This window comes from Nycticebus coucang, chromosome 9, assembly GCF_027406575.1.
Source record: "Nycticebus coucang isolate mNycCou1 chromosome 9, mNycCou1.pri, whole genome shotgun sequence".
NCBI lineage: Eukaryota > Metazoa > Chordata > Mammalia > Primates > Lorisidae > Nycticebus > Nycticebus coucang.
The window spans coordinates 86379220-86523398 of NC_069788.1; positions in this window are offsets into that span (position 1 = coordinate 86379220).

Consider the following 144179-nt stretch of genomic DNA (forward strand, 5'->3'; position numbering starts at 1 on the left):
TATTTATTAAGCAATTCACTTTAAAAACGAAGCCACCAAATTTAAGGTGCTGGAATCTTCGGTGTCTTGATCTGGGCAGTGGTCACATAACTGTGCACATATATAAAAATTCCTCATCCTGTCTGCTGAAGGTTAATGAGTTTTAGGGCATGGATAACATAATTAAAAACTACAAAATGAAAATGCAAAAAATAAGCAACCAGAAGAAAAAACAACAAATCAATAAAATCAGCATCATAAGATCTTAGAATGCCTGTGTAGAAAGAGACCCACGGAAACCCCTTTTCTTTGCTCTGATGCTGTGCTGTGCCTCAGGACACCATCTGTGTGTGTTCCAGCTATTTCTCCAGACCATGAGCCCTCCAGGGACAGAGCCTGGCACATTATGTACCACTCTATAGGCTGGTAGGGTGAGTGAAATAATTTTTCTGCCCTGATACACTTCATTTGCACAGGTATGACTCAAAAAACCTCACCGTGTTTACCACCAGACCCTTGGTAAGGATGTTTATTACACACCTTAAATCTGCAAGGTTATCTCTCCCCTTACTGCGGAGCTCTCACCTTAATCTTCCTGATCATCTCCTTCTTACCCCGTTAAGTGCCCACTCACCTAAAACACACTGGGTAATGATGTTTATTACCCAACAGTGAAAATATTGTTATTTATGGCTACAATCAGGATATCATCAAATATGAATGCTCACATTTGGTGAGGGCCTTTCAACTGATTGTTTATGTAAATGAAAGCGTTCGCTTATCATCACATCCATTTGGGGAAGAAGCAATCATCAGCCGGGCAGGTTGTTTCTGCCTATGATGGCTCTTTAATATTCAGGTCACTGGAAAACAATCTGCAATGAAAGAAAAAAAATATTAACGAATTTGAAGTTAAATTTAAATCTAAGGCAAAACATCAGGTTGGCATGCCCTGTAACGAACGTATCGGCAGAAGGAAGCTCGGTTGCAATTCGTCTTACTGGGAAACTCAGAACAGGCCTCCAACCCGGACGCAGTTCTCAGGGAAGATGCTGCCACCCCTTTCCACTTTCTCCCACTCAGCAACAAGGGCCAAGGCCAGCAACCAGGGAATATAACTGACCAGCCTTGAATTGGCCATTTATTGAACTCAACAATGTCACATTTATATGCAAATATTAGTTAACTTATCTGTGAATGGAAACTTATGTGAATTCTAAGTTACAACTCAAAATGTGTTCATAAAAACCATCTCCACAGATAGGGCCCATGATACTGTTAGGAAAGGTGGAGGAGTCCAGGGAAAACTCTTGAAGAAATTGCCCTGGGCAAATATTTTATGAGGAGGACCCCCTGGGCAATTGAAGCAGCATCAAAAATACACTACTGAGACCTGATCAAACTAAAAAGCTTCTGCACAGCCAAGAACACAGTAAGTAAAGCAAGCAGACAGCCCTCAGAATGGGAGAAGATATTTGCAGGTTATGTCTCCAACAAAGGTTTAATAACCAGAATCCACGGAGAACGCAAACTTATTAGCAAGAAAAGAACAAGTGATCCCATCTCAGGCTGAGTAAGGGACTTGAAGAGAAACTTCTCTGAAGAAGACAGGTGCATGGACTACAGACATATGAAAAAATGCTCATCATCTTTAATCATCAGAGAAATGCAAATAAAAACTACTTTGAGATATCATCTAACTCCAGTAAGATTAGCCCATATCACAAAATCCGAAAACCAGAGATGTTGGCATGAATGTGGAGAAAAGGGAACACTTCTACACTGTTGGTGGTAATGCAAACTAATATGTTCCTTTTGGAAAGATGTTTGGAGAACATTTAGAGAACTAAAAATAGACCTGCCATTCGATCCTGTAATTCCTCTACTAGGTATCCAGAAGACCAAAAATCACATTGTAACAAAGATATTTATACCAGAATGTTTATTGCAGCCCAATTCATAATTGCTAAGTCATGGAAGAAGCCCAAGTGCCCATCGACCCACGAATGGATTAATAAATTGTGGTATATGTACACCATGGAATATTATGCAGCCTTAAAGAAAGATGGAGACTTTACCTCTTTCATGTTTGTATGGATGGAGCTGGAACATATTCTTCTCAGCAAAGTATCTCAAGAATGGAAGAGAAAGTATCCAATGTACTCAGCCCTACTGTGAAACTAATTTATAGCTTTCATATGAAAGTTATAACCCAATTATAGCCTAAGAATATGGGGCAAGGGGAAAGGAGGGGTTGGGATGGCGGAGGATGGGTGGAGAGAGGGTAATTTGTGGGAGCACACCTATGGTGCATCTTACAAGGGTACATGTGAAACTTACTAAATGCAGAATATAAATGTCTTAACACAATAACTAAGAAAATGCCAGGAAGGCTATGTTAACCAGTTTAATGAAAATATTTCAATTTGTATATAAAACCAGTGCCTGGTGCCCCATGATTGCATTAATGTACACAGCTATGATTTAATTTAAAAAAAGAAAAAAAAAGGAAAGGCGAAGGAGGAATGTTCTGGTTCCAACGCGTGTGGTCATTAATACTGAGGCTCTATGTTATAATACAAATGGAAAAGAAGCCCACTGAACTATTCTCTAAAGGACTACATTAAAGGATGAGAGAGTAAATAGTTTTAAGTTGGTGGGCCACTTACTGTCTGCACAGCAAGCATGTCTATGTAATAATAAAACTTGATTTACAAGAGAGACTTGGTCTACAGACCATAGTTTGCTGATCATTGGTCTAAAGCAGTGATTTTCAACCAGTGTGCTGTGGCACAGTGTACCTTGAGAGGATCTTAGGCTTGTCTCAAAAATTTTTAAAGGTTATTAATTAAATTATTTTTGAAAGAAGTTTAAAGTGCTGTAAGTATATATACATATATATATATTTTTTTACTCCTTTTTTATCAACATAAATTGAGTGTGCCATGGGAAGTTTAACCATGGATTCAAGTGTGCTCTCAGATAAAAAAAAAAAAAAAGGTTGAAATACACTGGTCTAAAGCATTCTTATCTGAAGTATGATCTACAGACGTTTAGCTGTATGAAAAAAATTCTTTCCAATCCAAAAAAAGGTCCTCTAGACCAAAAAGTCTAGAACTTCTTCATCTCTTGTCCCTTCAGGACATTCAATAGGCATATTAACCTTTTCAATGCATCAGGAAGTCCTGCTGCAAAGAAACTGTTGGAACCAGAGTTTTTCCAAATGTTTGATCTTCATTTTTACCTAACCCCTCTGCCTGCCCAAAGGACTCTTGCTCTAAATGATGCTGCCCTGAGCATGTGTCTGTCAGCAGGCCCTGTGATGCTGGGGATGAGGGTGGGGAAACGTGGAAAGAATATTCACCCCCCTTTGCTAACCCTCTCTGTACAGGGGATAGGATTAGAGTCTGGGGAGGTTAATGGGCCCATCAGGTAAGACAGTAAGCCCCACGATTAGTTGGTCCAGATACTTTATCTTAAGAGGCTGAAGATTCATCAAGACCCACCCTTGTGCCAGAAAGGTCATTCACAGAATGAATGAAGGGACCCAGGCTTGGTCTTCTTTTCAACATTAATTAGCTTTGTAGTTCTGGGAAGTCACAAAACCACTTTGCTTGGCTGAAAAAAAAGAAGAGATCCATTTGGGAAAATCCCTGAGGGTTTTGTTTCTATTATTATTGTTGCAACCATAGGATTCCTTTCTTCTGTTGTTAAGGGGAGACCAAATACGGAGGCAAATTCTCCTGAATGTGCCTTTGACTTTCCATTTTGCAACAGCAAAGTTGGCCAGATTTTGCTTCTGAATTCTAAACTACCAGGGCCAAGCCTCAGGAGCAAGACAAACGCACCAGCAGCACCGCCTCACAGGGACCTCTTGGTAGACTTGCAAGCAGAAAGCAGATGCACAGGTCTTGCCCGGACCCCAGTTCCAGGTTCATTCCCTGTAAGGCCTTACACACACTATCCACTTTTCTTCTCCTGGCTTCAGTTTCCCCAGTGTATCATTGGAAAATGTAAGGTTCAAATGCTACTTTATAAACTGTCATAATAAGCAAAAAATAGCTTTGTTACTGCCATTACCGCTGTCATCCCTGGGGCTACTGTACACAAAGTCACAGCCAAAGTCCTGCAGCCTCCTCCTCTGTAAAATGGGAATGCTGTAAAGCCCTGGAAATCAGAGACATTTTGAGAGAATGCTTTGTAGTGTTTCAAGCACTGTTAAGTGTCTGAGACATGCCATATTTATGATACGAATATGATGAAACTTCTAATAGGCCCCACCTCCTATAGGAACAGGGAGGGAAAACTCCATTTCTGCAGCAGAGCCATGGTAGAAATAGCATATCCCAGGGTGACACAGAAGGACATTGGCCTTGAATCCAAAAGTTTACATGTTTGTTTCAAAAAACAAACAAACAAAAAAAAAAAAACCATGATTTTGCTTTCCTGAAAATTTATCCAACTGAATTTCCTTTCAAATGAGAACAAAATGGTTGCTTCCTTTTAGCTAGACCTGGGCTTCATAAATACCATCTCTGCACAGTATATTACAAACAGCATTTATTCAGCAGATATCATAATATATTCAGGGATGCTCTTAGGGAGAGAAATTTCAATATTAGATAAAAATAGTGAGATGGTGACAGTAACTGTGTTTGTCTGGTACACAGAGTAAATAGGATTGTTAGCGATTGCTAAAGGCTTCAGGAAAAGATAGGGAAACAAAGATAGCCCGTGCCAGATTCTGAGCCAAGCAGTCACAGTGGTTCAGGGAAGCTTGATTACCTTCTGCCACCGTGCACTTCTAAGCAGGCCCCGAGATAAGTTCCTCCTTTCTTACATTTTCTCATAAGAATAACTGAATGCTATCCTAATTAGAAATCTGCTCAGATTTGGAAACTGGCTGACATTGTCTTGTCTCCCATCCCTCCATCCTTTCCGTCTCTCTCTTTCTCACCTACCCACCCACACCCACCCACTGCACATACATTCATGATAATGCTCACTGTCACCAAGAGTCAGAGATCTTGTCTGGGCCCCTAGCACCAAGCTGGCTTGGTTCAGGATCTTGGCTTCTCTGAACACGAATTCTTGAATCTGTATTGGAAGGGACTGAAATGAAAAATCACTCCACGTCTTCCTGCTCGTGGCCACTACATCTAAGAGCTGGCCTGTACTGAACACTAACAGTGTCCAGGCCTAATTCTGCCCTTTACATATATCAGCTCATTTAATGCTTACCACACCCTGGGAGACAGGTAGCATGAGTCTCTCCATTCAGTGAGAAATTTCTCCATTTCAGAAGAGGAAACAGATGAAGAAAAGAGAATTTAAGTAATTGGCCCAATGTCGCATCCGGGATGTGGGTGAGCCAGAATTCTAGCCCAATCCACATTGTCTAAGAGTGCAGAGAATCCAGCACAGAGGCCCCAGCCTCAGAGGCACAGGACTGCAGTGAAGTCACCTCCGTTAGATGCTCCAGAGCCACGTATGCAGGAACACCAGCTAGCAGGCATGATGCTCTACAGGTGTTGGCTCCGTGCAGAAGTGCAAATTGAAGAAGTGTCCTATTGTGCCATCAGAAGCCCTACAGCTCAATGGGAAAGACTGGCCTAGGGGAGAAAGAGCTGCCATTTAGGGGAAGAAGTCAGAGCAGGAGTGGAGGCCCTGCAGACCCCAGACAGGAGGGAGGCAGCCCATGGCTGACAAGGTCAGGAGTTCCTAGGGAAAGATACATTTGCAACCGACTGTGACGGGCAGCTCAGACATGGCCATGGACAGAGGCACGCTGACGGGGTGAACAGCAGAGCTGGCAAGCTGAGACGGGCGGCTCTAACAGCAGTAGTGCTGAGTTCAGGCCTATTCCCGCAAGTGCAGGGAGGCAAGAAGGCTGTAATAGCAGACTTGACCTCATTTTGTGGTGTTGTTTTGTTTTGAATAAAGCTGAATGCCAGTGAAGTGCTTGCAGGGGCTTTGGAAAGTCTGAGTGTTAGAACAGGGGCTCATAGACAGCCATGTCGATGCTGGGCCAGGTTACAGCAGAACCTGTCATTCTCACACTTACCAAACTCTACAAAAAGCCTGCAGGATGGCAGACTATGCATTTCTTCATTCTCTTTCTGCATCTGGACCACCTGGATTCAGGTCTAAGAACGTGCGATCTAAGTTACTACAATTAACCCACCGTCTATTTCTTCTTCTCTTTTCTTCTGAGGCTCTGAGTAAGATGCCCAGGAAGAGAGACTATCTGTGTCACCACTCGGTGCCTTTCCCTGTAGCTCTTTCATGGGGGCCCTGGCGTGGTGAGGGGAGCCGCTGCACAGAGGGAGCCCAGGGAATGTGGGGAAGCATTAGCATTCTATGGGACTAGACTTGCTCTCCCCGCCATTGTTTTTGCCTCATTAAAAACTTTCTTGTTTCTGCACCCACCAGTGACAGTCTTTGTTGTTGTTGTTTTCCCAAGCATTCCAACCATTTCAAGCCCAGGAACCTTGGCTCCGTTTGATGCTTCCAAAGGAAGAGAGTGAAATTACACCTGTCAGAAACTTCTTTAATCCTTCTCTACCTTCTCTGTTCCCCTAAACTTCAGAACCAAGCTCCAAACTGAAGTGGGGCGAGTGCCCATGTGCACGGTTCTCTGGTTTTCAACTCGTGGAGAGTCAACTTCTCTAACAAAGGCAGACTGCCCCACGCACGTGTCCACACTCAGCCCCATTACTTCTGCAAGGTCCGCTTCCTTATTCACTGACAGATGCAAAAGCTGAAGTTCAGACTCATCGCATAGTGCTGAGAAACACCAGCGGTAACAACAAGATTTGAACCAAAGTGCACCTGATTCCAAAGTCTCTGTTCCCATCGCTCCACTCAGTTTGCTCCCCCGAAAGTGCTTATGCAAAAAGTTTCAGGTTCGGTTTCGTCATCTGTAAGATGGGATTGTGACGGTAACTCAGACACTGATTAGGAAAGATTGAATTATCTATGGCTGAAGATGAGGTTGGTGCACACAAATGCTAGTTTAAATTTAAAGCTGGGTCTTGTAGAGGAGGAAGGGAAGGAATTCTGTGAAATGCTGCTGGGTAGAAAAGGAAACAGAGGCTGTCGAGGTCAGGTGGCTCTTCAGTGTCGCCTGGCTCATTTCCAGTCTTCCGATCCCAAGTCCAAGGCTTGCAGCTCAGCCTGGGCGTGACTCGGAAAGGCCAACCTGACTGGGTCCCCAGTTTAGCTTTCTTACCTTCTTGTTTCCTAACCCTATTCTCTTCCTCTTCCCCTTTCTATGAAATGCTATGTATGAAATGGAGAAACCATGGAAAACCAAGGCACATGGATTTAAATTTTCCTCCTCTGTTTTGCTTTGTAAGGCAAAGAGAATTTAAATTTCTTGAACTCTGTGAGATTGAGTTCCTTCCTATATAAAAGGAAAAAAATTCATCTAAATTACCTTAAATTTTAAATCTTCATACCTCACTTTCTCTCCCTTACCATATTCACCTCCTTCTCTTGTGATCTACTATTGGGGAATTCAAAGAAGACAGGCAGAAGTCTCCCTGGTGCACCTATAATTTGCAGACACTCAGGCGCAAAGACCTGGATTTCTGTTTGGGATTGTTAGAGGCATTTGAAGCCAAATCTTTCAGGCAGGGCAGAGGGGATCTAATTGTCTAAACATCTCTAGTACGTAGCACTCTCTCATCAAGCTGCTCTGTGTAGAGTCTCCAAGCCCCACTGGCCTCTTCAAACACCTCTGGAGTGAGTCGTGATCCCAGAACCTGTCCTCCTTCTAGACAACAGAAAATGCCTCCACCTGCTCATCCTAGGCATGCAATGTTCCTGGCTAGTCCTCACCAAGAACAAACAAAGCGTGAAAATAGAATTTGCAAATAAGAGAGAGAAAAAGGATTCCTAGGGAAAATGTCAACAAGGAAAGGAAGGAAGACAGATGAAGAGGAGAGAAGGACCATAGAGCCAGAGATAGACCAGCAGGTGCAAAAAGAAGAGAGGCTGGAAATTCAAAGAGAGACAGAGCAAAAAACAGATTAGAGGCAAGAGCAAACGAGGAGACAGGGAAAGCTCACGATGCTACAGTCTGAGCCCCTGAGCATTGTTGTTTTGAATTTCCAAATTTATAAATTCTACTAAATTAAGCTGGCACTTACTGTACATTTATCAGACAAGTCTCCACATTTTCTGGCCTCAGTCTTTATGGTATCTCCAGGGCAGATGGTGATATGTTACTTTTAGCCATTATGAGAAGGACACAAAGTGTCAGACAATATAATTTTCCTGAAGTGACTTTTGGCCCAAACCTGCCAGATTCCAGAGTGTGGGAATGTCCAGCAGCCTGGGCTGCCCACCTCCAAGTTCAGCCCGGTTCTTACCTAAAGTCTCACACAAAAAGCTGAACTCAAAAGCACAAAAAGACAATTCTCAGTCTGACTAAGACTCCCCAAGTGATTTGGGGCCAAGCCCCAAATGACCCCAGACATTTATTTCCAACAAAATCAAGTCTGCTTGTAAATCATAGATGAGAGGCTGATGTGACTGCAACTTGAGCAAATGTCCTTATGAATTTCATCATTCCACCAGCAATATATGGCTAGCCAGAGGGCACAGCGCTGGAGACTATATAAAATTAAATCAGAACAAACTTCTGCCCTTCAGAAGCTTACCACACAGTGAGAGACTTATTATGTAAGTTTAAATATCTCCCCAAAAGATTCTTTTTTTACAGTGAGCCGGGGAAGCCCTGGCATCTGCATGTTTTGACTCACAGAACATGAGTGTCAGTACTAGCCTCGTTTCTTTAACATTTTAGCTTTGGGGTCAAATCAACCTTTTAGTTCCTCAGTTTTCTCATTGATAAAATGGAGCAAATATCTGCCAGGACACCTGGCTGCCGTGCAGAGTCAAGGTAACCACACAGGGACACGTCCATATGCCTGGTCTAGTATCAGGCGCCCTACAGTGGCATATGTCCTGGTTGCATTTCAAACAGGATTCCATTTTTCTTTTCCCTAGTTTTGAGTTGATGTTATTTCCTTCTCTGCCTTCCCCCCTCCTCCCACTTCTATTCTTAATAAGTTGAGTAAGAGGGACAGCGAACCAGAAAAGAAAACAAGTCAAAATGCCGAGGATTCTGAAAATACATCTTTCCAAATTGTGCAGCTTGGTGTTGGCAAGATGACAAGGGCTCCCACAACCCGGTGCAAACACAGCACTGCAAAATCACGCAGCTTGCGTGTGCAATATATGTATGTTTAATGCCAAGTGCTGAACAAGTGCTTTGAAACAAACGACAAATATGATACGATGCTCTGAGGATCAGGCCAAGTGACTTGTAAGGGTTCCCTAGATTCAGATGTGGACACAGGAATCATCTGGCTCCCACTGACCAGCCAGTGCCAAGTCAGGGTCCCCAGCACAGAGCCCCATGTCACAGCCATGTCGTCCACAGACTTCCCTGCACTATAGAGAAATTGCAACTCCATTCCCCGTGTTAAGCATCTGGGCTGTACAATATCGGACAACACATTTCCCTCCCCCTCAATCAACTTCATAAACTTAACTAATAATTTCATTCGCGGCACGACAAAGCCTCTAGCTCACACCGAAAGCAACTTAAATGGAGCGGGTCATAAAAACTCCCTTCTAAGCCTGCGTTAGATGCCATCGTTAAAAAAGAGAAGGGATGACAAAGTGAAAGGGAAAACGCTGTGATTCTTTTATGTGAAGATTACATTTAAAAATAACCAACTAACCGTCTGCATTTTTCTGGGGCCTGACGTCTCGAAACGCATTTAGATTGATGCAGGCTAGGGCTGAAGTTCTCGTGCTGAGTAAACAGTCAAGTGTTCTTAATAGGAATTGCAGTTTCTCGACATCTGTTAGGGAAAAGGGAATGGCGAAACAACAATTTAGAGTGAGATTGGTTTTGTTAAATGCATTTAAATTCCAAGATTAGTGGTGTTCTTTCTTTTTCAATTAGCATTTACTTGTAGAAAGGTTACAGATGAAAGGGCTGGGGAAGAGATCGGGTGGATTTTTTTCCTTCCTGAGAGGGCACTCCAAAGCATAGTAAAGCTAAAATAGGAAGGGAACATGAGACTTAAAGGAACTTAAAAACGGTGCCAAATCAAGCCTGCGAATCTTGAAGGAAAAGCATTTCAAAATAAAATAAAATAAAAATAAAATGAGTCTGGATGTGATGATCCTGTCCTCTGGGCAGAAAAATCATAAATTGCTTTGAGAAAATACAGAGATTTGTATTTTTCCAAGCCAGTTACTAAGCAAAATTTGTGTTATTTCTCAAATATAGGCAATGGTTCTGTTTGAGTGTGTAAAGAGCTGTAACTAGCTCGATTTTTTTTTTTTTATAGAAACATAAACAGAGACGAAAAATATAGGAGAATGTTTCACCTGTTTTACTGCCATTAAATAAACCTCATCTGCTACCAAGCTGTTTTGGGTGACATTTGTTAAATAAATACATTTTGTGGGAGACTGGAACACTGAAGTACAGAGACATGCAAGCCATGTTCTCAGATAAATTCTGTTTGCTTCTCCCCGCCCTTACCCCTGCCCTGGGGGGAGAGGGAAGTGGCAAATTCAGATTTATATTTTCACATCAGCATTTTATTTTCACACTCGCACTGCTACAACAAACAGTGCGTGTTATTGTTACCAGAGTTTCTCTTCATTCTCTCTGTCTCTCTCTTTTCTCCTTCATTCCATCTTCCTCTCCTCTCCCATCCTTCCTCCCTCCCTCCATCAAATATCTTTATTTGGGTTTTTTTTTTCTTTTTTAATTAGGGACAATCCAATCTGTCTTTTACACGTCTATATGGATTCCATGATTTAAAAATCTATCAGTACGTATGTTTTGTGCATGCCTGCAACGTTTAAAATAATATTCAATCTGAAAGGTTATTTAAAAACATATGTATTGAGTATGTTGCCTAACGTGGAGCCATTTCTGCCATTTCTTACTGAAAAATTAATAAGTTAGTTAAAAACTAATATCTACCAAGGCAGTCCCCTGAAGTAATTTCTGTGGATATTTTAAAAGGAAACCAAGATAGATGACTGTTTCTGATGATTTTCTGTGTACAATCTGGGCAATTTTGCAGGAATTATAATTGGACCGAAAGATCAAATAATGGAGAAGAAGGTTTGAGTGTCGGGTACTGTCATGTCCCTGCACTGGCAGGACAACCTCATACAGCCCGTCTCCATCCCTGGCAAACAGATAAAGAACCCACTTGATAATAACTAAAAAGGTATCTACAGTTCTTGAACATTCTGCAAGCAGACTTCAGGCACCACGATGCAGGGTTCCTCTGGCTTGTCACCATCTTCCGCCGAGAAATTTCATATGCTGATTCCTTTCAATTATCTGTCAATTTCCAAAATGCAAATAGAAACATGCAGTCATCACTTTGGTACTCACCAACTGATTTCCTCCAAGCACCCAGACCATAAGTGAATGCAGTTCAATATGTTCTCTTCCCTTTTTTAAGTGGAGTTAATATTTCAGAGCAGATTTTGGTCAGCTTCCAGGAACCCAGTGTGTGGAGAGGCAGAATTTTATTTTAGAAGCACAAGTTGGTTTGAAAAATGTGAACTTAGCCCAACTCTCTCTTTGTTTCATCTTTCTTGCTAGACATATTTTATTTTCCTCAGGGGGAAAGAAAAAAAACAAAAACAAAAATTCTTCATCTGTACACACATACAATTTAGGCAAAATTATGATCACTAATTAGAAAGCTTTTAATTATTTTACATGTTCACAATACAACAAATAATGTATAAACAGAAGGAAAAGTGGCCTGTAACCCCAGGACTAGAAGATAATCAATAATAAACATTTTGCCACAATAGCTATACATATACATTACATAAAGGTGAATTCACGCTACTCATACAATGCTGTACTCTGCATTTTGCCTTTAATTTTATCAATAAGCATTTTTCTCATATCACTACTATTCATTTATTAACAAGAGTTAATATGCATATATAAAATTTTACCGAATCATTCACCTGTTTGGGGGCATTTCATAGTTTCCATTTTTGTCTTCATAATTACAGGTAATTTTTAAATAAACCAATTCATGGAAAATAGATATCCATGTTGAATTGCTTGCTTAGAACAGATTCCTGGAAATAGAATTACCAGGTCAAAGGATACCGACATATTTAATGTCCCTGACATATATTGGCAAATTGCCTTCTGCAAAAATTATACCAATTCACCCTCCTGTGACAAGCATAGAGTACTGCCTGTTTCACAGTAGCGCCCCAGCTCAAAGATTTTTTTTTTAAATCTCTGCAAGTTACCAAGATGAAGAGAAAGGCATCTTCTGCCTGGAACAATTTGTTAAAATATACACTGAGCAATAGATTCATTTTCTAATTCACAAAGAAATATAAAGGCTAATATTCAGGATGTTTTCTGACCCAATAAATGCTGAAAGAAATGAAAAGCCATAATACTTCATCAGACATTGTAGACTGCTTTGTTAGAAAACCTATTACATTTTGCATGCTGCTAGAGAAGTCTTTCTACTCCAAAAAACACTTCACTAAAACCGGAATGATATTAATTGACTGCATGCCATTTAAGGCAGCTGACACTAGATTCTAAACACCATTCAAACGTTGCCCTTCTTCTTTGGTCAGATATTCTGAGTTCAAGGAAGAAAACTGAAGAGATGTTTGAAACCTGGCTTAAAATTGTTTTTTTGTTGTTGTTGTTTGTTTGTTTGTTTGTTTTTAATTTAGCCAAAGAGAACACTCAACTGAGCAATCAGGAAAGGCAGAGAGGAAATGTTGAAAGGTGCAAAAAACCCAACAACACAGTGAGAAAACATAGGAGCCACCTTGTCATAGAGAACCCAGAGGTTACTGAAAAGCACCTTTGTGCTCTGACAGTATGAAGTTCAAGAAGGGAAGATTCATTCAATACATGTTGCTTTTGTCTAAATCTGTATTCCCCCAGGCTATTGTGTTTTCTAAGTTAATAAAGTCAGCCGTGTTCCTTGAAGTTTTCTGTTAGCCATTTAAGTTTCTCTCTCTACCTCTCAGCCTATAACGAACTCCCAATGATCTCAAAATATCTAAATCATTGCAAGTGTATTCAGAGGGTAAGAAGAAAGATCTCACTTTGTATATACTCAGTATATGAATTAGCATCAAATGTCTCCATTTCGATGACCCTAATCATGCCTACCTTATCAGAAGTTGCCGGTACCACTGATTATTCAAACCCTCTCCTTGGAAAAAAAATAATAATAATAATAAAAATAAAGAATGAAAAAGAAAGAAATCCAAGGCCCAACAATTTAAAGAAGCATGCTCCATCTCCCCAAATCCTCAATTCCCTTAACTGTCAGAATTTTTAAAACTGAGCACACCCTTCTGAGAGGATGGCATTTTTCATTGTAAGAATATTCCTTGTAGTGATCAATTTCCACTTAATGAAGTGTTCCCTAAATTAAATCTACCCTTTTTGAAAGGTTACTTCGCAAACAAAATGAACAGGAAAATGCCTCTAGTCCATATAAATGTCATCCTGCCCTCCAGTAAATCTGTTTTAATCACTATTTTTAAGGAAGCACCCCGATTGAATAGGAGAGAAACTCAATTACCCTGTATACCAAGACAACTGTCAGAGGGGGTCACAAACATTGCCTTTCAGAGGTGTCTTTCTCTGGAGGGATTCAAGACACTTTGTTTTGCAAACAGTTTGTCCTTCCTTCTTTTTCTTTCTTTCTTTTTTTTTTTCTTTAAACCAAAGAACCATATTCCACTGATGAAAAGAAGAGAAAAAACTGATATCAATTGAGGATGTACTGTGCCAGGCCTTTTTCACATGTATTTTTTCACTAATTCCTAACCACAAGATTATTAGACAACTCTTTTCCTTTTTCTTTATAGAAATAAAATGGAGTCCCAGAAGGGTAAGCCCACCTTTAAGGGGTACAGCCACAGGGCTAGAAAGAAAAAGGTGAGGCTTACCCCCAGTTCTGCAAGTGCAAAGGTATCTCTGCTAATAAACCAGTAGGCCTGAAGGTAGACTGAGCCCAGGGTTAAGGTTTGCCAACCCCAAACCAGCATTGAAAGATCAAATGAATAGGGCTGTAAATTACCATTGCAGAGACGGCTGATTAGAAAATAACAAACAGCAGGTACATCTCGATGCTTATTCTAAACAGGCATGTGCCTTGGCTTGGGTTTCTGCAAAGGCATTCATATGCTTTGCAAAGCTAATGTACAGAGGCAGCCTTCAGTGCTTATGTTTTTTGGAATTAAGTTGCATGACTGTGCCTTGCTCTCAAAAATGTGTAAATGTGTAAATTATGCTGAAACAGATTGCCAACGCAAGTCGAAGAAATGAAAAATATGGTGCTCTCTCACGGCAAGGGTGCAAGGGTGCAGGGGTGTGGCTAGCCACCTGATGTTAAAAGAAGCCTCCAAACTCTCCATACTTGGGGTTTCTGGAAAGAATAATGAGAAAGGGTTGTAAAATAAAATGAAGCTAGACAGCTTTTTCAAGAGCCCAGTTACAGCTAAACACAATCTCTTTTACTGGCACAAAAGAGATTATGTAAATTACGTATGTTACATAAGTCCTGTTTCCAAGTCATATTTAACTCCCCCAATTCACCATATCCTAATAGAAATGCCACAGCCACATGCCAAATCTTGAACCTACAGATGCTCAGGAATAAAAAGATAGGAAAATGCCCCACTATACACTCTACTTTATCATCACAACTCCCTAACTCCAGTGGGTATGCAACTGTGTGTGTGCATGTGTGCACATGTATGCGCACACCCACGTGCACAGGTTCGTGTCTTCCTGTTATCCATTTTAATGTTCCTTCTGTTTATTATGATGAGGAGACCAATTCCACCTATGAAAATATCAAAAAGATATAGACAGCCCCTTTCTTCAAGGAAATGAAAGGAAACAGACTCCAGTATTTCATAGGTTGAGAAGGAAGAGAGAATGCCCATTATTTTGTAGGCTGAGATGCTCATGAAATGAAGAAATGATATGAGAATCATACTTGGTCAATAATTACTTACTCTCTGAGTCCTGAGGGCCAAAACATGATCTGTAATTGATGAATCAACTGTTGAAACATAGGGTCCAATCCTTCCATTCTGTAGGTGAAAAAACTAATGATGTCTGGTAACATCCTCAGATCACACAGCAGGAGTCTGTTAGAATACAGCCTACCTCCCCTGCTAACTCCTTGTCCTGTGTTCTCCTCAATACAGGCCATTATCTGTAGGTTGAAAAAAATAATTTTGCAAATTGAGCCAGAATGTATTTTTATGGCTTCCAAAAATGCTTCAAGAATGAGATAAGACTTTGGTTTAAAATTAAATGGATAATGAACACTGCAAATTTTTCCTAAAGGTCACAAGTTGCACAGTGAAAAGGAAGAAATTTAGGTACTGCATATAAAGGCAGGTCCTTGCAACTTAGCCAAGAGGCAGAAACATATTTCTGTAGGGACTTATTGACACACACAGTCCTATTTAATTGTGAGGGAGATCTGAGATAGAAATGCCAAAGATATTGATGTCTAATTGTGGACAAAGGTTTTAGTTAATGTTAGGGAGCCTTCTAGATTCACATTTTCTATTCTCCTGTTCCTCCCTCCTTTCCTTTCCCATTGTTCCCTCTCATTTCTTTTTATGTGCCATGATGAGAAAGAGACAAGATGCCAGAAGTGACAGCTCTGAATTGGCAGTGCCCTGAAGAATTATTTTTTTTCCCTCTAGTCTTAATATGGAGCACTGTCTATGTTACAAAGCATTAAGAACAAATTCAAAAATTAACCAATGCTTCTGATGACATTAATAAAGTAATTGGGCCCTACAAAAGAAGAGGAACAAGTTTGTCTGTACTGACTACCTTGGGTCTTGCATGGTTTTAGGGATTTAAACCCAGGTGTCTCATGTAGTTCTCAAAGACATCATGTGATGCATGACTTGGTATCACAGCTTTTGTATAATAGAAAATGGCATTGCCTTGTTCATACACAAGATTCCTGGGTTTGTGAAGGAATACCCCTGAGCCAGAGATGTCCCAGATTAGGACAAGTGGATTAGGAAGACCCACAGCATCCAAGCCTACCAGATCCAGTCTCTGGTACCATCTTCCTCTTTCTTTGTAGTGAGCCATGCTTTCAGACACCGGAACTTACCTAAAAACCTTGATAGACTCTCCAAGTGGATTTGATCTTAAGTTACCATTTATTTGCTAAATAAATACAACTATTATATGAAAATAACTTGTCTCACATCTGTTAGGCTGTTATTCTGTCTTTTGAAATCAAAGCATATACTCCTTTATTTTTGTTTTATTTACTCTTTTATTTTAAATGTTTACATTCTCATCACCCAGAATGAAATGCCTGTCATTGAATAGGCATTTAACAAATATTAGGTTAAAAAAAAGAAAAAGAAGAAATCTAAAAATCCATCAATTAGAAAAATGCTAGTTTTTAATGGCACTCAAGTGCTTTGGGCCTCTGATCATTTAGAACAGTTCTCTGCTACATTAAATGATTTTTGTATCTGCAAATCCTAAGTGTTGTTTAGATCATTCAGCCTTTCAATTTAAATATCCAAATTAAATCTCAAGGGACTATTATGAAAATTAATATATTTACTGAGAAGAATGTCCTGTAAATTCTCTTGGTATTTCATTTTGATTGAAGGTAAGTAACGGTAAATAACTTCTAGAAATGATTTTTTAAAGCATTGGAACACGTAGCATTAGATATCATTCTGTGTATTTTCATATGTATTATTTAATCATCCCTAACTCTGCATAGCATGTGAACTCCCCTCCTGACATCTCACTCCAAAATGAAGGACCACATCCAAGGTCACTCAGAAGAACTGAAATTTAAATCCGTGTGTGTCATTCATGGCTACCGCACATAAATATAAAAATGAAATATTCTTTTAAAAATAACTCAAGATTCTCGAGGATCAATCATGAGAGCGCCGTATTTACCCAGACGCTCTGTCAAAGAATGCCATTTATCAGGAAACTACTTCACAAGAACTTTAACAATTCAGTTTCTCGAGTGATTGATTTCAGAGTTGACTCTCATTAGATTCTTGCAGGCTATGTTTAGCAAAATGGATTATGTAATCCATTTTTTGAACTGAATTTTTATTATCAAATATATTTTCTAGTCAACTAGTCATGATTGAACTTTTTGATGGCTTCAACTTCAAAACTACATCTTACATAATTTTAAAATCCGGCACTAAAAAATACGTTTGAGAAACATAAATTAGCATTTCCAGAGGGGAAGAATGATGTGCATTGCTTAAGTTTTTTTCTGGAAGGGAGGGAAAGGGTAAGGACTGATACGGTGTAATCACTCTGACACTTACCATTATGATTGCGAACAAGTCAATTGCCTCTTTAAGCCTCAGTTTTCTCATCTGCAAACTGGGAATAGTAAAAACATACATCTTTTCAAACTGCCTTGAGAGCACAGTACAAATGTCTATAAAAAATGGTTTGTAAAAAATAGTCTCTAAAGCAAATGCTATTTCCTGAAAGTGCTCACGCTGTATGTCCAACTTGCTTTCTACGTTGATAGGAGTGGGCCCAATTTTGACCCATAGAACAGTCACCAGAACCTGCTCAAAAATTAATATTAATACTTATCTGTCAGTAGTTCTGAAGAAGCGAATCAAGATGATGTTATGACTGGAAAACCATGTGTTGTGAATTTGTTTTCAGTTGTTGAGTCCACTACTTTTCACTCTTAATCTTGGAAAGTTAAAGAATCTTTATTGAAAATTATTACAGTGTTAACATCACCATAATTACCTTACAGTGATTAAGATGATCATAGTTATGTGCCCATTCTGTCTTCTATTTAAAATATAGTCTACGGTGGGAGAGAGTCCCTCACCCCCAGCACCACTGCCATGCCTTTACAACAGTCAGGTGTGTGCCTTCGTAACCTGGCATGTCTCCATCTGGGGTAATTGCATTGTGTTCACCAAAAATTCTCCATCGTTTTCCCTGGAGAAAGTCTCCATCCTTTCCTGTTCCAAACCAGCTGGAAAGTCTCCAACATGGTGGGGCTGGAAACAGCTGCCACGTTGCTACCCTGAAGTGGCTGAGTTTCAACACTGGTTTGGACTTGGGTATGCCTACTACCATGGCTCTGGAAAAAATCAGCGAGTATCCCAGCCATTTCTTTTGCTATGAAAAAAAAGAAAAAAGCAAAGCCTTTTCAATTATACTTATCAGTAGATGCCATAATTAAAGATAGGAGTGAATATGACTTTGTGTATGAATTTTAAAGCAAAAAACCCAGCTTATCTGTTACATAAGATCATGTACCTCAAGCTGCCACATCTCCAATCAGTGAACTAACAGTCTATTTTATTTTAACTGTTCATCATTAAAGATGACCTATGGCACCTCCTAATTAATTAAAAGTAAGACTCTCCAGTTGGAGCTAAAGTTGACACAAAACCTAGACCTCTTTCTGAACTATAATCTTGCAGATGTATTTTTGAATGAGAACATGATTCTGTTTGCATGATGTTTAGTGAAAGGGACAATGTAGATGTTTGTGGCTTCAGAGGGCGTCCCATAAAACCCCAGGCAGAAGATGAAACATGACACCGGCTTTGTAAGCCATCCAAGGTTCCTACCCACAGTCCATACATTTCATATGTATGCAATCAACTTTTATTGGTTATTGAATTACATTCTGTGAGCACAGAACACCCCTTTGCCAACTTGAGCACAATAATAGAGCTTGAAAGTGTCATTAATAAAGGACAATGTGGTTGGAGCACAGTGAAATGATTATAAAAACTCTTGCTTCTACCAATGCTGATTTTGGTGAGAGAAAAGACTTAGAGAAACTATTTCACGAAATAGTATAAACCTTTATAGGCTCGATATGAATAACATTCATTCATTCATTCTCTACTAAGTTCCTACTGTATGAAAGATGTAAAGTAAGCATACATGACCTAGCTCAGTCCATCTAGGCTCCCACAGAAGCCTAGATGGACTGAGCTAGTTTATGTGTGGGCCAACAGCCCATTCCTAAGGAATCAAGTAATCATAGAGTGCTATCATCACAGAAGAATAGCTGAAGAAATAGAAAATCATGAATACACCACACCACAGCCCAAACCAGAACTTGCCATTCATCTGTGCACATCAGGAACTCATTCAGAATGGCAGAAAGATCTCATTCCTCAAGTCTGGACTCGCACTAACCAAACTCAAAAAGCCAGATGTATATCTCCCAGAGTGTTGATTGATTCAGTTACAATTAGAAATTGACCTCCCACTGATAAAATGCTCATGCTGAGTGAAACATTCCCTCTCAATAGGTCGATACACTGAGAAAGCCCCTGATGCTCAAAGATTGCTTAGTAAGCAAAGCATCAGAGTACAGAAAGTGGATAAGTGGTTCTAATACCTAGTAAGGATAGCTTCACACCTTTACTGCCCTGGGGAGAAGTTCGGTGCCAAGGACTAATTTGGCGGGGATACTTCCTATGGGCACTATCCAGCCTACACAGCTGAACTTCCCATTTTTATGTTCTAGGATACTCACCTGCCAGCTGATCACTAAGGTGATAACTATGACAAACCCACCAGCCATCCACTTCCTAGATGGTATCTTCATTCCAGTCCTAACTCTCAGATATTGTTGTTGAACCCCCATCCCCAATTAAGATTTGAGCCGTACCCAAGAGTCAGTGAACAAGTAGTTTGTACCCAAGAGTCAGTTTACAAGTAGTTTGCTAGGTTGGAGCCTACCCAGCACTAACCCACCCATTTTTTTGTAGATTAGATGATTTTAAATCTCTGAGGAAAATACTGATTCCAGGATTAGCAATCACTCATTGTTGTTTCCAGGAGGAACCAAATCTCTGTGCAATGGAAGAAACCTCATCCTCTAAGCACAATCCACAAGCAACCACGAACTCCTATAGTTGCAGTTTTCTTTCCTATGTCCCACTCCCTCTGGTTCTTAGTTCTTGATCTTGTACATGAAATTGCAAGTCCTCTGCATCTCCTGGGATTTCCTTTTGCCTTTGACAATGTCTTTGCCTGTGCCTTCTTCCAAGCATTGCTTACATCTGCCTCTTTATGACTGTTCCCACTGCTGTTATTGTGAAATGGATCCCACCTACTTCCAAAGTGACCTACCATAAACATCTTATTGCCTCTGAAACATATCTTCACATTTATGAAAGTACCTCCAGTGCAAAAGTCTTCATTGAACTCTGTATTCTATAGCTGAGATTCCATAATTCTTATCCCGGAGTTTAAAACTCTCTACAATTTAGCCCCTAGCTACATGTGTGATCTGAAGGTCTGAATTCTAGGTGCACTTTTACTGATTATCAGCTTAATAAAACCACTCCAAAACTATAAATCTTCATTTCTTTTAGGTATAAAAAAACAATGTTATCTCCTCCTGAGGTTGACAGGATCTCAAGAATGATCTTCTATAGAGTATCCATGAATACCTTTCTTCTCACCTCCAATATTCACCTCCAGCTTATATTCCACTTCTATGTCATCCTAAAGTCAATTATCGTCCTCCTTTCTAGGATTAGAGTCCAAACCCATCACCCATTCTACTCGCCACCTCCTCTCCATTTAGGTTAACTAGAGTAAATTTCTGTTCTAAGGAAGGATTAGAGAAAGCAAAATCATGTTAGTTGGGAAGATCAACATGAAATCATAGGGCCCTAAAATTCTAGGGAAATCTGGCCTTTACTCTATAGACAGTGGAGAGCATGGGCAGCTTGAATGATGACTAGTATCGATATGATATGCTTTCTGGAGAGAATTATTTGTCCCTTATCACTGGAGATAAAGAACAATAAATCAGGCCAAAGAACATGGACAGCTCTGGAAATTATATTGGGCATGCTAACAAAAGAATCTGCGTCTTGGTCTGAGATACCATCAACTGCTGCTCAAACCCTCACCTATCAGATCTCCCCTCTGAATAGGATTAAAATGAGTAAAAGTTAAATTCTTTCCCACCTCTTCTAACTTTTTCTTCTCTTTCTCTTCCTTTTCCTTCTTCGCATGAGTCAATGTTTTGCTATTTGCTATTTTGCGATTTTACTCATATTTTATCTCATTCTATGAAGTAAGTTGGAGACGTGCAATGTGAAATCAAAGTTCAGAGAGATCTAGTAACTTGCCTAAGGTCACAGAGCTTGGAAATGAAGAGCTATGGCCTGAACGTATATTTTCTAATCCTAAGATTTATGGTCTTTCTTCAACATGAGTGCTTTCATCACCATGCACCCAACTATTAACAAATGTTTTAAATTTTAAACATTCTTACAACTGACAGGTTTAGGATAAAATTCGAAACCATTGAAAGAAACTAAAACAATTTTCTACTTAATAGATTTCACAGATACTATAATATATATTCAGATATTAATGAAAAACTCATGTTTTTTTTTTATTTTCAATGGGAAAGGTGTATGCTCTTTTTTCTAGAATAATTTTTGAATTTCAAACTTTCTGCCTGTAACTTCATACACTTATATGGAAGGTAAACAAATATAGGCATTCTTTCCTAAACCATGTGCCTTCTGGCTTGAAGAGTTAACATTTTCTTTCCAAGATGTTGCCTCAACTGAATGTGGATATGAAGTTGAGAGCTCAGCCAACTCCTTATGTGAACATCTTATTCAGAATAATTACTAGCTATTGACTACATTAAAGGTAGCTTTATAATTCTTCCCCTCTGTTTACCAAGTTCTGAAGAATGACTTTGCATCTGTACTGTGGATACTCCATCAAGAATGTGTGATGTATCTCATGATTTCTTATGCTTGGATTCTTCTGAACGTTTACAGGAGTCTGTGGTTCATCTCCAAAGAAGATCATAGTAGAATTCTAACCTCAATGGAAAATAGTGTTGGGGAAACTAGAAAGAATAAAAGTTATTGAGTCTTGGGCAAGCTTCATGTGGAATAAGAATTTTCACTGAAAGTAACCCAGAACTTTTTTTTTCTAGTTTACCCATTTATTTTCAAGATTGAAGCAATTTCAGGAACAAAGGGCTTGCCCCAAATCATGAGGCTGGTCAACAGCACTTGAGGATACCTGCACCGGGGCTCAGAGGTCCCAGACAGTCTTTCTCCCTGTGCTATGATTCTGATAGGCTGCTATCTTGTTTCCTAAAATGCCTACACCTTGCCATTCCCTCTTCCTAGATGCCCCTTCCCTAGTCCTTTGCAGGGTTTACTCTCTTTGGTCACAGTTCAAAAGTCACCTTTTCAGAGGCATCTTCCCTGACCATATTTTCTGAAAAACCATCTTCTCCTCACTTCCTCTCCCCTCTCCCTGTTTTACATTTATCTACAGTACCTTTCCACACTTGAAAATGTATTTCAAATTTGATCGGTGCTTTTTGCTTTTGTCCCCTCCTGGAACATAAGGTTCGTTCCAGACAAGATCATTGCCCAAGGAGGTATTCAATTACTATTTGACCACAGAAGGTTAGAGGTTTGGGTGGATGGATGTATTTCATGTTGTGGAATCACAAGAACTGCAGAAGCCTGTTTGATTCACGAGAGACATATGAAGATATGAAGTCTCAGTTTGGTTTAGTTGCATTTTCCCACATAATTCCTACAAATCACATCTAGAAAAAATTGTCTGCATCTAGTAAAGTTAGCCTGGGTTCTCCAGCCATGTGTCTTGCTGAGTCTTTCTGTGGTCCCTTCAGGAGCTCAGTTGCCTTGAAAAAGCCAAATATCTTGGCACCATCAACTGGGGCTCTCAGGATGACAAGAGCCTCCAAAATGCTGTCCCTTTCAGGACCTGAGAATTTGTTCTGCTCTCTCTTGATGGACAGGGGAATATCACTTAGTTGGTGATGGTGAGGGTTTATGTGTGTGTGATAGACATCCAGGAATCAAATTAGCAGTGCAGACAAGAACAAGAATGGTGATTACGAGGTGGGGGGAATGATTTTCAGAAAGCCAATGGTCTGGCCAGATTTTGGAAAGGGAAGATGAAAGATAATCAGGAATAGCTGGCCAATGGCATGCCACAGGCTTTATTTCTTCTTGTACTTATTGACTTGGAAATCAACGTGAGGTGTCGCCTGTGGCTCAAGGGGGTAGGATGCTGGCCCCATATGCCGGAGGTGACGGGTTCAAACCCAGCCCCGGCCAAAAACTGAAAAAAAAAATCAACCTGAAATGTGGGGGAGTCTTCTCTTGTGGAGAGAGAATTACATCACACATCAGAAGACCTGCACTCTGACCCTAGGTCCGCTTTACTATGTCTCAGTTTCCTAATCATCAGGAAAAAGGCCTTATCTTAAAAATTCTTACGGATCTAAGTCAGGTAGGGAATTGGTGATCTAATTTTCCAAACACATTTTTAAGTCATGAAGTCCTACACAAACATACAGTTTCATTTTGCCGTCACAAAGTCTTATTAAATGGTGTTTTGCTTTGCTTGTTTCAGGAAGAAATGTTTATCCTGATCTTGCATTCTGAGAGTTCATAGGAATTTTAAATATAATTTGATTTCTCTGATTTTGACTTTCCCTCGACTTCCTATTTCAAGAGTGAAACTAAAGGAGGATCTATTTCTTTTTGGTTTCAGGTTCTAACAGCGGGGCTTTCTTTGCATTCTGATTGCAAGCACAGCCTAACAAAGCCATATTTAAACGCAGGGAAATGTCACTTACATGTTAAAAAGCTCACAGAAGCAAGTCTGTCTCTGCTGAATCTTTGAAGATGCTGCTTAATAAAACCGAGAGATCTTTCTGACGCTGTCCAACAAAGCCTCTGGTAGATTTGCTCTGTGCATATTTTTGACGATAGTGATAAAAAGGGAAAAAAGAGCAAGGTGCATCACAACAATGGTTTTTCATTACAGTCAGATGCCCCTAAGCTGTAGTGCAATAGAGTCGATCATAAAAGATTGGTTATTAATTATGAAGGTGCACTTCAATTTATCAGCAAAGGATATCAAACAGGCCAAACGCCATGCAGTCTCTCATATAATTTATCTCTTCCTTGTGGAGAGGCAGATAGCAATGATTTGCAAATTGCCTCCTCTGCAGAAAAGCAGGGAGAAAAAACATACACACACAACACACAATTAAAAGCAGATAAGCATCAGGCGATGTGTCACATTTTCAGCAGAAAGCCAAAAGTGGAGGTCTTAATCTCCGGGGTAGGTTTGCTGCAAGTATACTCACTGATATTTCCCGTGATGTGACTACTTAACTCCTATTAAAATTAATAGGGGTCAGGCATGATCATCAAAGGAGAAAGGGCCTCCTGGCGCGGATAGAGTCAAGTAAGAAGGATTTGGTGATTGCTATATTATTTGTCCGTTCATTTTCAGATTATCTTGTAAGTGTGTGCTCTTTGTGATCTTTGGTCCAATTATGAAGAATAACATGTCGTGTAGAATCTATTTTTATTAAAGCAGCCTTCTTCTCCTAAGAAGCATGTAATTTGAGAGGGCACATTGACAGGATCTTAACGCAAAGAGTTTAAAACATTTCTTCCCCCCCAAATACATAGTGTTACTTTTTCTAAACCAGGTGTACCTTATGGACTATCTGGGACCTCAACTCAAACAGTTGGAGAGCATCAATTCATAGACAGACCTCATTCAGACATGACTTTAGTGGTGACAGAAGAAGTGTATAAGTTTGCTGAAGTAACCTAGACTTGGAGTCAAATGATAAATGTGAACAATCAAGGAATCAGGGCTTAACAAGATTCTTTGGGACTCGGTTTCTTCTTCAGTTAAACGGGGGCTATATAAATACAGCCTGAAGGTCATTTCAAGGAAAACCACATTTGTACATGTAAAAGTGCCTGGAATGAGGAACCCAGGTAAGCTCGTGCAGCGTGCAGCATGTAGCAGCCACCTACTCCCACATCAGCCACAGACTCCTATTTCTGTACTGAGGTGAACAAGAAAGAACAAAGGAGTCAATGTCCATTTGCATTTTTTTAAGCATCAAAGACTTTGAATTTTGTCCATTGAAGAACTTAGTACAACAGCAATAAATATAGTAATATCAGCAGCACACTTTGTAGGAGAAAGAACGTTTTAAAGACACAGTGACAAATAAGAACATTCCTTTGAAACAAAGAAAGTTACTATTACGAAAATCAGGCTCCGTCTTTCTTATTTTCTCATTTGGATGCAGCCTGGTGAAAAAAACAACCTCTCAAACTACCTGGGCCCTTTCAGGAAGTTCAGAAGCCTCTGAAATGGACCATCAGGGCAGCCACACATAAGCTCCTTGACTCAAAGGAGGTAATGATTAAGCAAGAAGCAGGGGGTGGCGGAGCCTTTGCTTACTTTTTCCTCTGCGGATCAAAATGCGGCGCTACATACACTCATAAACAAGGGTACTTAGATTTCTAAATCTTCCATCACATCTTACTCCTCTCTGCCACACATGTCACAGGATCAAGCTTGTTATTTTTACTGCTTGAATTTTCCTTAATAAATTTTTGGCTGCCTGACGCTTTTTTGCCTCAAAGTCTATTTTGTCTGATATTGCTATTGCTATTTCAGCTTTCTTTTGTATGGTACTCTTATTGGCTTTTAAAAAATTCTTTTTATCCCCCACCTTTCTGTGTCATTATCTGTATGTATGTCCCTTGACTATAGATGGATTAAATTCACTATTAAAACTATTAATTAGCAGTTAAGTGAACTATTCACTTTTTGTTGTATGATAATTACAGACGGATATTCAGTTGTAAAACATCATAAAGTGACATTATACATGTGCATCTACCTGTTTCCATTCCACATTAACGTCTTGCAGAACTAAAACGCAATATCACTAGGACATCAACGCTGGTACAATCAAGATCCAGAACACCCCCATCACATTTCCCTTTGTCTTACCCCTTCATAACCACACCTACTTCCCTCCTGCCTGACCTCTCCTTAACCCTGGGGAACCACTAATCTGTTCTCCCTCTCCATAATCTTCTCCTTTCAAGAAAGGTAGGTAAACAAGATCACACTGCCTAGGAATTCACTCTTTTTACCAAGCATAATTCTTTTGAGATCCATCCAGGTTGTTTGGTGAATCGATAGCTAGTTTCCTTTCATCGCTGAACAGTATTCCTTAGGACGTGTGTACCACAATTTCACCCTTCATTCATCAAAGGATATATGGTTTTCTTCTAATTTGGGGCTATAATGAAGAAAACTGCTCTAAACACTTGTACAGACTTTTGTGTAAACATGTCTTCATTTCTCTGGGATAAATTGCTTATTTCTCTGGTTTAAATAGTCCACTGAACACACAATTACTGGATCGTAATAATATATTAATTGCATGTTTAGTTTTTAAGAAACTGCCAAACCCTTTTCCACAGAGGCTGTACCATTTTACATTCCCAGCAAGCAATGTATGAGCAATCCAGTTTCTCTATATCATCACCAACATTTGATTTTGTCACTATCTTTTATTTTAGTCATTCTTATAAGTATGTAATGATGTTTCATTGTGGTTTTAATTTGCATTTCCCTAATGGCTAAGCTATAAACATCTTTTCATGTGCTTATTTTATATATATATATATATATATCCTCTTTAGCGAAATATTTTTTCGTATCTTTGACCATTTTACAATTGGATTGTGTGAACTCTTTGTTTATTCATTTCTGATGATTGAGAATGATTTTGAGAATTCTTTAAAGTCCTTTACCAGATATGTGATTTGCAAATATTTTCTCCTACTCTGCAGCTTGTCTTTTCATTCTCTTAACAGTATCTTTTGCAAAGAAAACATTCTGAATTTTGATGAAATCAAACTTAGCAATTTTTCGTTTTATAGATTGTGTTGTTGATGTCAGTTCTTTGCTTAGCCCTAGATAAGAAAGATTGTCTCCTGGATTTTCTCTGAAACATTATGGTTCTATATTTAAGTACTTCATCTATTTTCTATTTCATATAGTTTTTGTATAAAGTGTGATACTTAGATATTTAAAGTTTTTGTTTGTTTGTTTTTGCCTCCGAACATTCACTTAGTCCAGCAACATTTGTTTAATACTCTATCTTCCTCCATGGAGTTTCTTTTGCACTTTTGTCAATAATCCTTTGGTATATCTTTTTGGTTCTATCTCTGTTGCATTGATCTATATGCCTATTTTTCTCCCAACACTATTTATATATATATATATATATTTTTTTTTTTTTGAGACAGAGTCTTACTCTTTTGCCCCAGGCTAGAGTTCCATGGTGTCATGGCTCACAGCAACCTCAAGAGATCCTCTTGCTTCAACCTCCTGAGTAGCTGAAACCACAGACATCCACCACCAGGCCTGGCTAGTTTTTCTACTTTTAGTAGAGATGGAGTCTGGCTGTTGTTCAAGATGGTCTTAAACTCTGAAGTTCAGGATCCACCTGCCTCAGCCTCCCAGAGTGCTAGGATTATAGGCATGAGCCACTGTGCCCAGCCACAAAGTTTTAAATAGGGTAGACAATGTCCTCCCATTTTAATTAGAATGATTCTAGCCATTCTAGTCTCTCTTCATTTTTATACAAATTTTAAAATCTTGCCTATCAACACAAAAATAATACTGGGATTTTGATAAAAATTTATGTTAAGCTCATCTGTCAACATGTAGAGAACTGATATCTCTTGTTGAGTCTTCCAATCCATAACATAACATATCTCTATATTATTTTAGATTTTTTTTATTGTTAAATCATAGCTGTGTACATTAGTGCAATCAAGGGGTACAATGTGCTGGTTTCATATACAATCTGAAATATTCTCATCAAACTGTTCAACGTAGCCTTCATGGCATTTTCTTAGTTATTGTATGTAGACATTTGTATTCTGCATTTAGTAAGTTTCGCCTGTACCCATTCTAAGATGCACCATAGGTGTGGCCCCACCCATTACCCTCCCTCCACCTTAACCTCCCCCCCTCCCTTCCCCTTCCTTGGCCCTTTCCCCATATTCTTGGGCTATAGTTGGGTTATAGCCTTCATGTGAAAGCTATAATTTAGCTTCATAGTAGGGTTGAGTACATTGGATATTTTTTCTTCCATTCCTTAGGTTTTATTTATTTCATTTGTCATTGGCAAATACTTTTCACCATACATGTTATACATGTTCTATTAGTTTTACACTAAATATTATTTTTGAAGTGATTATAAATGGTATTATATTTTGAAACATTGGTGCCCACATGTTCATTGTTAATATAAAGAAATACAACTAGTTTTTATATATTCTTATATCCTATGACCTTGATAAACACACTCAGTATTTCTAAGAATATTTTATATATTTCTTGATTTTCTACTTAAACTGTACACTTTTTTTTATTGTTGGGGATTCATTAAGGGTAGAAAGATCCAGGTTACACTAATTGCATTTGTCAAGCAAAGTCCCTCTCATACTTGTGTTCCTCCCGCAAGAGGTGTGACAAATACCATGACCCCCCACTTCCCTTCCTCCTTCCCTCTCTCCACTCCTCCATTCCCTCACCCACAACATGTACTATGTCATCAATTGTTCTCATATCAAAATTGAGTACCTTGGATTCTTGCTTCTCCCTTCTCGTGATGCTTTACTGAGAAGAATGTGTTCCACCTCCACCCAGGTTAGTACAAAAGATGTATAGTCTCCATCTTTTTAGTGGCTGAATAGTATTCCATGATATACATATACCACAGTTTGTTGATCCATTCCTGGATTGGTGGGCATTTAGGATGCTTCCACATTTTGGCGATTGTAAATTGAGCTACAATAAACAGTCTAGTGCAAGTGTACACTTTTAATGTCATTTTATAAAATCTCCTCAGCCTCAGTCTTGCTATGTTGTTATATTTAAGTTTACTTCTTGCAAATAGAATGCAGTTGGAAACTATTTGCTTTTCCTACAATATATATATTTTTCTTGTAACTAGCAAGTTTCACTCATCTGCATTTATTGTGACTATTGTGATAAATTTAAATTTTTCTAATAATTCTGTTTTTTATTTACCATATTTATCTTTGATTTTTCTCCTTTATAATCTGCCTTCTACCTAGTTCATTAGACTGTACTTATTATTTTTATGACATTTTTTCCTGTGGTTTCCTGTACATTTAAAATACATATTTGTCTCAGCTAGTACTTCTGCATACTGCCAAGGGACCCAAGGACTAGCCTTCCATCTCTGCTACCAATGTACATGCACATTGCTCAGAGGCTCAAAAAATGGCCCACCTGGCTCAACAACTGCCACTGTTAGCACTGGTATACACTGCCCAAGGGCTCAAGGATCAGCCTTTCTGGGACCTACCACTGGCAAATCCCCTCCCCTTTGTGGTGAGGCCACTGTGAATCAATACATATTCCTTAGGAGTCTAAGAAGCAGCCCACCTGTGTCTCAATCTCCAGCAAAACTATCCTACAGCCTTCACAAATAACCACTAAGGAATTTGCAAATACCACTGTCATTGATCACAACTAAAGAAATCATACGGAGAATACACTATTGCATGCACCCAGAACCAAAGCCAAAGCTTCCTATACAATCAGCACTATAGATACATCTACAAGAAAAAAATATTTTTCTATGAAAGCTACTCCATAAAATTGGAAAAAGTCACTATTACACCGAATACGCAGATATCAACATAAGGACACAGAAACATTTTAAAAACAAGGAAACATGATGCCTCCAAAGAAACACAATAATTCTCTAGTAATAGATACCAAAGAAAATATAATTTATAAATTGCCTGAAAAGGAATCCAAAATAATGGCATTAAGGAAACTTAGTGAAATACAAAAGAATACAGAAACAGAGTATAAATAAATCAGAAAAAAAAAATCCTTGATTTGAATGAGAAATTCAACAAAAAAGGTAGATATAAAGAAAAAGAAACTTAAAAATAAACAGTTCAGTGAATGAAATAAAAAATATAACTGAGAGCCTTAACAGTAGGCTAGCTCAAGCAAAAGAAAGAATTCCTGTTTTTTTTTTTTTTTATTGTTGGGGATTCATTGAGGGTACAATAAGCCAGGTTACACGGATTGCAATTGTTAGGTAAAGTCCCTCTTGCAATCATGTCTTGCCCCTATAAAGTGTGACACACACCAAGGCCCCACCCCCTCCCTCTGTCCCTCTTTCTGCTTCCCCCCCATAACCTTAATTGTCATTAATTGTCCTCATATCAAAATTGAGTACATAGGATTCATGCTTCTCCATTCTTGTGATGCTTTACTAAGAATAATGTCTTCCACTTCCATCCAGGTTAATACGAAGGATGTAAAGTCTCCATTTTTTTAATGGCTGAATAGTATTCCATGGTATACATATACCACAGCTTGTTAATGCATTCCTGGGTTGGTGGGCATTTAGGCTGTTTCCACATTTTGGTGATCATAAATTGAGCTGCAATAAACAGTCTAGTACAAGTGTCCTTATGATAAAATGATTTTTTTCCTTCTGGGTAGATGCCCAGTAATGGGATTGCAGGATCAAATGGGAGGTCTAGCACTACCTCTAGTGCTTTGAGGTTTCTCCATACTTCCTTCCAGAAAGGTTGTACTAGTTTGCAGTCCCACCAGCAGTGTAAAAGTGTTCCCTTCTCTCCACATCCATGCCAGCATCTGAAGTTTTGAGATTTTGTGATGTGGGCCATTCTCACTGGGGTTAGATGATATCTCAGGGTTGTTTTGATTTGCATTTCTCTAATATATAGAGATGATGAACATTTTTTCATGTGTTTGTTAGCCATTCGTCTGTCGTCTTTAGAGAAAGTTCTATTCATGTCTCTTGCCCATTGATCTATGGGATTGTTGGCTTTTTTCACGTGGATTAATTGAGTTCTCTATAGATCCTAGTTATCAAGCTTTTGTCTGATTGAAAATATGCAAATATCCTTTCCCATTGTGTAGGTTGTCTCTTTGCTTTGGTTATTGTCTCCTTAGCTGTACAGAAGCTTTTCAGTTTAATGAAGTCCCATTTGTTTATTTTTGTTGTTGTTACAATTGCCACGGAAGTCTTCTTCAAGAAGTCTTCCAGTGTTTTTCCAGTGTTTTTCCTATGCTTTCTTTGAGGATTTTTATTGTTTCATGCCTTAAATTTAAGTCCTTTATCCATATTGAATCAATTTTTGTGAGTGGGGAAAGGTGTGGGTCCAGTTTCAGTCTTTTACATGTAGACATCCAGTTCTCCCAACACCATTTATTGAATAGGGAGTCTTTCCCCCAAGGTATGTTCTTGTTTGGTTTATCAAAGATCAGGTGGTTGTAAGATGTTAGTTTCATTTCTTGGTTTTCAATTCGATTCCAAGTGTCTATGTCTCTGTTTTTGTGCCAGTACCATGCTGTCTTGAGCACTATGGCTTTGTAGTACAGACTAAAATCTGGTATGCTGATGCCCCCAGGTTTATTTTTATTACTAAGAAATGCCTTAGCTATACGGGGTTTTTTCCGGTTCCATACAAAACGCAGAATCATTTTTTCCAAATCTTGAAAGTACGATGTTGGTATTTTGATAGGAATGACATTGAATAGGTAGATTGCTTTGGGAAGTATAGACATTTTAACAATGTTGATTCTTCCCATCCATGAGCATGGTATGTTCTTCCATTTGTTAATATCCTCTGCTGTTTCCTTTCTGAGGATTTCATAGTTTTCTTTATAGAGGTCCTTCACCTCCTTCGTTAGGTATATTCCTAGGTATTTCATTTTCTTTGAAACTATGATGAAGGGAGTTGTGTCCTTAATTAGCTTCTCATCTTGACTGTTATTGGTGTACACAAAGGCTACTGACTTGTGGACATTGATTTTATATCCTGAGACATTACTGTATTTTTTGATGAATTCTAGGAGTCTTGTGGTTGAGTCTTTGGGGTTCTCTAAGTATAAGATCATGTCATCAGCAAAGAGGGAGAGTTTGACCTCCTCTGCTCCCATTTGGATTCCCTTTATTTCCTTGTCTTGCCTAATTGTATTGGCTAGAACTTCCAGCACTATGTTGAATAGTAAAGGTGATAGAGGACAACCTTGTCTGGTTCCAGTTCTAAGAGGAAAAGCTTTCAGTTTTACTCCATTCAGTAAAATACTGGCTGTGGGTTTGTCATAGATAGCTTCAATCAGTTTTAGAAATGTGCCACCTATGCCTATACTCTTCAGTGTTCTAATTAGAAAAGGATGCTGGATTTTATCAAATGCTTTTTCTGCATCTATTGAGAGGATCATGTGATCTTTATTTTTGCCTCTGTTAATATGGTGGATAATGTTTATGGACTTGCATATGTTAAACCAGCCTTGCATCCATGGGACGAAGCCTACCTGATCATGATGAATGACTTTTTTGATGATAAGATGTAATCTATTGGCTAGGATTTTGTTGAGAATTTTGGCATCTATATTCATGAGTGAGATTGGTCTGAAATTCTCCTTTTTGTTTGGGTCTTTTCCTGGTTTTGGTATCAGGTTGATGTTTGCTTCATAGAATGTGTTGGGGAAGATTCCTTCTTCCTCAATTTTTTGGAATAATTTCTGCAGTACAGGAATGAGCTCTTCCTTGAAGATTTGATAGAATTCTGGAGGGAAGCCATCTGGACCAGGGCATTTTTTGGTTGGAAGATTTTTTATTGTTTCTTTAATCTCAGTGCTTGAGATTGGTCTGTTCAGGAGGTCTATTTCTTCCTGGCTGAGTCTAGGGAGAGGGTGTGATTCCAAATATTGATCCATTTCCTTCACATTGTCAAATTTCTGGGCATAGAGTTTCTGGTAGTATTCAGAGATGATCTCTTGCATCTCTGTGGGATCAGTTGTCATTTCCCTTTTAACATTTCTGATTGAGGTTACTAGAGATTTTACTTTTCCATTCCTCATTAGTCTGGCAAATAGTTTATCTATTTTATTTATTTTTTCAAAAACCAACTCCTTGTTTCATTAATTTTCTGAATGATTCTTTTGTTTTCAATTTCATTGATCTCTGATTTGATTTTGGATATTTCTTTTCTTCTACTGAGTTTAGGCTTAGATTGTTCTTCTTTTTCCAATTCCATAAGATCTCTTGTGAGATTGTTGATGTGCTCTCTTTCTGTTTTTCGAATGTAGGCATCTAAAGCGATGAATTTTCCTCTCAAAACTGCTTTTGCAGTATCCCACAGGTTTTGGTAGCTTGTGTCTTCATTGTTGTTATGCTCAAGGAAGTTAATGATTTCTTGTTTTATTTATTCCTGCACCCATCTGTTAGTCAACAGAACATTGTTTAATTCCCATGCCTTTGGTGGGGTTGAGCATTTTCGTTAGAGTTGAGTTCCACCTTTAGTGCCTTATGGTCTGAGAAGATACAAGGTAAAATTTCAATTCTTTTGGTTCTGTTGATATTTATTTTGTGTCCCAGGATATGATCAATTTGGGAGAATGTTCCATGGGGTGATGAGAAGAATGTATATTCTTTATCTTTGGGGTGGAGTGTTCTATATGCGTCTATCAAGCACAGTTGTTCTAGGGTCTCATTTAAATCTCTTATATCTTTGTTTCATTTCTGTTTAGAGGATCTGTCCAGCTCTGTAAAGTCCCCTGTTATGATGGTATTATCAGATATCATATTGCTCAGACTGAGTAAGGTCTGTTTCAAGATTCTGGGAGCATTTAAATTGGGTGCATAAATACTTAGAATTGAAATGTCTTCTTGTTGTATTTTTCCCTTGACCAATATAAAGTGACCATCTTTGTCTTTTTTGACTTTAGTTGCTTTAAATCCATATGTATCTGAAAATAAGATTGCAACTCCTCTTTTCTTCTGAATTCCATTTGCCTGAAAAATTGTCTTCCAACCCTTGACTCAGAGCTTTAATTTGTCTTTTGAAGCCAGGTGTGTTTCTTGCAGACAGCAAATGGATGGCTTGTGTTTTTTAATCCAGTCAGCCAATCTATGTCTCTTCAGTGGGGAATTCAAGCCATTAACATTTATTGAGATAATTGATAAGTGTGGTAGTATTCTATTTGTCTTATTTTGTGAGAGTCCATTGCTTAGTTCTATCTTTTGCATCAGTGTGGAGGTTAGGTTCTGTCCTTTAATTTCTGAGTTCTGACTTTGCTGCTGATCCATTGTGGTGGTCAGTGTGCAGAACAGGTTGAAGTATTTCCTGTAGAGCTGGTCTTGTTGTGGTGAATTTCCTCAATGTTTGTATATCCATAAATGATTTGATTTCTCCATCAATTTTGAAGCTTAGCTTAGCAGGGTACAGAATTCTGGGCTGGAAATTGTTCTGTTTAAGTAAATTAAAGGTAGATGACCATTGTCTTCTTGCTTGGAAAGTTTCATTAGAGAAGTCTGCGGTCACTCTGATGGATTTGCCCCTATAGGTCGACTGGCGCTTACTCCTGGCAGCTTGCAGAATCTTTTCTTTTGTCTTGAGTTTGGACAGGTTCATCACGATATGTCTTGGAGAAGCTCGGTTAGAGTTGAGGCGACCTGGGGTCCGATATCCCTCTGAAAGCAGTGTGTCAGAATCTTTGGTGATATTTGGGAAATTTTCTTTCATAATATTCTCTAGTATGGCTTCCATTCCTCTGGGGCATTCTTCTTCCCCTTCTGGAATTCCTATAACTCGTATGTTGGAACGCTTCATAAAGTCCCATAATTCTGACAGTGAATGTTCTGCTTTCTCTCTCTTTTCTGCCTCTTTTACTATCTGAGTTATCTCAAGAACTTTGTCTTCTACCTCTGAAATTCTTTCTTCTGCATGGTCTAACCTGTTGCTGATACTTTCCATTGCTTCTTTAAGTTCCCTAATTGACTGTCTCATTTCCTTCAGCTCTGCTGTATCCTTTTTATATTCTTCATATCGTTCATCTCTTATTTGATTCTGTTTTTGGATTTCCTTTTGGTTATTTTCCACTTTATTAGCAGTTTCCTTCATTGTTTCCATCATTTCTTTCATTGTTTTCAACATGTGTATTCTAAATTCCCTTTCTGTCATTCCTAAAATTTCTTTATAAGTGGAATCCTCTGCAGTAGCTACCTCATGGTCCCTTGGTGGGGTTGTTCTGGATTGGTTCTTTATGTTGCCTGGAATTTTCTGCTGATTCTTCCTCATCAGTGATTTCTTTTATCTGTTTCCTTGCCCTAGTTTTCCTTTCACTTCCTCTTGCTCTTTAAGTTCTCATGCCTGTGGACTAAGGGTTACAGGACCAGAAGGGTGAGAAGGTTGAAGAGCAAAAAAGGGATGAAAGAAAGGAGGACTGAGTGATAAGAAAAATAGAGAAAGGAGAGGGGGTGGGTAATAGGAATATTGACAAAATGAAGAGAGGCACAGAAAGAGGGAGACAAAGCCATATAGGTGTACAGTAGGGTACTTTGACACAACCTTAAAAAAAACCCACCTTCTGGGGGTGCCCAGTTGGGTGGTTCCCTTGAGGTCAGCAGCTCTTTGCTAACCTGATCAGACACAGTACCCCACCTCCACCAAGTAGAGAGGAAAGACAAAAATGCTATTAATCAAACCAAAACAAGGAAACAGAAAACTTTATGGGATAAAATTGGGTGAAAAACCAAATAATAGTGGTAGAAACACTAGCAAAAATGAAGTTCTAGTTATTGAAAAAGGCAGCAATGGGAAATTATAATTAAACTAGAAAAATTGAGAAAGAAAAAGGATCTGTATGGAAAAGGTTGAAATTAAAAAACAAAACAACATCAACAACATCAAAATAAACAAAAAAACAACCAAACCCCCCCCCCCAAAAAAAAAACACACACAACCAAAAACAAAGCAGTATGTATATGTAATTGGATATTTTCTGGGCAACACGTGGTCTTCTGCGGTATGAGATGTTAATCACAGTTCTGATACGACTGGAGGCTGCTGATTGCTCAAACCCGAGCAGGTAGACACCCTAAATCTCTCTTCAGCCCACTTAAAAGGCACTTTGAACTTGTAAACTTGCTGAGCAGAAGCTTTCCCAGGAAAGTGCTTGTCACTGGATTCACTGGTGAAGTGGCTATCCACTAATGCAGTGTGCCAAAACCGGTGTCACTCTGCCCCTGAGGGTTAGGGCTGCAAGGCAGCTCAGACCCCACCCTTAGGCTACTTGGTCGCTGGGTTACCATCTCCCACCCAATTCTAGCTCTGTGACCCTGAGGGTGGAGCTTGCTGGGGCAGATCGCTCACAATGGCTCCCTGTGACCCACAGCCAAACACTATTAGCTCCATCTGGCTCAGCGGCCCAGACTGGGGCCCTAGACAATGGCCAAAATTCTCCATACTCCCACTCAGGCTCTCCCCAAGGCAGTTCAACTGAGTGCGAAGTCCAAAGACACCAAAACAGTTCTAAGGTAAGGCCTTTCTGGTTTGCAGTCTCGTTGCTACTGAACTTACAGTTGCGGGTGGGTTTAGACGGATTGAACACACGCGACCACTTGCCATTTTTCCACTGTTTTAGTCCTCCTCTTGGGGTCCAGAAGTTTCTCGCTGACTCCCTGTATTCTCGCAGGGGTGATGATAGGCAGATCCCACCAGCCAGAGATGCCTGGAGTCCTATCTCCCCATACTCACGGTGCCCAGATGCAAGAAAGCTGTTACTGGGCCGCCATCTTGCTCCGCTTCCAAGAAAGAATTTCTTTACTTGAAGATGGGAATTTTGAAATAACCCAATCACACAAAAAATAAATAAAATAAAATAAAACCTAAAATGGGATACCATTAAGAAAAAAAGAAAAGCATTTGAGAAAGAGAAGAGATGGAAAAGGCATAGAAAATCTATTTACTAAAATAATAGCTGAAACTTTTCAACTCTTGAGAGAAATATAGACATTCAGATACAGGAAGTTTAATACCTTAACAGATTAAACCTCAAAAGGTTCTTTGAAAGGCACATTATAGTAAAAGTGTTAAAAGTCAAAGAAGAAAAGAGAATTTCAAAAACAAGAGAAGAGCACCATGTCATATATGATAAAATATACATCAAACTAAGAGTAGATTTCTTATTGGCCAGGAGAAAATTAGATCATATATTCAAAATGCTGAATATATGATTTTAAAAAATGTTTAAGATTTAAAAAAAATGTCTATCAAGAATGGTATACACAGCTAAACTGCTATTCATGTATGAAAGAGAAATAAAATCTTTCCAAACACAACTCTAGCCCAGCCTTACAAGAAATGCTTAAGAGAGTTGTACATCTGGAAGTGAAAGGACAATACCTACCATCATGGAAAAACCACAAAAGTACAAAGCTAATTGGTAGGACAGAAATACAAATGGAAAGAGAAAGGAATCAAACATCATCACTATAAGAAATCTGCAAACCTCAAAAATAAACAATAAAAGAGAAGTAATTGAACAAATGTATTTTAAAAATTTAAAAAACAAATTGACAGGACTAAGTCCTCTTGTATCAATAACATACTTGAATGTTAAATCATTTAAATTCTTCAATTAAAAGATACAGACTGGCTGAATGAATAAAAAAATAAAAGCCAACTATATACTGTTTACAAGAAATTCATTTCACCTGTAAAGGCACACAGACTGAAAGTGAAGGTATGGAATAAAATTGTCCACATGTAGATTGAAAGTGAAGGCATGGAATAAAATTGTATACATAAATAGAAACCGAAAGCATGTAGTTGTAGCTATACTTATATTAGAAAAAATAAATTTTAAGTCGAAAGATATAAAAACAGGCAAAGAAGATCATCATATAATGTTAAAGTGATCAATTCAGCAAGGAGAGAGAATAGTTCTAAATATATATGCACCAATATCAAAGCAACCAGATCTATAAAGCAAATATTATTAGCACTAAAGAGAGAGGTAGACACTATAATAGTTGGGAACTTCAAAAATCCACTTTTATCATTGAAAATATGACCTAGACATAAAATCAATAAAGAAAACTCAGATGTAAACTTCACTACAGACCATATGGATCTAACAAACATTTCCAAACATTCCATCCATCAGTTGAAGAATATACATTCTTCTCATCATTGCAGGAAACATTCTCCAGTATAGACCATATGTTAGGTCTTAAAACAAGTTTCAACAAATTTAAAAATATTTAAATATTAAGTATCTTCCCAGATTACAGTGGAATAAAACTAGAAATCAATAGTAAGCAAAACTTTGGAAACTGTTCAAATACATGGAAATTAAACAAGATGTTCCTGAACAATCTGTGAAGAAATTAAGGAAGAAATAAAAAAAAAATCTTGAAATAAATGAAAATAAAAATACACCAAAATATATGAGATACAGTAAAAGCAGTAGTAAGGAGAAATTTTATGACAATAAAAATGCCTGCATTGAAAAAGTAGAAAGATTGTATATAAACAACCTAACAGAACTAGAAAAGCAAGAACAAACCAAATTCAAAATTAGTATAAACAAAGAAATAATAAACATCAGAACATAACTAAATGAATTAGGGACAAAAAAGAAACTAAAAGGTCAACCAAACAAAAAGTTACAGATGCAGAAAAAGCATTTGATAAAATGCAGTATCTTCTTCATGATAAAAACTCTCAATGTTAAGCATCAAATAAACACACTTTCATAATAAAGATCATATATGACAAACCCACAACTAACATTATACTGAATGTGGAAAATCTGAAAGTGCTGCCTCTATTAATACTGGAGTAAAGTAAGGATGCCACTTTTACCACTCTTTTTGTTTTATTTCAAATATATATGAGGGTATAAATGTTTAGATTACATCGTTCTCACTTTCAAAGTTCAAGTAGTAGAGGCTACTTCACCCAGGGGGCTTGCTGAAGACCTTCACATTGTGCACATTAAATCAGATTCCTGCCAATAGCCCTCCTTCCTCCTGCCAATAGTCCTCCCCTTGCTGTTCTGCCTCTCCCTTCCCACTCTATTTCAAATTAATATAGCCTTTATGGAAAGAAGTGTGGAGAATTCTCAAAAAACAAAATTCACCACTCTTCTTCAACATATTACTGGAAGTTTTAGCAAAGCAATCAGGCAAGAGAGATAAATAAAGGGGATATAAATTGAAAAAGAGGGCATGAAACTGTCTGTCTTTTATATGACAAGCTCTTAATATACAGATAAAACTAAACACTACACAAAAAACACTTAAAACATAAAAAATTCAGTAAAATTACATGATACAAAATTAACATAAAAATTAATAATGTTTCTATACTCAAATAATAAACTAGCTAAAAAGAAATTCCTTGTTAAATGGATACAAAAAATAACTAAAAATACTTAGGAGTAAATTTAAAAATGTAGAAGATTCTACAAGGAAATCTAATAACAAAATAAATTAAAGAAGATATTAAAAAATTGAAAGACATCCCATGCTCATGGATTGGAAGAATTAATATTGTTAAAATGACCATACTACCCAAAGCAATCTACGTATTTAATGCAATTCAAATCAAAATACACAGACATTCTTCATAGAAATAGAAAAACAATTCTAAAATTCATATTCAACCCACAAAATCCCTGAATCGTCAAAGTAATCCTGAGGAGAAAAAGTCAAAGCCGAAAGCATCATACTACCTGACTTCAAAATATACTACAAAGCTACAGTAACCAAAACAGCATTCCATTGGCATAAAAACAGATTCATAGACAATGGAACAGAATATAGAATCTAGAAATAAATTCACATATATATAGTCACCTGATTTTTTAGAAAGGCTCCAAGTATATACACATTGGGTAAAAGATCATGGTGCCAAGAAAATTGTATTATCTATATGCAGAAGAAAGAAACTATACCCCCATTTCTCATCATATATAAAAATTAACTCAAACTGGATTGGACTAAAGGTTTAAGTATAAGACTCAAAACCATGAAACTACTAGAGGAAAATATAGGAGAAATGCTTCAGAACACTGGTCTAAGAAAACATTTTACAGCTAAAATCTTAAAACTACAGACAACAAAAACAAAAATAGACAAATGAGATTAGATTCAACTAAAAAGCTTCTGAACAGCAAAAGAACACTGAGTGAAGAGACAACTAGTAGAAGGGGACAAAATATCTGCAAAGTTTTCCTCTGAGAAGAGACTAATATCCAGAATATACAAGGAATTGAAACAACAACAAAAAAACAAGTAATCCAGTTAAATAGTGGGCAAAGGATTAGAAATATCATTTTTCAAAAAAAAGACACATGGGGCGGCGCCTGTGGCTCAAAGGAGTAGGCCCAACATACCGGAGGTGGCAGGTTCCAACCCAGCCCCAGCCAAAAACTGCAACAAACAAACAAACAAAAAAGGACACATGAATGATCAAAAAGTATATGAAAAAATGTTCATCATTACTAATCATTAGTGACAGTGAGATGTCATCTCACTCCAGTTAGAATGGCTGTTATCAAAAGACAAAAAGTAACAAATGCTGAAGAAAAAGAAACTCTCATATACTGTTGGTGGGATTGCAAACTAATACAGCCATTAGAGAAAACAGTGTGGAGGTTTCTCAAAAATCTAAAAATAGAACTACCCCATTCAGCAATCCCATTAATGGGTATTTATCCAAAGAAAATGATGTCATTGTGTTGACGAGATACTCCAATATTTATTGCAGAACTTTTCATGATAGCCAAGATACAGAATCAACCTAAATGTCCATCACCAATGAATGGATGAATAAAATACGGTACATATGCAAAATTTAATACATATACAGCTACAAAAACATTCTTTTATTCACTGGAACACAGGTAATCCTGGAAGACATTATGCTAAGTGAAAAAAGGCAGGCATAGAAAGATAAATACAGGTTCTCACTCATATGTGAAAGCTGAAAAAAAATAGTTAAGGTTATAGACATAGAAGTTGGATTTTTGTTATTAAAATCTAAGGAGTGGAGAGGGGAAGGAAGGAATAGGGAGAGATTCATCAATGTGTACGAAATTAAAGCTAGGTAAGAGGAAGAAGCCAGATGGTTTATAACACTGTAAGATGCATGTAGTTAATAACAATTTATTACGTATTTTCAGAAAGCTAGAGGGAGAGGATTTTGAATATTCCCAGCACAAAGAAATAAGTGATTGAGATGGCGAATTCACTAATTGCCCTGATTTGACCATCCCACATTGTATACATGTATTGAGACATCACTCGGTATCACATAAATATGTACAATTATTGTGTCAATGAAAAATATCTACATTTGACTTAGCAAAGTCCAGTCAACATGATTATTCTCTTGAATATTACAAGAGAATATTGTAATATTCAAGCGTGTAACGTCTTCTCCTCTTGTTCTTCTCTGGTATTTTAGTATTCTCTTGTTTCTAAACCTATTCAACTTCATCCTTATGGTAATTATTCTGTTTGCCATACATCTGTATATATAGTAAACCGATTTCTTTGACCAGCATTTTCTGTGTGTTCTTCCACATGTATATCCTCTGACAGCTCCTCCACCAGGAGTCCCTGAGTGATAACCTCTCTCGGACATTTTTCTTTTCTTTGACTGAAATGTCTTATTTCACTCTTGAATCAGCATTTAACTGAGTACACAACTAGGTTGAGACTTATATTCCCTCTGTGGTTTGAGGATATTATTCTGCTGTCTTCCCAATTTTGGTATTGGAGACAAGAAGTCTCGTCAGTGTGATTGTTAATCCTTTGCTGGTTGCTTTTGGAATCAGGTCTTAGTTCTTACCATTTTCCAATTCTGCCATGTGCACCTAGGTATAGATTTATTTCGATTTTTTATTTTCCTACCCAGATTCAATATACTGTGGCCCAAGATTGGGAACTAGTGGCATTTCATCTTCTTCTCCCAGTACCTGTTGTTTGAATCTTCAGCAAATTAACTTTGTGGGGGACTTTCTTTGAATGTGCTTAAGTGGAGCACACTTAGAGTTCAAACCAAAAGCAGCTGGGAACTAAAGATGTAACAACAGCCATAGGGAGGCTCATAAATAGACGTCAAATATATTGTCAGGCTGCAGAAAAAGAGAGAGTTCCTAGGTCAAATATACCCTGGTATTTTAATAGGAGCCCCGTGTTCTTACTGGGACTGGACTTAGCATTCTGCCCTGATGTTGCTTTTTTCCTTCATCTTGGGAGAATCTCTTTATTGAGTTTTACCATCTGCAAGAGAAAATAATCATCTTCAACCTCCTTGCACTGCTAACATTCATTCTGTGACTTACGTGGTGACTCCAAGTTCTTTCCAGGACTGAGTAGAGCCTTCTCTCTCTTCTGAGTGGTTAAACAAGAGAGCCATGAGTGCACTTACTTACTTGATGCTGAGAACACATGGGACATCCTCTGTGTCTGTCTTGTCATCAAATGCTTGGGTTCTGGCGCACCAGCTGCCATGCCTCCTCCCTCTGACTTCCATCTAAAGTGACGCTAAGGGTCCGCATCTCATTTCCCAGACAAAAATGTCAACAGCATTATCTTATGCATGTGTTGTGCAGATAAGGGAAAGTCACGTTAAACAATCTGCTCCATTCACTTTGGGTTTACCAGCTTACATCTTTATTTTTAATTCAGCAAAGCTGTGGCCTTTGTGGTTGGGGATGTCAGAGCCAATCCAAGTCACCAGCCAGAGGTCAGTGGGTCACCTTCCACAGTGCCACCTTCCACGTTGTTATCCACTCAAGGCATTTCACCATCAATCAGAACAAGGGGGGATATTCTCTCTTCCTCCAGAGAAAACACATCTTGTTGATTGTACAAAAATCCCATATATAATAATGAGCTTTCAGCACCCACCCAGCCAGGCCTATGCAGGGTGGAGAAGGAGATGTAGTTTCATTTGTAAAGTGCTCATATGGGCCTCAGGAATGATCTCCTATCTCAAGTACGACAATAAGATGTTTCTGTCTAGATATTTTGATAGCAGAAATAAGGACAGATAACATTCACTGAGTACCTGCCAGGCACAACGCCAAGTACTCTATAGAGCACCTTCGTTTCCAGTCCTCCTGACAGTCCAGCAAGATGATCGCCATAACATTTAATACTTTCTATTTAGAGATCAGGAATCTGTCCATCATAAACTTGCCTAAGATCATCTGCTTTGGAAGCTCCAGTGCAGAATTTTGACTCCAGATTTGTCTAAATTCTAAATCAGGCTTTCCAGGTATTTCACCTCTCTCCTACTAATGTATTAACAATTGCCATGTTCACGGTCCTGCATGCTCCACATATCATGATCAATTTATGCCTTAAGAGGTAGCAGCCTTAGAAGTGGCACAGCTGAAGCACAAAGATACTGGGTGACTCATCCAAGGTCTCACAAAGAAGGAGGGCTCAGCCCATTCGACTCCTAAATTCCTACTCATAACCACTGCATTACATCATTTGAAAGATGAGTCTCCTTTGGTGATGAGTCAGGAAAGATTGACCTGTATTCACTTTTACATTTTTTTTTTAAAAGGAGAATGCCTCTGTGTGAACAAGAATGGCCATTCTTATCACTTTAACCCAGAACAAAATGAAATGGAAATTAGCAATTTTTTCCTGCATTTGGGGAAAGTGTACAAGGCCAATAGAGGTGACTAGAATTCAAAAATGATATTTTCTTAGCAACAGAGACGTATACAAGTGAAAACAAGCGAACATTCTGAATAAAATGTGTATCATCATAGGAGGGCTCAGATCAGAATTGTTCATGGCATTGCTATGGAATGTGTGTTCAAGGACTACTGGCCCAGGTAACCTGAATAATGGAAGCAAACTCCCTGTACATTTGTGTAGCAAAATAAATGAAAATGTGCAGCATTGCACAGGCAGAACAAAATATCCAGGAATTCTATTTTTAAGAATCTATCCTATACATCATATGATGTATGTACAAAGCTATTTGCTACAATTTTGTGTATGTATGTGTAATAGCAAAAAAATGCAAACAAACCAAATGGGCTTCAATACATTAATTACTGTATATGTATGATCTGGAATATCAGACACCTTAAAAAACAAAATAAAAAGATCAATCTAACATGGAAAGGTTTCCAAAGTTAATTAATAAAATCTAATTGTGAAACAAAACACATAATTGAATTGCAATTATGTAAAACATTAAAACAAATCAAATGCATGTGTAACTGCAGTTTATATATACATAGATAGACATACACATATCTGTGTGCATGAATATGTGCCTGAAAAGGCACAACTTTGGCCTCTGATTACCCCTTAAGAAGAGTTTGACAGCAGACACGGAATGAAGAAACTTTCTGTATGTTATGCTGATGCATTGTTTATGATGATGTATTATTTGCTTTTATTTTGTTACAACAGCCTTTTCAAGTGTTGTGTAATTGAAAATTCAGTCACTTAAATTTTTTCAAATTAAAGCTAAAAGACAACTGATCTAAAGATTTGTTTGACACATGAAGCCAGCAAAGTTAACTAATCTTGTACCTGATAACAAAATTGGTTATTTACTCTCATCTCCTGTCAAGGTACCATACCTTTGAATCCAAACATAATTAAAAAATATGTTTTTCATAAATCAGTGATGCATTAGAAATGTCAAGTCCTGCGAATCATACTCACATTGACCATAGTTTGAATGAGGGGTACCCTTCTCCTTCCTCCTTCTAGCACAATTTGGCCATTAGAGACTGGTCCCCCTTCTCTTTACTATAAGCATTGTTGAAAAACTTCAACTGAAAACTATTTTACATCTCAATTACCCATGATTAATGTAATCAGATGGAATCAATTAATAAAGTTAAAATATACAGGGAGAATTAAAATAGCACAACCAACACACACAGTTATGCAGATATAAACAGAAGAGGAGGGGGAGGGCATACGCCTAGCAATGAACACTCAAGAGCGATTTGAAAAGTAACTTTGCAAGGTTAATTACCGGTGCATTATGCAGAATACAATCATTTTGTTAGGAGAGCAATATTTTATTTTAATAGGCATGTAGGACAACACTGTAGATCAGGTGACACCACCAGGGATTTGGCAAACTCCTGGAGAATGGCAGTTGCAGAGAGACATACGCATTCCGTGGACAAGTTCACGGCAGCTATCTTCTTTCGACTTTTCAGAAAGTCAGTGGGGCCTTATGCAACTGGCAATTTGTCCAGCTATTTATTGAGAATTTTCTTTTAATACATGAATCTTTTTCTTTTTTATTGTTGGGGATTCATTGAGAGTACAATAAGCCAGGTTACACTGATTGCAATTGTTAGGTAAAGTCCCTCTTGCAATCATGTCTTGCCTCCATATGAGTCTTATCTGAGAATATAGTGAAGAGCACAAGCTAGCAGTGGTGTCTGCCTTCATGCGGCACAAAGTCTATTGGGGTTAATGTTAATCAAATAGTCACACAGGTGCACATTATGATCACAAACTACAACGAAGACACCACAAAGGAATTTGCTCTGAAGGTGGACAGTTGGAGAGCAGGGATAATATCATTCCAAAATGATGTTGATAATCAGGCTTAAGAACAGATAATTAAAAATGCAAAAAAAAGGAATAGATAGAAATGACCTATGTTACTCGGGAGGCTGAGGCAAGAGAATCGCTTAAGCCCAGGAGTTGGAGGTTGCTGTGAGCTGTGTGAGGCCACGGCACTCTACCGAGGGCCATAAAGTGAGACTCTGTCTCTACAAAAAAAAAAAAAGAAATGACCTACGTAAGTATGAGGAGAGAATATTTGAATGTAACTCTTAATTCTCTCACCTGACAGGTGAGGAAACTGAAGCACAGAGAGATTAAATAATTTGTCCACGATCCACAGAGCAGGTCCTGACAGTACCTCGGTGAGTACTTGGCTCTATCCCCTGCTAACTGTGTGACCTTGGCAAGTCACCCACCTACTCTCTCTGAACCCCAGAACTCTCCTCTGTGACGGGCATAACAAGTGGCAGTCAGCTTGCCTGGCATCACACAGCTGGCAGGAGTTGGACTAGAACTCAATCCTGAGTCTGAGGACATCTGCAACCTGCCGTGGTGACCACAACCCCTCTTGCAGTATTAGTAATCACAGCGTCCTGACCTGGGCTTCTGCATGAGCCCTGCTTCTGCAGAAATAGGCCTTTGGGATGAACAGAGGCCCCCCTAATTCTGTTTCTCAGAAACCACACTGGAAGCCCAAGTTGTTGCTGGAGAAAGACAGATTTTTTTCCCCAAGACCAAATGTATTAAGATGAAAAGCAGAGATTCCCCTTGGCCAGCCACTGGCCAACTCTCACCTTCTAAATGTATCTGAGATGCTTCTTGAAAACAAGCTAATAAAACTTCTTCCCTTTACCTCATCTCATCACCAGAGGATGCCATGACCTGGGAGTTTTGAGGTAAGAACAAGGATAGGGGTACTGCGCTGCAGAAATGAGAACTCCAGGTGTGCTGTTAGTTCCACTCTGCCACTGCCCCATTCTCTGTCCAGTACTATCTCCTCCCAGGAACAAAGGGAGCACAGTCATGACACCTGCTATCACACAGGAAACTCTGCATATCCCAGTGGGTCGATTGTTACATGATGAAATGAGGACGAGAAATCAAAACTCCTAGGCCAAGGGAGGAGTGATTCATTCCCCCTAAAGGAAGCAGAAGGCTCATGGTTAATTGTGTGAAAGCTGGCCAGATATGGGGCCCAAATGTTCAAATCTTAGTCTCTGGACTGGATTTGTGCTTAGCAAGGTCACTTCAGTTCTATAAGCCTCAGTTTCCTAAACCTTAAAAAGAATTCCTAGTGACTATAGAATTGTTCTTTTGATTCGATAACCTCAATGAAGTGTTTAGAGCACCTGTGGCACCTGTCTCACATGTTAACCACAGTCGTTATGAGCTCCCAGAACATCCAGAGTTGTACTCTCCCCACCACCACCACCAAAATGAATGATTGGCTGGCAGGAGCTCTGCAGTTCTGAATCCCAATGACACCACAGATGCTGTGTTCTCTGACTTTTCTCCTCTTTCCGGTTGCTTAATCCAGATTATTCTGTTTATGGACCAAGACCCACATTGCTACTTCCAGGAAGGCTTCCTTGAATACCCCCAGCCTGGGCTAAGGGGCTCCTCTCTGGAGTCCCACATCAATTCTATCGTAGCACTTCTTACATTGTGTCCATCTAGGAGCCAACTTATCTGCTGTTTGGGGGCTGTGATCAGCCAAGAGAGTTCTATATCTTTGGCGTCCAGCAGCATCAGCATGCCTGGAGTGTGGTAGATGCTCTGTAACAGGCGTCCTCAAACTTTTTAAACAGGGGGCCAGTTCACTGTCCCTCAGACCGTTGGAGGGATAGACTATAGTTTAAAAAAAAAAAAAAAACTATGAACAAATTCCTATGCACACTACACATACCTTATTTCGAAGTAAAAAAAAACAAAATGGGAACAAATACTATCACGCCGCCTCATCCGGCCTGCGGGCTGCAGTTTGAAGACCCCTGCTCTATAAGGAAGATTTGCTTGGTGAGGGAGTGAACAAATGAATGAGATGGCTGAGAGCTCTGAGCTCTAGATCTTGGAGAAGTCACTTCACCACTACATGGAGATGGTCTTCTCTATAATATCAAAAACAATGCTGACCTAATTGGCATCGCCAAGGTCCTTTTGAACAACTAATAATTGATCTGAAAGATCGAGGACACCTGCACTGTATTTTCAGCTCTGCAAACAGGGAGGACCCTGCAGGGCAGAACTGGGGCCCCACTGTCACAACATCAGGCTCCACTAATAGAAAGCCAAGATCTTCCACTCCTTCCAAATTCCTTGCTGTTATTTTCTTACACACCTTTAAGTCAACTTTGGAGGAGCTGATTGCAAAATTGGAAATAGGTTTCAGGGTCACTAGATATTCATGGCAATGGATTCTCATAACACAGAAAGAAAGAAGTAGTTACAGATCCTTTTAATCTACCTCTCACCAGCATTTCTTTGCTACAAAGTTCCGCAGGTCTAGGCTGGGGCACTGAAATTTAGGTCAATGACATTCATGCTGCCTCTTAGAACAAAATCTTTCTGCAGCAAGTGCATGATTTCCTGTTATGACTGTGGATCCTGCCAGCAGCACAGTGTCGTGAGTGTAGAGGCGTCCATCCTGTTTGTCTGTAATTCTTAACAATGGGCTTTTGGGGAAGGAGGGCTTGACACTGCAAACGCTCTGATGAGCTGCTCAGAGCATGCGATGCCACCTGAATAATGCATGCCCACTTTGTGTGTGTACCCAATGCGGGCCTGAATGCAGGGGAATGCCGAAGGCTTTGAAGCACCTGCTCTCAGCAGCTCCGATGACAGCCCAAGAGTCCAGATAAGATCTGAGCTCTGTCTCCCCCCACCACCCCTCTCTCTATGCTGCCCCCATTTCCCTTTTTGCATTTAAAATAAGCTCTGAGACTGAGCTACCGAGAGATCCTATCAAAGAAGCAGCTTTTTTGTGTGTGGCTCACTCACTGAGTCCCTTCCTGTCTGGCCCCACCGTAGTTTAGGGCCTTCTCCCTTCTCACTATGGGTGCAGGAACGGCCATGGTGGCCTCCCAAATGATCGCCCCACTGGTCCCTACTCTGGTCCTCCAAACCCAAGCCACTCTTCTTAGGGAGGCAGCTAGAAGGATCTTTCTAACAATAAAATGGTCACTTGTGCAAATACAACCTGAAAGGCATGCGGCGTAGATTTCAGAGCTCGCTCACCCCTCCATGAGAGTGCAGCCCTCCTGCTGAATACCCCTGCAGTGAGTGGCCCCTGTGGTTGTTAAGTCATCTTCAAACTTTGTTAAGTCATATTCAAACTTTGCATGGCACAGAAAGCCTCTAATAGGCCCCTACTCATCCCAGCAAGCTCGCATCCCCCTGTCCTGGGGCAAGGCCCCTGTGCTCCAGTTGATTCTCCGAACAATTTGTCCCTCCTGCCCCCTTGGACTTCACACCCAGGCACCTTTGCGTTTCTTGCCCTTTCTGTCAACCCTAGGAGCCACCACAGCCACAGCAGTAAAAGAGAGGTCGACGCTCATAGCGGACTGGTCTGTTCCTGGCACACTATATACATTTCTTTTCTTAAACCTAAAAACAGTGCAGTGAGTTATACATGTCTTATCTCCATCAAGAGAAGAAGACACTGAGGCTCAAGGTAATAAAACGATTCCTCCAAGGTCACGCGATTGTGAAGTCTACAGACAGAGGGTTCAAACTCATGCCCATCATCAGCCACAATATCACACTGACACTTACATGTCACTGCATCACCTGATCCCTACCTAATGGTAAAGACAGCAAAGCTCCAAATACTCTGAAATGCCATTTTTGAAATACCAATGTCGTCAAAGTCCACGCTTTCCACTTCACATTTCTCCCTCTTCTCTCTCTTACCCGAGCTGGGTTCTTCTTCGGCACCATGGATACAGCTTTGACCATCTTGAAATCTTCAATCCTCCAGGAAGTCTCCCAAAATGCCTGAGACACAGGCCACCTTTCTCTAACTCACATTTGCAGCGTTCTGTCAAGATGGCAGGGGCCCTATTGTCGGCTACTCACAGGTCTGCTTTTCCACTGCATTACTGATGTAGATACAATTCTCACCATACAGTACTGAGTTCCTAGACAACTTTTTCTAAAATATGTGTAAGGCATGAAAAGTAAAAAATATGATAGAACACCTGTGTCACCCAATGAAGAAGTGGAACCTTGGTCTCCCGCCCATCGGCTCCTTTCTTTACACTTTCAGTGGGAACAATGCTTATGTCTTCTGGTTTCACATCATCTCGATTTCTTCACAGCTTTACCACTTGTTTGTATTCCTAACAATTATTGTTTAGAGTTTCATGTGTCTAAACTTAATATAAATGAAATCGCTCTGGATGGATTCTCTTGACAGCATGTGCTATTTTGCACTTGCTGTTGCTTGTTTGTTTTGGATTTGGGGCTCAATATTAGGTTTCTAAGATGTATCCATGTTGTGGTATGTACCTGTGCTTTGTTTATTTTCACAGCTGAACAATATTCTATTGTGTGATTATGCCAGAGTGTACTGACACCTTCTACTGCTGGTACACATTTGGGCTGTTTCCAGGGTTTTGCTGATCATTTTGCGTGTCTCCAGATGTATGTGTAGGAGATTCTCTGGGGTGTACACCTGAGGGAGGAAGTTCTGGGATAAAGGATCTGTGCATTTTCAGTGTTACTAGATAACGGCAAACTGTTTTCCAAAGGGATCATACCAATTTGCACACTCTCGAGAAATGTAAGAGTTTCCCTTTCTCCCTATCAATGCCAAAACTTATTACTGTTAGATGTTATAATTTTTGCCCATCTGGGAAGTATGAAATAGTCACTCATCATGGTTTTAATTTTCATTTTCGTCTTTACCAATGAGTTCCCTGGGCATTTGAGTTTCTTGTTTTGTGAAGTACCTGTTTAAGTCTTCTGCCCATTTTTCTATTAGGTCACTTGCATTTTTCTGATCAATCCGTGGAAGTCCTTTATCCTATACACTAACCATTTTTCAATAGGATGCATTATAAATATGGTTTCCATTTTTAAAGTTTACATTTTCCTTTATTTTTCTGTCTTTTGAATTTATTAATCTTTTCCTTTCTGGATTTTTCTTGTCGTGCCTTGTTTAAGAAATCTTTCTTCATGTAAATCCGATAGTATGTTATCCCATATTATCTTTTATTATTTTCACCATTTTGCTTTTCACATGCAGGTATTTTTTAACCTTAAGTGTATTTTTTAATATATTGTTAGGTATGTTTTATTTCATATGGATAACAAATTTTCCTGTACCATGTCTTAAAAAATTCATTCTTTTACTACTGATCTGTAATACTATGTCCACTTAAACTTAGACACACACATGTACTCAATTTCTGACTCAGTCTGTTACATTGGCTTGTTTGTGTAATCCAGGAACAATATCCCACTTACTAACTAGCATTCAAGTAATTATTGATATCTGCCAAAGTCAGCTAACCAACCTTGCTTTTCTCATTCAAGAGGATCTCACTTTTCCTGCCATTTGCAATTCCATGTAGGTTTTAGAATATGTCAGTTTCCATATACAGATCCACATGCCCACAAAGATTATTGGGGTGGTGTTTGAATGACAATAAATCTACAGATCAACTTGAAGAGAATTGTCCTATGCGTCATAGTGAACCTTCCAATCCATACCTCCATGTTATCTCAATTTCTATAGGTCTTTAAAGTCTCATAATAACTGGCTTTTCCCCTCTAATTTTCTGCATAAGAAACCTGAAGATATTAAGTTCTTTTGCTAGATACAGTTCAAAGTTCCACATACTTTTGTTGTTAGCAATACGTTTATTTAAATTACATTATCTGTTTACTATCTGTGTATAAAACTATGATTGGTTTTTGTAGACTTATTATTTGGGGTCCCGAAAGCTTCCTAAACTCTCCTACTAACTCAAATGATTTATCTCCAGATTCTTCTGAATTTTCCATATAGGAAATTATTTTATTCATGAATAAATAATATTACTTCAGTAATGTTACTTCCTTTTGAAACCGTGTAACTGGCCTATTTTGTAGGTTCTAATCACTTACCTTCTCTAATTTCTTGTCTTCTTTTTGATTGATCGAATATTTGTCATTTGATCTTTTCCTCCTCCTAGTTATAAATAATATTTTATTTCTTTTAATATAGAATAATATTTTCTTTCTTTTAACATAAGAAATGTTGACATTTATAAGGTTGGACAATTAAGTTCAAGAACTCATCCTAAAAAAAGTGTTATATACCTCATTTTTGAAAATCACTACAGTCACCTTTGAGGTACTCCACTTGGGAAGCTGTACGCTGATGCCAGCACCTAGTCCACACTTCAAAGCAGTTTTGGAACTCTTTTTCTGGAAGAGCCATCAGAGGTCTGACATATGAGGTCTGAAAATTAAGTAGGAGAATTTGTACTAAAAGAAGTTCTGCACACCTCATTACTGAATATCACTATGCTCACCAGATGGCCAACAGGAATACTTTGAAGGTGACCTCAGCAATATTCAGCAATGAGATATGTAGCACATATTTGAAATATACAATCTGATAAGTTCAGATATATGCATACACTCATGAAACCATCACGACACTCAGGATAGAGAGCATGTCCACCAACTCCAAGTTTCATCATCTCATCTTGCCCTCCTGGTCTCTCTTGTATCCTCCTTCCCAGGCTACTGCTAATCTGCTTTTTGTCACCTTAGATTAATTTGCTAAAAATACTTATTCTGTGGGTCAGATAATTTCAATTATCTTCTTTTAATTCTAATGTTTTTGTTTTTTATTTTTTTTTTTGCTAGATCTTAATAATAATGTATTGTTTATTTGTATTTTGTAGCATTTTTAAAGTGTGGATAAATTGTTAGGGTATCTTTGTCTAGAGGAATTCCTGAAAGCCATTGTTGAAATTGGTTTCCTCCACAGAGAATTTGTGTCTGCTGTTGCCAGGTGCCTGCGTGTATAATCAGCCTGTAGCCATCTTATATTATATTCCAAGAGATTTTTCAGTATTACTATCCATTTACATCAAGGCAATGTTCCTTGAAGTCCATGGGAAAGCAAGTTCAAGTCCAGTTCATTCTCGCACTGAGAATGTAGATATTTTGGATCCCTGCTTGCTGTGCCTGTGGACATACCACAAGTCTTCCCTTTCATCTCACATTTGCCAAAACTTGATGTGGCCTCGAGAACTGAGCTTACCTCCTCCTGGTTGGCAATGGCACTTAGGACAAAAAGGGACACTGGTGTTCTGTTTATCTCTTTGAGTTCCCATTGTCACTTAAGTTTGGTCATCTGAACATTTTCTTTTCATTATTTTAGTTTTATTTTTTGATTTTTACTAATTTTAAACATATTTTTATAATTTCTAAGAGTGCCATAGTTTTAGCTCTTACGTTTAAGTTTTTTTTTTTAATTTACCAGGTAAAGTCCCTCTTGTAGTTATGTCTTGCACCCAGAAGGTTTGCCATATACCCCTACATTGTGCCCATTCAGTGGGAGCATCCCAGCTCTCTTCTTCTCTCTCCCTTTCTCGTTCCCCCGCCCCTTTGAATTGAAATGAGTTTTTCTCCTATGTGGGTGTGAATTAGATCATCTACTGGTTTCATCTTAGTATTGAGTATATTGGATATTTGCTTTTCCATTCTTGTGATACTTTGCTCAGAAGAATGTGCTTCAACTACATTCAGGTGAATGCAGAAGATGTGAGGTCTCCATCTTTTTATGGCTGAATAGTATTCCACGGTATGCATATACCACAGTTTGTTAATCCATTTCTGGGTTGATGGGCATTTAGGTTATTTCCACGTCTTGGTGATTGTAAATTGAGCTGCAATAAATAATCTAGTACATAAGTTCTTCTGATAAAATGATTTTTTTTTCTTCTGGGTAGATGCCTAGTGGTGGGATTGCAGGGTCAAGTGGAAGGTCTAATTTGTGTTCTTTGAGGATTCTCCATACTTCTTTCCTAAGAGGCTGTATTAGTTTGCAGTCTTACCAACACTGTAAAACTGTTCCCCTCTCCATATCTGTGGCAGCATCTGAAACGTTGAGATTTAGCAATGTGGGCTAATTTTGCTGGGGTTAGATGATATCCCTAGGTGGTTTTGATTTGCATTTCTCTGATGATTAGGGATGACGAGCATTTTTTTATATATTTGTTAACCCATCGCCTGTCTTCTTTAGAGAAGGTTCTGTTCATGTCTCTTGCCCAGTTATTGATGGGATTGTTGTCTCTATTTCTGTTGATTAATTTGAGTTCTGAACATTCTTTACATTCTCCTCGGTGTTTTTGTACAATACAGCATCTCTTTTTGTTTTCATTGGTCTGTCTTCCTTCCCCACACAGCTAGAAGTAGAAGTTGGCTCTGTTGCAGTATTTCTTACACACACTTCTCCATAGTAATTTTCTACAAATGAACTTTCTGAAACTGTGTAATCCAAAAGGGCTACAACATAAGGAGAAAGTAATTCCACAGATGTCTAGAAAAATCTTTATCTCGGCATCTCTGTACTATACTCTCTGTTTACTAATCCATGTACTAGAATTTCATTTGGGTTTGCTTTGTTTTTATTTTACTCTAACTACTGAATTTATATAGATATGAAGTGTTCAAATATTTAAAAAGAAGGACATCAGTGTTCCACCTTGAGCAGCGCATCCCACATCCCCCATCCTCAGATTGAATCTACTCGTGATGTCTTAGTGCTTCTATGCTCTATAATTATTCTCCATTAGTACAAAATAATATGATCAAATTTTTTATCAGCCATGGGATTACACAGCTTGGATATCTATGCTAAACTAGTTTAGCCACTGGCTAAACCAGCAGGCTTGATTTTACTGTGACATCAAAAAGTCCCTTACTCTCAAACTCCATTAATCATAATAGCAGCAAAAATAGTTCACATTTATTGAAGGTTTACCCCAAGGGCCAGACATTACCCTAAAAGTTAAAAGTGCACTATGTATTTAATACTCATAACAATCCTGTCATTATCTCCAATTTCAGATGAGGAAACTGAGGCACGGAAAGGATACTTTCTTAAATTCATAAATTCTAGAAAATGACAGATCCAGGATTCACATCTAGACCATCTAGCCCCAAAACCTGTGCTTTTAACCACCATATAATTTTCACTGTTATTTCCCAATCTGATTCGTAAAATCAGGTTTTTATTTACCTATTCAGCCTCATTGAAGCTAATCACTTCTAAAAATATCTTAATACCATGCAGTTCTGCTTGTATTAATGACAATGCTTGATATTTGCCAAACACTTTTCTTTCAAAACCTGGAATTGAAACTGTGCCACAATCTTCAAGGTAGTTTAACGACCCTATTTACAAAGATGAAGGCTAAGACGTGAAAAGGTGAAGTAACTTGTCTGAGTTTCAGAACTGTAATTCAGCAACGGCTCAACGAGCTTCTGCTGCACATGTGCCATCCTTATGTCAGGCACTCAGGACCCTTAGTCAATATCAAAATAAAGGAAAACTCCTAACTGTTGTGAGAACACAGAGAAGAGGCACAAGCTCTGCAGGAGAGGAGAAAGGGATTCAAGAAGGCTCCTCGGGCAGTTGACATCTGAGCTGCATCTTGCACAAAGAGAAGAAATTACCCAATGGAAACTACAGTGGCATATACATTGATAGAAGGCAAGGAGGGATGGGACAGTGTTACAGACAAAAGGAAGAACATAAGCAAAGGCACAGAGGCTCGAAATAGCATGATACGTGACAAGTGCAAATCATCTTACCTCTCCAAGGACAAGATGTGAAGCAGAGAATGCAAATGAAATGAAAGACCCAAGCAAGAACCAGGTCATATTAAGGCAGCTGTTCTCAACCTGTGGGTCGTGACCCACAGGAACTTTATTAAAGGACCACGGCATTAGGAAGGTTGAGAACCACTGTAAAGGCCTTGGCCTTTTTCTCAGAGGTCACCCAGTACCAAAGAAAGATTGTAACCAGGATGTGGCAGCCTGCTGTAAGAAAAATGTGTATACAGAATCATGAATGGGATCAGTTAGATCCAAAAGCAAATGTTTATTTAAAATGAGAAAGAAGGGATATTGGAATGAGCCCAACGAGTGAGTGGCTGTTGTTGCGTCAGCTTTATGGTCAATGGTCCAAACAGGAGTGAGGCAGAGAAGAATAGGGTGTGTCATGGTGACTTTTTCTATTTTCTTGTTATTTTGTCATGTTGGCAGCAGTGTACGGAGCACATGAGTTAAGAACTATAAGATAAATAAACATAGAAAAAATATTTTAATAGTTTATTTGAGAATTGTTTCAGAGATGAAATTAACAGGATTTAGAGAGTGTTTCAAGGAGAAAGCAGGCTGAGGTCAATAGTCTTTTTTTTTTTTTAACTTTTTTTTATTATTAAATTAAAGCTGGGTACATTAATGCAATCATGGGGTAAAATGCGCTGGCTTTATATACCATTTGAAATATTTTCATCAAACTGGTTAACATAGCCTTCACTGCATTTTCTTAGTTATTGTGTTAAGACATTTATATTCTACACTTAGTAAATTTAACATGTACCCTTATAAATGCACTATAGGTGTGGTCCCACCAATTACCCTTCCTCCACCCATCCTCCCCCCTCCTGTCCCTCTCCTCTTTCCCTTTCTTCTTGGGCTATAGTTGGGTTACAGCTTTCATATGAAAGCTATAAATTGGTTTCATAGTAGGACTGAGTACTTTGAATATTTTTTCTTCCATTCTTAAGATACTTTGCTAAGAAGAATATGTTCCAGCTCCATCCATGTAAACATGAAAGAGGTAAAGTCTCCATCTTTTTTTAAGGTTGCATAATATTCCATAGTATACATATACCACAATTTATTAATCCATTCATGGATCGATGGGCACTTGGGCTTTTTCCATGACTTAGCAAATATGATTTGGGCTGCAATAAACATTCTGGCACAAATATCTTTGTTATGAAGTGATTTGTGGTCTTCTGGATATATACCTAGTAGAGGAATTGTAGGATCAAATAGCAGGTCTATTTTTAGAGGTCAATGGTCTTGTTTTGACTTGTGTGGCTGCTCATGTGTGAGGGACAGTGGGCGAGCAGGTAGAGAATTGAGGATCGAGGTTGTATTTGAGCTGTCTAAAGAGCATCCACAACAAAGAAACCTAGTAGGTCCTTTGAGTCAGGAGCTCAGGGAAATGCATAGGCATGGGTCTAGGATTGATCTGCATTTGTCTAGTGCAGAATGCCTTCATCATATCCTATAAGAAGAGAAGCTGGGCTGGTGTGCATCCGCAGAGACTATCCAGAGGCTGTCAGGGGAAGCAAGCCCCAACAATAATAAGGAATAGTCAAAGAAGTAGAAAGAAATCAGTGAGGAGTGTCATGAAAGAGAAGGGAGAGGGAATTCAACAGAAGGATGTTCAATAGTACCAAGTACCGCCAGAGTCCATTTAAGTTGGCCACTGAAATTGGTCTAGGGGACCTTGGTGACTTTGATGAGAACCATTTCACTACATGTCTATAGCTCTGTTCATAAGACAATAGTGATCTCCAAAGAGTTATTCATTCGATGATGAGCTTATGAAAGAAAGATCCTGTATTACTTATCTATTGCTGTGTCACAAATTGCTAGGCATTTAGTGGCCTAAAGCAATACACATGTATTATCATCTCACAGTTTCTATGGGTCAGCAGTTTGAGCACAGCTTAGCTAGATCCTTTCTTCAGGGTCTCCCAAGGTGTCAGCAGGGCTGTGGTCTCATCTGAGGCTTGACTGGAGAAAGGTCTCCCTCCAAGGCCATATGGTGGTTGAGAACAGTCAATTCCCTAAACTGTGAGCCTCAGTTTCTTTTGGATGTCTGCTGGAGGCCATCCTCTGTTCCTGCCATGAAGGAAGAGAGTGTCTCTCAGCAAACCAGATAACTTGTGTATTATGATTCTCAAATGCAAGGATATTTAACCAGCAGCCTGCAGGCTGCATGCTGGTTTTCTGAGAACTTTTTTTACTTTTCTATGGTGTCAGATGTCATGAAATATATGGCACAGAACTTTTTTTAGTTAATCAGTTTTTGTTAGTACTGTTTGTCCCAAGACAACTCTTCTTCTTCCAATATGCAGCAGAGAGAAAAAAAAAAAAAAAGGGTTTGACACCCCTGTACAGAAGTGCTGTCTTGCCAACTTTCATGTTTATTCTTACTTAGAAATAAATCAAATTCTGTGACTTTCTTCTAACCCGGGGACTCTCTTTGAAGGTGTATCCCTTCCCTTCCATACTCAGGGGGAGAAAACTACTCAGGAATGTGCACACAGGAAACAGGAATCATGTGGTCCACCTTACAGTCTGCATGCTATGGGCCTCCTTTTCACATTCAGCACACTGCCTTATATATACCCTGTCAGCTGTTGGTCTTTCAAGACCAATTGTTGTCCTTGTTTGTTTCTTGCCAGAACTCAGTCACTGCCCAAATGTGACTCTAATGTGAAACTCAATTTTTTACTAGATGTTAAAAAATCTTCAATTACTCCCTCACGACCTTGGGAGATACATACTCCCACTTCCAACCTGGGTACCTCTGGACACATTTCACATTTCTGAACTTTAGTTCCTTCTCTCAGGTAGGCAGCAATAATCTTTACATCATGGGAATGTTCCCAGATTATGGAATGAATCATAGTAATTCATGTAAATTGCATAGCACAGTGCCTGGCCCATGGAACATGTTCCATGTCACCTTTCCCTGCTAATAAGAGAATAAAAATTAATTAAAAGTAAAATGGATGTTATGTTTGTCCCTGTAGAATGCTATTTCAGAAGGGAAAAAAAGCCATAAACATGGAAGATTGATGGTGATTACCCACAGCCATGTCACTTAGGGAAAGAAAAAATGTGCAATGCAATCTAAGAATTTAAATGTTAACAAATGCTACAGGCTTAACCATGAAGTTCTTCAACTGGATTTTCCTCTTCAATTATATGTATTATTAAATACTGTTTTTAAGTTGAGTTCCTTCAGGCTGACATACAAGTGGGAAGTTTTGGCCATTTTTACATTAAAACTCTGTTTTTCTTAATGAAGTTCAAGGTGAAGATGCTGAAAAATGAAGGATTTGGGGCCACCTCTATCTCTTAAGCCCAAATAAATCTGTCTGGATGATAGAAACACATAAGAATGTGATTTTATTGTGATGCAGGAAATTTAAGGACCCAATTTCATTTGTATTCCTATAAATGTATATGAAAAGAATGGGCCTGGAAGGTGTATGTCCAAATGAGATGAAAACCAATCTTTAATACACATGTAACATTGACTAATGATTGAAGATATTTTAAAATCCAAAAAAAAAAAAAGTTGGATTTTGCATTAGAAACCAAAGATGACCCCAGAGATAGTTCTGCGATCCACTCTATCTTCAGGGTATAGGTAGATCTGTCTTGATTATTTTACTTTTATGGCTTATAATTAGTGTTAACAAGAAATATTAAGGCCAGGGTTCTCAACCGGATATTCTCAACAGAATACCTGAAGTAAAGGAAAAATATCTTTACAATGGGGTCCTCAAATCCATATGCACAATGGTTATTGCTATTTTCATTCTTATTTACTTCCAAGAAACTCATGCACAAAAGAAACTTTTTTTATCACTTCTACAACTAAGCTTTGATTCATCACTTCCCGTTTCTCGAGTTAAGCATTTACATCCATTTCCTCACATCATGGTCACAAAAGCCCAAGAAAGCAGCTGCTCTTATTACACCTGTTTTATAGATGAGGAGGCTAAAACTACAAGAGCTGAGGCAGCTGGCTGGCAGTATCCCACTCAGAAAGAGGCAAAGCTAAAGCCCCAAGCCAGCTGTCTCCAATTCCAAAACAACTGCAATTCCTAGTAAATTCAGACTAATTATATTACCAAAGGTATAATCACTATTATGTGGGAAGGACGATCTCATCAAAACAATTATAAAAAGTTAGTTAAGGGCATCTCTCTACTAATGGTGTACCCCTGAAGTTGAAATATAGTCTATATTCCTAATGAATCACCTCTCCAAGACTTCTTCAGATTCAGCAACCATTTTATATATTTCTGTCTGATTATTCCAGGTAATCAAGAGGTTCCAAGTGAATATGAGACAATCAGAGATACATAAATTAGGAAAGACCTTGCTCTTCCTTGAGGAGCCTTAGAGAAATAACACAGTCTGACTTGGGACAATCAAATAATGAAAAAGTCACAAATGTCATTATTAACATTGTGAGGAGAGCTCACATGTCCTGTGGGTGCTGATGTTATTCTCCTTTTTATACGAGCCTGAGTAAGAGGAGTGTTCAGTGTTGATGGCATCTCCTGTTAGATTCTTCCTTCTTCCTCTCTGCAATGGCTTTTGCTCAGACCCTCATCATTGCCAGCTGTGATCACTGATTCTGGCCCGCATTCCTCCCACCTGTCCCCACTGTCACCCTGGAGTTAGGGTCATCCTTCTAACCTATCTATACAGTCAGCCCGACTTAATAATTAAAGATATCACCCCCTGGCAATCCCAAGTAATTTAAAGCAATTTAGATCTTCACTTGCCATCTGTTAAGAAAATGCAAATGGTGTGGTAGGTGACCTTAAGGGGAAAGGGTGGCCATGTGGAAAACTCCAAATATTTAACAATTCAATATATATTATGGTGTGCCTGTTGCAACATGGTGACCGACATCTTACACTTGCACAAACCTTCCAACAGCTTCCCAGAAACATCAGCCAAAAGCAAAAGAAAACTAAACAAAACATCAATTCTGTGGTGTCAAAAAAGTTCCCTCCACTCATTCTTGTACCCAGTAATCTAGTCCTTCCCCCTTTACCTTTGGAGGGCAATAAAATCTTTGGCAAGTTGATTCCCCTTTCTGGCCACATCTTACCTGAGAAGTTACCTTCAGAAGGACAATCTCATGAGGGTAGAGACTTATGTCCATTTTATTATCCACTGTTCAGGCTTTCAATGCTTCCTATGTGGTCTAGCAGACAGTGGGCCCTCATTAAATATACATTGAATGAATAAATTGGCACATGAAAGAATTAACTTTTGAGTACATTTTAATCTTTATTGTATTGGTCTCAAAGATGCAAAGATACTGGGTGGTGTCTGCAGCTCGGTAGGTAGGGCACTGGCCACATATACCCAGGCTGGCAGGTTCAAACCCGGCCCAGGTCAGCTAAACAGAAATGACAACTACAACAAAAAAATAGCTGGGTGTTGTGGCAGGCACTTGTAGTCCCAGCTACTTGGGAGGCTGAGGCAAGAGAATTGCTTAAGGCCAACAGTTTGAGGTTGCTGTGAGCTGTGACGCTACAGCACTCTACCGAGGGCAACATAGTGAGATTCTGTCTCAAAAAAACAAAAAAAAATTCAAAGATACTGATGGAAAGCCTTGTAAGCTCTGCTTTCTTTGTTTAGAAATGGGGATATTTCACCAACATGATTTCAACAAGTAATAATTGTATATTTATTGAACAAGTTGTGTTCCAGGGAGTAATCACTGTGTATCTCCAGACCTAAACTGAATGATGAATAAAATGAGAGAGCTGACTACCGGAACTCTTGTGCCTTCCCATCCCACTACGCTATGAAAGTATGCAGGCATCTAAGAGAAAGATGCTAGTCCCTCATCTCTCCCTGCCTTTCCAGATGGGGCAGGACACACAGAATGCCGACCACAACCTCTCTAAATTGCTCTGTAACCTGAGTTAGGTCAATTGGCCTAACAGAGTATCTTCACATTCTAACTCTAGTCACAAGTTGGGAAAGTACTTTAGGGCCATGTCATCATTTGAGTTTTATAGGCCAAGTGAGAAAAATCCAAGGGAATTCCCTTGAAACGATGAAGAGGTAGACCTATAGCGCATATTTGGAAAAAAGAAAAATTCTTCTCTACGGTTTCAGATATTCTCTCCATTTTGACTCTGAGGCCACCCTGCAGTGTGCATGGAGGGAGAGACGGCAAATCTAACCTCCCTTCTCAGAGATTTTTAAGATTTTGGTTTACCCTAACACTCTCTGCTAAAAACACAGATATTTAGGTTTTTTTAAATTAATTTCTGATATCTATATAGGTTATGTCCATGTTTTGCAAGTCTTGACACTCGATGATAATTCCACTTTTCTAAAACTAAGTGTCCTATAAGATCTCACATCCTTGACAGCAAATACTGGTTTCTTTGAGGAGGCCAGGGACAAGAAGCGGGCCACGGACAAGAGAATTCAAAACTCATTTTAGAAGTTTTCCCTTCTCATACTCTGCAAAGCCTCTTGCAAATCCAGAAGTGCATTCCTTAGCACCATCACAAAAATCTTTAAGATGTCTCACATTTCCCATCTTCCCATGTGGAAACCATTTTCCAAAATTTTCTTTCTCTTTCAAAGAAAAAAACAATGATTTGGGGTAAGCTTATTTTGATGAGCTCCTATGTTAAGACAAAAGGGGAAATGAAAAATTAATACCATCCATCCCACCATCCAATAGAAACAATTTCTCTATTTCACTATTGAGGGAGGGCATTGAACACACTTTACCTGTAACCCATGTTTATTACTCTGAGTCAGTCACCTTAGTTAACAGGCTTTCTATTTTTTATATGCAGTATTTGGCTCAGTCATTTGATGAAGGAGGAAGTAAATGGTTGGGATAGTTGGACTAGGGTAGTTTGATTTGGTCCCATATTTCATTCAATGTAAAAGAAATTCGTAATCTGTTTGGAGTATCCAGGAGGTCTTCAATCCTTCTAAATGTGTTCCTGCTCTCTCTCACTAACTGATTCACTTGTTTGTTCTTTATCCCCCCTCATTTTAAAAAATTAAGGGGGTACAGATTTTTTTTTGGTACATGGCAAGAGTCAGGGCTATAAATGTCCCCATTTGTTCATTGTACCTGGTGGGAGGCTTTTGCTTCTCCACCCCCCTGCCCTGCTCCCCACTCTTTATTTCCTTTGACTTATACTTTGCTCAGTGTACCTCTGTGCCCATCAGTTAGTTCCAATTTACTAGAGAGTACATGTGGTGTTTGTTCTTCCATTCTTGAGATAGTTCACTTAGGATAATCAAGTTCCTCCAGCTCCTTCTGAATTGCTGCATTAGGTGAGACAGTCAATAAATGAGATGACTCAAAGGATAAATAAACAGTAAACAAATGAGTGGATCAATACATGGGAAGATGAGCATAGCAATTAACAAAACAAGTTGTTTTTAATCCACCCATTTGCTCCCTGTTTATTTATCCATCGAGTCATCTCATTTATTAATTGACTGTCTCACCTATGAATTCATTGATTTGTGAACTCAACACCTTCTTCCTCCCGCAAACATGTACTGAGGATGAACACCTGCATCACTGCCAACATGGCAGTGAGTTCTAGGCACTGAAGTTGCTCATGAACTGGTGGGTCAGGCAGACACATGTCACATAAAATAAAGTACTCTTGGATAGTACTATAAAAAGAGAAAGTAGTATACAGGAGCTATTTGAAGCTGGGAAATTAATTTATCAAGATGGTTGTTGGGAGCCTGGTCTGCTGGTTTTGCCAGTTAAGGTTGGTTAAAAAAGGCATTGACAGGCTGCAGGAACAGCATCACAAAGATTCATAGTCACGTGAGTTAGCAACATGCTCCAGGAGTAATGAATATCTCCATCTCATCATATCTTGATGAGAATAAAATAATAGAGAGAGATGGGAGATGAATCTCAAAGTCAGACTTAGAGAATGACATGATGCCGTGTGAAATGCTTAAACTCTATCATTCTAAAAAAATTCAAGTTACTGGGTCCAAATCACAGACAAGTTTATATTTCAATAATCAGCGATTGTTCCTTACTTACCTTTATATAAAGTCATATCTCCCAAGGCTCTCCAATGCCAACAATCAGTGTGCATCTATGAGATTTGGGACTTGGAGAATATTTCTTGAACCTCTATGTGTTAGACAAACTTTATGCAGATGTATGTATGTCTTCAGAATTTCTTATGACTAAAGTTCTTATCCTGGCAGTCAGATGCATTCAAAAGTACATTGAGCCAGGCAGCAGGCTGAAAGGCCATAGAGAAATAGACTGTGCACAGTGAGTCCTTCATCCCCAGGAGGAGAAGACCAGACTCATCTATAGAAGATGGAGGCAAGAACCAGCGCATGATGGAAATATTCTTATATAATGTTGTACCACCTAGAAACAAGGAATTGACTGGTGATGAGATGTTGATAGCCATGAGGAGGACTGTGGGAGAGACCTTCATGGAATATAGTATGTGGAAATCCATCCTTTGCTGTTTCATGCAGCCTGTCTGGGTTCACCAAAGCCACTTGAGCATCTGGAAGGCTGCATGGGAACAAAATGCATTCCTAACTGGTTTCTGAAGTATTCACTCACATCCAGGGAGTGAACTGCAGCAACTACATCAGCCTTCAAGACCTCATACCCCAAACCATCTTGTTCTTTTCAGTTTCTTCATGAGTTCCTGCTTTTTGACATATACACTTCTCTCTCCATCTCTGCATTTGGAAGTTCTCCTCACTTCACAGCCCAGCTCTGATGCCATCTCCTCTGATATGTGGCTCCTGGTCATCCCAAAGTCTATTCAAGTTGTCACTCCTTTCTCTGGTCCTCCACCATTTTTCATGACAAAGGCATTCAAGTAGTTGAAAATAACTTATTTTCACCATTACCCCCATAGTCAGCTAAACTAGTGCCTTCAGGTCAACCTACACCCAGGTCAGTTAGTGTTTGAAGTTACCTATGTGTAGAATCAAGAGAGAGCAGTGATCAAGGGCTCTACTGGAAGGCAAAGGAGAGAGAGGTCTTTTAGATGGTGGCCAGTCTTAGAGAGTGGACAAGGCTACTTTGGGTGCACCCCAGTGATGTGTCATCCAGGGGTCCCTGTGTAGCAATACCATCCTATGCCCTGTCATAGGAGATAACTGTTAACCAAAATGCAAACCACTCAGAAAGATCCTATTAGAATCACTTGACATAAATTGCCCTTCCCTTCAGTAGCATTGCCCTCAAGATTACCTCTAAATACCCAGACCACAGGTTCCATTGGCTTACCTGGACAGGTCATTAAGAGATGATAACCGAATGAGGTCAGAGATCACACCTGAATTTCTGCTCTTCTACTTTGGCTACTTACCCAGAACTCCATCAGAGGCCTGGAGTCCTTTGTCACAGATTTCACAAACTCCTTCAAAGCTATATTACCAAAATACCTCCTGCTATTACAAATGCAAAACCTCTCCCTCCTGCAAGTTCTAAACTAAATTTGGTGCAGTGGATGTAATTAACCAGATCTGTTTTACCAAGATGTGGTGATTGGGAAAGGTCAATTGTAAGTGGGACTTAGGAAAGTGAGGAATTTAACAAATCACTTCATCACCTGCTCTTTCAGGCACCCTCTCACCCTCTAGCCCCTCGATTTACACACTCACTGACCTGCTGTGCATTCACCCATACATCCATTGATGTATAATTAATCAACTTATTCATTCATCATATTTCATTCACCCAGCCCTCATTCAATCACTCACTTATTCAGCCAGTATTTTACAAATAGAGTATCTGGTCTGGTTAAGGCACTATGCTGGGTACAGAGTTAGAATGCATTCACCACATAGGGACCGAGTGAGGAGCAGGTAGCAGGTGGACTACAACACATAAGCAAGTCCTTTAAACCAGTACATAAAGACCATGATAAAGAGTAGCACCAAGTGCCTAGGGAACCATCACACTTTTCTGCATTTAATGTAGTGCTTTCAGAGAGATCTAAAATATTTAATAGTTATAAATTCAAGAACCTCAGGGGAGAAAGAAAAAAGATCAGAGGGAGAAAATAAATGTTAGCAAGTGAAGGAATCTGGAGAAAATCTCTTCCTTCCCACTGATGGGAAAAAAAGGGAGGGCCCCAGCAACCAGCTCCCATTCCCCAGCACCAGGTTGGTGGGTCAAAGCCCTGGTCTCCTAATCCTTGACCTGGTACACAGGGGCCTCAATTCATGGTAGTTTTTGTCGTGATTTATTATTTTGCTCTTGCCCCAGCCTTTGCTAACCCGTGTTTACTACTAAACTCTCAAGTATGAAATGCATTCCTAAATCTGCCAACTTGTATATGTAGTGTACACACCTTGCCTCCACTGGGACCTCGGAATCTATCACACAGTTTTAGACAGGCCCATAGTTTTCCACCCAAAAGAAGAGGATTTGGACAATACAAGTTCAAATTATGGCTCTTCACTTACCATTGTGTGATCTTGGACAAGTTACCTAACCTCTCTTGGCCTCAATGGAATCACTTACCAAATAAAATTCTTGTTAATAAAAGTTCACCTATTTTCAGTGTCTAACTTAATGGAAAAAATAAAGGAAAGGTATTTTCAAAATAAAAAGCAAAACAGAAAAGTTCACCTAGCATCATTGATCTTTCACTTTTTCCTTACTATTAGTAAACATGTTATACTGTCTTTTTTGAGGTAGTTCTGCAAACAACTCTAGGAGGTAGATGTTTAGTAGATTAGATTATTTCTCAGAAATATATATATATATTCCTGACACACTCAATGTCTAGGAGACAGAATCTACTACTCCACTGAATGACCCCACATTTGGTCGTGTGACTTGGTGTGGCAAATGGGCTGTCACCATGGTGATGTGACCAAAGACTTCACAAATGCTTATGATTTGGAGTCTGCTTTTCTGCACCTTTGCCACTGCCATGAGAAGAGCCCACCTGTTCAAAGAGAATTGGGAATACTTGGAGAAAAGCCATTCATCTAACCCATAGATGTAGAGTGAGAACGAGACCCAGATTTGATATCCTAACTGAGCCACAGAAGCACACACAATAACAAATAATGTGGTCTAAGCTACTGAGTTTTGTTGTGGCTGCTTATGCACAAAAACTAACTGATACAATATTATGATTATTATATTATAATCTCTAAATCTTAGACAAGCACACTAGAGAATAAGATTTAAGTAAATTGACCAAGGCCACTTAGCTAGCAAGAGGCTGAGCCAGGCCTTGATCTTTTAATCACTCCGCAATAGTGCCTCTCTCTAAGCTTGGCCTCCTTTATAATATGATCTAACCTGAGATTGTTATGAGAATGAGAAACACCCATGCAAAACCCCTTGCCTTGTGCCTATTAATTTATTGAAGATGCTGCTACAAGTGAGCTACTACTGAAAGAGCTTTTCATGAATTATAATAACAAAATATCAGCCCTTCTGGTACCTTGTGGAATTGAGAGCAGTTCCCTGGTGGTGTGCATGATTTCTGCCGGGCCCCTTGGGTCCACGGAGGACAGGAAATATGTCCTATGCATCTTGGCATGGCCAGGGTTGTCACAGTGCCCAGCATTGGGCAGACTAGAAATATTGGATGGAAGAATGTTTTTAGGAATTAATTGGATATTTGAGTGCATGGTTACAGACAAACAGGTTCCAAAAAGACCTGTAGCAACAGTGTACTTCGATGTCTTTTTAATCTACATTTCTTGTCCTCCTTTTATTGCATTCACTTCCTTAAATAGTATATATCGCTGTATTTTTTTTGCTTGCCTCGTTCATACTCACAGACACAACCACATATACATACTGCTTTGTCAAAACAGTAGCTTGACAATAACATACTGCACCTTGGCAAACTTGCATCCTTGCTAAAATTACACCCAGCGAAGTTTGTTGTTGGTTACATTTTTAAAAAGGCACAATATCCCATCTCATCAACTTCAATTTAAAAATCACTCTGAAACTTGGGCTGCAGCATATAGCACAGAGTGTATGTGCACATACAGACACACAGGCACACAAAGCCTGCATTTTGCACCTCATATAGTTCTGTCATATCAGTTGCCAACACAGAAGGGGCACATGTCTGAGTTTCTTTGCTGTTCCTAATTACACTGCAACAGGAAAGCTTGAGTCTTCCGCCTGGGAGAGCTGTGTATTTTCTCAGGGTCCTGAGACAGTCTTGCTGCCTTTGTCCTTTGGTTTGGCTAACTGTGGGCAGTTAAACATGCCCCTTATTTGCCTGTGATATGCCAAACAGGAGCTTGAGAAATCTGTGCCTTGGGCAGAGCTGCAACTCTTTCTATAACACCAAAAGCAGAGGCTAGGGGTGTGAGTGAGTAAATTCGGCTGTGTGGACCTCCCACCCATAGTATCAATATCAACTAAAACAGAGGTCACAATCCCGCTGTCCCAGGTGCTGAATTCCATGACTTGGTTGACCTTATTTTTTTTTATTTGATCCAATATTTAAAATGATAATTTTACATCTATATTTTCAGCTTGTCTTGAAAATCTGAAAGGCAAGTGAACAAAGGGCTTTGTTTCAGCTTGTGACCACAGTGGCTGGGGCTGGGATAGTTAAGTCCTTCACAACTCACAGACATTCCCCACTGGACACCAACCTAATCACCCTGTCACCTCTCTCCAGTAAGATTGGGTGCAGACTTTAGGCTGTCATTGCATGTGCCCTGGTTTTTTTGATTTTTTTCCCCCCTCTTACTAGAAGAATACTTCTCTTGTCCTTATCACTAGCAAAAGTAGACAAAATCAAGGGTGAATTAGAAATATTAAGTTCAGGAAAACTGTAAATGAATACATTTCTTTGGAGGAAGCAAGGTCTTCCCAAACATTTCATGTGGAAACCAGTGCCATCCGTATGTAGCAGTACCTCTGTTCCTTGGACTTCCTTATGGCCTTCTGATGGTGAAGGCCATTTCTGCTCCCATTGGGAAATAGGTGGTCAAGCAGATAGGGAGCAACTTTGGGTTTGCATGACGTCTTTGCCATGTCACAGCTCTGAGGCCCTGAGAAAGTTAACTTCAATGAGCCTCCGGGCCCTGATCTGTAAGACATGAATGATAAAACCTGCCTCATGAAATTATCATGAAGAGCCCATGAAGTGGTGTGTAGGACTTGCCAAGCAAAATTTAGAAACATAGGAAATCCTCAAAAATATTTTCCTTTAATGTGAACACTTTAATATTTGACTTTTCTTTAACTTGATAGAATGTCAAATGTTCTTTGTCACTGCACAGCTTTGTAAACGTGTTGTAAACTTATTCTAATGATTACATAATGTCAGAATGGGTCAGTTTCTAAGTACATCAGAAATCTGGCTGTTTGTGTATGATTATTGTTATTGTATACAAAATGATTAAGACTCAAATCATATTTTCCTTCCCCTATCAGGAATATACATATCAATAGAAAAAAAAAACTCAAGCAACGACAATGAGATATTGTGAAACTTCAGTAAATTAAATAATTGTTATCAAAGTGATTTTTTGAACTGTTTGTTATTTTTACAATCAATATTGAATCAAATATATGTTGGAAAAAATATCATGCCCCACCCTAAAAAGAGAGAGAGAGAGAGTAAGAGCTATTCCCCCAAAGTCAGTGCTCTTTTCTAACTCTACAGAAAGCTCTTCCACATTTTCAGGTGTCCTCCTTGTAGTGGGCAAAGGACTGCCCTTGCCGATGCAATAGGCAGAAGTGATACCATGTCTGCTGAGTTTTTAAGAAGCAAGACCTACTTCATCCTCTTGTTGCCCTTGGCAGTGGTATTCAGGTGATAAAATCAGGATATAGTGCATGGCAGAGCCACCAGTGGAAGATTCTTTGGTTCCTGAGTGGTAACATGGAGGAAAGCTGCCTGCTGACCAGACACACCTACCTTGTGTGTTATTATATTTCAGCCTGGGTTATAGCCTTCATATGAAAGCTATAAATTAGCTTCATAGAAGGGCTGAGTACATTGGATACATTTCTTCCATTCTTGAGATACTTTGCTAAGAAGAATATGTTTCAGGTCCATCCATGTAAACATGAAAGAGGTAAAGTCTCCATCTTTATTTAAGGCTGCATAATATTCCATGGTATACATGCACCACAATTTTCTAGTCCATTCGTGGGTCAATGGGCACTTGGGCTTCTTCCATGACATTACTGGGACCAGATCAAACTAAAAAGCTTCTGCACAGCCAAGGACATAGTAAGTAAAGCAAGCAGACAGCCCTCAGAATAGGAGAAAATATTTGCAGGTTATACCTCCAATAAAGGTTTAATAACCTTCATCCACAGAGGACTCAAATGTATTAGCAAGAAAAGAACAAGTGATCCCATCTCAGGGTCGGCAAAGGACTTGAAGAGAAATTTCTCTAAAAAAGACAGATGCACGATCTACAAACACATGAAAAAAAGCTCATCATTCTTAATCATCAGAGAAATGCAAATCAAAACTACTTTGAGATATCACCTAACCCCAGTAAGAGTAGCCCACATAACAAAGTCCCCAAACCAGAGATGTTGGCGTGGATGTGGAGAAAAGGGCACACTTCTACGCTGCTGGTGTCTTCTTGACACTGTTTCAATTGCCTGGGGAGTCCTCCTCATAAAATATTCACCCAGGCTGATTCCTTCAAGAGTTTTCCCTGCACTTTCTTCTAGTATTTTTATAGTTTCATGTCTTAAGGTTAAATCTTTTATCCAGTGAGAGTCTATCTTAGTTAACCGTGAAAGGTGTGGGTCCAGTTTCAGTCTTTTACAGATCGCCGGCCAGTTCACCCAGCACCATTTGTTAAATAGGGAATCTTTTCCCCACTGAATGTTTTTAATTGGCTTGTCAAAGATCAAATAACAGTAAGTAACCGGATTCATCTCTTGGTTCTCTATTCTGTTCCAGGCATCTAATTCTCTGTTTTTGTGCCAATACCATGCTGTTTTGATCACTATCAATTTATAGTACAGTCGCAGGTCTGGTAGCATGATTCCTCCTGTTTTGTTTTTATTTCTGAGTAATATTTTGGCTATTCGAGGTTCTTTCTGATTCCATATAAAATGAAGTATTATTTTTTCAAGATCTTTAAAATATGACAATGGAGCTTTGATAAGAATTGCACTAAAATTATATATTGCTTTGGGTAGTATAGATTCTTCCCAGCCATGACCATGGTATATTTTTTCAATTGTTAACATCTTCAGCTATTTTTTTTCTTAAAGTTTTATAGTTCTCTTTATAGTGATCTTTCACGTCCTTTGTTAGATCAACTCCCAAGTATTTCATCTTCTTTGGCACTACTGTGAAAGGAATAGAGTCCTTGACTGTTTTTTTTGGCTTGGCTATTGTTGGTATATGTAAAGGCTACAGATTTTTGGGTGTTGATTTTGTAGCCTGAGACATTCCTGTATTCCTTGATCACTTCTAAAAGTTTCGTAGTAGAATCCCTAGTGTTTTCCAGATATATGATATTGTCATCTGCGAGGAGTGAAAGTTTGATCTCTTCTGACCCTATGTGGATACCCTTAATCACCTTTTCTTCCCTAATTGCAATAGCTAAAACTTCCATTACAATGTTAAAGAGCAAGGGAGACAATGGGCAAACTTGCCTGGTTCCTGATCTAAGTGGAAATGATTTCAATTTTACTCCATTCAATATGATATTGGCTGTGGGTTTGCATAGATGGCCTCTATTAGTTTAAGAAATGTCCCTTCTTTACCAATTTTCTTAAGTGTTCTGATCATGAAGGGATGCTGGATGTTATCAAAAGCTTTTTCTGCATCAATTGAGAGAATCATATGGTCTTTATTTTTTAGTTTGTTTATGTGCTGAATTACATTTATAGATTTACGTATATTGAGCCAGCCTTGAGAGCCTGGGATAACTTCCCTCTTAGTCGTGGTGTATAATTTTTTTGATGTGTTGTTGGATTCTGTTTGTTAGGATCTTATTGAGTATTTTTGCGTCAATATTCATTAGTGATATGGTCTATAATTTTCTTTTCTTGTTGGGTCTTTCCCTGGTTTAGGGATCAAGGTGATGTTCGCTTCGTAGAATGTGTTGGGTAGTATTCCTTCTTTTTCTATATTTTGGAAGAGGTTTAGTAGTATAGGTACTAGTTCTTCTTTAAAGGTTTGGTAGAATTCTGATGTAAAGCCATCTGGTTGTGGGCTTTTCTTTTTAGGGAGATTTTGTATAGTTGATGCTATTACAGAACTTGATATAGGCCTGTTCAACATCTCCACTTCATTCTGGCTATGTCTTGGTAGGTGGCATACTTCCAAGTATTAGTCAATTTCTTTCACATTTTCATATTTCTGAGAGTAAATTTTCTTGTAATATTTGTTAAGGATTTTTTGAATTTCTGAGGGGCCTGTTGTTATTTCATCTTTACCATTTCTGATTCATGAAATTAGAGATTTTAGTCTTTTTTTCCTGGTTAGCTTGGCCAAAGGTTTATCTATTTTATTGACCTTTTCAGAAAACCAACTTTTGGATTTATTGATCTGTTGTATAATTCTTTTGTTTTCAATTTCATTTAATTCTGCTCTGATTTTGGTTATTTCTTTTCTTCTGCTGGGTTTGGGGTTGGAATGTTCTTCCTTCTCCAGTTGCTTGAGATGTCCCATTATGTTATTAACTTCCTCTCTTTTCATTTTCTTGATGAAGGCTTGCAGTGCTATAAATTTCCTTCTTAGGACTGCCTTTGCAGTATCCCAGAGGTTCTGATAATTCGTGTCTTCATTGTTGTTTTGTTCCACAAATTTGGTGATCTCCTTCTTAATCTCATCTATAACCCATCTATCCTTCAGCATAAGGTTATTTAGCTTCCATGTTTTTGTATGAGTATGCAGATTCCTGTTGTTATTGAGTTCAACTTTTATTCCATGATGGTCTGAGAAGATGCAAGGAACAATTTCTATTTTTTAAATTTGCTGAAGTTACATTTGTGGTCTAGGATGTGGTCAATTTTGGAGTATGTTCCGTGGGCTGATGAAAAAAATGTGTATTCAGTTCTGTTGAGATGAAATGTTCTGTAGATGTCTGTTAAGTCCAGATGTTGAATGGTTAAGTTTAAATCTAAGATTTCTTTGCTTACCTTCTTTTTGGAGGATCTATCCAGCACTAGCTAAAAGGGTGTTAAAATTCTCCAACTACTATGGAACTGGAGGAAATCAAGTTGTTCATGTCTGTTAGAATTTCTTTTATAAAATGAGGTGCATTCTGGTTGGGTGCATAAATATTAATAATTGAAATCTCATCATATTGAGTATTACCTTTAATAAATATGAAGTGTCCATCCTTATCCTTCCTTATTTGGGTTGGTTTAAAGCCTATTGCATCTGCGAATAGGATCGCAACACCTGCTTTTCTCTGTTTTCCATTTGCCTGGAGTATAGAAGACCATCCCTTCACTTTGAATCTATATTTGTCTTTTAATGTAAGATGAGATTCTTATATGTAGCAGATATCTGGCTTGAGTTTTTGTATCCAGTCAGCCAACCTGTGCCTCTTTAGAGGACAATTTAAACTATTCACATTAATTGAGAATATTGATAAGCCTTTCGAGAGTCCGGTGGACATTATTAATTCTTTTGTAACTGTGGAAGTTGAAATTTGATCAAAATTTTCTTGGTGGGTTTACTTTTGTGGTGGAGGATTATGCTGGTCTTTATGGAAGATAGGTCTGAGAATATCCTGGAGAACTGTTTTAATTGTGGCAAATTTCTTCAACATGTGAATGTCATTAAAGTATTTACTTTCCCCATCATAAATGAAACTCAGTTTAGCTGGGTACAGGATCCTGGGTTGAAAGTTATTTTGTTTTAGGAGATTAAAAGTCAATGACCATCCTCTTCTAGCTTGAAAGGTTTCAGCAGAGAGATCTGCAGTTATTCTAATATTCTCCCCCTTGTAGGTAATGGTTTTCTTTCTTCTGGCTGCTTTCAGAATTTTCTCCTTCATATTAACTTTAGTGAAATTGATTATGATGTGTCTGGGGGATGTCTTATTTGTGTTGAGTCATACTGGAGTTCTGAAACTGTCTGCTATCTGAATTTCAGAATCTCTTGGAATGTCTGGAAAGTTCTCTTTCATAATCTCATGGAGAAGAGAATCTGTGCCTTGTGAAGCCACTTCGTTGTTTTCAGGGATCCCTATAAGACAAATATTGGTTTTCTTCAAATTTTCCCAGACCTCTCTGAGAGAGTGATCTGTTTTTGCCCTCCATTTCTCTTCCTCTTTGAGAGTTTGGGAGCATTGAAAAGCTTTGTCTCAATGTCAGAAATCCTTTCTTCTGCTTGCTCCATTCTGTTACTGTGGGATTCTACTGTGTTTCTCAGATCTTTGAGGGCTGCAACTTCTTGTCTCAATGTGTAGAAATCTTTGGTCATTTGGTCTTTGAATTCGTTGAATTCTTGAGACATCTTTTTGGTTACTGCTTGGAATTCTAATTCAATCTTATTTGCTATCCAGATTCTGAATTCGATTTCTGACATCTCAGCTATTTGTTTGTGCATGGGATCTTGTGCTGTGGCTGCCCCATTGTTCCTTGGGGGAGTTGATCTACTCTGATTATTCATATTGCTGGTGTTTTTTTGTTGATTTCACCTCATGATTTTTTTCACCTTTGCCTCTGGCCGTCCTCAGAGTTGGGGAGGTGTCTCTCCAAGATTAGACCCCAGCGGGATCCCTCTATTGTTGCTGGATTTTTGTAGGGAGTGACCCTGTGTAGCTCCTCTGGGGCTGCCCCAGCCAGAGAGTTCTGATTGTGAGAGCAGCTCCAGAGTGTGACACACCCAGATCCAGTAACAGGGTGGGGTGTGGTGCACACGGTTCTGGAACTGACTGGCACCCAGTGACTTTGGCACAGAGGGCCCAAGGCTCCAGCAGTCTCTGGCCAGGAAAAGGGCTCCGGGCAGAGACAGGGAGGGCTCTGGAGGGCACGCAGCTACCAGAGTCCTTGGCCAGATGAGTGGGCGGGTGTGGAGGTAGGGAGAGTATGGGAGGGAGGACGCGGGGTTGTGCAGCTTCCGAAGTTCCTGGTCAGGGCTTGGGAGGCCCAGCGGGGCCCAGCGCAGCTCTTACCAGGGCCCAGGCAGGTGCAGCTCTTCCCGAGGTCCAGGAGGGTGCCGATCATGTGTCCTGGTGCAGCTCTTCCGAAGGTCTAGAAGGGTGCCAATCACGGGTCCCAGCCATTCCACCATAATTATAAATAATCATTTAATATCAATTGTGTCTAGGTTACCCAATGCATGCTTCTAGTGAACTCTGTATGAATATTGGTTAAACTGAGCAGAAGTGGCTCAAAGTAAAGAAGGAAGTCAATATTAGGAAGCACCCTCCACCCCAACTCCTGAAGTCTTTCCAATTAATTTCTGAAATTAATTAATTCTGAGGAGACTTCATGTTCAAACCATCCAAGGAAAGCAAGCCATAGATAATCTGACTCTCTTGGCTGGGAAGAGACCCTTCACTGATTCACTTTACCATTCTTGTTTTGAAGATAAAGAACCTGAGCCCAGATAGGACACCCAACCTGTGATGAACAAGGGGCAAATCTGTGATCAGAATCCAGGTCCTCCAATACCAAGCCCAGAGTGAGCTCTGGCACTCATGGATCCCAGTTTTACATCCCACATCATGCCTCTGCATCTTTGTTCACATTTCTTCTTTCTGATGTGTAATCACAAATATTGCAAGCACTTGATGGCCCATAGAAACCCCACTCACCCTTTAAACCTCCAGTCCTGTGACTAAAACATTAAGTTCTGAGTCTTCTATTTCTATTTCTAAGACTCATCCTCTCCTTTGGGCTGCGTGGAGATAACATAGACTGACTCTATGTGGGTGTCTTATATCTGAAGGGAAACTCCCTCAGGGCAGCATCCTCCTACCACCATAGGATTTGGCAAGGGCTAGATATATGTTGAATTAAATGAAATTTAACTCTAATTCTATTACTATTTCTAAAATTCATAATCTAAAATTAAACTTTGCTTATAGTAATATCATGCCTTTTTCTCATCTTAGATTTAAAATTCATACTCAATGTATTTCTGATTCATAGAGTGTTTACTTTCCATGGTTCTGTTCACTGAACACAGTCTTGGTATCAAAGTCCCAGGTGTTGCAGATTCTTCATCATTCTAGTGGTAATTCAAATTGGAAAGACACACACATCAAAAACTGGTGACACTATGGTGTCATCACTGATACCTTGTGCAATGACATCTTCAAATATATCGCAAGTTCTTAGTAGTTATAGAAGACAGGTTCTCTCCTCTGCTGGAGGACTTAAGGAGGCCTTCATCAAATAAGTGACATTGAACCTGTTCTCTGAAGGTGAAGCAAAAAATTTCTGTCCACAGTTAACCTCTGCAGGAACTATTTAGTCTATTCATGCCAGAAAATACTTGGGATCCTTCAGCTCTTTTTTGAGTCTTTCTAATTCATTAGTCTCCAGGGTCTACAATGGCTGTAATAATTTCTTCCAGTCTACATGACTCATCTTGTGACTTTGTACCCAATGGACCAAGAATTACAGTTACTTCTTAGATGCTAAATTCAGAACACCCTTCTTGGACTCTATCTCTACCCAAGTCATTTTGTAATTTTCTCTAATTCATGTGGTAAAATTAAAGACCCTCCTGAACTCTCCAACCAAACCCAGCATTATCCCAGCCAATCACAGAGCCTCTTACTGGTTGCGTGATCTAGGATAACTTATTGACCTTGCTTGAACATCAAGGTTCTCATCTTTTGGGTTAAAGCAGCAGTTCTCAACTGTGGGTTGTGACCCACAGGAACTATAATAAAAGGTTGCGGCATTAGGAAGGTTGAGAACCACTGGTTTAAAGCCTTAAACAAAAGACCTGAAACTATAAAGATGATAAAAGAAAACCTAGAGAAAACATCTCTGGCTATTGGTGTAGGCAAAGAATTTATGACTAAGACCTCAAAAGCACAGGCAACAAAACCAAAAATAGACAAATGAGACTTAAGTAAATTAAGATACTTCTACACAGAAAGAATTAATTGACAGATTGAACAGAAAACCAGCATAATGGAAGAAAACATTTGTAAATTATTTATTTGACAGGGGACTAATATTCAAAATGTACAAGGAACTCAAACAACTCAACAACAAGAATACAACTCCCACTAAAAAGTGTTCAAGGGACATTAGTACACATTTTTCAAAAGAAGACATGAAATCAGCAAGTACATGAAAAAATACTCAACATAATAACCATCAGAGAAATTCAAATTAAAATCACAATGAAATACCATCTACCTGTAGTCAAAATGGCTACTATTAAAAAATCATAAAATAACAGATTGGTGAAGATGCAGAGAAAAGAGAACTCAGACACTATTGGTGGGAATATGTACATGAATCAGTACAACCTCTGGAAAACAGTGGATATTTCTCAAAGAGCAAAAAATAGAACTATTATTAGTTCAAGCAATCCTAGTATTTACCTAGAGGTATTTACTTAGAGGAAAATTAATCAATATATCAAGAAATACTTTAACTTGTATGTTTATATCAAGTCTATTCACAATAGCAAAGATATGGAACTAACTTAATTGTCAATCAATGAATAATTGCATAAAGAAAGTGTGGTAGAATATACTATTTAGCCATTTTAAAAGAGTAAAATCATGTGTTTTACAGAAACATAGATGGGACTGGAAGCCATCAATCTTAAGTGAAACAAGTTAGACAAAGAAAGTCAAATATTGTATGTTCTCACTCATAAGTGGTGCTAAAAAATGTGTACACATGGACTTAGAGTGGAATGATACACTGGAGACTTGGAAGGTGAAGGGCTGGGCAGGAGTGGATGATAAATTACACAATGGGTACAACTCAATGTAAATTGTTCAAGGTGAATTCAGCCTTGCCCAGACCACTACATAATCTATGTTTGCAACAGAATTGTGCTTGTACTCCATAAATTTATACGAATTTTTAAAAGTTTCCATTTTTCACATAGATATAATAATGATGCCTACTCATTAACGCTAAAGTGAACATTAAATAAAATGAAGCACAGAAAGACCAAGAACAGTCAACGACACATGTTATGTGTTGGGTACTTGTTGGTTATCAAGCAAATAACTATGTTTGTCATTGCCATTATCATCATCATCATTATTGTTATCAAGCAACAATAGCGTCCTAATAACTGTAAACAGAGTGCTTATTATCCTTTAGAGGTTTTGCCAAGCAACGTATATACTATATTCAATAGTACATAAACTGTACACATCTGACCCACAGTGACATCAAAGCTTGAAAGGGTTAAGGCATGCTCTAAATTAGTAAATGATCAGATCAGGCAGACATAACACCTGCATATAACTTGAAGTCTGGTCCCTGATGCACAAAGCCTTGTGCCATCGCAGATGTTCCATGAGCCCCACAGAGACTACAGTGGCTATATCATATCACCTACTCCAGCTGAACTGAGCCTTCTCCTCTTGGGCAGGAGGCAATGCAGGATCAGGGCTCAGGTTACAAGGAAACTCACCTATTCCCACAAAACTTAATGGACAGAGCCCATACAGATTCATGGCTAAGCACAAAATTGTACAAAAACTACACATTGGGCTGCCCCATGGGAGTGCCACCCACACAACCTGAACACCCTCCATGTGCCCACCCCTAACAACTGTAATTCTCCCTATGACCTGCATAACCCTCCAACATGGACAAGGACTTGTGTTGAACCCCTCATCTCATTTCATTTAGTCCTCATCTGGGTGGGCATGAAAGAAAGGCTATCACTCCTGCAGGAGAGGAAACTGAGAGGGTTAAATGACTTGTCTTGGGTCACTCAGCTACTTGGTCTAAGCACTGAGGCATGTCTGTGGTTCCTCCCCCACCATGGCAGCTGCCACAGGGAGCAAGTGGTATCAGAAGCCATGCTCCTCACTCAGCCGTTCCCCTTGATGCCCAAGGGCCCCTTGGTCAGAGAGAACCTGCATAATCTCCTGTCTTATAAGAGCATTTCCTTAAGAACCTATAAGATATGTTAGCATCACGTCCCACTGTCAGATTCTGCTTCCTGAATTCAGAAAAGCAAAAATGGAAGTAATCACTATGTAGTGGCTATGGACTCTACTGTGTCTCCCCAAAATTAGCATATTAAAGTCTTAACTCCAAGTTCTTCAGAATATAACTGGAGATAGGGCCTTTAAGAAGGCAATTAAGGTTAAATGAGGTCATAAGGCTGGGGCCCTAACCCAACAAGACTGATGTTGTGAAAGGAAGAGGACTAGACACCAAGGACATGCCTACACAGAGGAAAGGTCATGTGAGGACAACCGTGAGGAAATGGTGGTTCGCAAGCCAAGGAGAGAAGCCTCCAGAGAGGCCTTCTGAAACTTGGACTTTTAGCCTCCAGAATTAGGAGAAAATTAATCTTTCTTATTTAAGCCTTTAGATCCGGGTGTTGTATCTGCCATGGCTGCCCAAGCAGGCTAATACAAATTGTGATGTGTCTGGGGAGGTATCTGTGTACAGCAGCACCAAGTGTGTGTGTCTAGAAAAGGAACCATTAGGCTCCTCTCTCTCCCAGAGCGAGCCCCATTGAGGCTGAGTGCTCTGGGTTTAGTATTTCCTCTTGCCCACCGATCCTAGACTCACAACACACACAGAGTCAGAATCCAGGGACCTTGAGCTGGTCCAGGCCAGCCCTCCCGACTTTGCTCATGTGTCTGTCAAACCAGGCTCCTTTTCCCGCAAAGGACAAGTCGGAGCCATCTTTCAGGAGTTTTCTTCCCCTGACAGAAATCAGCAGGGTTAGAATAAACTGCATAAGTTATCAGCTCCTCAGGAAAGAACATGAAAAAGGCCCTTCTATCACTTAATGAAAAATAGCTTCTTTTTTGGACAGAACTTCATAGGCCTGCAATCAAGCCATGGCTCCCCTCTCCCCTCCCTGACGTGCCATGCAGGCAAAGCAAGTCGGCATCTATTAATAATATTTTCTCCAGCTCCTTTCATTTTTCTGCATGTCCTACCACTGTCAGGCCCCGTGATGCAGCGGAGCCTTTATCTCGTCCGAGTCTGGCCTGTCAGGGTGATAAACAATTCTAACAAGAATCAGAATAAAGATCTTCCCAGTAGACTCTGCCGAGAGATAGAGGCTTTTCTCATTTTCTCGATGGAAAAAAAAAAAAAATTTAATCTAGCGGCTCTGGCTTTTTTCAAGCGTCACATTCAAAGAGATGCAAATTTGTCAGAGCCTAGACCCCAGCTGACTCTGAGCACTGCATGAATGTCAAAGGGGGAGGCTGTGTCTTTGACATGGCTGCTGTTTTTTTTTTTTTTTTTTGAGGGGTGGGGATGTGGAGCTCTCCTCTGAATGTTAAAAAAAAATAAGATTTCACATTGTAGTGCATGTTTCAACAATTTTTATAAGTTTTCTTCTGAAATAAAAGAAACTGCCATTGGGAAGGAAAAGAGAGGAGGAAAGGCACAAATTGGGGTTTGGGGTAAAGGAAAATAACTCTATTGAGATGTCGACCTGGCTTACAAGACTCAGTAGCTGAGTGAGTGTGCTGAATGGTGGGTGCAGCAAGAGAGAATGAGTTGGGGTGAATGAATGAATGAATGAATGAAAACATTCATGCATGCCTGCAGCATAGCGCATAGAGTTTACCCTTTTATTAGCTTTGGTTATTTTCTTAAGTTTATGGAAACCATTTACACTTCCCAGTGGATTATTTCTTCCCCAATCTGCCATTACCATGAAAGCATCCTCCTCATTTTCTCTTCTGCTCTGCTGGTTGTCTGTTCAGAGCCCAGGACAACAAATCCAGCTCTAAGAGTCAAGTCTTAGACCAAGCAGGAAAGACTGGAAGAACAGGGTGCTAGGGGCTGGACAGAGACTGAGAGGTGGCTGGCACCAGCTTCCTGGGGTCTATGGGAGCTGGGGACACCCCCAGGGCTTACTGCAAGCACCTGCTCATTGCTTGGCCTCCAAGACCTTTATGGAATCTGTCTCCCTGCTGATCTGGGCTGAGTCTGATGTCCACAAAAAGCCACTGTATCCAGTTGTGTGGAGCTGAGCTGCACAGTCTCCTCGGCTGCCTTCCTCCAGCCTGAATTGCTACATGGGGCCCTCATCTCGGCTCAGTAGAGCATTCAAATCTTCCCCCATACATCTGTGATCTTCTGCACCAAGAGCATCAGGTGCCCACATTCTCATGGCCTCTTATTCCTCTTCCTCAGTGCTCTTGCTGGTTTCTCTGTCCCTCAGCTTGCTTTTGCCACCTGACCACATCCCTTGCTCCTTGCTCATCTCCACTGCATGGCTTGGCTTCCCAAGAGCACCCCTTAGACAGCTCATTGTATGTATCAGACTTGAACCAAAAGCCAAGGATAACAGAGAGTTAGGGGTAACATAGGAGCACACAGTCATGCTAGCAGAGTGGGCAATGATGGAGGGTCAAATCTCAGCCATTGTGCAAGTGCCCCTAGCATACTGGTCACGGGGCCCTACCTGATCTAGACCCTACCTGAGGCTTCTCTTTTGGCAGACTGTCTAAGAACCCAGGCCCCAACACCCATTCTTCAAGAGGGAGAGGAAAGTGACTGACTTTCTGTTACACAGAGAACTTCCATTCTTCTCAGCCTCTCAAACTCTCCCATTTGGCCTGGACTCTGTCACCTTCCTGGAATTGATCTAGTGTAAAGTTATATTCACACCAGTAGGCCCTCTGCATCCTGCCTCTTGGGACCTTGTTCTTGCCATCAGAAAGTTTAGTGGGAAGTGAGCATGGCTGTATATGTACAAGGTGCTTGGGTAGTTTGAATGAGGATTAGGATAATACATGGGACAGAATTGTATATTGAATATTGAAAAAGGAAGGGCTCTTGAGGTTCTTTTATAAATACAGAGTGCCATGCAATGGGGATCTGTCTCATCCTCACAGAAGCGCTTGGCACCCACCATACAGTTTTGCTGTCTTCCCTAGCGCCAGCCTCCTCCTAGCGCCAGCACAATATGTTGCAACAAAAAGTCTTAGTTGCATATCCAAGTGATGGCCTCCTTCAACACTGGATGCTGGAAACAATAAGCAGCCTTAGCTGTCACCCCTGCCCCCACCTCTCCTTTTTAAGACCTATGGACACCTCATCAGACCTCTGTCATTTTGCCAACATTTGAATATCATCCAGTTAGGAGACAGAAGCCTTCAATCAACTTAAATAATTCCATTCCAGAGAAAGAGTTCTGGCAATGAATGCGATGCCCAGGGAGGGGAAGGTGGGCAGAAGCCCATTGCTTTGTGAAATAATCAGTTGGTGCAGAGGGTCCAGACTCCATTCTGCAGCTCCAGTGAGCCCAGGAGGCAGAAAATGTTGACACTTGTCCAGACATTGATAATGTTAAAACTTTACCTGCTTACTGTTTGGGATATTTGTTGATAGGTGACAATTTCAGCTATTCAGAACCCACATTCTACTAGGAAATGAACCATCACAGGGTATTTTTAAAACTGGTGGGAGTAGAAGAATGAAGAGGTATGTGAGACCACCCACTTAATTCGACATCTAGCCTAGCACAGAGTCCAGTTCAAAAGCCTTGATCCACAAGCTGTGGTTGAAGACCTCTCGCTGCTAGTAGCCAAGTGTCCTTAGGACAAATAAACTGATTCTCTGACTTTTAATTCCCTTGGTAAAAACAAGCAGACAACAACAACAATAGCAAAACATTAGGAATCCTGTCCCATCAGTTCACAGGATTATCGAGTGGAATAAGATAAGAAATGTGGGATGCCAATGCAGTTAGCTATTTTTTTATTGCCTTTCTTCCTTTTTCTCATTCTGATATTATTTCATCCCCATGGCCCAACAAAAAGGCCAACATCACTATGAAGTCTCTGCTTATCTAAGGGAAAAATTTAATCTCTTTCCCCTGTGCTTTCAAAGAATATATGTGTTTCCATGTCCGTATCAAATGCTTCTACATTCACATCACCTTCCTTGAGTGGAGTCTGAAGTCATCCCTGTCCATTTCTGTAGGCTGAATGCTCCTCTAAGACTCTTCATATATCTCACTTTTGCCCCTGGAGTCTGGCACAGAGGGGGTGCTCAGAAAGGATCACTGACTAGCTTAAATCAAATTTGCATGAGCAAATGATAAATGTCATTACATGCAATTCTATAAACCATATAAAGCAGCTCCCTAAACATCTTTTCATGTGACCCTCTGCTCCAGAAAAGAAAAAACATTCACATTCATTGACTGTATACTTAGATGAAGACTGTTCTGTGCTTAACTTGCATTATCTCGCTACCATTAAAAAATACCACTATGTCAGTTATTATTCATATTTTTTCAGAACAAAGAATCAATAACTTACTTTAAAATATTTGATTAAATTTGATCAAATGTCTCAGCTGACTGTCTTTCAGATGACAAAGCAATCATTCATTTAATCAGAAAGTATTTACAATAGGCCGCTACCTTACCAGGCATTAAATTAGTCACTAGGAATAAAACTATCAATAAGATAACATGCTGTCTACTTGCAATAGGCTTACATTTTAGCAGGGAATGAGATTTTTATTTTTTTAAACTAAACCAAGAATATTGCTAAAATGATTACAGATTATGCTAAGTTCTATAAAGATTGAAGTCCTGGGATGAAGAACAAAGTAAGAAGTCCTGTCTGAAGAGATCATTAAGTTAAGCTTGAAAGATAGGGAAGAAAGCCAGGCAACAAATAGAAAAACAAATATTTCAGGCAGAGAGAATGGCACATGGGAAAATCTCCAGGTGTGAAAGATTATTGGTATATTTAAGAACCAGTTCACAGATCAGTGACTGCAGGGTAGTAGGTGAGAAGGGAATGATGTGAGATGAGTTTGGAGACATTTCCAGATTGTCCAGAAGACTTACTAGTAGGCCATGTAATTAGTTTGAATTGTATCCCAAGTGGAATGGAAATCCACAAATGGTTATCATCAGAAATTGATATTTAATATTTCAAGGTCACTCTTGCCAGGGTTTGGAGAATAGACTGAAGGATCAAAGACAGGAAGTCAGGAGTCTACTGCAATCATCTGGATAAAACATATATGGTGGTCTTCCTGGGGTAGCTGTGGTTGCAACAGACATGAAGGGAAATGGATGAACTTTAGACAAATGTTGAAAACAGGACTGACTAGATTTGAGAAGTGGAAGAAATTTAAAAAAAAAAAAAAAGTGACAACTCCTATGTCTTCAGCCAGGACAGTTGGATGGATGGTGGTTCATTTATTAAGTTAGAGCAAACTGGAGAATTGGTTTCACAGATGAAGAATAAAATTTCACTCTAATGAGTTATGGGTGGATAAGTTACCTTAAATCTTTTTCTTTCAGTTTTCTTAATGCCTAGGAGAGTACCTAACACATAATAAGTAATGAGCAGATATTTGTTGGATCAAAGATCTGCTGAGATTCCAAGTAGACATTTGGATATGTCAGACTAAAGTTCTAATTAGAGAAAAAAAATGGGAATACATGAACATATTAATGTAAAAAAGACCACTAGGTTTGGAAAAAAAATAGAATAGAAAAAGTCTATAGAGAGAAAAGCGACAGAAGACCAAGGACAGAACAACAACACCACTGTGTAGACAGCAGATAAAGAAGAAGAATGTGAAGCAGAATCCTGAATTATAGAAGCCATGGTGACAAAGGAGCACAACAGCAGCTGTGATAAGCAGGGGGTCAGGAGGCGGAGAGTGTTATGTGATCAGCCATACCTGCTGTCTCTGAAGGGTCCAGTAAAACAAAGATTGAGAATTAATTGCCAAATGTAAATGAATCAAATGAATTTATTTTGTCTGAATATCCTTTTAGTTTAACCATGTACTGATTATTGAAAATGGTAAAAAGACTAATAACCCCTGAATTTCAAGTCACAAAAAAGATGAATAGTCTATGAATAAGACTCAGAGTAGTATGATACTCATATCTAATACCTGAAGTGAGACACAGAAATCTGTGTGAAATCAAAACCAGCCATATCAGAAATCAAATACTAATCTTTCTACTTCTGGGTCTATGTCTTGGGCTACTTAAAGCCCTGCTGAATATCAAACTCCCTGTCTGCTGAATGTTATGATAAAAATAACACCTCATTTACTTATTCACAGAATATTCATAAGACTAAAAAAGTCACCTAAGTATAAGATTTTGAAACTTGGAAAATACACTGCAAATATTAAGGGCCATTTGTGATCACAGGAAGCAATCCAACCTCATGCCTTCTTTTGTTTGTCCAATATTTAAGAGTTCTAAGTTTAGTCTAGGAATAAGACAAGGAATGACCCACAGTTACTGCCTCCAAGTAGCTCACAGTCTAGCTGTTTTGTTTTTATTGTGTTAATTTTATACCCTAATGGAAGAATTCTAGGTTTTTGGAAAATGTGTACAGTAGGGGAAATGGCAATATGATACAAAGATAAGATTATATACTAACTAGAATGATGTCTTGTGTAGTTGAAATCATTAGTGTATAACTCACTAAGAACTTTCCCTTGACAAACAAAATAAGTGCCTCAACTCTTTTCTTATAGTGCTTTGCATTTTCTTTTAGGATAGGTAGCTCATAGTTTCAGAGTCATTCCCTATTCCCAGCTACAGCATGATTGCTCTTATGACAAGATCTGTATCAAACTCAGAATTTAGTATACCTTTTTCTAAATATTTTGTGAATTGAATGGATTTCCTAAGAGCAGCAAATCTGGATGATGTTAATCTTAAGGTTTCAAGTTAGATGGAAAAAGGAAATTTCCAAAGGCCCCTATGAACTTGATATAGCTCACAAAGTAGAGGTTAGAAAAATACTCACTATGATGAAATAAAAAGCTGATAAAGATTGATTAGGAAAAACTATTTTCCCAAAGGGGAGGTTCTGTCGTGGTAAAAATAGACTAAGTTTGCCTTCTTAGTTCACAGTCTACTTACAGATACAAGTGGCCCTCAGCTTTCCACCCTGTATACAGTAAGCACACCATGCCTCAGGCACCTACCTCATTTCAATGCCTGCCTCACACTGCTTCAGACAGGGCATGAACCCCCAGGGACTTCCCTCCAAAGGTGCTGGAGGGTGCGCCAGGTATGAGATATGAAGGGACCACTTAAGAAGACAAGAAGCCTAAGAGGGCTTCAGGCCAGTTCTTCAGCACTGGTTCTTGCTTATGAGGTTCTTCCAGACCACATGTGACTTCAAGAGACGATAATTCAGAGGATTGCAACCTCTGGCATACAATGGAGGCATCACCAGATTCCCAAAATAGGAATCAGGGAAGTCCTTATTCTTGTCAGAGGAAGAGAAGAAACAGCATCTATCCTTGTTAATGTGTAACTTCCTGGGAAGAGGAGAACAAAGAAGGTCAATGGACTGTTGGATTTTTCTTTTCTTTCTTTTTTTTTTTTTGAGATTTTATTGAAATGTCACCTCATAGCATTGAGGAAAACAGTAAGTATTGTGTTACTTGTATGACAGGTGAAGAGTTTTGTCTTCTAAAAAGAAAGTGGTGTGAGGGAGAAAACTAGAGTGGTGATTCAAGCTATTTGAAGAACTTTTGTGGTGAGTTCAAGATGGCAGGCTGAGCTAATGACTATTCTACTGCTCACAAAACATCTCACAAAATGCCAAGGAATGTATTTCAAAACAATCAAGAAAACAAAATTCAGTCCATGAAAATAAGCAAGAGTGCCATTAGCAGATGAGAAATGCTGAGCAATCTCTAAATGATGGACAGTGGACGCAGTGAATAAGAGCCTATGCACGAGTGCACATGTGCACACACACAAGCATATGTTTATGGAGGCAGAATCACTTCAGGAGAGCCTCGGGCCAGAAGCTAGCAGATACAGTACCTGGTTGAAATTCATGAGCTGAAATACAAGATTGTTGTTCCAGGCAGACGTGACGAGGACAAGTGAAGCCCTAGACCAGATGAGGATAGGCATATTTGGGAAAATGAGGTGTCTGAATTTATTGGTCTGTGGGACACTCAAAATGTTCATTTATTCACTCCTCCTGTACTGATAAAATCAGATTCTGGATCCCTGATGCAATATTCAAAGCTCTCTGCACTCTGTCCCCAAGATTCCCTTCACATCTGTTCATCACTTTATCTCCCTAACTGCCCTCAAAGTTCCAAACACACTAGACCACGGGGCCTTCTCAGAAATAGTCAATGAGCTCTGGACTCACGCTGTGGCCTCTTCAGGGGTCCCACTCTCACTGCCTCTGTCCTTGACTGGCTCTTTCTATAAGTCCCATCCAAATGGGACTTCAGAAGCCAACTTCAAAACCCTGTGTGTGATTAAACTCATCCTTTCTTCACACAAACTTGGTACCTCCATACCTATATTTAGTCATAGCTGAGAGTCTGTCTAGCAACCCAGTTTCCTTGCCCCTGCTTTAATTCTCCTAGAACAGTGTGGACATCTTGAAAAAGAAGGAATGTGCCTCTGCCAGCAGGTTGCACATAGTAGGATCACATAAAACAACATCTGGAATGCAATAGCTAGTTGGAACGTATTTGCAGAAAAAATAAATAAATGTTCATTAATAGATTACATGTGATATGTTTCTGTGGAAGGTACAGGCTGGAGTCTCACCAAGAAAGGCCTCAAGTGCCAGAGCAAGAAGTATTTGATGAACGTAGCTGACAGGAGGAACCATGGCAGAACTGGGTGACACTTGAAAAATTCAAGAGCAGTCAAGACAGAAACAGTGAAATGCCTGGAATAGGTGCTAGGCAAAAATTTATCCAAGTGATTAATTTCTGGTGAGAACAATGTTTGAAAAAGTGGACCAGAGTTAAGTATTTGTTTCCAAATAAAACTTAGACAAGGAAAGTAAATCCCTGCAAATGCAAACACAACATACAGCAAAGCCAGTGGGGAAAACAACTTGCACCACAGCTGTTTGCACGGCTACTTACAAAGCCAACTTCAAGAATGAATTCCATTTACAATATGGCCCTTGTTAGGTACACAATTTTAATTAAGTAGAGACACAAAGTATAACACCAACATGTTACAGGCAGGCAGCCACTGCAAGGGCCATCTGATCAGGAGTTGGGTTTGTTTATGGTATTCTTGTCAATATAATTGTCATCTCGGTGCTGTGTGTTTATTTTTAAATCTGAGCTTTGTTTTGCATTGTAAGCAAGAGACATGTTTGTTTCCAGCCAGTTTTCTATGTGAGATGTTCATTCAAAATTCTAAGTATAATGAGCAAAATTATTTTTCCTGAGAATTAGCACCATTTGGGGCTTGGAGAAGAATAGTTTTTAAGTAAAGGGATAGGCCAAAAAGGATGATCAGAATGATCCATTTACATATAGGGTGCCTATAAGATAAAAGGTGAGGGAAGGATGGGATTGCCTCCATGGAAGTAATTTTTGAAGAGGCAGCATCATATTAAAAAGCAGAAGATGGGAGTCTCAGCCCTGCTCTCCTGAGTGTGATCTTCGGAAACTCGCTTCACCCTCACCTTCTGCATCTCAACCCCATAATGACATCAGCACTGTGGGTATAATAATCCCTCGGCAGCCAAGCCTGGCACTATTCTAATGAGCAGCATGGGAATGTGCAAGAAAAAGCTCTGGACACTGTGGAAAGATGTGCTTTTTGTCCTCCAGGGTCTCAAGAATGGTCTCCTCCTGAGACCATTCCTCTGCCCTCCATCACAAAAGACATTGAGCTCTCTCCTTTGCAGATGAGCCTGCAAAAAGTCTTGAGTCTGAGTCTTACTCAAGGATTCCTGAGTGGTAGAAGCCAGAGGGGAGAGAAGTGTCCGGACTCCTTTCTCTTGCCATACACTCCATGATGCGGTCTGTTGCCACCTGTTCCTCCTCCAGCCGGCCCTGGGGCTATGGTAGGTAGGAATGAGAAGAAATCACCAGATGACTGTTGACACATGCTACTCTACACTTTTTGTGATTAGATTTTGCATCACTTATCTCAAAACCCCCCAAACCTCTGTTACTTTCTTAGGAGAATAGATTTATAAGTGGTAAGTGTCCTGTCTCTGAGTTCCACTCTCACATGGGTACCAAGTAGAGGTCTGAGGACACCATCTTTCCCTTTTGTTCCTTCCTCCCTCCTCCCTCTCTACCCCCTTCTGTCTAGTCTACAGCTCTTCACTGAACATCCTTTGGGGCCCACCAGCTTCCAGGACGCTATGCATCTCTGTATCTGCCTCCCCAGCTGTTCTCCAGAACTCCCAGCCTCAAAGCCTGGTCCGCCATGTTTTACCGCCCCCTCACCCCACCCCTTGTGCTGTGATCTATGTGCCTCTTATGTGTTCTCATCCCAGGACCTTGTTTGGTCTTTCTTCTCCCTGAGGTCCAAATCCTGCATCTCCCAGACAAATAATACCTTGGAAGGAAAGACCTTGCTTTATAAAGTCTCAAATCAAAGCCACCTCCCCTTGGGTACATATAAGCATGTAGCTTACAAGTGATAGATTGTTCTTAGAACTCAGAACAAATTCTGGTTGGGTCCCTAACTCACTGTGATACAAGCCATGTGGATTGCCCTTCTGTACTTCAGAGAAGTCTTTGTGGAGTTGTGCTGAAGAATAAACAAGATTGCTGCACACATTAGAGTTCCTAGCAAACAGAAGTGAGTGTCAAGTAATATCACCAGGAAGAACCACAGGAAGAGGGGAGCAGAGGACACATGAGGGCAGCCACACAAGGAGGAGGAGCCACAGAAGCAGCTACACAGAGGGAGGCATCCCAGAGGGCAGAGCAGAGGGAGGCAGCAACAGTGACCATCAGACAGCAAAGCAGAGGTGCTGCCTGTGCAGCCAAGAGCTGAACTTCTAGCTCGGACCCTCTACCTACCCATTATGTGGCCAACTGCAAGCAATTTACCTTCTCACGTCCCGGTCTCCTCCTTCCTCACCCTAGCCCTGCAAGGTCTCGAACTGGCTGGCAGTGGAGGGAAAAGGATGCTGCAGGCTGCAGAGTGCTGGGTGCCTTCCTGCCCCAGCATGTATTTCGGTCATTGCTGGCCCTGGTTTCCTTTCATTCCTCACTCTCCCTTCTAAGAACTTTCCTCTCATATATAAGCCTCCACCAGAACCTGGCCTTCAGCCTCTTCCAGGAGGCTTTGCTGAACTGTTGCTAGCAAGACAGTACTGGTAGGAAGGGACTCTCCACCTCCAAATGCTCCGAGCACTTGTGTTTTTCTAACGTCATCAGCCATAGTTATGACCAATGATATGTCATGTCTTAACTCTCAGCACACATTAGAGAATTGCTCTTAACTTGGTAACAGCTCTGCCTCGCTCAGGCAGGGAATCTCAATTAAACTTGATGAGAAGTTTTATTTTGATTTGGTAACCCTCTTGTAAGTGCCTCCTCAAAATGAATTTCTAAACCTCCAGTCAGTGCCCATTAACTCAGTCTGTGGGGAAGGGTGATCTGTGATTAATAAAAATAACAGCCCGTGTAACCACATACATTAATGTGTGCTGCACTTTACAATATCTCCATTAATTACAGATTAGTAGATTAAGAAGAGGGAGGGACTTCATGATCACCTACTCCACTGTTCTCTCCCCACTCAGAAATCAGAAAAACTGACTTCTGCAGAAGAAGGGGAATGAAAGCCTGAACCATTGTATCAATAACGTAAGTCACTGCTATAGAGACCAACCAGAACCAAGGCCGAGATGCCAGACCAAGCATGAGTCTGTGGAAGTTCCTCAGGTCCTCTCAGGATTGTCTCCTTCAGCCTTAAGATTCTTCCCTACTCAGAACCTGACCCAATTCTAACCAAAGTAGGGTCCCTCCCACCTTATGGGTGATGCCCAGGGCTGGTACAGCATACAACCTCATGTCTGATATACGTGCATTCAGCATTATCAGTGGACACTTGTTGAAATGGGTTTCTGCCTTTCAGGAAAAATGAGCTTTTGACATTCTCTCCATGCCTTGCTCTCTGATGGTTTAAGGGCTCTGAGACACCTTGCCTGGCTCTAGAGTCTTGCTGTATCAGGATCAATTGAACAGATCAAAATTCTGATTTTAACTGTGACCTAGATTTCTGATACATTAATCTTCCCTTGACCAAGTTTCCCACACTGCAGTAGACTTTTGGGTTCCACTTCTGTACCCTCTGATCCTGGGACAGTCTTACTAGCTCTTATCCTGTCTTTTGTGGCTTGCTTGCCTCCCCCTTGGAGCTGCTAAATACATGTAATACCTCACACCAGCTTGAGCTATGCCATCAATATTTACTTATGGCAAATAGTGCCTGGATAGTCTTAAAATGCATACTGATTTTGGGAGTCCACCTGAGTTGGCAAAAGAGACCTGTGTTCATCCACTATGTCATTTCTCCTTCCTGCACTCACGATCCCTCCCAGCCTCCTCTGTAGCCAGGACATGGCCTGCATTTACTACAAGTGATATTTGTCTCTTCTATTAAGGCAGTGAAGAGTTGGCATCTATGTTCCTTCCCACTCTCAAGGCTCTTAGAAGCTAATGGTTGATAGGTTTGGGTCCTAAGATGGAGGGATGCTGGTTCCCTGAGTCACTAAATGAAGAAGAACCCCTGTCAAGCCTCATCACATTTTTGGGTGCAGAAGCAATGAGCTTCTGTTGTGCTGAGCTGCTCAGATACTGAGCTTTTTTTGTTACTGCAGCATAGCCTATCTCATCCTGACTTAGACACAGCATAGCCTCTGCTCATCCCTTAAATTATGTTTTCCTCATGTTCCAATCTCAGTTTCCTTCTCTTGACACTCTATTTACACATGCCTATGCACTCTTGAATCCTCAACCACCATTTGTTTGCTAAAAGCATACAAATCTAGATTGCTAATTCAACTTTATTTTTTAAGCTTCAGATATCTACATGCAACTGCTGCCTGGTGAGTTCCATCTGGATCTGCTCAGAATCTAACGTCAAGGTATTCAAAGCTAAGATGACCATCTTCCCCTGAACATTCTTCTATTTTTGGATGAACCTACTTGCTTTACCTGCACAACTCCATAAACAAAAACCCAAGTGTGTTATTATCCCTTCCTCCCTGTCCCTCACACATCATTAAGCTCTGCCCTCAACATAGTTCTTGAAACCATCTGTTTCTTTCCAACTCCATTATCATTCTTTCATATTTGCTTCATCATCCCTTACCTGATTCCAGGAAAAGCCCCTTGTTGTGTTCTCCCTAGTCCAGTCCTGCTCTGTCCATACATCCTCCATGTCAAATGCTACAAAAGACAGATTTAGGGGGAAAAAAGATCATACACATTCTCTGAAGTGCTCCTGTTTAAACTTAAACTCCTTGGCAAAGTTACTAAGCCACTTTGTTGTTTTTTTTTTTTTTTTGGAAGATTTTTTATTGTTTCTTTGATCTCAGTGCTTGAAATTGGTCTGCTCAGGAGCTCTATTTAATCTGTGGTAAGTCTAGAAAGAGGGTGTGATTCCAAATATTGATCCATTTCCTTCACATTGTCAAATTTCTGGGAATAAAGTTTCTGATAGTATTCAGAGATAATCTCTTCTATGTCTGTGGCATCAGTTGTTATTTCCCCTTTATCATTTCTGATTGAGGATACTAGAGATTTTACTTTTTTATTTCTAGTTAGTCTGGCCAAAGGTTTATCTATTTTATTTATTTTTTTAAAAAACCAACTCCTTGTTTCATTAATTTTCCTTTTTTTAAGCTTGATTATGGGTTTTTTATTTTAAATTTTAACTGCATAACCAAAAGTAATTTCATCAAAGGGAATGGTGGGAGTAAAGATAAACAATTAAGTTTAAAGTGGGCAAACATTCAGTATTTCATTAGGAGCTTTTTTGTTGTTGTTGTTTTGTTTTGTTTTTAATTTATTTTTTATTGTGAAATCATAGCTGTGTACACTTGTGCAATCAAGGGGTACAATGTGCTGGTTTCATATACAATCTGAAATATTCTCATCAAACTGTTCAAAGTAGCCTTCATGATATTTTCTTAGTTATTGTATGTAGACGTTTGTATTCTGCATTTAGTAGGTTTCACCTATACCCATTCTAAGATGAACTGTAGGTGTGGCCCCACCCATTACCCTCCCTCTACCCTGACTTCCCCCCTCCCTTCCCCTCCCTTGGCCCTTTCCCCATATTCTTGTGCTATAGTTGGGTTATAGCCTTCATATGAAAGCTATAAATTAGCTTCATAGTAGGGCTGAGTATATTGGATACTTTTTCTTCCATCCTTGAGATACTTTGCTAAGAAGAATATGTTCTAGCTCCATCCATATAAGCATGAAAGAGGTAAAGTCTCCATCTTAGTGATCTAAAAATAGACCTGCCATTTGATCCTTTAATTCCTTTACTAGGTATATACCCAGAAGACCAAAAATCATAATATAACAAAGACATCTGTACCAGAACGTTTATTGCAGCCCAATTCATGATTGCTAAGTCATGGAAGAAGCCCAAGTGCCCATCAACCTACAAATGGACTAGCAAATTGTGGTACATGTATACCATGGAATATTATGCAGCCTTAAAGAAAGATGGAGACTAAGCCACTTCGTGATTGAGCCTCAGCGTAGCAAAGAGCCTCAGAGTGTGGCCTCTGAAATCAGGTCCTTCAGTGCCACGTCAGACCTCATCTAGGAAAATCACTTAACCTTTCTCAGTTTCATTGTTCTCATCTATCAAGGACAATAATTAATGTGTATTTTATTGGTTGATGAGGATTGACTCATACAATTTATGGTCACATAATTGACTATATTGCTCAAAACATTATAGCTACTATAAATTATTATTAATAATGAAAAGCCTTGCTAGATACTAGCAACCCCCTATGTGTCAGCAACTGTGCTAAACAGTTTAAACCCATGACATCTTATTTAATTTTCACAGCTTCCTACTTTGACTTAGACACAGATTAAGGCATTTGTCCAAGAAAATATTGGCAGTTAAGCTGCAGAACTGAGATTCAAACCCAGGTCTATCCAACGAGAAATTAAATGCTTTTCAACTCTACCACAGAATGTGGTTAAAGGAGGTAAATTATGATGCCACTTGATGTCCAGAAACAGGGAAATAGCTTTATTATTATTACTATTATTATTACTTTTTTGAGACAGAGCCTCAAGCTCTGACCCTGGGTAGAGTGCTGTGGTATCACAGCTCACAGCAACCTCCAACTCCTGGGCTTAAGCAATTCTCCTGGCTCTGCCTCCCAAGTAGCTGGGACTACAGGTGCCTGCCACAATGCCTGACTGTTTTTTGGTTGCATTTTTGTTTGGCGGGCCCGGGCTAGATTCAAACCTGCCAGCCTGGGTGTATGTGGCTGGCATTCTAGCCACTTGAGCCACAGGTGCCGAGCCCTGAAATAGCTTTAGAAGATAAGAGATAAATTATACAGTACAGGGTTGCCAGTTTGCCTCCCTCCCTACTGAGGGCACACTTGCATCAAATGCAATGTGAATATATAATAAGTAGAGTTTTCTGATATAATGTACAACCACTAAAAATTTTTACATATAAAATTACACACATAAGTGTGATTACTTTATAAAAAACATTTTAAAAACATGTCATAGTGCAGTGATTAAGGATATAGGGTGCAGGAATCAGATTTTCTTCATTTGAGTCATGGCTGTCCAATATTCTGGCTGTGTGACCTTGGGCAAATTGCCTGCTTCTGTATACAGGGGAATAATAAAGGCCATCTTACAGGGTTGTTTTGATAAATAAACAAGCAATATATGCACAGTACTTAAAAAGTTCCTGATCAAATGTGCTTAAATATGATCATCATTATCATTATTGCAAGTCGTAAGAAATCAGGAAACACAATTGAATTTGTGTCACACATATGTGCTTACCTATATTAAAAAAGACAAAGGCAGATAAAACTGGAAAAATATATGCATATGTGGTAACAATGAATTTCTCTGACTTATTTTATGAGTGATTTTTTTCTCCTTTTTTATTTCTGCATTTTTCAAATTTTGGAGAATTAATATGGGCCATTTTCATAAGAAAAATAGTATTCTTCTGTGATTTTAGATAAGGAATTTTGTTTTCTATCCTCAGTGATTTTTTTTTTTTGAAGCATCATCTTTGGTCATTAAATTCACTTAAAAGCCCTGATCCATTTTTGATCATCTGAAATATAGTGACAGGCACCAAAATCAATCCCTACATTCGAGGCTTGCAAAGAGCATAAATTATTTTAGAAGTCATGTCAGGTAGAGTTTCTTCCAAGGTTTGCTTGCAAATTTTAATCAGAAAACACAGAAGGTATATGCAGCTTAGATTGAAATATCCCTTCACCTTGTACTCAGAACCAGGTTGACTTACTGTTGGCTGGCTGATAGGACTGGCAGAAGTTACAGCTTGTATGATAGAGGCAGCCTGGGCAGGAACTGAAGGAAACACATAAAGAAACATTTATTTAAAAAAAGTAAATCAACCATAAAGATCCTCCCAGCAGACCTGAGAGATGGAAGCCTCTCTCTCATTTTCTCCTTGGCAAAATTTAATCTATCGCTGGGGTTTTTCAAGCATCATATTCAAAGAGATGCAAATTCATCAGAGCTGAGACCCCAGCTGACTTTTAGCACCTTGTGAATGTCAAAGGGCCTTAAAGGTTGAAGCGACTTACCTCCTTCCATTCTCACGGATTCAAATGCATGTGTATGTATGTGTCTAAACATATAGTCATATATATTATTTGTATTAAGAAGAAAGGCTAAAACAGAGCACACATCTACCTACGTGATCCGTGCTTTCTTTGTGTGGATATATTTGCAGCAAATCTGAAATTTAAACAGAAAATACCACACTGAGAAACAAAAAGTGCAATTGAAAAATCCACAGTCTATCACTAAATCACAGGGCCAGTGAAAAAGTTGTGTTTTTTTTTTTTCCTTAGCTTTGTTTTGATTTTTCAAAATAGCAATCATTTTATCTATTGGCTTCCTCACCATCCCCTTTGATTGAACTGGTCTAGGGATGACAGTTAACTTGTGAGTGATCTCTGCCCTTCACATGGTTCACTGCTCACAGTTTCCTTAAGTAATATAGGGTGCCCATAAATTTGTGTGCTATTTAAATATAAGTAATTTATTTACAAAGGAACATAAGAGGTTTTAATTAATATTTCATACCAAACACGGTTTAGGAGAGGGTTATGCTTTGCATGGGGATCGGCAAGACTGTTCTAACGTGGTGTTTCCTCCCATGTAGGTATAAATGAAAGATCAATTTAGAGTCATAAAAGAAAAATGTTAAGTCCCCACCCCCATGTAACAAAAGTCCCAGATGAAGTGTTAGTAATTTAGAGTTGCTATCATGTGTACAGAATTTGAAAATCATTTTTCTTTCAATTCAACAAGTATTTATTGACTTCCTACTAAGTGTTTGTGCCCTGAGGACCCAAGTATGACAGAGTCAATGTCTACCCTTAAGAAGAATATAGGTTTGCAGGAGAGTGTATCTGTCACCTAATAGCCATAAGAATGCTGCTTAATAAACAAAATCGCAATAACGTATGATAGAAGGGCTTTATTTCTTGTGTGTCTTGGGAAGGTTGGCTTGTTAGCTCTGCTCATCTTGCCTGGCTGTGCTCACAGGCTTAAAGGGGTGGGGCAAGTGGGAAGGCTGGTCCTGCTCTAAGTCTAGTGCAGCCTCTCAACCTTTGAGTTGCAACCAATGAAAATACATCCTGCATATCAGATATTTACATTAGATTCATAGCAGTAGCAAAATTACAGTTATGAAGTAGCAATGAAAATAATTTTATGGTTAGGGGTCACCACAACATGAGGAACTGTATTAAAGGGTCGTGGCATTAGGAAGGTTGAGAACCACTGCTCTAGGGGGCTAGACTGGTCATGTTCCCATGGCAATGGCTAAGATATGTGAGAGAGGGCAAGCCACATGGCCTCAGCACTTTGCAAGCCTCTGTTTGCATCACATTTGGTCACATCTTATTAGTGGAAGGTCACATTGCTGAATCTAAGCTAAAGTGGGAGGGCTTTGCAAAGTTACATAGCTTTCCGCAAGTAGGGGTCTAAAGAACAGGGGCTATTTTTACAATGTGCCTCAGAGGAATAGATAAGATACATACCACCATTTTATAAATATATATATAATAGAAGAGCAGACAAGGCCCCTTAGGGTGTTAGGGAGAGAGCAATGCACTTTGGGATGTGCAAGAAGGGCTTTCTATGCAGAATGATGTCTCAGCTGAGTTTGGAGGGTGAGGATTTGCCCATCAGATCAGAAAAGGCAGGTAATTCAGGCCATGGTGAGGGCACAGACCTAAATACAAAGGCAGGAAGTAATGCCACAGGAGCACAGGGAATGAAGGGACGGGTGCTGTGGAAGGTCATAAGTGAGCCTGAGAGGCTAGGCAAGTTCTGATGCCGCAAGATGGCAGATGTTGAATATCAGCCCACAGCCCTTCATGTCTAGGCAATGACTACCTGAGACTACATTAGCAAGACCTACTTCATTGATGTGCATATGTGTTTGTGGTCTGCAAGACAGTAGAGGCAATAAGCCATGTGTCTTCCTCTTGTGACAAAAGGTTCTCCAGAGTGATCTAGTAGCCATGCGAGTGAGGCAGGTAAATATAGGTATCAGAGGCTGGGAAGAGTGTGGGAGGATGCAGGAGGGATGAAGTGAGTTAGGGTAAAGAATACAAACATACAATTGGGTAGAAGACATAAGTTACAGTGTTTGATAGCATAGTAGGGTGACTATAGTTAACAACAACATGTTGAATATTTCAAAATAACTGGAAAAGAATCATACCTGTAATCCTAGCACTCTGGGAGGCAGAGGAGGGTGGATTGCCTGAGTTCAGGAATTCCAGCCTGAGCAAGAGGGAATCCCATCTCTACTAAAACAAAAATATTAGCCAGTGTTGTGGCAGGTACCTGTAGTCCCAACTACTCAAGAGGCCAAGGCAAGAGGATCTCTTGAGCCCAAGAGTTTCAGATGGCTGTGATCTATGATACCACCAAACTCTAGCCAGGTGACAGAGTAGACTCTGTCTCAAGAAAAAAATCTAGAAGAGAGGACTTGAAATGTCCCCAACACATGGACATAATAAGCCCTCGAGGTGATGGGAATACCCTAATTATCCTAACTCCATCTTAGACTTTCTTACACGGTTACATTCTTGTAACAAAGCATCACATGTGCTCCAGCATTGTGTACAAACATTACATGCCAATTACAAAGCATCAGAGCACAGTCTTCCTTTCCACCGAAGGAAGTGTCTCCATTTCCTATCCCTGAAAGTGTCGGCCAATAAGAAGCCATTCTGCTAGGACAATGCCCGGAAATGATTTCAACAAGAAGGGATTGTCTCTTTAAGAGAGTGGCTGGGGCATTGCTTTGGGGTTTGAAAGTCTGGAGACAGTGGCGTTAGATTGATTATGTGTGTACATGTTGGCTGAGAAAGCTGTAGAAAGGCACATGGATGTGTTTGACAAGATGAAAGACTATTCAACATGCTAGACAGCTGCTTGAGTGAAGAGATCTATAACATTGCACTAAAAGTCTCCCTGGTAAATGATACCTTCATGGCAAAAGCTACTACAAGCTAGGTAACACAACTTTTGTCTAGCATGACAGACTCAACCAAGCAAAGTTTGAAAGCAGAGTTCAATACATAGACCTCATCACAGAGGAGCAGCCACCTAAGGGCAATGGCCCGTGTTTGGTGGTAACTATTGTAAGAGACTCTCTCGGAGACTTCAGAAGAAAAATGATGCTGTCGGGCAAAGATGTGTGTGGGTCTAAGGAACAAGATTGCCTTTGGAGTGAGGCAGGCACAGGGAGGAACACTGGCCCCAGGCGACCCTCTCAGAAGCCTTGGACAAAGTGCCTAACCTTCCTGACTTCCAACGTTTACTCATCTGTAAAATGGGATAGCAGCAGGGGCTTCAAGGGGGATGGATTGCACAGTGTCCAAAACATGAAAGACATCCAGACCTGCATACATGGGTGAATTTTCTTTTTTTCAATTAACTGGAAAAGCTCTCCATTTTAAAGAACTCCTATGATTAGATTAGGCCCCTTTAGAAAATCTATGATAATCCCATCTCAAGATCTTCAGCTTAGTCACATCTGTAAAGTCCCATTTGCCTTGTAAGGTACCACATTCACAGGTTCTGGGGAATAAGATATAGATATCTTTTGGTGGGAAGCTTATTCTGCTGACGCAGAGGGCAGAGCATGTTTTCTACAGCATCTCAGATGGAGAACATTTCATAATCTATGATTTCTACATGAAACTGACCACAAGACACCTTGGCATCCCATAGGGGATGCTTCCATGTATTAGAATCAAAATGCTAATAGAAATGCAAGGGCCACCTCTTCAAAGGCTCCTGTCCTAACTAAATAAGTTAGCATCACCCTAGGAGGTGCCTCTTAACATTTCCTCACATTTTTCTTCTTCTGTACCAGATCTCAACCCAGAGAAGTAGGGGTTACCTGCATGTTCTTGACACCCAGCACAGCGCCTGGCAAAAGTAAGCTATTGATAAGTAGTTGTTAGATGCATGCGGATGCCAGTGATAATGATCTGCTGTGGTCCGGGGAGTATACCGGTCATTCAGCAACACGATGTCTAACCGTTACCTTGAATTTTAAAGTTAATAGGAGTTGTTTAAAGTTGTTACTTACTGTAAGTAACAACTCTATCCCTAATCCTTTCAATGGCAGCTCATTATATTCTGTGTCCCAGGTAAGAGCTTTCTCATCTCCCCTCTCCCGGTTAACACACTCATTATCATTGCTTGCCTGGACTTTCCTAGAAACTTCTCCAGTCTCACCAACTTTAAATCTATTCACAACTGCCAGAGTCATATGGTCATCTTTTTAAGATGTAGATCTGATTATATCACTGAGGGGGAGTCCAAATCGCTCAGCTGTGTACAGTGTGCAGAGGATAAAGTCCAGGCTTCTTCATGTTGCACACTGGACCTTTCCTGACACGTCTCCTCCTCACAGTCCAGCGTCCCCTTAGGATTCTTCTGCACAGGCAGACTGTGCTGCCCTGCTGGTGTCCATCCACCCACCGCTCCCACATGCCCGCCCTGTGTCACGTCCTCATGACACTGCATTTGCAGTTCTCACCACCAGAAGGCCTTTTACCCTGCACAACATCCTCAATTGTCAATATGCTACCCCAAGGCATTCCATTCTGGAAAATTTTCCATGACATATTCAAGAAAAATTAACCACTCCCTCCTTTAAGCTGTGTGAACCAGACTTTAATATATCTCTTTTGTTGTACTAAGTCCTACCAAATCATAAATATTCCTTCACCTGTCTCATTTTCCATTAGCCTCAGAGCTTCATGGAGAGAGGGGTCATATTTTGCCCATTTCCTATATCTCCAATGCTAACTTTAATATCTAATAATAATAATAATAATAAATTTCAGTTATTATGCACTAGAACTATAGTTCAGGTGCTGATTTAAATTCTTCCTTCATTCAATCCTCACACTAACTTTGTAAAGTAAATATTATTATTATCCCCATTTTATATATAAGAAAAGCAAAGCATGAAGTAAATGCTCAGCAAATGTTAATGAATGTTGTTTAAAGAAAATTATTATCCCCAATTTATAGAGGAAACTGAGGCTCAGCTCAGGGAGTCTAAGACCCTTCGCCAAATCACACAGTTGGTGAATGACGAAGGTAAGTTTCCACATAGATGTGTGGAGCCCTGAAGCTGATTTGTTTTACCTCTGTAGTTTCCAAAAACAGATCATGGACCATAAATACATCAGTTGAGGGAAAATAAGAATCTTATCCATGATTCAATAAACTTGCATGGCATACGATATCCAGGTCATAGCATAATAATAACAATAGCAACAGCAAAAACAGTAATAGTAATGGCTAAATGTCTGCAGTGCTTGCCTTGAGTCAGACATATCTGTGTGTTCGTCCCTGACACACATGAACTCATTTGATCCTGGCAAGCACAGTGGTGTAGTTTCCATGGATGAGGAAACAGAGACACGTGGAGGTTAACTGATGTGTCCAAAGCTACACAGCCAGTGGGGTTAGAAATCAAGGGGTTCATGGGCTTCCCTGTTACCCCCAGTGTCTCTCTTAAAACAACACAGATGGCCCTAGAACAACTGTGCTTGATAGACGCATATAGAACACTCCATCCCAAACATAAAGAATATACATTCTTCTCATCACCCCATGGAACATTCTCCAAAACTGGGACACAAAACAAATATCAACAGAATCAAAAGAATTGAAATTTTACCTTGTATCTTCTCAGACCATAAGGCACTAAAGGTGGAACTCAACTCTAACAAAAATGCTCGACCCCACCCAAAGGCATGGAAATTAAACAATCTTCTGTTGAATAACAGATCAATGCAGGAAGAAATAAAACAGGAAATCATTAACTTCCTTGAGCATAACAACAATGAAGACACTAGCTACCAAAACCTCTGGGATACTGCAAAAGCAGTTTTGAGAGGAAAATTCATCGCTTTAGATGCCTACATTCGAAAAACAGAAAGAGAGCACATCAACAATCTCACAAGAGATCTTATGGAATTGGAAAAAGAAGAACAATCTAAGCCTAAACTCAGTAGAAGAAAAGAAATATCCAAAATCAAATCAGAGATCAATGAAATTGAAAACAAAAGAATCATTCAGAAAATTAATGAAACAAGAAGTTGGTTTTTTGAAAAAATAAATAAAATAGATAAACCATTGGCCAGACTAACGAGGAATAGAAAAGTAAAATCTCTAGTAACCTCAATCAGAAATGATAAAGGGGAAATAACAACTGATCCCACAGAGATACAAGAGATCATCTCTGAATACTACCAGAAACTCTATGCCCAGAAATTTGACAATGTGAAAGAAATGGATCAATATTTGGAATCACACCCTCTCCCTAGACTCAGCCAGGAAGAAATAGAGCTCCTGAACAGACCAATTTCAAGCACTGAGATCAAAGAAACAATAAAAAATCTTCCAACCAAAAAATGCCCAGGTCCAGATGGCTTCACTCCAGAATTCTATCAAACCTTCAAGGAAGAGCTTATTCCTGTACTGCAGAAATTATTCCAAAAAATTGAGGAAGAAGGAATCTTCCCCAACACATTCTATGAAGCAAACATCACCCTGATACCAAAACCAGGAAAAGACCCAACCAAAAAGGAGAATTTCAGACCAATCTCACTCATGAATATAGATGCAAAAATTCTCAACAAAATCCTAGCCAATAGATTACAGCTTATGATCAAAAAAGTCATTCATCATGATCAAGTAGGCTTCATCCCAGGGATGCAAGGCTGGTTTAACATACGCAAGTCTATAAACGTTATCCACCATATTAACAGAGGCAAAAATAAAGATCACATGATCCTCTCAATAGATGCAGAAAAAGCATTTGATAAAATCCAGCATCCTTTTCTAATTAGAACACTGAAGAATATAGGCATAGGTGGCACATTTCTAAAACTGATTGAAGCTATCTATGACAAACCCACAGCTAATATTTTACTGAATGGAGTAAAACTGAAAGCTTTTCCTCTTAGAACTGGAACCGGACAAGGTTGTCCTCTGTCACCTTTACTATTTAACGTAGTGCTGGAAGTTCTAGCCAATACAATTAGGCAAGACAAGGAAATAAAGGGAATCCAAATGGGAGCAGAGGAGGTCAAACTCTCCCTCTTTGCTGACGACATGATCTTATACTTAGAGAACCCCAAAGACTCAACCACAAGACTCCTAGAAGTCATCAAAAAATACAGTAATGTTTCAGGATATAAAATCAATGCCCACAAGTCAGTAGCCTTTGTGTACACCAATAAAAGTCAAGATGAGAAGCTAATTAAGGACACAACTCCCTTCACCATAGTCTCAAAGAAAATGAAATACCTAGGAATATACCTAACGAAGGAGGTGAAGGACCTCTATAAAGAAAACTATGAAATCCTCAGAAAGGAAATAGCAGAGGATATTAACAAATGGAAGAACATACCATGCTCATGGATGGGAAGAATCAACATTGTTAAAATGTCTATACTTCCCAAAGCAATCTACCTATTCAATGCCATTCCTATCAAAATACCAACATCGTACTTTCAAGATTTGGAAAAAATGATTCAGCGTTTTGTATGGAACCGGAAAAAACCCCGTATAGCTAAGGCAGTTCTCTGTAACAAAAATAAAGCTGGGGGCATCAGCATACCAGATTTTAGTCTGTACTACAAAGCCATAGTGCTCAAGACAGCATGGTACTGGCACAAAAACAGAGACATAGACACTTGGAATCAAATTGAAAACCAAGAAATGAAACTAACATTTTACAACCACCTAATCTTTGATAAACCAAACAAGAACATACCTTGGGGGAAAGACTCCCTATTCAATAAATGGTGTTGGGAGAACTGGATGTCTACATGTAAAAGACTGAAACTGGACCCACACCTTTCCCCACTCACAAAAATTGATTCAAGATGGATAAAGGACTTAAATTTAAGGCATGAAACAATAAAAATCCTCAAAGAAAGCATAGGAAAAACACTGGAAGATATTGGCCTGGGGAAAGACTTCATGAAGAAGACTGCCATGGCAATTGCAACAACAACAAAAATAAACAAATGGGACTTCATTAAACTGAAAAGCTTCTGTACAGCTAAGGAGACAATAACCAAAGCAAAGAGACAACCTACAGAATGGGAAAGGATATTTGCATATTTTCAATCAGACAAAAGCTTGATAACTAGGATCTATAGAGAACTCAATTAATCCACGTGAAAAAAGCCAACAATCCCATAGATCAATGGGCAAGAGACATGAATAGAACTTTCTCTAAAGACGACAGACGAATGGCTAACAAACACATGAAAAAATGTTCATCATCTCTATATATTAGAGAAATGCAAATCAAAACAACCCTGAGATATCATCTAACCCCAGTGAGAATGGCCCACATCACAAAATCTCAAAACTTCAGATGCTGGCATGGATGTGGAGAGAAGGGAACACTTTTACACTGCTGGTGGGACTGCAAACTAGTACAACCTTTCTGGAAGGAAGTATGGAGAAACCTCAAAGCACTCAAGCTAGACCTCCCATTTGATCCTGCAATCCCATTACTGGGCATCTACCCAGAAGGAAAAAAATCCTTTTATCATAAGGACACATGTACTAAACTGTTTATTGCAGCTCAATTTACAATCGCCAAAATGTGGAAACAGCCTAAATGCCCACCAACCCAGGAATGGATTAACAAGCTGTGGTATATGTATACCATGGAATACTATTCAGCCATTAAAAAAAATGGAGACTTTACATCCTTCGTATTAACCTGGATGGACGTGGAAGACATTATTCTTAGTAAAGCATCACAAGAATGGAGAAGCATGAATCCTATGTACTCAATTTTGATATGAGGACAATTAATGACAATTATGGTTATGGGGGGGAAGCAGAAAGAGGGATGGAGGGAGAGGGGTGGGGCCTTGGTGTGTGTCACACTTTATGGGGGCAAGACATGATTGCAAGAGGGACTTTACCTAACAATTGCAATCAGTGTAACCTGGCTTATTGTGCCCTCAATGAATCCCCAACAATAAAAAAAAAAAGAGAGAGAAAATAAAACACAGATGGGGTCCTGGCTGGCTTCTTTTTTCAGTCTTAATTCATGCTGCTCAGATTAATGCATGCCATGATTTCCCCCAATACTCACATTGAGAAACTAACAGTTCTTGAGAAACTATCAGCGAGACAAAGATGACAGAAGAAACATCATCTGATTGGACCAGCATCTAACAAGGAGAGAGTGGGGAAGGAGGGGGAAGGAGGGAAAGGGAAAAGGGAAAGGGGAAGATAAGGAGGAGGAGCCCACAGAGGGATTCACATTTCCAGGATCACATGGGGACCCAGCCTAGGAACACAGCCTCTCCTATGCCCTCCTGGAACCCAATGTTCTAATGGTGACCACTTGCTCACTTCTCCCTTAAGGTGTCATGAGTCATCCCGGAGCCAGGGTGGCATCAGCAGGCAGCACCTAGAGCAGGGGTGGTAAAAGAAGGGCGAGCCCATTGGTCCCACCTCCAGATCATACTCTCAATCCAGCATGCCTTCCTTCTGCTGCTACAACACCATCCAAATCCTCATCATCTCTCCCCTAGACCCCAGCTCCACTTGGTGTACAGCTTCCCTTCCTACCACTTCAGAATCTGCCCTCCACACAGTCACTAAAGAGCCCCTTGGAAGAAAATCATTTCATGCTGCCCAATTAAGCTGTCTCATGGTTTCCCAGGGTGGATGGATTAACAACCAAAGTCCTCCCTGTGGTCTCCACGGCCTGATTCACCCTGGCTCTCCCCTACGTTCCTGATCTTATTCCATGCAGCTCCTTTCCTCACCTACTCTGCCCACCATGTATTTCTTCGTTCCTTCAATATGACCCATTTTCTTCTACCCAGGGCCTTTGCACATGCTGTGCCCACTGCTTGGAATGCTCATCTTCTGAATCCCCCATGTTTCCTCCTTCTCATTTCAGCTCAATGGTCACCTCTTCCAAGACAAGAAACCTTCCCAGAGCATTCAAGGTGACCCTTTTACATAGTATTTGCGTCACTTTTTAAAAAGAACTTATTTGACCTTTGGTTACTTGCTTCTTCTCCATCTCTTGGACTGGAAGGCTGAGTTTATGACTTCACCCTCTAGCACTGCATGGCCATGGATCCCTAACCAGCAATATATTGACCTCACTGGGAACTGGCTAAGAACCTATCTGGTCGGGTGCGACGGGTCACCCCTATAATCCTAGCACTCTGGGAGGCCAGTGGGTTGAATCCTTGAGCTCAGGAGTTAAGAGACCAGCCTAAGCAAAGGGAGATCACATCTCTACTAAAATTAAAATAACTAGCCAAATATTGTAGTGGGTGCCTATAATCCCAGCTACTCAGAAGGGTGACACAAGAGGATCACTTAGCCCAGGAGTTTGAGGTTTCTGCAAGCTGTGATGCCCCAACACTCTACCCAGGGTGATAGAATGAGACTTTGTCTCAAAAAAAAAAGAAAAAGAAAAAGAAAAGAAAAGAAAAGAAAGAAAAAAAGAATATTGCCTATCTTAATTCCCACTCTACCAAAACAGAATCTACATTTTAATACTCTCCCTGGAGGCTTTATACTTTGCAAAGCATTGTCCAAATGTAGTGTCTTAAAAACAAAAGGATCCAAAACACATACAATAGAACCTCTGCAAGTTGACCACTTAAGGGACTGTAACAAACTGGTCAACACACTAAGGTGGTCAACATAAGGAACTAGGCCTACTGTGCTGTTACATACATGTGGTGCATGTCTGGTCTATGAAAATTAGTTTGACTTAAGGAGGTGGTCATTGTAGGGAAGTGGTCAGCTATGGAGGTTCTACTGTATTGAATAAATGAATGAATGATAACATTTTGCATCTCAGAAAAAGATGTCAGTTCTAGGTGTCTTCCTGGTAGGACTTTTGGGCCTACAGAATTCACATAGTGAATGAAAAGAATTTCCCAAATAGGGTAAATATATCTGACTCTGATCATCAAATCAAGCCAAAGAGCCTCTGTAGTACCTGGAAGTCCATGGCTTCCTGATAGATCCCCGCAGTGCTCTATTACAGTGAACAGGTTTTTCATTGCTCCAGAAGACTTATCTCTTCCCCATTGCAATTTTTAAAATTATGAACATGGGTAAACTAGTAAAATTACACACATTGGTAATTATTTGAAGCTGAACACTATTCACTTATGGCCAAAAAAAATAGAGTAACTAATGGTTTGGAATTTTTGTTTTAACAAACATGTGCATATAAGGGCAAAGTGAAGTCATTCAAATTACACACCTTGGATTAATATTAAGTTGACAAAAGCTGAACTAAGCTTTGGTCCTTGCTATGATTATTACTACGTGAAAGGACCGCGTGTGTACAGGAAGGCAATGGGAAGGAATGTAGGCCAAAAAAGACAGACAATTTGTTGCATAGAAGGGAACGTAGCTCAATTTTCAATTCTTTGTCTTTTGCTTGCCACAGTTACTACAGATGCTTTCAAATAAGTAAATATAGCAGGAAGTACATTATTAGAAATAAGAGCCGCAATACAAATGGTGCATTAAACGGTTCTACAAATGTTCCTCTGTTGGTGTGAGACAAGCCAAAGCTTTTGAGGTTGCCTGACTGGGTTCAAATCTCAGCCCACCCTTCCAGCTGAGTGAGTGAGCCAGGTTTTATTAACCCCCAAAGGCCCGTAAGCCTTGTGGAACAGGATAAAACATCCTCACTTACAGAGTTGTTTTATATAAAGTTCCAAGATTATAGTTGGGATTAGAAGTGTTGGTGCTTTTTTCTCTTTTGCATGCAAAGGAGCTCATAAGGCTGCTGCAAACATCTAAAAGACTCACAACAAACAAGCCTGGCTTTGCTGAGATCTGTGTATGCACCAGCAAGCAGGCAGAGAGTGGGTATCAGAAAACTGTTGAAGCTGGGAACCATTCAAAGTTGTACTGAACACCAATAAATACTTAAAATAGCTATGCATTCAGACACCCTAAAGTGGTTGGAAGAAGGTGTACTCTTCACAACAGAGCCATATTTCTCAGCCTTATTAATGTATTTTTTTTATAATTTTGTCTTCTATTACTTTATTTTACTTTATCTTTTTTATTGTGTGTGTTTTTTTTGTTTTGTTTTGTTTATTTTGTTTTGTTTTATCTTACTTAATTTTACTTTGTTTTCTTTTACAATCATACCAGTGCTGCCTACTCTGAGTTACACACTGTGGTGCTTTACAGATCCTAGCTGGTCTATTCTCACAGCAATCCCATAAGGCGGCACAGTTTACAGATAGAGAAACTGAGGCATAAAGAAGGAAAGTTGTCTGCGGGGCCCCACTTGTTGTCGGCTTAAGATGTTTTTGCTCATTATAATCATACAGCATGATTCACTAGTTAGCTCAGAACCATTTAGGATGGTTTTTAAAGTTTAATCCCCTCTACAAGAGGATGGCATGTACCCACAGGCTGTTGCTACAAACAACATCAAGCATTGCAGCAATTATAAGCTGAAATTGAGACTCTTTTATGACTCATTCAAGGGTGTCCAACCTGTGGTCTGCAGGCTACATACAAATTATGTAAGGATATTTTTTGCTTGTTTGTGGTGGCGGATATCATTAAAATTACACACAGACCTTTTTCTTTGCTCATCAGCTCTCATTAGTGTTTGTGCATTTAATGTGTGGTCCAAGACAACTCTTCCTCTTCCAGGATGGGAGGACACCCCTGGTTGCATCATCGCACAGGCAGCTGCAGTCAATGAAAATGGCTCCAAGCTCAGAGATGGAAGAACTGGCTGTGAACGCTGGCTGATCTGCTGTGCACCTGTGTGACTTTGCCCAGGTCACTTACAACTCTCTGACCTTCAATTTCCTCATCATTAAACTTGAGAGTATGATCTTTATCTCCTAGAAGCCTAAAGGAAATCGGACTCACATCAGCTGACACATGGTAGGTACATACCAAAAGTGCCAGTTACATTCAGATTTTAAAGTTGAGGTGATCAATGCATGCATAGTGGATATATGGAAAGGAGGTTTGTTTTCCTGGGAATCGGACTCTGACAACAAATTGAAAAACACACCACCAATCTGAAAATGCACAATATTCATGCTCTGGTGCTGTTTTGTCCTGAATTTTTTATCTCCCCAGAATAATGACCTCAGCCCTGGGCATTTCCAGGGGATTAATGACCAGCGGAACTTAATGACCCCGGCTCCAGCCTAGAGCCATCCTACATTCCCTGGGTACTCATTAATCCCAGGTAGGCCAGCAGCCTTTCTTCTCACTGCAACAATCATGCCCAAGTTCAGCCCTGCTGCAAGTGGAGGTACCACTGGGACTCCACGCCTCAGCTTCGGTCCCCAGCCTGCTCCCAGCTCTAGCCACTGGCTCATTTATTTACAGGGAAGCAAGACAGTAATTAAAATATGCTAAGGAATTCTCCTGTTCTTGGACAGCTGGATCCAATGATGAGCTGCTTCAAATACATGTACCCTTCACCCCTCCCCCTGGATACACACATATTAACTTTTAGGGTGGCAGCTTGCCATTGCTTCACATTTTATGTAGAAGAATTTCATGAGATTTTAATGAGTTTCTATCACTGCAAAAGAAAACTCACAAAGGATCCATGCAAATTTCTTTGTCTTGTGCAGCAATCTGAGAGTGATGACATGCTTCAATATCTGGGTTTGTAAGGATGTATGGATATGCTGATGTAGGCACGCTGGTCCCTGAGCATCCCTGTTTGCAAGAGTGCAAGGCAAAACAATACTGTGGACACATTGTGGTCTGTGGGAAAAAAATCCCAGGCTGGGTTTCCCCAGTGGACATCTTCTGCTGGCTGGACCACAGGCCAGTCTGTGTCACCAGCACTGGAGCACTTCCCACTTGGATACTCCGTTTTCTCATCTGTCCAGTGGGTGAAGGATAGATAACGTTTCCACGATTGCTTCACTTGGAAAAAACTTAATTCCTACTAAGGAACTGACAGGTGGTTTAAATGTCACCATTCTTCTTCCTAGGCATCAAATCAGAAAAAAAAAGAAAGTGAGGCTTATGAAATGCCCAGCATACATAAGAGACTTTAATTCATTCCCCCAGCAGTCTCTGATATTTTCTGTATTTTTCCTATTTCTCTAATAAGGAGACTAAAGTCCATAAAGGATAAACAACTGGACAAATCAGCAAGCGGCAGAGGGAAAGGGGAACCCTGGGGCCTATGCTCCTGGAAGGACCTGCAGGCTGCGGTAGGATGCCAAGTGGTCAAGGCTAGGGGTCCTGAGCCAGGGCTGCAACCCCACCCTGTGCTCTGCAGTATGGGGAGTCAAGGGCAGCTGAGAAATCTCTCCCCAGAACAGGACAGGTGGCCAGGAGAGAGGAGTCTCAGTGCAGGAATCTTACAGGAGTAACCTGGGTTAGAGAAGTCCTCTTTCACTAAATGCTTCTGTGTTGATGTGTGTGGATATATATGTGTATACACCTGACATATGCGTGTGCACAACTTACATAGCCATACACATTTCTAGCTGCTAGACACACACCTATCTAGCTGCCCATCTGTCTCTAGGTAGATAGAGATCTGTCTATCTCCCAAATTATCTCACACATTCCATGTCTAATTCATAACCTGTGTCTCAAGAATGACCAAATTCCCTTTTAAACTATTTTGCTATAAATTTGTTTTTCATAGTGAAAATAGCTTTTTTATTTTAGGAATAATATGTTTTTTTTAAAAAAAAAAAAGTTCATATATTTCATAAAGGGTTTAGGAAGAAACTAAAAATCACCCAGTATCCCACCAGCAAGACACAACTCTTGGGCAAGAGAGAGAAACACAGCTTCCACTCATGTTCTTCTCATCAAAACCCTTTATGTACTAAATCGGGGGTGAATGGAGAGGCAGGGACTGTGTCCTGCACCTGTCTGAATCTCAATGCCTGCCCAGGACAGAGCAGGACTGCTGGATGCATAAAGTCTGTCCAGGAAGAAAGCCAGGGAACATGTGTTGCCTTTTTATTGGTAACCCAACAGTGGTATGAATTTTCAAGCCAGAAATTACAATCCTTTTGGTTGGGTGCCATCAACACACAGCAAGTGGCTTCTGGTTGACCTTATAGTCTCAGTCTAATAGTGAAAAGAAGGCTTCACCACATCAATAATGATGTTGTACTCACAACCTTATCTCATCTTCATGAGAACCTTAGGAGATAGGTATTATTAGCCCCATTTTTCAAAAGGGGTCTGAATGTTTGTGTCCCCTCAGAATCCATTGAATGGATAATTCAATGGTGATAGGATGAAGAGGAGGGGCCTTTAGGTGATTATTAAACGATGAGGCCCACTCTCCTGGATGGGACTCCTGCCCTTGCAGGAGAAGACACACAGAAGGCACCATCTGTGAATAGTGGGGCCTCACCAGACACTGAATCTGCCACCACCTTGATCTTAGACTTCCCAGACTCTGGAACTGTGAGCAATCAAGAAGTGTTGTTTATAAATTACTCAATCTATAGCCTAGGGTGAAGGAGAGAAATGGAGTGGGAAGGGAGGGGCGGGGAGAAGTTTGATAGAGAGAGAGTAAACAATGGGACCACACCTATGGAGCATATTGCAAGGGTACCAGTCAAATCTATCAGGTACGGAACATAAATGTCTTAACAACAATCAAGTAAATGAGGCGAAAGCTATATTAATTAGTTTGAGGTAAGCACTCCAAATTGTACAAAAAAAATCAGCACATTGTACTCCACATATGCATAAGTGTATTCATGATCTATGGGTATATGACTTAATAAAAAAAATAAAAATAAATTACTCGATCTAAAGCATTTTGTTACAGCAGCCTGCATGAATGAAGAAATGGGTAGATGAAAGTTTAGAAAGGGCAGGTTACCTCCTGAAGTCAAATGCCTAGAAAGTTCTAAATTATTAGAGTCAAGTCCATATGGCAGGAAGCCAGTTCCATTCTCTTTCCTGGTGTAGATCTTTCCTCTTTCCATGGTATAAATCACACGGTCACCTCGCAATAGACACAGTTTTATCTCTCACTTCTCAATTTCGTCCCTTGCTGTCTCCAAATTCCAAAATTCTGAAGCCAATACTACAGCACATTTCTCAGAATATAGTGAAACAATCCCTCTATCCTAGAGCCCTTATACAATAAGAATGAAAAACTGCCAGGTGAGAATATTTTCTCACTGTTGTGGAATCAGTGGCACAGAGAGGGGGAGAAAGCCCCCAAGGTCCCTCCGGGTGCAGGCCTTTGTTCTTTCCAGCACCTCTCTCTGCTTCCCCTATCCATACCCGCTACGACCTTCTAGTTTTGTCCATCCCAAAGGCCTCTGCTGCCACAAATTATCAGTATTGTCTAGACAAGTCCTTGGATATATTTAAGTCATTGTTTGAAACACACGCCCGTCTTCTGTTGTCTCTGCAAAAATTTTCAGTCGATTAAGCAACAATAACGTGGATTATTCTATGACTATCTCGGGATTGTTGCCTGGAATGCTGTATATAAATTCCATTGTATTGTAGTCAATTAAACCTCATTGTCTATAAAAGTCACCTGTCTGACTTGGGGGAAAGTGAGTATGAATGCAAAAGACCCGACAACGCGTGGAAACTGAAATCCAGCCAAATAATTTATGCGGCTCAGCTTGGAAGGAGAAAGTGCGGGCACTACTTTTGGTGCCTTGAAGCTGTGCAGGGATTTTGTAAGACCATTCTGATGGCTCCGGGTGGCTGATGGGGGATGACGGCATCTGAAGTTTAACCACCTCTGAAAATGAAGACAAGGAAGACAAAGAACACTTTTTTGTCATTCTTGGCGCAAATGAAAGAAACTTGTCATTCCAACTTCACAAGGCAGTGCTCAAAGATGAAATGTTCTACTCCACTGGGACAGCCCTTTTTTTTTTTTTTTTTTTTTTGCTGTTATTACAGAAGAAAATTATAACCATAAAAATGTCCAATTTAGAAAAAAAGGTGCCACTTTAGTGTCATTTGCATAAAAGCTGTTACACACAAATTGTTATAAAGACAAATGTGTAGTACTCTTGTTGAAAATTGCTTATATCTTTGGTGCTTCGCCTCCAACGACATAAAGGCCTCTTCAAACTGAAATTCATTCTCAGGTAAATAAAGCTGAAAGCGAAATTTCACCTATTTGAAAGTACGTGAGTGGTTTTTCATGTTGTCTTAAACAGGTTTTGAGAGGCTAGGCCCTCTCCTCTTCCCCTGCCAACCCCACCTGGAATTGACTGGTGGCCCCATTATAGGGAAGTCCCCTGAGTGAAGCTATAGTCTGGGCAGAAGCCAGTGATGGTACCACGAAGACACAGGCAGGAGAACAAAGCAGGGGCAGGCAGGCGGCCGCAGCCCGGCAGGGCTAAGGACTCACTGCTGCTCTGATAATTAACACTTAAAGGATAGACTGCACGCTCCCTATTGTGACCCACCCTACACATCAAACCTGCCTGCGGGCACCTTCCTGGCAGAATCCAGTTCCTGCCTATAATACACACTAACCATCACCAGGGGTAACTTGAACCTATGCTCTTTTGTTTTTTCTGAGTCACCTCTTCTGCCTGGAATGATCTTCTGGCTTACTCTGAAGAATTCCAAGGTATTCCTTAGGACTCATCTCCAGTGACTGATTTTTTTCCCCTTACTACCCCCTTTTTTGAATTTCAAATTAATATGAGGGAAAAACATTTTAGGTTACGTTGTTCTCACTTCTAAAGTGAAGTGCAAGTTGTAGATGAGCCCTTCACCCAGGAGGTGTACAGCTAAGGGTGCCACAACCAAAGCAAACAGCCTTCCGCGTGGGAGAAGATTTTTGCGTGTTGCAAATCTGAAAAAGGCCTGATAACTAGAATCTACAGAGAAGTCAAATTAATCAACAAGAGCAAACAACCCCATTTAAAAGTGAGCAAGAGACTTGAACAAAAACTTCTCTAAAGATGACAGACAATGGCCAATAAACACTTGAAAAAATGGTCATCGTCTTTAATCATTAAGAAATACAAGATGCCCCATGATCGTATCAATGTACACAGCTATGATTTAATAAAAATAAAAAATAAAATAAAAAAAAAGAAACTTACTAAAGGCAGAATACGAATGTCTACATACAATAACTAAGAAAATGCCACGAAGGCTACGTTGAACAGTTTGATGAGAATATTTCAGATTGTATATGAAACCAGCACATTGTACCCCTTGATTGCACTAATGTACACAGCTATGATTTAACAATAAAAAAATAAAAATAAAAAAATAAAAAATAAAAGAAATACAAATCAAAACCACTCTAAGATATCATGTACCTCTAGCTAGATTAGCCCACATCACAAAGTCCCTTTGACAATTGTTTGCCCCCTTTTCAGCCCTCACCACATGGGTTCTAATACTAATGTTAACTAATTAATATTAAGGGATTGGTCAATATTAATTGATGTTACTTTTCATACCACAAGCGGCTGTGACTCACTTCCTGCTCTCTCTTCCACCCTCTGTTGCTCTTTGGAGGCTGGACCTGTGTCTACTAAATACCTTTTCCATGTCCCCATTCCAGGCCACAGTCCTGGAGGAGCCACTAGAAAGAGTGACTCCAAGGGAATGGATGGCAGTCACACACTTACAGAATGTTTCCGTTTTTAAAGAACTTCCTGTTAGGAAGCACTTCAGTTAAAATACTCCATGTCATCTAATTTATGAAAAAAGAAATCAGGAGATTTTAGAACATTGTAAAAAATAGTTGTTTGTTTATTCTTCTTGTTTTTGCAAATTTTACTATTTTTAATGACAATGAGTAGAAAGGATATTCATATAGCCTTTCCTCATCCCATCTCACATGAGATCCTGTTACTTAGTCCCTTTGAGTTCCTATAAACAAAGAAACTGGCTTTCAGTGAGCATATACTATGTGCTAGGAACTCTGATACATGCCTTATAACAAATATCAGACTTATAGGAACACATTAAAATAGCTTAATCATAAACGAGGTAACTGGGCCTCAGAAGGGGCCTTGGGCTGACCTCGGAGGCCAAAGGCACAGACCTCAGCAGTAGTAGATCCCAGCCTCTGGCTTCTCAGGCATTCTTGGTTCTAGGTCTTACAATTCAGGCGTCCTCAAACTGTGGCCTGCAGGCCACATGAGGCGGTGTGATTGTATTTGTTCCTGTTTTGTTTTTTTACTTCAAAATAAGATATGTACAGTGTGCATAGGAATTTGTTCATAGTTTTTTTTAACTAAGTCCGGCCCTCCAACGGTCTGAGGGACAGTGAACTGGCTCCCTGTTTAAAAAGTTTGAGGACGCGTGCTTACATTCAGAGCAAGTTCCTGCCAGGAGGATGAGCTTTTTGCAGCTCTCGTTTATGGGCCCTTTATTCCCATCCTGTAAAATAGGTCTCATTACTCCTGTTTTAGAAACGATGTGAAGAATGTGGTATGAAAAAAGCAATGCTAGACTTAGAATAAGGAAATCTGGTATTGAATCTCAAATGTGAAATTTACCAGTCCCGAGAAGTCATTTTATTCTCACTCTGACTCAACTTCCTCTTTTGTGAAATAGCAACTGGGGAGTGACAGACATTCAGCGCCTGATAGAGAAGAGAAGCATCTGATCTGTCCCTTGGCTATTTGGAAAGGATTTCTATAAAGTGGCAGCTACAGTGAGGCTCAAAAAATAAGAAGGAATGAAACAAGTGAACAAGTAGGTAATAAAGTAGGCCCCAGGACATGGGTGGTTGAAAGCAATTGGAACTCAGCTGTGCCACTGGAAACACACAGCTGACATCGGAAGGGCGGGCAGCGGGCAGGCTACAGGTAACCTCAGGAAGCCTTTGTATGTATAGACTAGCAGAAAAATTTAAGTTTTCCATAATGAATTAGTTAAAGTAATTATTAATAGTAATAATTATTTCAACTTGCTTCCCCAGTGACTCCTGTCAGTTTTAACTGAGAGAGGCAAAATGAAGGCAGAGCTGGTAATTTGTGGGTCCCAGGAGGCTTCTAAGTTTCCATTAGGAATGGGAGGTGATTCTAGAAAAACAGTGGCCCAGACTTTGCACAGGAGATGGGGTGGGGGAACAGATGAAGCAGTGAAGGGAACCTTCTGAATGGCCAGAGAGATACAGAAATGGATGTGAACACTCTGAAGCCCAGCAAGTTATTTCCAGAATCAAAATGTTTGTCTCTGCATGTATTAATATCTCATTTAGACAGGTTTAAGCCAAAAGAAGAATAGTTCTTTGCTAGAAGTCAAAATATTTGATTAAGAAATTGTTGGGGTGAAGGGAGCCAAACACTTAGATTTTCTAAATGAGAAATGACAAGGGAAAAAATTACTTTTTAGCTTATGAAGCTATTTCATACCTATATGTTTTCAAAATGGAAGTTAAAAAATAAACATTTCGTTTGGGGCTTTTAGGATAGGTGAACTGTTATAATATCAAAGTGAGTGTTAACAGAAAGGACATTCCATTAATGTGCTAAGAACACCTACAAGTCATACTTTACATTTTCAAAATGAAAAATAAAAGCTGGAATATTTATCTTAGGTATGCATACAAATACTCTGGCATATTTTTCGACCTCTGCTTTTTTTCTGACAAAATATCAACTGGGAAAAATGTTGCTCAAGCCACTTGGACGAGGGAGGTGGCAGGGAAGTTTTAGGTCTCTCTTTTTTTTTTTTTTTATTGTTGGGGATTCATTGAGGGTACAATAAGCCAGGTTACACTGATTGCAATTGTTAGGTAAAGTCCACGGCACTGGGGCTTAGATGTCCCTCTCCATTAGAGAAGAACATAAAGATGCATCAAGAGAACAATGTGATTATTTTAAAGGTCATGGGTCTCTATGAGATAAGGCTAAAGTGGTGGCGATCTAACCATGGTGGAATTGGATTATAAGACAATTTTGTTCAGGCCAATTCATCAAGGCTTGTCTAGATTAGACATTCATGAAACCACTGCTGGTAAGTTTGAAAAGGGAAACTGTTAAAATGAAGACAATTACGTAGCTCTTTCCGAATGTTTTATGCAGTATAAAGATACCATCTATCTGTTGAGATTTGTATAATATATTATGGTTATCCGTTAGGTCTCTCCAGAAAGTATCCAGCCACGTTTGTCTCTATTTTTCATAGTACGTGGATGGATGGATTCTTTCTGGACAGCCTTCATGCAGGCTGAGAATTCACTGAATGGCAGAAATCCAAGGTTCCCACTGAATGATCACACATAGGTTTGGGGATCTTAAAAGAGACATAATAAAATCCACCCTACCCCCCCCCCCCCCCGTGATTCTGAAATCTATTGAGAAGCCAACCAAAGCCAGCAAATGGAAGCCTCAATAACACCTTGATTACAGATCAAGGTACTTGTGGAGAGAGAGGCTTCTATCTGGGGGTATAAGACCTTCCTAACTTACCTGCCAGAATTGGGTTACTGCAAACACCTTTTTGTGGGGGACCTCCTGCAGCACGTAGTAATAAACAGAGCTCACATTCTTTAGGCAGGTAGCTTCCTACAGGAAAAAAGAGAGAGAGATCTGAGAAAAAAAAAAAATTGCAGGTTATCCCTTCCAAAATTCCCACATAGTTTATGCCTCCTTCCCTGCACTTGGGAAGAAATTCCAGAAGAGGACATAGAGTTACCTGCCACTCCCCATAGCAGGTTTAAATTGCAGTAGTGGCTTTCTCGGGATCACAGAGACAGGACAGCCTCAGCTCCCAATTCAAGCTCAGCCCCAGTGCTGAGGAGGCAGGCAGCCCAGGGGATGTGGGGTTCAGAGGCCAGGTCCTGGGGAAAGCAACTAGAAGAACCCATACATTATTGTGAAGAAAAGGTTCAAAAATAGCCAACATATTTCAAACTTTTTTCTTTCTTTCTTTCTTTTTTTTTTTTTTTTTTGGTGGGAGAAGGAGGGAGCTGACATGTTCTCTGGAATTCCAGATGGAAAACCAGGAGCAGTGGTAGAAGTTACAGGGAGACAGACTTCAGCTCAATGTAAGGACAAACTTTCTAACAGTTGGGTGCACCCGAATGAGCTCCCTTGTGAGGCAGTGAGGACTTTGTGTCTGGAAGTGTGTTCTCAGAAGCTGGAGGGCCGTCCTTCTGGGATGCTGTGAAAGGCTTTCCTGCTTTGGGTGGGAGAGAGAACCAGATGGTTTTGAGATTCCTCTGGGAGGCTGCATTTCTATGTTTATGCCCTTTCCTAAGACAGACTTGGAGTATTTTGGTGCCTCTTGTGCTTTGGGTATAAAATTCAAAGATGATGCCTGTCCAACTCTCAGTATGCACAGAAGGCCCAGAAACTGCAGAGTCACTGTCTGCAGAGAAAATACCCTCAGCATTCAGTGTCATCTGATCACCCTTTAAATCTCATTGCCTGACACCTTTGACACACTGGCTGAAATGATGGAGCATGTTTAAGAGCGCATCCCATTTACCGTTTTAAGGAGCTTTGCACTTAGGAACTATTTCAATCTTTGCAGCAGCCCCATGAGGCATTGCTACCCACCCATTTTTCCAGGACGGGCCTCCAGCATGAGGGGTTAGAAGCGTGTGCAAGTCCATACAGTCAGTAAGTAGTGGAAACAGGATTCAGAATCAAGCAGCCTCTCTGCTGGGCCAAGTTGCACCAGCCTCAAGCCGTGTTCTTTTATAGACTTGAGCTGCTCCCCATGCAAAGAGACATGCTCTCTTCTCTTTTCTCACAATCTGCTTCTGCTTCAAGACCCAGCTCAAGGGCTTTCCCCTTTCTTCTCCATGCCCGACTATTCTGAAACAAAATTATTTGCATTGTTTTATCTCTTTGCTTGCCTTTTCCCTCCACCGCACTGTGCTTCTCAAGAGCAGCAGCTGCGTGCTTTTCTTTCTGCCACCAGATGGAGAAGAAAATAGACATCTAACAAACGTTTGTTGAGTGAATAAACAAACTAGTCTTTTCAGTCTGCATAGAAAATTCCTTCTGCTATGTGGTTTAAATGAATACAGGTATTTTTCAATGAAGATGTATGGAGGGTGAAGTGTAGATGCCTGAAAGCCCCTGAGTTCTGGTTGACTGTGTGCTGGTGCCTCTTACTGGAACAAGGTTTTATTGAATGGATGTCATTCTAAGTCTTTTGAGTTGCAGATGTCCAGACAGAATTAGACATACCAAAGATTAATTAGAGGAAATGCCTGCTGGGGGGCGGCATGGAGAGGGGTCCAGGGGGCCTGGGAGAGCCTCCAGACTGTGATGTCGGTCTGATCCCTATGAAAGAGAAAAGGAAGGAAAGAAGAGACGGCAGGCATGTCTTAGTCTGCAGCGCTGTGGAAGGAAATTCAGCAAGTCTCTGGAGAGTCTTCAAGCAAAGTTGCTGGACAGAACAGTCCTGAGGTTCAGAGGAATGGGCCTGCCATGTTCAGTCCTTGGCTAGGCGCAGCCAGTGGGATACGAGGCCTGGGCATTAAATTGTGATTGACAGACTGACTGATTACATTGGTGGGGCCCTTGGCTGGACCTTACTCTGGAGCTCTGAGAGGAGGGTTTTTCATAGCTGCACTATATTAAGTCATAAAGAAATCAAACAACCTGTGGCTTCACAGAGGTGTTTTCAGGAAGGAGGAAGAAGATGCCGGTATCTATCCCAGATCTCTGTGTCTTCTCCCTTGAATGATGCTGACTTGGCTCTATGATCTTAACCTTCCCATGTTTTAACTTTCAACCTCAGTTTCTCCAGCCTAAATATAATAGGGAAAGTTGTAGAGAGAGCTGCTGGAAGGCTGTAGGACAGAACTGGCTGGGATGTGTACGCGGAGGTCTTGGGGAAGAGGTACATCTGCTGACACTTAATAGGGGTGGGGACTTTTAAAACACCATTGATACTGTTAACACTCGTGATTACCAGCTGTTGAGACTGCAGTTTTGTGCCTGACACTGTCCTGATCACTTGACATGTACTAAAACTGGACTGTCCTCATCCCCCCTTTTTACCTGAGAAACCTGAGGCATGAGAGGTGAAGTAACTTGCCCAAGGCCACATTGTGAAGCTGGATGTAAACTCAGACACTCTGGCTCCAGACCACACTTCCCACGCTATGCACTGGCAAAAAAGAAGGAGAGAGCAGACCCAGGATGTCCCCTGGAGGCAGCCTGGGAAGATGGTGTCATCTAGACATGGAGAGAAGTTTCTTCTCAGCACATCCAGTGAAGGAATGTTCTACGAGAGCAGGCAGCACAGGAGGCCCCCTGGGCCCATGCCTGGGCCCGCAGAACCTTGGCCTTCCTCTGCACGGACTCTTTCTTTTGCAGGTCTTCATCCAGTAATCACATGCAGTTAAACATCATCAGCAAACTTAAGGTTTCTGTGTGTACCTATGTCTTTAAACCTAGGGAATCTGCCTGTATTAAGACCATTTGTAAGACATAGCCCTGGAGTCCTTAGTAGAGTTTCCCCTCGGGGTCCTGAGGTGGAGAGTGTCCAGTAAGATTCCACATCTGGTGATGTGGGTCTGGCAGAGCCCACACCCTATTGAACATCATGGCATAAGATCAAGGACTTTGGGGGGCTAGACCCCAAAACCACATCTCCAGGAGGTTCCAGGCAATGTGGAGTCTCTTAGGAAGGGACAGCAAGAGCAGCTCCACTTTCATTCATTCAACCAATACCTACTGAGCACTTACTATGTGCCAGACACTGAGCCAGGTGTGGGGGAGGCAGCTGGGACTTACAATAGGAGAAACAGAAATAAGCAGGAAAACACAGAAGAACATCTAAGAAGCAAACAAAGGCTGGTGAGAGGGGACAGCAGGAGGGCCGAGTGCCTCCCTCCGGTGGGGTGGCCCAAGTGGCCTTCAGGGAGAGACCTGAGCAAGGTAGGAGCAAGACAAGACCGTTCAGGACTCGGGCCGGGGGGGCGGGGGCAGCGTGCACTCCAGGTGCAAGGAAGGGCTGGGGGATGGAGTGTCAGAGAACCAGGACATGGACATGGCAAATCCATGCTCTCGAGACCCCGGTAAGAACTTGAGGTTTTATCTGAGGAGATGCTTGACTACAGGTTTTTGTTTTTGTTTGTTTGTTTTCTTTTTAAGTTAACAGACTTTATTTTTAGAGCAATTTTAGGTTTGCAGAAAAATGAAGCAGATAGTAGGGAGAGTTCCCACATACCCTCCCCTCTCTCCTCCACAAAATGTCCATATATATTAACACTTTACATTAGTGCCATACGTTTGCTACAACTGATGAACCAATATTGACGCGTTACTATGAACTAATTGACACATTGCTATCAACGAAAATCCACAGTCGAACTGGGGTTTGTGTTGTCCATTCTGTTGGTTTTGACAAGCGCTTACAAGTCTCCTGTCCACTGGTACAGTCTTGCACAGAAGAATTTCACTGCCCTCAACATTCAGTGTTCCACTTATTCATTCCTCCTCCTTCCCCCCAAACCCTGGCAGCCACTGTTCTTTGTATAGCCTCTACATTTGCCTTTTCCAGAATGTCATAGAGTTGGATCGTTCGGCCTGTGGCCTTTCCAGCTCCCTCCACTGAGTGGCGTGCAGATGTATTTCTTCTAAGTCTTTTCACGCTTGTTAGCTTGGTTCTTTGGATTGTCCAGCAACGGTCCATTGTCTGATGTATCACACTGGTTAATCCATTCACCTGTTGAAGGGCATCTTGGCTGCTTCCAGTTTGCTGGGTGAAGAAGAGAAAAACTCCTGTAAAACATTCCTGTGAGGGTTTCGCTTCATTTGGGTAAACACGAAGGCGTAGGCTTGCTGGAGCCTATGATAACACTAGGTCTAGCTTTGTAAGAAATCCCCAAACTGTCTTCCAGAGGAGTGATCAGTCTGATGTAGGTGTTAAAAAATTCATTTTCCTGCTGGTAAAGAAAAGGTCACGGGTAGGCAAGCCTGTAACCCCAGGACTGGCGCAAAATGGACTCAACCACTCAGAGTTTGGGAGACTGAAAACCTAAAACCTCCCTGACTCCTCTCAGGGAGCCCACAGAGACCCAGAGGACAGGAGCCACAGACCATCTTCCTAGTTTCAGAACTGTTGCCTGTTTCTCAGGTGCCTGGCGCATGAATGTGTGTGCAAACAAGCGCGACATTTTTTAAAAGTTCTTAAAAATCCCCAGCCCGGATTGATCTTTAGGGTGGCTTCCTGCTCCGTGATTAGAAAAGACTTCATTCAAACAATAAGCAGAAGGTTCAAAAAGCTCGCTTTTCCTTCTGTAGTTTTAAGAAGATGGTTTCCTACCCTATCCAAACCTAACAATTTAGCAGGATTTTCCTTTGTAGTAATTATGCGATGATCAATGTCTCTGTCTCTCCTACAGGGAAAACCTACTAAATATATGTTCTATCTGAAATTGTTGTTTGTATTGCTATAAACCAGGACAAGTGAGGTGCTGTTTCATATTTAGCAACATATAATTTACCTCTTGTACTTCTTCCTTTAAACTTGTGGTTACCTTGTCTTAAGGTAAAGAGCGGCAAACAATGAATTATTGTCATTATCTTATAATCAAACAGAGAGCCGCCAACAATAGATGTCATTATGTTCTAATGGGGAAATAACCAGCCAGTTCTACAGTGGTCATTATGGCAGCAAAATTTAATAATGCTCTGATTTCCTCCCCTTTTTATTTCCAACACCAATTAAAACTGTTTTCAAGTGTTTCTTCCTGCATTGTCTGAATCCCAGTCAGGAAAATGATTGTTTAACAAATGCGATCTGGCAGCAGGAACTGAGGAATTGTGTGTCTTTAAATTGTGAGCCAGTTAAAGGAAACGAAGTAGTTCTCGATTCTGGGGAAATGTGTGCTTACCTAAGAGAGGAGGAGAAGGAGGGAGAAGGAATTTTTGAGAGTTGGGAAGGAAAAGTAAGATCTGTCTGACACTAATATAAGTAATGAAACCCAGCAATTCCTGCATAATCTAATGACACGAGTATTTCTAGCTTCCGTTTGCAAATGAGGAATCGGAGGCTTGCAGAGATTAAATAATGTCTCAAGGAAACACGACCAGAAGGTGCTGAAACCTAGACCTAAATTCAGAGGGTGGAGACCCAGAAGGTGAGCTTTCTCCAGCAAGTGACACCTCTGCTTGCCATCTGTACATGCTTGTCAGATGTCAGAGTCAGGGCATTCATGCAATTGTGTTACATCCTTTAAATGTATCCTTTGTCACTAAATTAATAATGAGTCCCCTTACAGAGAACCAACCAGGTGCTAAGAACAATTATAGCAAACAAGGGACTCCCGGCACAACTTCGTTTGGGTTGTGTCACGTGGTCTTAGATCAGAGGCCAGCCAACTACATATGTCCTGGACCAAATTGGCTCTGCCACTAGTTTTTATGTCCAAAAAATAGGTAAAAAAAAAATGTATGGACATACATAAGTTGAACCTGTAAATTGAGCAGCCAGGGGAATGTAAAAAAACTGGTCAACATACATAGGTGGTCAACGTAGGGAACTAGGCCTACGGTACCAATACGTGCAGATTAGGTCACCTTAAGGTGGTCAGGGTAGGGAGGTGGTCAACGATGGTGGTTCTATTTTATACCTGTATTCTTACTCCGGAGGAGTTGCCAGATTTAGCAAATAAAAATAAAGACGACCCAGTTGCATTTGAATTTCAAGTAAATAGCAAATAATGTTTTTTAGGATAAGTATATGTGCATTCCATGCAATATTGGAGACATATTTATCCTAAAAATTTATCCATTTGTTTATCTGGATTTCACACTTACCTGGGAATCCTATATTTTGCCTGGCAGGTCCTCATGGGGATCTCCCTGGATTCTGACTCTTAGGACAGAATCTTCCTGTGATCCAGATGCTTTCCCAGAATCCAACAGACAGGGGCTACTCTCCCTTCCTTAGACTGGAAGGCAGACATCAGCCTTCTTGACTTGGACCCTTCTGGACCACAACATGTTCCGACCACCTTAGGGGAGAAGCTGCCTCCTGACCCATATCCCAGCCAAGTCTGCCCAACCGCCACAAGGGCCAGGCAGGACATATTAGAGTGGCCCTTCCCAGCTCCCCTGTATCAGCCGCTGAGCCCCTGAGAGTGAATGTAACCTGTGTTTCCCAGGTCATCCTCAACCAGGGCTCACAGGAGCCCACACAAGGTCTCCAAACCCACAGATTATCTGAACTCAGTCCCTATCAAAGTGTGCCCTCCATTTTAGGGGGTATCCTCTGCACTGCACCCCATGTCTCCTCCCCCACGTCCCCTGGGAGCTACAGCAGGGTGAGGCACCCCCCATAGGGGCTGTAGACACAGAAAGCCCAGGGGGAAGCCTGCACTCCTCTGTGTGTGCTCTCTCTGGTGTCATGTGCCACAGTCCCCTAGGACTGGCTGGGCAGTGCACCCACTGCCCCTAGAGGCACCGAGCCCCAGCCAACCTCCTCAGCTGACTGCTGTCTCCCTGAGGATGAGCTCCCTCCCAGATGGCTTGTTTGCCTCCTACAGGGGGGTCCTGGAGGCTCAGCTCCCCCAGCCCTTCAGGGCAGTTCAGTCTTCCTAGCTCCTGCCTACCTGATCAAAGCCAGAATGCTGAGGAGCGGTGTGTGACTTTCAAAGTCAGCACAGGTGTTAATCAAATAGTATTCTCAGCACAGGTGAATGGCATGGTCCAACTGGGAGCAATATGAGAACAGTGGCTTTTTTTCATTAATTGCTGTATCTCTAGGACGTGAAAGAGTGCCTGGCAGTATCTGCCACTTGAATGAACGAATGAATGAATGAATGAATGAATAAGCAAACAGAGGAATTCTCTGTGAATCTCACAAATGTTGGGGGTACTCTATTGAGAAAAGTGCACATCCACCCCAATTTTACATGTAATTTGGTGGTTTCTCAGCTCTCTCTGCATAACTAGAACACTTCCAGACCCAAATGAAACATCACTTATCTCCTTCTGCCTTTCTGCAGCATCTAGATGAAGAAACTCAGACCTAGAAAGGTGAGGAGGTCAGCCCAAAGTCAGAGGGGTCCCCCTCCGAAGGGTCTGGGAATTATGCCCTTCTTCCCATTTCATTTCTGGTCTGCTCCCCCTCCACACAACTCAAGCTGTTCACCTTCGTCTGTGCTCTGAATGATCAACCGTTCAGTTTGGCCTGGATGGCTGAGCATTTCATTCAACTTACATTAAAAGTTCTGATTTTAATTTTTCTAATATTCCCATTAATAATGTCTGTTTAAGCCATCAGCTGGTTGCCCAATGTTAAAATGTCTTTGAAACAGAAAATGAATGCAAATAATTAAAAGAAAAAAATCCAGGGAAAGCTATCCATTTGTCAGGTTTGGCATAAAAAATGTCTCCAAATGCAGTGTTTGGGATAATAAAATATATGAAGTTTTTTTAATAAATGAATTCCAATAATAACCATGTCAGTTTATGCAAGGCTCATCATTCTTTCTGGAGGCAACATGATAAATCTTTTATGTGTACAAGAAGCTCTACTGAGTGTCTACTCCAGGTCAAAATCTCGCCTGGGCAGGCACTCAGAAGACAGAGGTGTTGAGAGACGCCTCAGCCCTCAGGAGGGTCCCAGTTTAATGAGGTAGAACCACAAGACGTCAGTGCAGCATGGTGAGTCCCATAACAGAAGACACTCAGGGATCTATGTGTAAGGCAGGGCTGGGATCCAAGGCTCACGGCACACTTAAAACTAGTTAAACTCCACGGCATACTTACATTTATGTTCATCCCCAAAAAGAGCAAAACAAAAAATATGTCTACTGTGCTTTGAACTTCCTTCAAAAAATAATTTAATCAATGGTCTTGAAAATTTTTCATGGCACACCGGTTGAAAATCATGGCTCTAAAGCAGAGGCCACAGCCTGGGGGCAGGGCATGGGTGGGCAGGGGCTTTGGGCATGCCACCTGGAGTTTCTGGTGGCTGGAGCTGAGAGTGGGAGTTTTTGGATGTGTGGAGGCTGAGATTACGCAGGGCCAGGTTAGAAACTGCATGTGTACGTGTAATTTGGATGTTTCTAAGAGACACTGTGATGTGGCTGGGCAGAGAATATGTTTCAGAAATGACACTTTGGAGAGATGCTTAGGTGGGGAGTGGGGAGGTAGGGGCTTGTCCATGACAATCTTTAAAAGGGACAAACGCGAAGAATGCGTAGGAGGGACTTCAGCAAAGGTGTGGAGCGGCGGGGGAATATCAGCATTTGGTCCTCGATATAATCATGGCACTGTGAGGGTTGAGTCCCAACAGCCCGCTGTGACTCAGTTTCCTTTTGAGACAGTAGGTCTCTGGTCCATCCCTCAGGGCACACTGCAGACATCTGTCCAGGGTCAACTGTGATCTAGATGCTTTCCCAGAGTCCAACAGACAGGGGCTACTCTTTCATTTTCCACATGAAGGGAAGAGGTAGTCAGACACACAAACTCCCCTGTCCCTCAGCAGACTAGAGAAGGAGGAATGTGCAGATAAGCCCCCAAGTGAAGTCCTTGGTCCCAGTTCCAAGGGAAGAGAGATTTGTCCCAGAGGAGGAAGGAGGGCCTGAGAGATAAAAGGGAGGCAGAGGCCCTTCTGACCTCGATTTGGGGCACCTTGCAGGTTTAAGAGACCAGAGAGGAGGCTTGGTTTATCGAATGCATCCCAGGGAAGCCAGGGGCTGGTGGATTCCAACATGAGTGGAGCTAGGGTAAAGGACACCAAGAAGCTCTAAGGCCAGTGATTAGGAAGCACGTGTGGATGACGGTCGGAGCCAGGTGCTCCTCTCAGTGACCTCTGACAAGCGCTCGAGATGGGTCGAGCTAACAATTTTCTTATTGCTACAGTCCAGATTAGTGGTTGTCAACCTGTGGGTCATGACCCACAGGAACTGTATTGAAGGTTTGCGGCATTAAAAAGGTTGAGAACCACTGGTTTAAATGTTTGCATCCCTTCAAATTCATATGCTGAAATCCTAACCCCCATGGTGATGGCATTAGGAGATGGGGCCTTTGGGAGGAGAGTAGGTCACGAAGGTAGAGCCTTAATCAATGGAATGAGTGCCCTTCTAAAAGAGACCCCAGAGAGCTCCCACACCCCTTCCACCATATGAGGACACAAAGCAAAAAAGTGAGGTCTATGAACTAGGACATGGGCCGTCACCAGATACTGAATCTGCCAGCACCTTGGGCTTGGACTTCCAAGCCTCCAGAAATGTGAACAATAAATGTCAAGTGTTTATAAATTACCTGGTTTTTGGAGTTGGGGTTCTGTAGGAAAATAGCCTGTTGCATGGCAAGAGTGACATCATCTTTAAGAAGAAACAACCACGATGAACATGATGACCAGTGTTTGACCAAGGTGTTCTGCAGCAAGGTCTTCAAACATTTCCGTAGAACCGATAACCCCCCTACCAAGGCTCATCTTACCTCCCCAGATGTCACAAGCCTTGGAAAGAAAAATCTGAAGATGTGACCAGCCTGAGGAAGAGCGAGACCCCATCTCTAGTAAAAATAGAAATGCTAGCTGGGCATTGTGATGGGAGCCTGTAGTCTACTCAGGAAGCTGAGGCAAGAGGATTGCTTGAGCCCAAGAGTTTGAGATTGCTCTAAGTTATGATGCCATTGCACTCCACAGAAGGCAACAAAATAAAACTCTGTGTCAAAAAAAAAAAAAAATCCACTTTCTAGTGAGCAGGTGCAGGGACTGCAGCCTCTCAGCAACCTCAGCCTCTGAGGGTAGGCTTGGATAGACCTACTCACTGGAAAACAGATGTCTGGCCTATATAATAATTCTTTATATTTACCTAGTATTTTCTTTTTTAGTTTTCAAAAGTTTTTTGGTATCGCTGGATTCTCCAACAGTCTAACGGGACAGATAAAATTTTTGTTAGACTGAAGAGGAAACTGAGGATCACACATATGGTGAAGGTCTCATGATTCAGGGTTGCAGTCACCCAGCCCACCGGGCCAGCCACAGCCCCTTCCTTCCTCTTTCTGGCTTCCAGAAAATGAAAAACTATAAAAGAAACTAATAGTTGTTTGCTTTTTTTATTATTAAGATGTTAGTATTTATCTTATCACAATTTATTTTAAAATGAGATAAAAGAAATTACAGTTTTAAAATGAGGACACCTCAACTGAGAAAATATAAGATAAATGGTCTCATTTTAATGAAAATCTCTCGTGTACCCTTGTGACCAACAAGCACTGATGGGTGGTTAAAATTACGTTTAAAAAAAATTGTCAGATTATATTTTAATACTCCATTCCAGTTTTGCAGATAAAACTATATGCAAATTTCAAATTTAAATAATATTAAACTGTCAAAGCCTTAGTTGGAGGAGTCTAACAGCTGAAATCAGTTGAGATTTAGGAGCCAAAGTTTAGCACAGGGCAGCAGGCCCAGCCCCTTGGTCTGGTGAGGTAATCCACTTAGCTTCCTCATCCCCCACTGTCTACATCCAATGGCTCTTACCTCTGTGCCCTGGGACAGGGAACATTTGACAGTGTCTGAAGACAGGTTTGCTTGTCATAACCAGCATCCAGTGGCCAGGGAGGCTGCTAACCGTCTTACCACACACAGGACAGCCCACCACACAGAGCTGCCTGGTGAGAAACCACGCCTTAAGCTTAAGAAAGAAAGAATTTCGGTGAACACCCCAGAAAATAGGATCTGAGTAAATCTGAGAGTTCCAGCACCTTCACCAGTGTAGGATTTACACTGAACAGCACGAGATCCTCTACCTCCAGCCAACCCCCTTTCTTGGCCGTGGCTGACTTTTCCTTCCTCCTGTGTTTGGTCTCTGTCAGTCTCCCTTGCTCAGTCCTGCTCAAGCACCGGAATCACCCGTCCACCCTGCTGCTGTTCCTGTGTGGGAAGGCCTGCCTAGGATCACACCCACTCACTCTCACAATGCACATGCACTCTCTCACGTGCATACACACGCACACACTGAAATATGTGCACATAGTCAAACATAGCATGCACACAATATGCACACAGATGTGCACACTCTCTCATGCATACACACACACAGGCACACACTGAAATATTCAAACGTAGCATGCACACACATGTGCGCGTGCACACTCTCACACATGCATGTGTCTTACACCATCACACACACATTCACACACTGTCCACTTGGTTTTCCCCTTCTATGGCCCATGGCTTAAAACATGGAGGTGTCTGTACAGTTTCAAGGCTGCCCTCTCCATCTCAGGAGCTATTAGAACCATCTGCCCTGGGTTCTGAGAACAGGTTTGGGTTAACTGGAAAAGTAGCATACCAAGCTTTAAATACCTAAATGTACTTACTTTTTTTTTTTCTTTCCTTGCCTTCACATTTGCATGGAACAAGCTAAAGCTTTTAGTCTCTGTGGTTCAGGCGAATGCATTAAAAAGATGAACATTTTAGTTAATGTTCTAAGAAGATTTCCAAAAGCAGTTTTGATTGTGTACTATTAGCATTAATTAATTTCTAGACTGGGACCAGCCGCTCTATTAGAGGAATGCATATTTTAATCAATTTCTCTGTGCTGCTCCATGCTGGTTAAAGGTAGTTCAGTGAGCTTTTCCTGCCTCATCCATTTCATTTAACTCAATGCACTATAGCAAGGTCAGCTTGAGAATGTGAAGTGCAGAGCAAAGCTGACCACCGACCACAGCCACGGAGTCACACGAGAAGAACTACTTTAAGCCAAATAACTTTCTTTTGGGATCTAAGCACTTGCTTCTACCCAAGTACTTGGATGGGGCACCATGGACTCAGTGCTGTCCCCAGCCCACAGGGCAACTTTATGCAAATTAGAACCCCCCAAACACCCTTTCTTCTTGAAGAGTGCAATCTCATGACACAGGAATGGCATACAGAGTTGATGTTGGCCAGAGGCCCTTGCACAGTGAACATTCAGTGCAACTGTATAGGGCAGCCCCGGCTAGAGAATATGATTTGTGTGCCTGACCTCTGATAGGATGTTGTCCAGGAAACACCAAAACTCTAAACACCTTCACCCTCACGGTGGCTGTTTATCTATGGCTCTGTGACATTTTTCATTTTTTATACTGATTTTAGTGTTATTCAGGTGGCCATGTGAACATCTCATATTTTTCTCCCCTTGGGATTTGCAAATTCCTTGAGAATCAAATCCCACTCCGAACATCCAGCACAGTTTCTACACAGTGAGTAAGTAAATAAACTGTTCCCTGAGGATAAAACCCACGTCATTCTTCCGATGTGGTTTCACGGTACCTGTAGACGTCACCTCCTCCCTTTGCTCAGTCTGTGTGTGTACAAAGAGGGTGCAAATGTGAGCACGTAAACGCATAGAGGGGGTGCATTAGAGAAAGGCACAGAAAGAGGACTGTGCAGGTATATTTAGGCAAACGTGTGCATTTAATACGTGTGCGCTGTGTGTCAGGAGGTCTCAAATACTTTCATCTACTTGTACATACTTCTGAATACACGTAAGTTTACATGTGCACTTGAACCTATGTGAACATGGATGTTATGCGATGCACAAAAGTGTACTTGTTCTTATCAATGCGTGTGCTAGAAATATGCCTAGCTCTGCATTCACGGGAAGGTCTGGCATTCGAGGATGACATGTCACTCTCCCAGTGGAAGAAGGAGGAAACATAAGGACAAAAAGTCCAGCTGTGTCAGTTCACCTGAAAGAACATTCACAGAAACCCCACATGAGGCCATCTACTCTGTTCTGTTAACTAGAATGTCATTCCAAGATCTTTCCCAGAAGAAGGTGGAAAAGGAAAGGTTGAATCCTATTCATTTGTTAGTGTTAGTTCTTTAGAATGGCTCTTGTTACCCCCAAATGAATCAGGGTTTTCCCACTAAAGGAAGTGAGAGGAGATTTTGCGTATGCCATGGACAGTCCTGCCACCCCTATTCGGGGTCTCTCCAACAGGACAAAACTGATAACTGCAAAGAAACCTGTGTACCCTAGGTCCCCCCAGGGGTCTTCACCTCTTCACTGATCACACCAACATTTCAATAAGGTTTGAGAAGGCCAGACCATGAGGCCACAGGCTCTGTGGAGGACTCAGGGTACTCTGCAGTCATTTGCGTACACAGTGCTGTGTTGCTGTCTTTTTCCAAGTAGTGTTTACAAACGTTTCTCTCGTGCATTTGGCAAGAGAAGGCATCACGCCCTATGCTCCACTGCATCACTTGCTCCCCGAGTTGCCAGCGAGATGGAGCAAACTGCCCAAGTAGGTTCCTTGAGGTCCTCTGTCTAACCCCAATAAACTCCAAAATCAGGGGACTCAGTGGGAAAAGGAGAACTGTTGGGGCAGGGCAGGGGTAGGGATGAGCTATAACTCAGACCAACCAACCCACACCAGCAAGACGCCTGCTTAACGATCTGCCTTACCATCCCAGCTGCCCACACACACATTTCCTGACCAACTGCTACCACCAGAGCCTAGTATCCATTTCACAAATTCATTATTTAACAGTGTACTTAGAAGAAAGGGTGAGAGAGACAGGGAAAGTGAAGCTGAAATCTCTCACAGGCTTTATCTGACATTGTAAGCAAATTTAGTTCTTGGAAAGTTTGCCAGATGGGTACCCAGAGACCAAACCCTTCAGCTTGTCCACTAAAAACAGAACAACAGGCAAAGCTGTTTACAAAAGGCACTTCCCACAACTACCAATGAGGGGTGGAGATGACTTGTGGTTTGTGTAAACAGAATTGAATCTCCAGGCAGCTTCAGCAGGAAGGATCTGAGTTTATACTATAATAAGGTTGTCCAGATACGCTTGTCGTAGATCAGATGTCACCACATTATCTGTGGTGTGATCGTTAATTTTATGTGTCAATTAGCTAGGTCAAGGTGCCCAGATATTTGCCCAAACATTATTCTGTATGTTTGTGTGAAGGTGTTTTCTGGATGAGATTAACATTTAAATTGGTGAACTTTGAGCCAATCAGACTACCTCTCCAATTTGGGTGGGCCTCATCCAATCGGTTGAAGGATGACAAGCAAGAAGGAATTCTTGCAGCAAACAGTCTTCAACTCACACTGCAACTCTTCCCTGGTCTCCAGCCTGCTAGCTTACCTTGAAGATTTGGGACTTATACTTCCATAATCACATGAACCAATTCCTTCAATTAAATCTCTCTCTTTATGTATGCCACATCCTGTTGGTTCTGTTTCTCTGGAGAACCCTGACTAATACACCTAGAGACCAAAGTCAGATTCAGAGCTAACATTGATTGTCCGTGGAATGAACCCTTGAATGCCAATGCCAATGAACCAATTGAATGCCAACCATCAGGGAAATACAGAAACGTAAGGTACAGCTCCGAATCTTAAAGAGTTCCCAGTCTGTTGGGAAGTTAAGAAAATCCTGAATCTTAATACAATGTAATGAGATGACATGAGAGAGGGCAGTGATGTGATTTTAAGAAAGCTTATAAGAGGTTGCTGAAACCCAGTCTGGGAGCAACAACCAACCTGAGTCTGGGAAAACAAGTAGAATCACCTCAATGGGCTCGTGGTGATGGGAACAGGGTGAGCAGTGTCAAGGCTTGTCATTTTTCTGTAAGACAGACAGGAAAGACCGAGTGGGAGAGTGACATGAGAGACAGCACCTATGTGGCTTGGCCCTCAGTGGCTCATCTGCAGGTGCTGGACTGATGATTCTCTGTGAGGCCAAAGCTGACAGATGTCATGGGCTGAATTATGCCCACCTCAGATTGGCATGTCAAAGTCCTAACCCCTAGGACCTGGGGATGTGATTGCATTTGGAGATGAAGCTTTAAAGGGGTGATTAAGTTAAAATGAGATCGTGAGGCTGAGCACTAATTCAATACCACTGCTGCCCTGATCAGAAGAGGAGATTAGGGCATAGCCACACTGAGAGGAGACCATGTGAGGACGCAGAGAAGGACAGCCATCCACATGCCGAGGAGAGAGGCCTCAGGAGAAACCCAACCTGCTGACACCTCCATCTCAGACGTCCAGTCTCCGGAACTGTGAGCCACATATCTCTGTTGCATGAGTGCGCCCCCCAGATGGTGATACTCTCTATAGCGGCCCAAGCAAATGGAGCACACCTGCCCTAACTAGCCATATACTTGTGAAATGTGTAGAGCATCTACTCGGTACCAGGCCTCTTCTGAGCACCAGGAGGAGGTCCTTTGCCTCCAGGAGCTATGCTCTAATGGGGGAGAAAGACAAAAAAAGAAAAAAGAAAACTACTTAGTGAGCGGGATGATTTCAAAATCATCTGAAAGGTGATACTTCAGGGTGGTGCAGTAGAGAAAGGTGCAGAGAAAAGCTGATTTAATCAGGACCATCAGAGAAGCCCTCTGTGAGGAGAAGACAACTGCACTGAGATCTGGAAGACAAGAACGGGCATCCAGGGCCAGCGCTAGGGGCAGAGAGCTCCCAGAAGGCAGGAGAGGCCTGCAGGGCAAGATGTCCTTGGTGTGTGTGAGTTGCTGGAAGCCCAGGGTGCTGAGAGCACAGTGAGTTCAGAGGGGTCACATGTAGACCAGAGTCTCCTCCAAATGAAAAGCAGTGGTTCACCCAGATTTGTATCTCCTCCCTTGGCTCAGTGAAGGAAAGAGAGAAGGAAGATGGGAAGGAAGGAAGAAAAGAAAACTTAAAGAATAAAGTGCTTTAAATGGGAGCGAGCAGATTAAGGAATATCAAAATCACAAAGTATTTTTTTCTGAGTTGCAAAGACCAGAAAAAGAAAGAAAAAGGAGCGAAATGACTTTACAAGAGAAATACACAACCATCTCCATCTTGGTACAGCTCCGGCTGCCCTCTGAGGGCCCAGCTGATGCAATAGAATGTACCAGTCTGGAATCTATCAATAGGCAAGTCATGATTTTTAAATGATGATGGTGCACAGACCACTCTCCTCATTCAAGTAAACGCAGTGGGAGGAATGGTGCCAGATGTTTCAAATAGGGACTGCCATGAGACTGAAGTGTTCCGTTCACAGGGAGTGGACAAGTTTACATGCAGGGAGAACAGACACGGAGGAAAGTCGTGCCAGAGGTGCTAGAGGCATGGGGCTCACAGGCTCAGCTCAGAAGAAGTATCTAGGATCACCTAACAGCTTAGATCTTAGATCATCCTCTGAGATCTTATTTAAGATCCTTCCGATATCATGGGGAAGAACTGTGTCCCTAAAGGGGTAAATCCATGAACATAGTCCAAGTGCTTCTTACAGGAGACTATCTTAGCTGTTGAACAGCTGCCCACTGGTTTGGAAGGGACATCTCAGCAACTCACTGAGCGCTTACGATGTTTCAGGCATTCTGTGTGCACTACTAATTTGTTTCTCTTCTCTTCTTCTACAATCGTATTATAGGCGAGAAAAAGAAAGCTCAGGGAGCTAAAGGAACTTGGCTCAAGCCCGGGTTCCACATGCAGGTGCAAGTGCCTAAATCAAGAACCCGCCTTCTATCCTCCATGTCATAACGCCTCTGCAAAGACTCCAGTACGTGAGGCTTAAAGAGCACCCAAAAGGGCTGCAGTGGGAAGAGCACTGGCTTTCGAGTCTGAGAACAGCACTGCGAGGCCCAGTCTGGCCACTATGTGATTGCATCATAAGAGCAGGCTGTTACAGGGAGGCCCTCTGGTCCACACTGCACAGGCCTTAACTCATTTCATCATCTAATGACAGCTACCCATACGAGGTACACGGTGACCTAGCTCATACCAGCTCAGGAGAGCTGAATGGAAAATTTTCAGGAATTTCACCATCTGGTTGTTAAACACAGATATTATTAAAACTTACAAAAAAAAAAAAAAAAAAAAAAAAAAACTTACATTGTATTAACTTATATGTAAATAATTTATATTAAAAACAAAGGCAATGAACACTCTAAATGTATCACATTCTAATAGTTTTACTATAATTTATTATTATCCACGTCCTGAAGGTTATCTGTGTCTGTTGTGTCTGAGGCATTACCGCCCGGTTCCTTCCAACCTCCTGTTCAGTGACTAGATCTTGGTGGCTTGAAATAGCCACAATGGGGGTGCTGACATCAAGAAAATCAGCAGAGTCTACACTCTAGGGAAGTTTTTTGTTTCTCAAAAATCATTTATTGAACATGAACCAGCACACCTTACAGAAGGACCATTCAAGGTCAAGATCATAGAGGAAGCACGTTAGTTTGACTAACTCAAGGAATAGAGAGACCTTCAGATCACTTCAGTGGAAGGTGGTTTCTCACAAAGATGTACAGGAAAGCAATGATAAATATGACAGATCAGATAAAATAGTGATTATTCATAATAACGTAAGAGCATTATTTATGATCACATCTTCCAGATTCAGTCTGAACACAGACAAGACACATTGCTTAAACTTTTCATTATGTTCAAACCAATTATACTTCTTATCCTAAAGTACTTATGTCTCTCAACAAAGAGACAGCAGTGTTTTCTCTGTCCCTGTAGGCTTTTGATACAGGAAAAGACTATTGTCTTTTCCACTGATGCCTCCAAAGAAGACAAGGTCGTTGACAATTCCCTCCACATTTTTCAAGCACCTTGAAATCTTGAGAGCCCAGCCGTGCACAAGGCCCAAGCAGGGTTATGTAGATGCTGCTCTTTTGCATGATGGTCTTTCCTCTCTTTTTTGTTGCTGTAGTTGCATTAACTGCAATCATTGCAAGCGCTGGTAATGGTGGTGGTATGTGAAGGACCATGCACTGTACATGTGGTACAGGAGGACAGGGCAAGGCAGAGTAACTGGCCTCTCCCTTTGATGACTGCCCCTTTGCAGGGTTCCACACAAGGTACCCACTTTTGTTAAAACTAAAAACCCAGGCACGTTAACCTCCAGGAATTCATTTCCTATGCAGCTCTCATAAGGGAAGCTTTCTTTTAATGGTTTTATAAAAGCACTTTGGTGTGTACGTAAGGAGTGGCATGATGCCAATGCATTGCAATGGGCAGAGAGTGTAATGAAAATGTCTGGGAACAAGCACTGAATGATGAAACACCGGCCAATAAAGCAACGACAGGGCCAAGTGCATTTTCTTTCAGCTGCATCTAGGTGGACTACCTCACTTGGTAATGGATTTGAATGCTTGGGGTTCTCCTGATGTTTTGGGTTAATGTTCCCTTGTTTATTTCTCTTTCAGAAAGCCACAAAGCCCAGAAGCATGGGATAATGGACGGAGGGCTGATCTGGAGTCAGGACCCCTGGCTTCCCATACCACGTTGCAACCAACTCACTGATGGACATCACACCATATCCTTTTTTTTCTCTAGACCTCAGTTTCCTCATTTGCTAAGAAAGTAATCAGATTCAAAATTTCAGAAGACTTTTTCAGTTCTAACAAGCTGGCATAAAGACTCATAACTATTCAAAAGACTTTGTCCTCCCCAAATTAAAATGGTGAGCTGAGCTCTTAAATGCAATTTGGAGCTTATTTTTTATATATATATTTATATATAATTTATAATACATAAAACATATATATATATATATGTTTTGAGACAGAGTTTCACCATGTCGCCCTGGGTAGAGTGCCATGGCATCACAGCTCACAGCAAGTGCTAACTCTTGGGCTCAAGCAATTCTCTTGCCTCAGCCTCCCAAGTAGCTGGACTACAGGTGCCCACCACAACACCTGGCTATTTTTTGTTGCAGTTGTCATTGTCGTTTTAGCTGGCCCGGCGGGGTTTGAACCCACCAGCTTCGGTGTATGTAGCTGGCCCCGTACCACGTGCTATAGGTGCCAAGGCTGGAGCTTATTTATTACTCTTAAAAGTAGCACAAATACATTGTCATACTCCAATTATTATAAGATTTTTATAAACATCATTATTATGGACATAAAACAATGCACTCTGTGAACTGTAAAATCAAGATTTTATTAACCAGTCTCTAACTGTTGCACATTTTGTTTCCTAGAAGATGCTTTGGGGGAGTCCACCCCATTGAAAACAAAATCTCCTTGCACTGAGAGCTTCCTCATCCTCAGCACCCATCAGGACAAGCCCTCTGGAATCCTTGTTTTCACCAAGTGTCCAGAACCTCCTGACCACAGCTGACTGGCCCAGAGGGAAACACCTGACTTTAAATATGTCAATAAGTTTATCTCTTCTTGGAACGGGAATTGAATCTTGTGTCAATTTCTAAGCCAACAGGCGTGGAGAGTGAAGGTGAAGTACTCTAATTAGCTATTGCTAGATCACAGGTCCACCCTGGGGGGCATGGTGACAGAGACGTCCAAGAGGGCATCCCCTAAACCACCTGATCTAAGCAAGAGTGGTACAGCATTGCAGGGGTAGAGACTGTTTACAGAAAGAAACCTGACACGGGAAGCCACCAAGGCAGGAATTGATGACATTTCTAAGTCTTTTTATTATAAACCCAGAGGCAGAGGGCACCACCCTAAACCATGTCTTAAGACTTTCATTTACATCTTAGATGAAAACATTAGTTCTTATTTTGACATTTTACCTTATAAACCAATCACTCACTCACTCATTGTGTGTGCATGTCTGTGTGTGTGTTCCTGGTGCCCTCTAAGCCTCATCTCTAAATTCCAGTCCTAAAGGTCTAAAACAGAGCTAAGGAAACTGACTTTTACTAAAGACTTCCTCCACCCCAGGTGATTCTGACACAAAACTGCAGTTTGGGCTACACTGCCAGTGATCACTGGGATCCACTGAAAATACAGCCCCTATCGCCCAGCAGTCGCCTGAGCAGGGGCCCCTGGCACCAGGCAGCAAGGCCCAGCTCATCTCATTCGATTGAACCAGATGTGGAGTTCATGTCCACCCCAACTGCCTCTCTCTCTAACTAGGTGTCATGTCTGCCTCCCTCTTCCCTACTCCCATAGCATCCCTTCTCCGCAGAGCCCGAGCCTCCTCCCTTCTTGTTCCCAGCCTGCTGCCCTCCCAGAGTGTCTCTAACTTCTTTCCCCAGAGCTGAGCCTCAGGGAGGGAAGGTGGGAAGAGAGAACCATCCTGAAGACGCACCCCTAGCCCATGCCTCAGGTCTGTACGAGTGGTTGGCGTGGAACCCTAACCCCCACTGCCGGCTGCTGTGCAGTGTCCAGGCTTGGCCTTGGCCCTTCCCAGCCCCTGCGCAGCTGGGGTGGGGGGGCTTGGGGAGCCCCCTGTCTCTAGCTTCTCTGCTTCTCAGCTGCCACCTCCAGGGCCCCAGAACCAAACAGTGATAATAAAAAGTATTTAAAGAAAATAAAAAAATAAATAGAAGGTACTGTTCTAAAGAAATTCTTCCAGTATGGTTGACAGGATAGGATGAGGATACAAGGTTATAAAGGGAGGCTACTGTTCTTTCCCCATCTTGGGGCCTGTGGAGGTCTGCTGGGAACAAGACTGCTAAAAGGCAAATACGTCTAGAAGGCTGTAGTCCAAGGCCATTTTTGCTGGATGTAAGTGGGGTCTCCAGAACCACAGACAGCAGATAGTTCTTCTTAAAATTGAAAGTGTTTATGCCTGAGATGAAACTGACTTCCATTTGGGCAAGGGATGTGCTTATGTAAACAAAGCAAAGAACAACTCAGTGATTCCTGGCAGCAAACTGAACAAAACCGGGGCAATCTAGGGAACGATAACTCTGGCCTGTGGAAACAGTGGCACAGTCCAGGCTAAATTCTGAAGCAACCTTCCTGCTAAGGCCATTGGGCACAGAATCTGTGTGATGCTGTACCCCTCAAGGATTTAAACTGATGAAAAGTAAATCAAAGTGGATTTGTGCTCTTGTATTTTTATTAAGAGCCATTAAAAAACTTATTGCCTTAACTTGAGTTGGCATATGTTTAAAATGGAGGTTCTCTAGTGCTTTCAGAGCATAAGGAAGTTAGACATACAGGTATATATAATGACAATTACAGAGATTGCAAGCACAGAGATTTAGAAGATAAGTAGGTTTTTTTCCTGTATGGGGGTTATGAAAGAAAAACAGGGTTTAATGTGAGTATCTTGGCCATCTAATATATGGCCTTGGGTGCAGGCTGGAATAAATTTGAGAAGCTGAGGGTCACTGCCTTCCTGAAAGATTGAGAGTAAGTGAAAGAAGCTTAAAAGTCTTCAGGCTTGCTCTATAGACTAGATGGGAAGCTTGAAAGTGGGACTTGGGAATCATTTAGACAGAGATTCTAGTTTGAAGGGTTTGGGCAGCTCATTCAGACAGGCAGGCAAATGAGATATCCTTGGGATTTATGACTAGACAGAGCATTCCAATACTTAACACTTGAGGGGGAAGACCATGCAACCTGAAAATAATAAACCATATGATTTCACCTTAGGAAAAGTAATTGTGGGTGGGAGTAGGGCATGGACACGCTGGTTATCTTGGCTTCATGTTTTAACATAGTAAAGTGCAAGGGTGGCTTTTTAGCAGATTATAATAAAGATGTATACAGTGCTCCAGAGTATTTCAATCTCTTGAGGATTTGTTAAAATAAAATTTTGAACTTAGGCAAAAATTAAATAAATATACAAAGGCTGCTTAGTCCTAACATGGGAGGGGGAGTGGGGGGCCTGGGCAAGGGCCAAGACAATACAATATAATGAAAGGAGGTGGGATTAACAGCTCTCTGAGATCCAGGACACAGGAGCAGCCACTGCTGGTTCTGGCCTGACAGGCTGGGCCAGATGGAGGATGCCCCTGCATCAAAGAGAAGGCAGTTGACTCAGGAGCAGATTCCACCACCTCCTCCCTAATGGCATCCAGTGGCCCTGCCTTTCTTCACTGAACCCACTCACTTTTATCACCTGTACCTTAGATACACCTATATTTCAGCACCAAAACTTTGTTGTGTCTCTCTGCCCTCTGAACCCTCCCATAAGGCCTTCCGTTACTACTACAGTCTGTAGACCTGCCCATCTCCCCCACGTGGCTGTGAGTCCCCTGGGGTGGGATGTGGGGTGTGAGGGAGACTCCTCTTAGAACCCTCAGAGGGGCATGGGCTGCCCTTGTGCAGAAAAACCACCAGTCAGTCTCTGCCCAGCTCAGTGCCGGCAGCACACTGTGCAGGAAGGGGTGGAAGTCGAGATGCTGAGAAGAGACATCCTATCCTACCTCATGAGCTGTCTGCACTCTGGGTCTCTCCAGAAGGCAGAATGTCTCAGGGCAATAAGCCTCTCCCCAGAACTGAAGGTTGGGGTAGGCTAGATAAAGGAAGTTCTACAGGATTCGTGTTTATCTGATTGAAGCAAAGCAAAGTTTGCCACAGGATTTGGTTCTGTGTTGTGAGATAGCAGCCTTTGAAGGCAAATGAAAGCTACATCAAATGGGTATACCTGGGCATAGTGTTTATGCCTTGTAGTTTGCAGACCAGTCAAAGCTTCACTGTGTGTTTCAGAAGGTTCTTATTTTTTAATATAAAGTATATTTAAAATATGTGACTTCTTTGCAAACACATATGTACACAGCCAACACAAAGGTAAGGAAGAGCAATGGAGAACGCACACCTGTGGTGTCTCAGAAATCCTAACAAGTGGCTTCTCTCCTAATTGGTAAAGAGGGTCGGGGGAGGAGACTGCATGAAGAAGTAAGGAAAGGCTTAATGAAATTCGGAGCTTCTTTAGAATCAGAGGCAAGTGTGGCTGTATCGTGGCCAAAATGATAGAAAACATTTAACATTATCTCTGAGCACATCGCAAGAGCTCTGAATAGGATCCCAGAATTTCACAGCTCCTTCTCCGGAAACTCAGGAGTCTGGGGCTCAGGGAAGCCTGCATTCTGCAGAGTTGGCGTCTCTGAAATCCCTCCCCGTTGGGAAGAAGGAAGCCGTCGCTTCCGGCACCTGGACCATGGAAGAAGGAAGCGGCTGTGGCAGCTTTGCATCCTGAATTGCAGCCCACCTGAATCTTGGAGGAGGAACTCTGATAGTTGTGTCAATACAGAAACTCTGCTTCCAGATCCTGAAGTTCCTACCCAGGACTGGCTTTTATATCAAAAAGTTAAAGAGATCAGTTCACCCACCACCCCCCAGTGAGTGCAGATCAACTGATATTGTCCAGGATAAACATTAAATATCCAGTACCTCCAGGGAAGGTGAGTAAAAGTACCCAGACTCGGAGCGTTTCCAGGCCGTAAGAATAGCAATAGGGGAAACACGGCACCTTCGACCTCCACCTGCAGTGATTAATGCCTTGCCCCTGTTCTAAAGACAAGCAGTGTGAGCAGGAAGAGGCTGCATCTATGCCGAGGCGTGACACCTGGGGGGTCAGCCCTGGGAGTGGGGATCGTGGATGGAAAGCTGGAGGGCACCACAAGTGCCTTAGACAGCGTGCAAGATGTTCCCAGATGTCGTGGACTGTAGAACTGCCTAAGGAGCTCATCACAATCACTGATTCCACAAGACTGGAAATAGACTCATGGCCATCACAGGGCTTCTGGTTAGAGAAGTTCTGCTAAGGATGCAGGATGTTCTGTAGCTGTTAAAATGGGGCAGTTCTATTTTTACAGAGGGGGAGCTCTCAAAGAAGGAAGGATCAGTAGCGAGAACAGGAAGGACAGCAGCGAGCATCCCTCACTGCCACAGGGTTACATCTGCTCAGGGTGAGATCGTGGGCACCAGGCAACTCCGGAGGACGAGTAAGAAACGGAGAGTTTCTCTGTAAGGAGAAAACTAGCAGCTGGGTGGCGGGGTGGGAACCAGTTACATTTCACTGTTCATCCCATTTTTATGCACTTTGAATTCTGTACCCAGGGTGGATATGACCTTGTCAAGCCATTACTTGAGCAACTGATGCAGTGTATGTGTGTCAGTGTGCCGGTGAATGCGTGTGAGTGAATGTGTGTGAGCATGTGTGTCAGTGCGTGAGTGCATGTGAGTGTTTGTGAGCACATGTGTGTCAGTGTGTGAGTGCATGTATGTGTGTGAGCACATGTGTCAGTATGAGTGCATGTGTGAATGTAAGCATATGTGTGTCAGTGTGTGAGTGAGTGCATATGAGTGTATGTGTGTGAGCACGTGTGTCAGTGTAGTGTGAGTGAGTGTATTGTGTGAGCATGTGTGTCAGTGTGAGTGTATGTGTATGAGCACGTGTGTCAGTGTGCGTGTGAGCACATGTGTGTCAGTGTGTGTGTATGTATGAGCACATGCGTGTCTGTGTGTGAGTGCATGTGAGTGTATGTGTGTGAATGTATGTGTGTGAGTACCTGTGTGTCAGTGTGTGAGTGAATGTGAGTGTATGTGTGTGTGAGCACGTGTGTGAGTGTATGTGTGTGCGTACCTGTGTGTCAGTGTGTGAGTGAATGTGAGTGTATGTGTGTGTCAGTGTGTGAGTGCATGAGAGTGTATGTGTGTGTGATCATGTGTGTCAGTGTGTGTGAGTGCATGTGTGTGAGTGGGTGTGAGTGTATGTGTGTGAGAGTGCATGTGAGTGTATGTGTGTAAGTGTGTGCTTCTGGGTTGGTGCAAGCACAGGGTCATCTCCACAAATCCTGCTGTGGGACAGGAGTAGTGAAGGGTCTGGAGCCATGTGCTGTGGGTCCTCCCTGAGGTTCCTATGTTGACGCCCAAAGCTCCATTTGGAGTAAGGGGCTGCCTTTGGAGTAAGGAAGTAATTGAGATGAAATGAGGCTGTGAGGGAGGAACCTATCTGAAAGGATTAGTGTCCTTCTAGGAAGAGATGCATGAGGACACAGTGAGAGGACCGGGAGCAATAAGTGGCCCTCACCAGAGGGCCCTGGATCCTGAAGTTCCAGCCTCCAGAATGTGAGACGTAAACGTGTCTAAGCCGTGATGCTTTTAGGGCTAAGGGCAGAGTGCAGGGCCCAATCTGAGGAGGGACAGCAGACCTGAGGCACTCAGGTAGTGCTTAACAGGCCTGAGGGGACAGGTCGTGTGGGGAGACAGGGGCAGTGGGGACTCTGGGCAGAGTGCGCCCTGATCCCCGGGGGACAGTTTCAGTGCACGCCAGACCCGGGAGAATCGGCCACTCGTGCACGTGTCAGCAGCCAGCTGAGGCTTGTACAACTAGAAGCCCCTGGTGCACACTCCTCCTTCCTGCAGCCATCCCACTGGTGTGTCTGTCCAAACCAGGAGCTGGTGATTTTGCTAAGGCCACTCTCTGCATGATGTCACTCTGCAACAGCTTCACCTGCTAGTATGGTAATCTACCGGGCCTAGGAGGACTCCCCCACCATCCTCTCCCAGAGAGCACACCAACTGCTGGCTCCGTGAAGCCTCTCTGTGGGTAGGGTGGCTCCTCCCAGTCCTTTGCTCACCTTGGTGGCCCTCCATCACACCATCCTCCAAGTTTCCTTCTGGTCCTACCCTGAAGGGAAACACCGATTTGCCTCTGAATTCCCAGTCCTTATAGTTCCTGTCACCAAGGAGAGCCAAAAATATTTGTTGAATCAACAAATAAATGGATGAGGGGAGGGAGGAAGGAAGAGAGGAAGGTAGGGAGGGCCTGATTAAACCAGGTTATTGGCCCTCTTAAGAAATGCTCTCTGAAAACATAAAGAAGAAAAAATCAAATTAAAATATCCCCCAAGGTCTAAAGTCACCATATTAAAGCACAAGTCAAGGAGACTCACGCTTTTTGTCCACGTGTGTTTTCGTGGTGTGAAGTATGGAAAAGAGTTTACCCACTTTTTTTTCTGCCTTATTTTTCCATCACTCTGTCCACTCAGAATTGCTCACCTACTGGAATCGAACGTTTCAAACGGATAGTAGAGATGATTAAAAGTGACTTAAGAAGTAGCAAGAGGTGGAGACGTGGATTTATCATGGCTGAGTGACCTTGAACTTATCACTTGGTCTTTCTGAGCTGACTTCTCCATCTGTAGAATGGGAAGAATGGCTCCTTCCATCACAGGACTGTTGACTGTGAACATGTTTTGCAAATGCCAAAGGGCTCTCCAAATGTGAGAGTTAGTATTTTTAATTTTCTATTTAGCATCAAAGAGATGGTAAACACTGGAGGAAAGAGCTACAACATTTTCCTCACTGTATCACCAAAGCCTAGCACGGAGTCTGGCACAGATAGGTCCTCATTGAGAGCATGTTGAACAGAATTGCAGGCTCTGTCTGGGGATGCAGGCGTAATCAGAGGATGCAGATGTGGGTAGAGATCAAGACAAACACAGTTGCGGGCAGGATTCTTGTTGCTACCTTGCATGAACATGGTTGAAGCATGAGTTCCTGGTAAGGGGAGCAGCCTTAGCAGGTCCTAAGCTCCACAACACTCTGAGGTGGGCCTGGAAGTACTTTAGCCTGCATGTAGTCTCAAGTCATGTTCTCTGGACCTAAACTTAGTCAAGACATCCCTACTGTCTGAACAATGCACGCTCATATAACACTTTGGTCACGCTCATCTTTAAATTCTAACTTGGGGGAAGGCAGAACTTTGAAAGGATCCTGTGTCTTCGAAGCCCCCACACACCCTTCCACTCGTCTCCCTTCCCACACTGGAGCATGCATATGAACAAAATTGAATTCTGCCCATTAATTTGAAATCATTCTGTACTGATATAACATTTCAACCCTGCCAAAACAGTTTCTATTTCTGAGTAATACTTTATTCCAAATTCTTCCAGTTGGCATTCTTTTAGAAATACTGGGCTCCAGTCTCTGTGGAGGACTGTAGACTGCAATATGTCCCCACAACATCATCATTTTCTTCAAAACTTCACCAGAAACTTTTCTGGCACCATCACCCATCCATCACGCTCAGCAGGTAACATCTTCTGAATCCTTTCATTTCCAATTTGACTCTGGTATTTATCATTCTTATTCAGAGTTAGTTTTACCACTGGGGCTAAAAAATATCACCTTGACCTGTGCTCAGGGAAAAGGCAGAAGAAATAAAAGGCACAGAGAAAACCCACAGTGAAGATAGTGGTTTTACAAACAGGCCACCCCTGTCTTTATCTGTGAATTAAGTAAGAAAAAACCTTAAAAGAGGAGGCGGCTTGTAAAGGGTCATTTGCTGCCTCTTTTAGTGACTTGGCCGGCACTGCCCATCTCTGCTGGAAGGGGAGGACTGGGTGTGATGAGTGCTCTGATTATTCCTAATGGGCAGCATTCTGGGGTTCTTCAGGGCTTGGGGTTTTCAGAAAGAGAGTGGACATAGAATGATATCAGAGACTCATCTTCCGTTCTATAAAATCCCCCACAGGCAGGGAGCCAGGGGAGTGCCCCGGATCAATTGCCACAGTTCATACCTCTATCATGATTTCCCCATGTTTCACCCTCCTACCATCCCATCATTCCACCCTCTGTCCCCTGACAGTGCTGGGCAAACAGTGGCTCACCTCTTTGTTCTATTCCTTTTGGTTCTGCCATTCATCTCCTGCCTTCACTTTTCTCAGAATAAAAGGTTCTCCCCACT